This window comes from Thrips palmi, unplaced genomic scaffold (genome assembly GCF_012932325.1).
Source record: "Thrips palmi isolate BJ-2018 unplaced genomic scaffold, TpBJ-2018v1 HiC_scaffold_17, whole genome shotgun sequence".
In the NCBI taxonomy this organism is placed as follows: Eukaryota; Metazoa; Arthropoda; class Insecta; order Thysanoptera; family Thripidae; genus Thrips; species Thrips palmi.
In genome coordinates, this window is record NW_023144626.1 from 12,818,693 (window position 1) to 12,962,442 (window position 143,750).

Below are 143,750 nucleotides of genomic sequence, written 5' to 3' on the forward strand. Positions count from 1 at the left end.
ACCCTGCTGAGGCCGACTCGTTCGGAGGCAGCATGCCGGGGCTTCGGAGCGGCGTCACCAACATCCTTCGCACGCAGCCGACGGAGCAACCGAAGGAGACGACGCAGCCCGAGCATCAGCGTGGGGTATGGCCGAGCGATGCAAGCAAAGTTTTACAGTGGACGGCAGTTTATCCACAGTAGAAGTGGGACTTCTGTCAATCAGATAAGTCGCCGTTAACACAGCTTCTCCCCACATGTAATCTGGGAGTTCTGAATCATTTAACATAGCACTAGTTTTCTATATGAGGGTTCTGTTCATTCTTTCTGCTTTTCCATTCATTTGAGGAAAATATGGGAGTGTGTAATCGGGAACTATTCCCTTCTGGTCACACCGGTCTTTCAGATCTTTGCTTATAAACTCTCCACCATTGTCACATCTTATTTTCTTTGCTTTAAGTTGTAGCTGATTCACGCTCTGTGTTACAAACTCTTTTATGTGCTGCGCACTTTCACTTTTGTGGGTCATTATGTATGTCTTTATTAATTGTGTGTGATCATCTAATATAAGCAAGTAATAGCTTTTCCGGTCGTTCGTCTCTGGACTGATGCCACCGCCTACATCCACTGTATTATCTGCAAGGGCTTTGTTGCCCCTTTCTCGTACGGTATTGTGATGAAGTTTTACCGCATTAGCTTCAGAGCAGACTGTGCACACTAGTTTGAAGTCTTCCAATGGTATATTGAATTTAATTCCCTTGCACAAGTTAGGTAGTTTGTTTAAGTTTTCCACACCAAGGTGTCCCATGCGGCGGTGCCAGAGAATAAAGTTATTGTGATCATTCTGAGTGTCTAGTATAAAGCCATTTTATTGACATATTTCTTTTCACAATGAAGGTTGACAGAGTATAGGTCTGAGCTCCTGGCTCCCTGTAACAAAACGAAATTCTTTAGAACTTCAATCTGTCCCTCTCAAAACAAAACATTTTCTTCTGTGAAGATGACACTGACCCCCGCTTCTGTTGCCTTGGGCATGGATAGTAGATTCTTCCTTAATCCTGTAACACAGTTCACTTCAGTTAACAGGCAGTCAGCACTGTCCATATCACCACTACACAAGGTAGGTGTACGCCAGACTATGTCTTGTCGTAACAGGCTTCGCGATGCTGCGCCAGTTTCGACAATCCACGCCTGGCGTTTACACCTACCTTGGCCTGCGGCGCTAGCCTGCCTTCGGCAGGCTGCTTTGCCAGACAGATCGTAGAAATGAGCGTGATCTCACAAAATAGCATTTAATCATCAAATTCGACACTAATGGGCGAATCCAGGTCAACTTGAACGGGGTTTGACCCCGACCCCCTCAGAACTTGCTCCAAACAGTCTTAAACCATTGGTCTATTCCTAAAACCACCCAAAAAAAATTTGGTTGAAAAATATTAACATTTGGCTGAGCTGTGGCACTTTTTGTTTTTTGGTCAATTTTAGTGAAAATAGTGCATTGAAAATTTGATAATTTTTTTTCCTCGAAATTGGGGTTTTTGAGGCCTGATTTGTTTGAGATGAGTTGTCTTATGATAGACCAATGCAATTCCGGTCATAGACCCCACCTCACTCAATTTGGACTGAAGGCTGAAGAATTTCTAGTAACTTTACCTAAAAATCGAAATATCAAACCTTGCCCCACCTTTTAAAATTCATTTCTATGCATGAAAAATTACCTTAGGGTCCTGACAACAACATATAAAAAATCTGGGATGGAGTTTTTAATTTTAAGGAAATCGTTCAAGAAAGCGCTACTTTTGACTTGTCGATTTAGCTAAAACGCATGAAATTTCACCAAATGTAAAGTACGATGAGGCCAATCTTGCTGTTTTAGCCTCTTTGCGCACTATCAGAAGACTAATGAGTTTGAGGAGAGTAAATTAAAAAATAAATACAATGGTCAAGTACTACAATGGGCTTTTATCACCAGTTTTTTACAACTTTTTTAATAGGGAAGCCCAGAAAAACTAATTTTTAAGAGACATTGACAGAGGCTTTCATCGATTCTCACCTTCTACCTGTGGTGCCTATCTCATCTTTATACACCTCTATCCTGTCTTTTGTGTCGGGAGGGAATGCCAAAACCTCTGTGTGGTGGAGGGGGTAGCAAGAGCCAGAGGGGGAGGGGGGGGGGAGGAACGGAGGGAGTGTTGTTGTGTATCGAGAACCGAGATCGGCTGTCGTTCGGTAAGGAACTCTAGGATTGCTGAAAGTTTGTTGGCTACAGGCGACACAAGTTGAGACTTTGCTCAGTGGTATTTTGATTTTTGTTTGTAGCTGTCTGCTAGTTACTCAGCTGTTGGTCATGTCTGATTCCGAGGAGGGAACACCTCCCTCACACTCGGGGCTTTCTAACCTGTTAGTACTGTCAATATTGTGAAAAGTAGAAGACTTTTAACAGTCATCAAAATATTAACCATAGGTTTTTTGTTTTTCAGAGATGTTTTTGATGTTATTGGTGGCGCTTCTGCTGATCTCACCATGGCCATGGAAATTGAAACCCCCAAACCTGAACCATTGAAGCTAATCTCTACAGTGAAAATGACTTCATACTTTTGCCTCTTTTCTCATGTTTTGCCTCTGATTTTAGGTCTAGATGCTCTATTGGAATGACCCTGATGTCTCCTTATCAATGCATCACGCCCTTTGTGCGCAAGGCAAATCTATCAAACTTGGATCAGAAACTTTTAAAGCTTCGGACTGGAGCGACCTCTGTCAAGTCTGTGTGCGATAAACATTACACTGATTTTGTGACTCGGTTTACCAGCCGTCAAAAAGTCTGTAGCTTTAGTGCTTGTGTAAGGAAGAAAGGATTACGGCCCATATCTTATGACCTCTATCAAGATTACCGCAAGTATGTCTCTGATCAGACACCTCTGGTACCTGGGCAGCTACTGTGCTTAGAGTGTAGACTTGAGTGTCTAGGGAAAATATCCGTTGAAAGGAAGAGAAGAGAAGAACTGGCAGAAGCTGGTGCTTACGTGGAACCAGAAGACCCTGGCTCACCTTCTGTGAGTGAAAGTGATGAGGAAGGTGCATCTGTAAGTGGCACTGCAAGTGAGAGTGCTAGCCACAGTCAAGGAAACAGTGATGTGGCATTCCCAACACCGCCTGAGATTCATAAGGAACGGTTTGATACTAATCTCAAAGCGAACAATCTTTCACCTGCTGATCCTATAAAACTCTCAAGAAGCAAATCTTACGCTGCTGCTAAAGTTGCGAGTCTTCAGGCAGCAATTAAGGAAAGTGCTGTTAAAGCAAGAACGTCCAAAGATGTTGTTGTTGATGAGCAAGCTGAAGACTTTTCCTCCATGCTGAATCAGCTCATAGAAAAATTCAGAGAAACTAAATCTTCAGCTGAAAAATTCATGATCTTATCAGTTTTGCCCAAGGATTGGACGATTCAAAAAGTTGTAGATAAGTTTCAGTGCTCGAAACATTTAGTTCGCTTGGTAAAGTTGAAAGTTCAAACTGAGGGAATTTTATGCAAGCCTAACCCAAAGCCAGGAAAAAGGCTGTCTGATATAACAGCGAAACAAATTACTAATTTTTATGAAGAAGACCATCACAGCCGAGTAATGCCGGTAAAAAGAGATTTCAAATCTGTCAAGATTGATGGTGTTAGACAGAAGATACAGAAAAGGCTTCTATTGTTATCAGTGAGAGAATTGTATGCACTTTTTAAAGAGAACAATCCAGAAGCAAAAGTTTCCTTGTCTAAATTTGCAGAGTTGCGCCCTCCTTACATCATTCTACCAGGAGCTGCAGGTACACACACTGTATGTGTCTGTACTATTCATCAAAATGTAAAGTTAATGATGCATGGTGCAAAACTTGAAGATGGAGCTGAGGGCATTGAAGGGATAGAATCCTACAAAGACTGCTTTTCTCTAATACTTTGTGAATCGAGATCTGATGAGTGTTACTTTGGAATGTGTAAAAATTGTCCAGGTGTGGGAGAGCTTCAAGAAAAACTGGAACTTATCTTTGATTTAAACATGGTAGAGACAATTGAATACAAGGAGTGGGTTTCAGTGGACCGTACAAATCTTGTCACCATTAGTCAAGAGGTTGACGATTACATTGAACTTTTTCTGACACGTCTCCAAGAATTAGTTGAGCATGATTTTATTGCCAAAATGCAGGCAGCTTTTTTAGCAGAGAAGAAAAACGTTCTGGAAGATGGTGAAGTTTTTGTAGTGGGTGATTTTAGTATGAACTACAAGCCAGTAATACAAGATGCTCCTCAGGGGTATCACTGGACAAATGCCCAAATCACCTTACATCCCTTTGTGTGCTACTTCCGGAAAGAAGCTGGCTCAAGTGAGCAAGCTATGTGACGATATCTGACCGTGTCACTCATGACACAACGGCAGTGTATGCATTTCAAACTAAACTGATTGAATGTTTAAGAGAACGAGTTCCTGGTCTGAAAAAGTGACATATTCTTCTGATGGGGCAGGCAGCCAATACAAGAACAAATTTAATGTCGCAAATCTTTGTCACCATTTCAAGGATTTTCTCATTAAAGCGGAGTGGCACTTTACTCCCACCGCCCATGGAAAGGGGCCAGGTGATGGTATAGGTGGTAAAGTGAAGCGAGAGGCCTGCTTGGAGAGCCTAAGGAAAACATTTGAAGGGCATATATTATCAGCTGCTGACCTGACTGACTTTGTCAACAACAAGCTTAGCAAAATTACAGCTGTTCTTGTTCCTGAAAGTGAGATTCAGAAAATCTATGATAACAAGCTTAAGGACCGTTTCAAAAATGCACCACAACTCAAAGGAATATCCTCTTACCACACCCTTATTCCTGTGTCCCAAAATGCTGTCATTGTGAAGAGGTATTCTACATCTCCAAACCAAGAAAGGATTCAGCTCAATCCTGAAGTACCTAACAATGTGCAAGACTTGGAAGGGGGTTTGCAACTGTAATGCATGAAGCCAAATGGCATCTTGCTAAAGTTATTTCCACCAACTATGAAACTTCAGAAATAAGTTGTGTGAAACTGCTGTCAGCAAGGACAAGGTACAAAATGCCATTGCCAGAGGAGCGTCAAATACTGAACATACACCTTGATAACATCCTGCTCTTATGTTCACCCTCATTTGATGGCAATACATATGGCCTTTCAAATACAACTAAAAAAATGACAGTTGACAGGTTTAACATCAAGACTCCCAGGTAAACTGCTTTTAACATTCAATTGCAATCTACTCAATTAAACCCACTTGAAAAGATTCTTTTTCTCATTTTCTTTGTGGCTTGCAGGAATCCGTCACCTATTTTCCCAACCCAGGCATCCAAGAGGCGTCGCCAACATTCAAAACAGTAATTTGGTTCAAGCATTTTCTATTAAAAAGTTGTTAAAAACTGGTGATTAAAGCCCATTGTAGTACTTGACCATTGTATTTATTTTTTAATTTACTCTCCTCAAACTCATTAGTCTTCTGATAGTGCGCAAAGAGGCTAAAACAGCAAGATTGGCCTCATCGTACTTTACATTTGGTGAAATTTCATGCGTTTTAGCTAAATCGACAAGTCAAAAGTAGCGCTTTCTTGAACGATTTCCTTAAAATTAAAAACTCCATCCCAGATTTTTTATATGTTGTTGTCAGGACCCTAAGGTAATTTTTCATGCATAGAAATGAATTTTAAAAGGTGGGGCAAGGTTTGATATTTCGATTTTTAGGTAAAATTACTAGAAATTCTTCAGGCTTCAGTCCAAATTGAGTGAGGTGGGGTCTATGACCGGAATTGCATTGGTCTATCATAAGATAACTCATCTCAAACAAATCAGGCCTCAAAAACCCCAATTTCGAGAAAAAAAAAATTTCAATTTTTTAATGCACTATTTTCACTAAAATTGACCAAAAAACAAAAAGTGCCACAGCTCAGCCAAATGTTAATATTTTTCAACCAAATTTTTTTTGGGTGGTTTTAGGAATAGACCAATGATTTAAGACTATTTGGAGCAAGTTCTGAGGGGGTCGGGGTCAAACCCCGTTCAAATTGACCTGGATTCGCCCAATAGGACTGAACGGGTCGGGGGTCCGAATGGTTTCTAGTTTCGTCATCAGCAACCTAAAAAACATACGTACCGGTAACGCCATGAAACTTTGACCAAAATTTGAAAGTGCCAAAAAAGTGGTATTTTTTCTGCCGTTTTATAAGTTTTTTTTTCTTGCTAAAATGACCGAACGGATTGAGATAGAAAGCTGATTTTTGGTGTGTGGCGAACCAAGGACATACCTCATGACCCTGCAAAATCTCAGCCAGATCGGCTGAGCCGTTCAGGAGTAGTAGTTTGCACACACAAACAGACATACAGAAATTTATTTTTCAGCCGCACTCGAGTAACGAGCTTCGCAATCGCTCAGCCATAAAGGACTTAAAAGAGGCTCCCTTTTTTTGCGGTAGAGATATTGCTTTAGTTACATTTGGTGTTGAAACAAATCAGGATTGTTACACATGTGACCAGTGGCCGCACTGTCCACAATGAAACTTGCAGTATTAGAGTCGGAGTCCTTGTCCTTGGTCTCCTTTACGGTAAGATCTCATGGTATAAGCTTTCCAAATCTTAAAGTGGGCACACTTATTTTGGAAACATTCTGAATATATTTCATTCCAAAAGCTTTCTTCAGCAACCTAATGGGTTCTGCTCTCCCATCCTTCAGCTTCAGTACAGTGGAAAGTGTACAGCTACAAGATTCCGTGGAATAAAGTGTCCTTGTTCTTGAAGGAAAAAATAGAGGAAGCTGACTTAATGGAGGGAAGGTCAGCGTTGCGAAATCAGGATTGGGAATGAAATATTGAAAACCAAACTATTGGGACAATAATATTTTGGAACTAGATAAATTGGGAATTTGTTTTAGGGAAAAGGGGGCAGCAACGCTCTCCCATGTTTACATTTGTGTTTTTGCGCCACATTTATTGTTCAGCGAGCGGCGGGCGCGTCCGTGCTAGTCAAAAGCAAACGATGTGCCAACACACAAAGGGCATAACAGCGCCAATGGGCCGCGCGTGACAGCGCTGCTTCACGGCGCCTGCAGCGAGACGCGCAGTTATTTCTTCCGCCGTTTCTGGCGACCTCGCGGGTGTCGGTGGTGGACAGACATGCAAGCGGAATTTTCCCGTCAACGTGTTTACTGACCCTTATGTATTGAATGCGGCCTGCAAGGGAAAAGGAGGGGGAGGGGGGGGGGGGCAACTGCACAGCCGCAAGGGTGGCTCCTACACTGTTATCCCTGGGTGTTCTATAATATACAGGATTGCCACAAGTCTGGGAAACCTTGAAAACCTTGAAATGTCAGTTAACGGTCAGGAGAGTCAGGGGAAATGAAATGGAATCAGGGAAAAACAGAATTGAGTGGCACAAACAAGCCTAGACACCTATGTCGTTAAAAACACTCATCATATATTATACCCGACGGCAGGAAAAGATACCTAAAGAAGTCGGGGGAAAACGATGAATTGATAACAGGTCCACCATCAAGTCAGGAGCCTGCTGGGATGCAAATAGGGAAACCACGGTTGCGGATGAATTTTCTTCAAGGACCTCAAAGAGGATCACAAGTTTTGCTGCCCCTTTTCTGTGAGTGTTTTCTTTTCTTTTTCTTTTTCCAATCATTGGAGAACTGTAGCAGTCCTGGTACTAGTTTGAGAATACAGTGTATTATTGTGTTGCCTTTCTTGTAATTAGGGCGATTCCATGCCAAACCAACGAACTCTTGGAAATTCACCTCTTCGATTAGGATGAAACTTTTTTTAGGGTAAGGGGTCATTATGAAAAGATCCAATGTCAAAGGGTTTTGCGATATCTCTCCCCGTTTGGCTGTAATAACGTAGCAGGGTCATTCCATGCCAAGTCAACCAGAGCCAAAGCCATGATGTCACCGATTTGGACCAAAGTTGGTGGATCGCCGTCAATTAGTGTTAAGATCGATGCCCTAAAATGGTTTTGGCCAATTTCCAATACTTTCGGAGATATAGCCATACCTCATTTTTGGCTAGGTGAAAGCCAAGACAAACGTGGGTGAAGGTTCGCTGGGTGAAGGTTGCCACGGTCTCTGCACCTTGCAGTATGTTCGTGCCAAAATATTGATCGCACTGATAGAATTTTCTTCAAAACATTATTTATGTTTTCTAGATACCGCGGAGAATCTCAACGAGGTCATAAGGGAGTATGGGGCGATTTGTAACAGGGGCGATTCGTAACAAATGCGTTTATTAATTTAAGTGGAGGGAGCAGAGGAAAATCTGAGTATGGCCCCTCTTTCGCTTCAAGTAGAGGGTCTTTGAACAATCGAAGCGGATGTGATCGGTGCTCAGGTTTAGATTTGGAGGGCGTCTGAAATATAGGGTACACCGAAAACAGGCAAATCTTTTATTTGGAGTTCAAGGAAGTTTCTGTCAGAGGCTCCCCAGGTATGAATCACCATCGAAGTACCGCTGGGGCCTTGAAGCGTGACCCCTTTACAACGAAACCACGTGGCATAAGTTGCCTTCACTTTGTCCAGTGATAGGTTGGGACGGATTTCCTGCGTAACAGGCATTTGGGGTGCCCAGTCCCAAAAACCCATGGAGCATCCCATGAGCCATGGGATGTCATGGGACACCATGGGCTGATTTTTCCCATGGGGAAGATTTCCCATTGATTTTTTGCACCATTTCCCATGGGGTTGAGCAACCCATGGGGAGATGCCCCATGGTGTGTGTCCCATGGGAGCACTTCCTTGCCATGGCAGAGTGTCTAGAAAGAACATTGTCTCAATTGCCTCCGTCTGCGAGGAGCACTACATTAATTAATGTCCGCCTTACCTGAACTTTTCACGCTACAACCGATTTTGCAACCAGATTTTGTCTACAAGTCACCGTTGACTTGATATTACCTAAACGTAAAAATAAGACGGAGACTTCAACGCACGGGCAGGAATTTTATCCCATGGGAATGGCGATGCCATGGGAAAGTTCACACCATGGAGAAGCCCTCCCATGGTGTTCATCCCGTGCCATGGGAAACGACCTTTGTTTTCCATGTGACGCCACTTACCCATGGTGCTGACCCGCGGCCTCATGGGATTTCAGTTAGTCCCCATGGGATATGTCTCATGGGATCCCATGCGACCCATGGTTTTTTGGGACTGGGTGATTCGTAACAGACCCGTATAAAAACAAGAATTGAAGTAGTTTTAGCAATTAAATGCTTGAATTATTTCTCGAATCATCTGCTGCCTAATTTCAATACACTTACACAGCTCAAAATGCATTTTAAAGCGAGTTATTCTATTCTGACCTCCAAAATTGAAAAAAGTGAGGTTAGGGTTGACATAGCCGGTCAGTTAATGCTGAGGCGGTCAACGGCAGCTTGTAATGCAGATTTTAAGGCGTCTGCAGGACATCCGAAGAACAACTGCTGGAGGAGATAACATTCCCGACGATGTTTCATTTAATGTGTAGGATGTAATGAAAAGCCCCATGGCTGTTACAAATCACCCCATGCTGGGGCGATTCGTAACAGCATGCAAGGGTTTGGAAAGCGTCTTAGATTTCAAAGATTACGGACTCCAGATTGATCCAATGGAGCTGCACAGTCTAGATGAAGGGCCAGACTGCTCAACTGGCACAAGTTTGACACCGATATGCAGAATGTTCTTAATTTTGTATAGAGGATTCCAAAAACTGTTACAAATCGCCCCATACTCCCTTACATGACTCCAAGGGACAGTTGAAGCACTTCCGAACCCCCAAGCGATTTTCCTTTGGTCCCACCATTGAGGACGTATCACTGTATACATTGAAGGAAGAAAAGGACGGTGTCCACAGTGACAGGGTTCGATAAGCCAAAGCAATGTCTTGATTTTCATTACTTTCTAAACGGTTGTCTCTTAAAAATCTTGTGTCTTTGTAGATGTCCAAGTTAAAGAAGATTGCTGCAACCAAAGATGAGCAGGAGAGCAAAATTGTTGTTACAGCCACCTCAGTGGGCAAGGTACTGTCCTGGCAAGCACTTGGTATAAAGTTTTATTGTATTGTGAATACATGGGTTGGTTCGCCGAGATGTGGGAATTTGAGGCACGGGATTTCCAAGATTTTAATGTGCGGCTTTTCGGATGAAATTTGGCAGGCGCATTCAAGATGGCTCTAGAATGGTCCCCAAGAAATATCAAAGCTTAATTCGTTCCAGTTTTGTTTCAAATGGCTTAAATGCTGAAAGCGTACTGTGGGTCGACGTTTGTTACACGCGCGTCGACGTTTGTTACATTTGCGTCGACGTTTGTGTCGACGTTTGTTACACGCGCGTCGACGTTCGTTACATTCAAGTGGTTTGGGTGGAATTTCAAAGTGGACAAAACTGACATCTATTTATAGAAATCGATTCGTCTGATCAGGACTAACAAAAAATCCTAACATATGTAATAGGATTGGATGCGAAATAAACAAGTATTTAAGCTTCAAAAGTGCAGTAACAGGCGTCGACGGCGGGGTCCTGACTGATTACATCCGATTACATCATTACACTTTATAAAAACCATCTGTTTCGCAATGAAATACCAAATTTGCTTGTACGTAACAGACGCTGCATGGTGTAAATAGGTCAAGTTCTGGGATCGTTCTACCGCGTCCAGTGCACCACTGCGTTAGACATTTATAGTGTAAGGGAGTATGGGGCGATTTGTAACAGTTTTTCCCGGGTGGAAAGAAGTTTAGTTTTGACTTAGTCTGGACTGTAGTCGTAGACTGTAGTGCCCAAACTGCAATTCATATAGCAGTCAAAATAGAGAAAAACCAAAGATTTTATTTATATTTTGGACCGCAGTCTGGAAAGTAGTTAGGAATGCAGTTTGGATGTACTTTCCAAGAAGTTTCGTTTAGACTCCTCACTAGACTTCAAACGATGACTCAATTTTAAGTTTAACTTGCTTCTGTCTGCATTTCCGAAACGTAATTTGGACGGGAAGCTATACAGTAGTTCTCATTTTAGAATTTTATCGGTTTGGCTGCAGTTTTATCTCTACGTTCCAAGCTCAGTCGCAACTGTGCTCTTCTCTGCATTAGTTTTTGCACATATCCAGTATACTTGAAAAATGCTTTTTCGATTATTGATTGAATTGCAAAAATATTATTCTTAGCCCAGTCCCAAAAAACCATGGATTGCATGGGATCCCATGACACAAATCCCATGACAGCGCACTGAAATCCCATGAGACTGCGGTTCAGCACCATGGACAAGCGGCATGCCATGCAAAATGGAGGTCGTTTCCCATGGTGCAGGCCTAGCACCATGGGAGGACCTTCCCCATGATGTGAACTTTTCCATGGGTTTGGACTTCCCATGGGAAGGCAGTCCTGCTCGTGCGTTGAAGTCTCCGCCTAATTTTCAATTATAGGTCATATCATGTCAACGGTGCCCTCCAGACAAAATATGATTGCAAAATCGGATGTAGCGTCAAAAGTTTAGGGGGTGACAGTTTACCTGTAAAGTGATTAAATCCAAATCAGGCACTGATCTCATCATTTTGTACTCACAAGAGACTCTGCCAAGGCAAGGAAGTGCTTCCCATGACTCACACTCCATGGTACCTTTCCCCATGAGTCGCAAGACACCATGAGAAGTTGTTCCAAAAATCACGGGGAATCGTTCCCATGGAAAGAATCGGCCCATGGCATCCCATGCACCGCCATGGCTCATGGGATGCCCCATGGTTTTTTTGGACTGGGAGGTTACAGTTTCGTATTGCGTACAAGATTTGCAGACCCAACGTTAGATGGGAACGTCAATCGACTGCAGTAGTTCTTTGGGGGTTCTTACGGGGTTTCCAATTTTGTCTTGTTTACCCGTGGAAACGAAAACAACCCCGCAGTGAGACAGAAATTAGCTACTCTGTCATTTTTCACCAACCCCTTTTTCGAAAAATTTCTGCCGGTAAAGCACACGGTGGACGTCACTTAAAGGATGACAATGGCGAAGAAAAACGATGTGGATAAGGATCGAGTGCAAATAATCTATTGTCAAACTGCAATGAAACTGCAGTTAAACTGCACCATCCGACCGGTGTGCCCCGAGAACAGGCCTTATCATGTGGTCCAGGTCGGATGCAGCAGCTCGCATGCCCGCTTGCCAGCGTAGTGGATAACACACCTGACTCGCAACCCAAAGGACCGACGATCGAGTACCGCCCAAGTCCAACAACTTCAACATCGAAAAACAGTTTCTCTACAGAATGAGAGGCGACGGGGTTCAAAAAAGCTTCCCAAAAAAGGAAAAAAAAAATTTTTTTAATTTTGCGATTGAAATTTGAACACTATACTCGCAACTACAGCTACCATTATAATTGTCGCATACACTTGCGATCCTACTTTTAATTAGGGTCGAAACTGCAACCGAAACTGCAGTGTTCGAAAATACTACCAGAATATCTGTATTCAAACTGCAGTCAAACTGTAGTTTCACTAAAAAAAACTACACTCTAAGTGCAGTTTACTGTAGTTTAACTGCACTGAAACTGCATTGATCCATCTGCAGTCTGACTACCATTGTTTTGCAAACAGTTTAAACTTAGAAAGAATAGATTTACTTCACTTTATCTCGAGACGTTCAATACTTGTCCTGCAGTCTTAAACTGAGTTAAGTTGCACTTTACAAGTACAGAAAAAATTACAGATCTTTCCACCCGGGTTGGAATCCTCTATACAAAATTAAGAACATTCTGCATATCGGTGTCAAACTTGTGCCAGTTGAGCAGTCTGGCCCTTCATCTAGACTGTGCAGCTCCATTGGATCAATCTGGAGTCCGTAATCTTTGAAATCTAAGACGCTTTCCAAACCCTTGCATGCTGTTACGAATCGCCCCAGCATGGGGTGATTTGTAACAGCCATGGGGCTTTTCATTACATCCTACACATTAAATGAAACATCGTCGGGAATGTTATCTCCTCCAGCAGTTGTTCTTCGGATGTCCTGCAGACGCCTTAAAATCTGCATTACAAGCTGCCGTTGACCGCCTCAGCATTAACTGACCGGCTATGTCAACCCTAACCTCACTTTTTTCAATTTTGGAGGTCAGAATAGAATAACTCGCTTTAAAATGCATTTTGAGCTGTGTAAGTGTATTGAAATTAGGCAGCAGATGATTCGAGAATTAATTCAAGCATTTAATTGCTAAAACTACTTCAATTCTTGTTTTTATACGGGTCTGTTACGAATCACCCCAAATGCCTGTTACGCAGGAAATCCGTCCCTACCTATCACTGGACAAAGTGAAGGCAACTTATGCCACGTGGTTTCGTTGTAAAGGGGTCACGCTTCAAGGCCCCAGCGGTACTTCGATGGTGATTCATACCTGGGGAGCCTCTGACAGAAACTTCCTTGAACTCCAAATAAAAGATTTGCCTGTTTTCGGTGTACCCTATATTTCAGACGCCCTCCAAATCTAAACCTGAGCACCGATCACATCCGCTTCGATTGTTCAAAGACCCTCTACTTGAAGCGAAAGAGGGGCCATACTCAGATTTTCCTCTGCTCCCTCCACTTAAATTAATAAACGCATTTGGTACGAATCGCCCCTGTTACAAATCGCCCCATACTCCCTTAGAGCGTGCTTATTGGATATGAGGCCATTGTTTTCATCTATTTAGTTCAGAAAGGAGCCCAAAATTCATTTCATTGTATTGCTACGCTAATGGAAGTTTCGCAGATTAGGAAAGAAACTGATTGAAGGAAAAGCGATTTTGTCGTATTCAAATGATAAAATCCTTCGCAATCTACGGAGGAGATCTTCGTAGGCTCCGGAAGATTTCTAAAGGATGGTGGGGCACCAATTGACGGGGCACGTAACGTTGTCTTTTTCTACCGAACTTCTTGCAATCCAAAAGCGGTAAGAACTCTAGTAAGAAAGGGCATTTTCGCCTCGTTCACTTGTTGCCCTATCTTCCCTTAAGAATAACAAGGTAGGTTTACGCCAGACCGCGTTTCGGCGTAACAGGCTTGGCGATGTCTCGCTGCCTGTTCCTCAAATCCGCGCCTGGCGTACCTACCTTGGCCTGCGGCGCTAGCCTGCCTTCGGCAGCTGCCTAGGCAATGGCTTGTCCGTTGTCAGTAATTTTTTTAACTTGTTGCATGGCGCCGGAGAATCTTGTCAAAAACTTGACAGAATCTTCCGTAACTAATTGCCAGTGTGCTGCTTCCGTTCTTTTTTTTTTGTGGTTACAGCGCGCTTTGTAGGATGGTCTAAGTGTCGCTTTCATGTAAGTTGACCTATAAAAAATTCAAGTGCAACGTACGGTAGTTTGGATTTGGACTGAAAAGAAAAACAATAGACCGTCAAGAAACGTAAATACTGTAGAAGTTATCCCGGTTCGGTAGCATTTTGCGAACGAAGCCTCAGCTTTCTTCCTGCCATCAATGCACGTTCGTTCTTGGAAAAAGTTTTGCTCTAGCGCTTCTGATTACCAATTCCACGTGCTTGCACTCCGTCCGCGAAGATAGATAAGAGATTAGTCCTTCCACATAAGGGGAGTCGTCAAACGATAGCTTTCCCGATTTTTGCAACATGCTATTGCGCAGATGACGGCCGGACATCGTTGCGATCAAAGAGGCCATCCGTGATTACGGGATGCCTACCTTGCCCAGACCGCCTACGCCGCCCGCCTCCCGGTGGCTCCGACTGCCCCGACGGCATTCCCTCCCTCATGCCCCCACTCTCCCTACCACTCGCCTCCTCCCTCTCTCACCCCTAAATTTAATAATATTTTAATTCTGTCGGTAGGGATAACGGATAACGGAATGAGTTTTGACACTGTCTGCGAAAAAAACATAAATTCGCCATTTATTTATAAGTTACAATTAATTAATACCTGTTTCATTAAGGTCTTTTGAAAATCTTAGATGAGTACAAATTTTCAAGATCATCTGTAGTGAATCCTAAAGTGGCGCCACTTTCAGCCAGGCTCACTTCAGTGAGGCAGTGGAATAGTAGCAGATTTTACTTCCTTTGGCCAACGTAGTTTCTTCGTGGGTAGTTTTGGCATGAGGAGGGACACGTCCACTTCTTGTTCTTCATCATACACATCTGTGACGAGTCCTACATAGCGGTTCTTGGCTAGCCTCACCACCACATACATGCCATTCGCAACAGAAAGTGTTTCTGCAACTTGACTGGTCTTGATTAGGGAATGCTCTAAGGCGGGTGGATCAGTCTGGTCCTTGGAAATACGCCAGCATGCTACTTTATTGTCTGATATAAAAAAAATATTATAAAAATTTATTTTTAAAGAGCATTTTTCAAAAATGAAAATTTGGTTCTTACCTGATAGAGGTCTGACAGAATGAAATGTCCTAGTACCTGGCGCTTTAAGCAATGTAGGCATCATGACTTGATACTCCCTTCTGGAGGATTCAGTTTCAGTCTTTAAAACAAAGTGAAATAAAAATTTGTCACCCATTTTGTTGAGATATCAGGTGGTGTGAGGGCGTTCAGGGTTAAGAAGGATACCGTAGAACGGGGTAATTTGAGACATGAAGGAAAATCGAGACAAAGCGCACTTTTTTCGGTTTTTGTCGTGTTGCTCTCTAGCGGTTGTTCAGAAGACCACCGTGAATTTTTTTTCGTGATCTAGGAGGCCGTGACAGCTCACAGGAAACGCACGAAGGCTATCAGAGACTCGCCAAGATTATTTAGAACCAAAGGAAAAACCTCTTAATTTTCACTAGTTTTATAAAGTTAGTGAAAAACCTCCCCAGAAACCTCGGTTAGAACTTAGGTTCTCGTCCGAACGAGATTTAAATCTGTAGGCAATTATGTCAACATAATCAGGACAATTTGGTTCCGTTATGTCTACTCTCTGGCTGCCTGTTCCAGATGGAATACAATTTTGTTACCTTGCAGGGAAAATAGAGACACCTCTTTTCGTTTGAAACATGAGGCCAAACATACTTTACTGTTATCAATTTCAAGTAATTATGATTTTAACACGAATTGGATTTACTACCTGACCGGCATCTATGCTCTTCGTTTAGTATTTTCATGTGACAGGCACAACTCATGACTTCTTAGACATTTTTCAGCTCTTTTTAGTGACACCCATTTTTCTTCCCTCTAGATTTTATCTCTTCTTCACTGGTAAAACAAAGGCATAAAAATTACGCCCTTTAGGGCATAAATACTCTTTTACGCCCTTGCAAGGGCATAAATCGTTTTATGCCTTTGGGAAGGGCGTAAATGGTATAGGAATTTCAAGCAAAATTTTAATGCCCTTCCCAAAGGCATTAACGATTTATGCCCTTTAAGGGCGTAAATCGTTTACGCCCTTAAAGGGCATAATTTTTATGCCTTTGTTTCACCAGTGTTCATTATAGTCCCCAATCATCATTAGAATGAATGAAAAGAACTTAAAAGGCTCTAAACCCGCCTAATTGAGTTAAATTTCTATACTTTTATACCATTTTTCTCTTTTGTCTCATATTACCCCACATTGCGGGGAAATATGGGACGGCATTCCGAGGGTTATTGCAAGGTCCCTACTGCATCTAAAAACATGAAATTTGGAGGGAGTGTAGCCAAAGGGTCAATGAACAAGTGATGAACACCTCAGCACCTCAAGTTAAACTTAAAAGGGGGAAATTCACAAAAAACCTCGAAATTTGTCTCATATTACCCCGTTCTACGGTACTTGGTTCAAGTTGATAAAGTCGAGATATATTGTCCAGTAGAGGAAATACAACCGCACTTCAGCAGAGTCGAGAACCAAGTGAACGAGGAGACAGAGTACAGTTTACTTGCAGTACACAACATACAGATTCATATTCAGATGTAGGCAGGTTCAGGTGTTATGAGAATATGTACGGTACAGGTATGGGAAATTGCTATATTCAACACATTTCAGAGACACAAAATTGATAAAGGTCTTGGGCGTTTAAAATTTGATTTTCCAAAGGTCTTTGCAGACTTGCTGCCCTTGCCGTTCTTTTAACAGAGCCGCCATCAGCATCATGTTGACCCTTACCATGACCAGAAGCACAATACGAATGCAACAGTTTTTTCTTGAACACCAACTGCAGTTGGCAAAGGTTGTTGAAGTATCCTTTACTCTTGTATTGAGCTGCACAACCATCTGTTATATATTCAACTTCTACAATTTCAGGAGTTTTTCATCTATCCAAGTGTTGGTCTTTGTCTGAAATGTACTGACTAATGGTACATCATGAATTAATCATCTGAGATAAATATTAGACTCCTACGCTGCAGGACATTGTTTTCTTCTTTGAAGTAGACTATAGTTAGGTGCACTGTTGCTTGTTTAGGCGGCCAGTGATATATCCCTATAGGGTAAGGTTACCAAACATGGATCACTTTTTAAATAATCTTCTCTACATCGAAATTAAGTATGGGTTGACTACTATTTTTGAATCTTATGTTGATGTTTACCTCACTGGTCGTATGGCTACCAAAAATGGTACCTCTACCTCGAATACTTTGGAAGTTGTGAGGACAAGAAAATATGGCTATTTTAGCTAAGGTTAGGTTAGGGTGGTCCAATCATGGATCACCCCACCAGCGTTTGGACACAAAGCAACGTATGCATTCAGTAGTCCCAAAATATCATAGTGGTCCGTCTAAAGTGCACGATGAAAAATTTTGAAGTGACTGCGGTGATTGCTTGGCCAAGAATCAGGGGTGCAAAAATCACCTTTTTGAACGTCATTTTTTCATCGATTTTCGGGGGCCTGTTTTAGGTGTCTTTCTAAACGCAACCCTGCAGAGTAGAGAGACGCAGTTGCAAACTTGTCAGATTCACATCGAACAGTCAAAGGGTCAGTCTAAGCAAGGAAAGACAGAAATTTAGAATCTGGCCACCTGGTCTTTAGATAAAGACCCCCAAACAGAAATGATCCATGTTTGGTACCCCGATCCATGTTCGGCACTTTACCCTACGATTGTACAGCTTCTTGCACTAAGCAATTATAATTCATGCTGAATTGAGCACTTGAGCACTTTATTTGATGGGAGGTCTTCCTTTAATTTAGCTACGTAGTCTCGCTGGCTGGTTGCAATTAAATCATGTGAAATCAGAGATGGTATCTGTTCCGATGCAGTTTCAATAAGGTCTGAACGAGTACAGACTTGAGCGATCATTTCAGTTACACCGTTGTTGACCTCCATTGTCGAAATAAATTTGACACTTTCATCAAAGAAGTCGTACTCATTCTCTGTAGAATGTTGTTCTCCCCAGATAAAATTTCTCCGGGCAACTTTGAGCAAAGGTGAGCAGGGGTCGGGCACAGCCCGAGCCCTGCCCGGCACCCGGTGGGCAACTACCGGGCAACACCCGGGCAACACCCGGGCAACACCCGGGCAACACCCGGGCAACACCCGGGCAACACCCGGGCAACACCCGGGCAACACCCGGGCAACACCCGGGCAACTCCGGGCAACATCCGGGCAACATCCGGGCAACACCCGGGCAACTCTGAGCAACTATCGGGCAACTTTGGGCAACTGTCCGGCTTGTTGAGGCATCACCCGGGCAAAGCCCCCCGCGGGCAAAAGTGCGCACCAAGTGACTCCAGCGCAGCGCGGCGCCCGGGGCGCCGCGTTGCAGTGACTCTACAGTTTGATTCTGACCTCGCGTCATTCTGTCTCTCTCGTTCGCTTCGGGCCACCCAATGGATATGAGTGAGAGAGGGAGAGAGAGAGAGAGAGCGAGAGAGAGAGAGAGAGAGCGGCGCGTCCGCCTGCGAGGGCCGGGATAGGCAGTCCCGCCGAACAGCGGAGCGCGTGGGTGCCTACCCGCAGGCTGATTTCGCACAATGCTTCGTCGCTCTGTCTCTCTCGCACCCAGGGGGCCACCCGCACGGGTGCGAGAGAGACAGGGCGACGAAGCAGAGAGAGACAGAGAGAGTACCCTGAGCTTACGCGCCATAAAACACGCTGCATCTCCTCGAAGAAAGCCGCCGCCGCCATAGGCAACCAATCTCACAGTGCAGCCAGCTGGTTGCCTACTCCCGTCCAGCAAGGCGCGCGGCGAGCCACCCTTACGCGCGGCGGCGGGAGAGGGAGGGGAGAGGGAAGGGGTGAGGGGGTGAGGTGAGCGTCTGTCTGCCTACCTCCGCCTCCCTACCCCTCCCCTCTCACCCTCCCCGCGCTGTGCGTTGGTTGAAATGTAAACAAACACCATGTTTGAAACGAAAAGGTTTGTGATGCTGCGCCCGTGTGATATTGACGTTGAACTTCTCACGTAACTTTATCACAATTTTGTGGCTTGCTTTATTCTTGCCCTTGCAAGTGGCTTCGCATGCACCTAGAGTTAGTTGTTTGCTAGTGCACTTCTAACTTAACCTCTCATGATCTGTACCCGATCTGTTGAACGTCCCCTTCGTTTTATTCCTCACCACAGTGTTCGTGTACTTTCTTTTTAGCTCTTGCTTTAGAGACGTTCGTGCTCTGCTGTTTCATGGATGTCACTGATACCAAAGACTTTTTGTGATGCTTATGTTTTACCAATCTTCTTCTTTTTGCAGGTATAGCCATGCTTGGCTGATGCTGATCCATCCCCTAGACGAAGGCCAAGTCCCGGCCAGGGGGCCATCACCCGGCCAACACCCGGCCAAGTCCGGCCAACACCCGGCCCAGGCCCGGCCCAGGCCCGGCCAACACCCGGCCAAGTCCGGCCAACACCCGGCCTGGGCCCGGTCAACTCCGGCCAAACCCGGCCTCGGACAACACCCCGCCATTGCTTGGCCAGCACGCGGCCATACTCATCAAACGGCAGAAAAGGGGTATTTTCGCTGTCTAAAGCGCTTCCGAGGCTCCCCATAACACTCCCGGCGCCTTTTTCGGTCCCGCGAGCGCCTGGGTAATAGTGGGTAGGCAGCCCCGCAGACACGCCTGTTGAGCGGGCTGGCCTCCGCTGTGCCCTGGCAGGCGGCCCGCCCTGGCAGGCGTTTGCTCGGCCCTGGCAAATTGCAACGTGGGTGACAAGGCGATCAGGCACGCCTTTTCAGTGGTCTGGCCGGGGATGGGCAGGCTATTTACTATTGAACCTTGGACCACAAGCTTCAGCAGTTCGTTCTCTTCACCTTCTTTTTTACTTTTTCCTCCCTTAATTGTGTGTTTTCAGGTGAGTACCGCAGCCCATCTGGATCAACCTCCGCTGTCGAGGAGGCAGCAGTCATCAGCCCTACAGCCCTGTCAAGTCAGATCGGAAAGTAATCGTCCCCCTTCAATCACTTAGGCAGTATTGGCCTTCCCTGGTTTGGTGTGGAATTTTGCAAAGCTCACCACGAAAAGATTGCAGCCTCTAAATGCAGATTTGTAGCATAGTGGAAAAAGGTTGGCTGAGAAATGAACAGAAGAGATGAAACAGTAAACAGTGCTTATTATTTATTGAGACATGCACATTTGAAGACAGTGATAAATAAATCAACTCAGTCCTTACTCATACTCATGCGTGTTGGCTGGTTTGGACATGTACATTTTGTTGCCAGCAGGTATTTTCACACACACACTTTTCAGTGCCCTTGCATTTAGAACTATGTTACAATTTGAACCTATGTATTGAAAGTTGTTTGGCACCACAACGTCGGGGACAAGGGTAGGAAAACGATAAGTTACTTGCACCTTTTCTAATACCACATACAACTCACAAGGACATTCACATTTGGTTTCACAAGTACACTCATGCAATTGTAACAAGCTAGGGCCCGCCCTTCCGTCGAACCGAGTTGCCAGCTCCGCTTCGCTGCGCCGGCAACTCGGTTCGACAGGGGGCCGGCCCAGCTTGGCCTGCCGGCGGCCTTTTCTCGGGCCTTCGGCCCTCGCATCAGGCCCAACTTGGCCAGTCGAAGGCCCGGGCCTTCGGCCCGCTCGCATCACACACCCCGTGAGCGGGTAAAGCACAGTTATCGATGTACCATCGTGACTTAGGCCCGCCCTTCTATTCAGAATATGCATTAGTCCTTACACTTTTTACTCCAACTGTCCTTAGAATATGCCCATTACATTTGTCTCTTCGCCCTCATTCCGAAAATACCCATATTTGCCATGCTTCTGCAACTCCTTGCAATAGAGGCACAGCAGGAGCGCAAAACGAGTCCGTCGCACTTTTCCCCATAACTCATGAAGCCGGGCTCCTGGACCCCCCTTCCGACCCCTCGTTGAAGAGGTCTTGCCAAGAACTATCCAAAACTTGAGTAAAAATTTTCAGTCGGTCGACCCTCTTTTTTCAAGATCCTGATGTGACTAATAGACGAAGTCGGGCTCCTGGACCCCCTTTCCGACCCCTCGTTGGAAAGGTCTTGCTGAGACCAATCGAAATCTGCAATAATTTTTTTTAGTCGGTCGACCCCCTTTTTTGAAGATCCTGATCTTGCCAACTCGGAAAAGCGGCCGATGGGGTCGGGACCAGGTCCATTCATCTTGTCTCGTCGCCCCGATTCCAAAAATACCCCTATGTGCCCTGCTAGCACCAATAATGGCGGAAATCCCCCTCCCGCTCATGTAAACCATGATGCACCTGCAGCAGCCCTTGTGCGACCCGGACGGGATTTGCACCACCGGATTATTTGTTTGGACGGTACTCCTGAAGTACCCTCCAAATCTGGTTACTCTAGCTCAACTCCTTCCTTGTACACAGACGCCAACAACAACAACAACAACAACAACAACAACACACAGACACAAAGGCAAATGCATAGGCCCTCCCCCTATTTTTTGAATAGAAGGGCGGGCCAAAAAGGTTTGTATGATGCCTACATCTTCTGCACCATTCTCACACTGATAAACTGCAGCACTAGAGTCTCTCTTCTTTGAAAGCTGACTTGAAGCAGAAGCGAATGTGTACTTCCCTTTCTTCAAGTAAGAAAACTGAGAGATTCGGGTGTACTTCAAGCCTCTTAACAAATCACTCATTTCCGTTGTTTGCAGTGGCACTGGAGTATCGATGACAATCATTCTTTCAACTTCTTGACTTCGGACAAATTTTTGTCTCTTTATAAGGTTTTTGCAGAAGTCTTTACATGGTGACTCTGGCAAAGTGTCTACCAGATCTGGAAGACCTAAACAAGTTTGCAATGAGGTTGCAATTTGCCGCTCTGCCCAACGCGTTCCATGAACAAGACACAGGATAAGCCCATTAATACTTTCTAAGGGAAAACACGAGTAACACCACAATGGTCCATTTGCTAAGACTACTGCCCATAGATGGAGCAACAGATGAAAATTAATTGTTAGGTATTTAACATCATAAAAATCAGCAAATTGAGCAACATATGCATGAAGTAGTTTTTTGGCAGTAGGTATTGACTTCTTGGTGGTGACGACATCTGCATTGAGAAGTTGTATAGCAGCAACAATGGTAGCATGATGCACTAAATAGCGCGAAGGCAGAAGGCCATGGAGAATTGCCAGTGAATAATCTTCAAACCAAGCTTTGCTTTCTTTTATCTTCCAGTATCCTAGATCTGACAGAGATCTTGGAGTTCTATCACAGTGACATGGAGGCTTGATGTTAAGTAGCAAATTATTTATAGTGTCAGCATGTTGGTGAATACTCCACTTTCCTTTGTCTTTCTTTTCAGAGCTGGTAAGAAGTTTTAGAACTTTCTTTCCTACACCATGATAAACCAAATGCATCGCATCCACGCAGGTTCCACTGACAAAGTCTGGAGTTAGCTTGGACAGAACCGAGGGGCCCTTCACTCCCATGACAGGGTTATCAGGTGTTGCGTCTTTGGCATGTTCCTTCATTCCTTGAAGAGTGCGTGCAACCATTTCTTCTTTTGCATACGGAAAGATTCTTACTCCAGGGCAATTATGTCTTGCCTCGCCCTTTTGAAGACAACACTGACAAGAATATTCACCGTTAAACTGCACAAGATTCATTGCGAGGCTTCTTGCTGGTGTATCGCCTGTTCCATCAAGGAGACATAGAGAAATATTTTTCTCCCCATGACCGTTGACAGCAAACTTGATGCCACTACTAAGTTTTGACAACTCCGGATAAGCAGCAGAGAATAGAAGATTACATGGGGGCTTTACAGGGCCAACCCAGATTGCAGTAACAAGAACATTTTTTGGTTTAAAACGCTCACTTAAGGGCAATTCATTGATTGAAATATATTGTGGCCATGCACTTACATTAGAACTCTTATACAAGGAAGCTCCATCAGTATACCATTTGCCAGAAAGTTGACCCTCTTTACCAAGACAACCAATAGATACCATGTTTGCATACTGTTGTCCACTGTACACATCCGATATATCTTCAGAGCTGGTGTCAGAGGAGAACCGAAGTTTAGAATAGAACCCTTTCCTTTGCATTAGTGTTTCCAGTTGTTGCACAATAGATAGTTTCACAAGAAAGCAAACTTTACCATCAGGACAAATATTACATTTTGTATTTGGTTGTAAGCTTTTGAAGCACTTTGAGCAATAGTATTCAAATGTTTTTGGACCCTGCATGTACAAAAAATAGTCCTTGAAAGCTTGGAGGGATGTCCTAAAAATATTGTTTTTAGGGAGATGAAAGGCAATCAGATCCAATATGGATTTTATACATACACCACTAAGTTTAAAGGTGAGAACTAGGGTTAAAATAGCTACAAAAGACTGGTGCAATGAAATTGGAGCACCCGGATAAAGAGGATGATTACACTGAGCACTTCCACCATCAGCACTTTCCCCGGTAGCACCACTGTCTTCCTCAAAAAGTTCACCATCATCTGCGGCTTCTGGACTGAATATGTTCAAAATATCAGACTGAATGAACGCAGGAAGATTTGGTTCCAATTGGATTTCAGGATGTTCAGGATTAAGTCCTGGTACTGGATGGCGCTGTGGCCCAGGATGTGACTGTGGTCCAGTATGTTGCTGAAGTCCAGGATGTTGCTGCACTCTGGGGCACGGTTCTAACTGTACGATTTCTTGAGTAACTGAGGCTTGCGGTATCAGAGGAAGAGGTGGGCTTTCAAATGCAGCAAAATTTTCATTATGTATTGGTTGATTAGCCCTAAAAGGGAAATAACAAGTTAGAACCAAATACTTCAAATACACATCAAAGATGAACCGATAAATAAGACTCGCTAACCTAAGCTGTTTTGTCTGACTGGGAGACATATTTGCCACAGTAGCTGGTTTATGATGTTCAGAATAATACTGTTGTGGTCCAGCATAAGGCAGTGGTTCAACAATTACTTCCCGACAAATTGATTCTTGTGATACATCTGACCTGTCCATTAACTTGGGCTGTCCAGATTGAGACTGAGTGGAAGATGGGCTTTGAAATGAAGTCGAACTTACATCAGTAGTTGGTTGATCGAGCCTGAAAGGGAATTGTGACTAAGTTAGAAATTGAGCCATAAAATATAAAACAATGGTGAAAATATTCTGGTGTAACTGTAGACTTGCTAACCTGAGCCGTTTTCTTAAATCTTTCTCAAGCGCTGGTTGGCAAGATGGTTCAAAACGTCCAAGGAGAGGTTGTGGTCCTGGATGTGGTGCAGGTCCAGGATGTACTTGCGGTACAGAAAGGGGTGGAGCCTGTATTGCTGGCTCAACCAGTGACTCTGGCTGTGCAGATGTAGATGCAACAGGCAACTGAGGGGAATGTGAGCTTTCAGATGCAGCTAAATTCAAATCAGGAGTTGGTTCATCAGTCCTTCAAAGAAAACAGCAAGTTAGGACCCGAACCAAAAAAAATGCACAACAAAGGTGAGGTGAAACGATAAATAACTAACCTCAGTCGTTTCCTCGGATTGGAAGACATTCTCTCAATTCTTTGTATCTACATAGCCTCAAAATACAGACAAAAGAATTTCACTAGCTGTCGTTCTAAAACTACGTTTCAACATCATGCTTTTCGCAATCATCGCCACATCGCACGTAGAATAGTAGTCCCGTGCTGGTTACAACCCGGTCGGCAAACATGTAAATGCAGAATGCAGGTATTTCTTCAGGTGTTTTCGCGCCATGAAAAAATAATTGACCCGATTTGTCATATTTTGTTCGTTCCACGGGATTTCACATATTTGCCTGTGCTTATTCAAACTGGCAACATTATCATTGCAGCATTCCCCGATCTACCTGAACTCACGTTCTGAAACATTGCACGTTAAAAACAAAGAATCAAACGGTGTGCTAGTTTTTTTTATAATTTTTAAAATAATAGTTTTGTTTATATAGTCAGATTAAATAAATGTTGTCCAACGTGAAACATAGTTTGGGTGCATACTGTTGGTAGTATTAACAGTTTCCGCGAGCCCACTCATTCAAATCAAAACCCTCCAAACGGTTTGTCCAGTGGCTCGTGTTTACATCAAGTTTCATTAATTCAAGAAAATATGGCCAAAAGGAAGGCTGCTACTGGAAGCAAGACGAAGACCAAGCCTCCGAAACAAGAACCCTATGCTCTTGTGTATTATACATTAGATAATACTGTTGGGACTGTTTTGCGCTCTAAGCTTGTGGGTGATTCCATAGAAGTGGGCACCATTGTTCAAGCTCCCTTGCCCATTGACTATCCAGAGCCTTCTGGGGATGAAATGCTTGAGGCAGTAGTAATAACGTTTGGTTGTTAGTATTTTTGACATAATAATTTCATTCCCATCTAGAAAGCGCTTCATCATTCTCTGGTTTTTTAGAGTGTGCACTGCTAATTTAGTTTTCATGTTACAGACAGCATTCATTATTTAGAAAGCACACCAGTAGATGAAAGTGGACAGTTAATCAAAGATGCTATCTATGCAGAAAATTCATTGGCTCTGAAGAAGACAAGTAAAGCAAAAGAAAGGCGCTTTCACAGTCAAGCCATAAATAACATCGATAAAGAAATTGACAAGTTGGAAGATTTGTCTTTGAAGGTACAGTTCTAACAAAGCGACGTTTATTTGTTTGGTTGTATGTTTTTTAATTTTCTGAAAAACTTGTTTACTTTTTATGGTTTTAGTTTAAAACTCATAATGAATCAAGCACCACAAATGGGGATGAGGGAAGGAAAACCCAGGATGAGCAAGAAGGAAATGATAACAACAGTGAAGTAATAACAACGGATGGTGCTGACCATCTGGATGCTACAGCCGGAAACATTATCCAGGTTAAAGATAATGCTCATAACTTCATGTTATAGCTCAGAGCAATGTCAGATTATTATACTTCTTTTTTGTTTTTGTAGACACAGTCTGTGAACTGCATCCCTGCGTCTTGCCCTCTAGCAAATATAATGAAAATTGGTAAGGTATTAGTAACATAAATAGCTCTGTGTACATGCACTAAAATTCATCCTAACTAATAGCCAATATCTTTTGTAGCATCTCATGAAAATTTAAACTTTTTGGAAGAGATTCTGATAGCCATCTGTCAACATAGGCAGGTAAGACACGAAGTAAACTGCACCTATGTTTACTTCCAAGGTCTTTGTCACATGTATTTTGCTCTTATATTCTAGAATTCCCAGGATCAAGAACAAGAAAATAAATTACCTCCAACCCAAGAAAATTCACCTCCAACCCAAGAAAACAATGAAATAGAATTACCACCAATTTCTCTTGGGGATCAATTCAAAGCCTTGCCATGCTATCAACTTACTTCTGATAAGGTTTTACTCTCAGGCACTTTTAACATTTTTAGTACTAAACACGTTGTTAATTACTTTTGTTGATCTGTTACAGATGCCCCTAGTAGAAAATAATGGTATATACATTGAAAGGATGATTTACGCCTCCATTCCACATGTTACACCACAGTTAATTCAGGACAAGGGCAAAAAAATGGCAGATGATGGTAGTCTATTTCCTCGAGGAATGATCAAATACTTATATGAACTGTTAGTTCCCGAAGTTATTCGAAAAGTGGCAGAACCAAGTGATATACCACAGGATATTAAATTTGTCATTAAAAGTATGTATCAAAATATTGCATACCTAACGAACTATAGAGGTAATCTAACTCTTTTTGTCTTCATTTCAGCATACATCAATTTAAGGCTCCCTCCGACAGTCAAACTGATTGATACCAAATTGAACGAGGCTCTCTACGATATCTGTCGGAAGGAAAAGAAGAAGCAAATCAAATCTTAGTAACATTTGTTTTTATTATTTATTTAGGACCAAATAGCACAATGTTACAAACAATTAAATTGTATTTAAGTTTATTGTTTTTGTTTCAAAAGTTTAAAAAAATGAATTTAGGATCTAATAGCACAATGTTACAAACAATTTAATTGTTTTTAAGTTTATTGTTTCTGTTTCAAAAGTTTTAAAAAAAATTCTGTTCTTATTAAATTTATGTGTACATAAGGAATACATATCTCAAAATTGTTCACTGAAATTATCTTTTCTTTTAAGTAAGGCCCTATGGATTTTATTAAAAATCTGCTCTTCTCCCTCCTCAGTTAAATTCATTTCAAACTTCCCATCCTACATTTTATTCTTTATCTCAAGCATTCAACATAGTACCAAGCATAAACCAGTGATCAACACTAATACTGCTCATTTCTCAGCCAACCTTTTTCCACTATGCTACAAATCTGCATTTAGAGGCTGCAATCTTTTCGTGGTGAGCTTTGCAAAATTCCACACCAAACCAGGGAAGGCCAATACTGCCTAAGAGATTGAAGGGGGACGATTACGTACTTTCCGATCTGACTTGACAGGGCTGTAGGGCTGATGACTGCTGCCTCCTCGACAGCGGAGGTTGATCCAGATGGGCTGCGGTACTCACCTGAAAACACACAATTAAGGGAGGAAAAAGTAAAAAAAAAGGTGAAGAGAACGAACTGCTGAAGCTTGTGGTCCAAGGTTCAATAGTAAATAGCCTGCCCATCCCCGGCCAGACCACTGAAAAGGCGTGCCTGATCGCCTTGTCACCCACGTTGCAATTTGCCAGGGCCGAGCAAACGCCTGCCAGGGCGGGCCGCCTGCCAGGGCACAGCGGAGGCCAGCCCGCTCAACAGGCGTGTCTGCGGGGCTGCCTACCCACTATTACCCAGGCGCTCGCGGGACCGAAAAAGGCGCCGGGAGTGTTATGGGGAGCCTCGGAAGCGCTTTAGACAGCGAAAATACCCCTTTTCTGCCGTTTGAAGAGTATGGCCGGACTGGGCCGCGTGCTGGCCAAGCAATGGCGGGGTGTTGTCCGAGGCCGGGTTTGGCCGGAGTTGACCGGGCCCAGGCCGGGTGTTGGCCGGGCCTGGGCCGGGCCTGGGCCGGGTGTTGGCCGGACTTGGCCGGGTGTTGGCCGGCTGATGGCCCCCTGGCCGGGACTTGGCCTTCCTCTAGGGTCCCCTTTCCCCATGATTGGACGTCCTCCTTTCGACAGCCAAACTTCATAAACTTGTGTGATCCCGCTTCAAATGGTGAAGACACCGCATCAATACAACTTTCCCGTCCCACTTTTGGTGAGTTTGTTTTTACTTTTCTTTCCCATTTTTCACATACTGAATTATTTTGTGTTACTAACGGTGTACTTGTCTTTGATAGATCATACTTGTTCGGGCCTGCAGACCTGCAGGCATAGGAGTCACAGGATCGAGTGGTGTTCCAAGACGGTTGGCAGAAAATGAAAAGGTCTTTGAAGAAATATGACGAGTGATTGAAATGGACGATGAAAGTCAATCAGATAGTTACCATACCGGAGCTGTCATAGTTCCTCTGTTGTCAATCCATGTCGGCCGATCTGGCTGAGATTTTGCAGGCTTATTGGGTATGTTCTTGGCTCGGCACACGCGAAATTTCACTATCCTAACTCACGTGGTTCAGTTTTTATGGCCGAAAAACACCTGAAAAACGGCGAAAAATCGAGTTTTCTGCTGGCAGATCACTACTGTCTTGAAGGTAGGGGGGTCTGGGGGGCGGAGCCCCCCAGCCTCGTCAAATTAAAAAGTTACAAGGGTCAAGATCGTGTTATCTTTAGATGAAGCAACTCTATCTAAAATGAAGGGGGTCTGGGGGGCGGAGCCCCCCAGTATGCAACAAGTAAGAAGTAACCGACGATTGACAAGCCATTGCCTGCCGAAGGCAGGCTAGCGCCGCAGGCCAAGGTAGGTACGCCAGGCGCGGATTGGAGGAACAGGCAGCGAGACATCGCGAAGCCTGTTACGACAAGACGCGGTCTGGCGTAAACCTACCTTGTTGGCTGAGCGATAGCGAAGCCTGTTACTCCAGTGGGGTTGAAAAGTTTTTCATGTCTGTCTGTCTGTCTGTCTGTCTGTCTGTCTGTGTGTCTGTGTGCACTACTCCTCCTGAACGGCTTAGCCGATCTCGGAGAGATTTTGCACACTTCTTGGGTATGTCCTTGGCTCGGCACACGCGAAATGTCACCATCCTAGCTCGACTGGTTCAGTTTTTATAGCCGAAAAACACCTAAAAAACGGCGAAAAATAGAGCTTTCTGCAGAAAGATCACTTCCGGCTTGGAGAAAGGGGGGTCTGGGGGGCGGAGCCCCCCAGCCTCGACAAGTTAAAAAGTGACAAGGGTCAAGATCGTGTTATCTATAGATAAAACAACTCTTTTTTGGCTGAGCGATAGCGAAGCCTGTTACTCCAGTGCGGTTGAAAAGTTTTGTCTGTCTGTCTGTGTGTCTGTCTGTCTGTCTGTCTGTGTGTGTACACTACTCCTCCTGAACGGTTCGGCCGATCTGGCTGAGATTTTGCAGGCTTATCAGGTATGTTTTTGGCTCGCCACAAGCGAAATTTCACTGTCGTAGCTCAACTGGTTCAGTTTTTATAGCCGAAAAACACTTAAAAAACGGCGAAAAATCGAGTTTTCTGCAGGCAGATCACTTCTGTCGTGAAGAAAGGGGGGTCGACAAGTTAATAAGTTACGAGGGTCAAGATCGTGTTCTCTGTAGATGAAGCAACTCTATCTATATTTGAGGGGGGTCTGGGGGGCGGAGCCCCCCAGCATGCAACAAGTAACCGCCGACGGACAAGCCAATGCCTGCCGAAGGCAGGCCAGCGCCGCAGGCCAAGGTAGGTACGCCAGGCGTGGATTGGAGGAACAGGCAGCGAGACATCGCGAAGCCTGTTACGACAAGACGCGGTCTGGCGTAAACCTACCTTGTTGGCTGAGCGATAGCGAAGCCTGTTACTCCAGTGGGGTTGAAAAACTTTTTCTGTCTGTCTGTCTGTCTGTCTGTGTACACTACTCCTGAACGGCTCGGCCGATCTGGCTGAGATTTTGCAGGCTTATTAGGTATGTTCTTGGCTCGGCACACGCGAAATTTCACTTCTCTAGCTCAACTGGTTCAGTTTTTATAGCCGAAAAACACCTAAAAAATGGCGAAAAATTGAGTTTCCTGCTGGTAGATCTCTCCTGTCTTGATGAAAGGAGGGTCTGGGGGGCGGAGCCCCCAACCTGACAAGTTGAAAAGTTACAAGGGTCAAGGTAGTGTAATTTGTAGATGAAGCAACTCTATAAAGAGTGAAGGGGGTCTGGGGGTTGAGCCCTCCAGCATGCAACAAATCAGAAGTCACTGATGATGGGCAAACATTGCCTGCCGAAGGCAGGCTAGCGCCGCAGGCCAAGGTAGGTATGCCAGGCGCGGATTGGAGGAACAGGCCGCGAAACATCGCGAAGCCTGTTACGACAAGACGCGGTCTGGCGTAAACCTACCTTGTTCTATTGGGTGATATTTGCTTGCCCTTGTTTGTAAACACTCGCTCCTCCTTATATTGTTTTTATATTGTCTAGGAAAAATTAAAACAGAAATTTGTTGTCTATTTGATTTGTTGTGCATTGTATTTTTGCTCTCCTGAGCCATCACAAACCAGACTTCTTATAAGTCAGCAAACTAGTGAGTTACATGATGGAAATAAGTTGAAGTCAGACAAAAGTATTTTTATTTTAAGGCAAAATTTATTGTAAGATATTTTAACAAAAGTCTTGGGCTTATGATACTTTACATCAGTTAGTAGGCACTCTGCTTTTAATTAATTGGTCTTTGAAATTAGTAACAAGGTAGGTTTACGCCAGACCACGTCTTGTCGTAACAGGCTTCGCGAGGTCTCGCTGCCTGTTTCTCCAATCCGCGCCTGGCGTACCTACCTTGGCCTGCGGCGCTTGCCTGCCTTCGGCAGGCAATGGCTTCTCCATCATCGATTTTCCTAACTTGTTGCATGCTGGGGGGCTTCGCCCCCCAGACCCCCCTTCATTCTAGGTTGAGTTGCTTCACCTGCAGATAACGCGATCTTGACCCTTGTAGCTTTTTCACTTGTCCTGGCTGAGGGGCTCCGCCCCCCAGACCCCCCTTTCTTCAAGCGACAGAGGCGACTTGCCTACAGAAAACTCGATTTTTCACCGTTTTTTAAGTGTTTTTTGGCTTTAAAAGCCAAACCAGTTGAGCTAGGATGGTGAAATTTCGCGTGTGCCGAGCCAAGGACATACCTAATAAGCCTGCAAAATCTCAGCCAGATCGGCCGAGCCGTTCAGGAGGAGTAGTGTACACACACAGACAGACAGACAGACAGACAGACAGAAAAATTTTTTCAACCCCACTGGAGTAACAGGCTTCGCTATCGCTCAGCCAATTAGTTCAAATTTTGTTTGAAGACCAAATTTATTGTAAGATATTTTAACTCAAGTCTTTGACTTATGATACTTTACATCACTTAGCAGGTACTCTGCTTTTTGGCTGAGCGATAGCGAAGCCCGTTACTCCAGTGGTGTTGAAAAGTTTTGTCTGTCTGTCTGTTTGTCTGTCTGTCTGTCTGCGTGTGTGTGTGCACTACTCCTCCTGAACGGCTCGGCCGATCTGGCTGAGATTTTGCAGGGTCATTAGGTATGTCCTTGGCTCGCCACACACCAAAATTCAGCTCTCTATCTCAATCCATTCGATCATATTAGCATGAAAACCCTTAAAAAACGGCAGAAAAAAGACAACTTTTTAGGTACTTTAAACTTTATGTCAAGTTCCATATCGTTTCATATGTTTTTGAGGCTGCTGATGACGAAAATAGAACCCGTTCGGACCCCCGACCGAAAGTTGAATCCCTTTGGTGTAGATTTTGATGACCAAATGCTATTTTTGAGGGGATCACGCCCATTTCTACGGTCTGCCTAGGAAAGCCCGTGTAAAAACGAATTGTTCCGAAATCTTGCCGCCAGCCGTCCGAAAGAGCCCCCGCCACCTCGGGCTGTCCCCAGAAGCGTCCGAATGCCTTCGGGTGATTCCGTAGTTAGTCCGCGAAGGAACCGCTGTTCGGACGGGCCAGACCGATATGTGCCCGGGACTCGCCGGAAAGTCCGGGTCGGTCCGCCGGGAGTCCGGGGCAGCGGACTTACCCGGAATACGTCCGAGGAGGGTCTCCCCTCCGGACTGTTTTCGGAACTCTGCACCGTTTCCCCCTCGCTTTGGGACTTAGACAAATATGCCTCTAGCGGAGCTACAGTTGAGGTGTGTCGAAGTGATTCCACAATACATTGAACATGTTCAATCTCAAACATTCGCCTTTCGTAAGGAAATTTAGAACAATAAATTTATTGGAAATACAGCAACTTTTTGTCGTAACTGAGTATGTGCCGAAACATACCACAAAACGTGGTTCAAATTGCAAGAATGCATACAGTCAATTAATTTGAATGATTTCGAACAACCGGTGTCAGCGTGCATCTATACCCATCTACCCAGGGTACTATTTTACTAGGGGAGCAATACCTTGCCCTAGGGGAGGGTAATAATTCCCTAGGGGTTTCATACCCACTCAGGGTGGGGGGTAGTGTTTCCCTAGGGTAACTTTACCCCCTCATGGGGGGTAATAATCCACTAGTGGAATACCACCCTGTCTCCAGCGAAGGGTAAAGATTTCCTAGGAAAATTTTACCTAGCTCTGGGGGATAATTATGCACTAGGAAATTTTAACCCCCAATCCAGAGGGAGGGTACACGGACCCTAGGGTAGAACTACCTTACTCTTGGGGGGTAATTATTTACTAGCGAATTTGTACTCCCTCACCAGATGGGGGTAAAGGTTTCCTAGGATAAAGATACCCGCTTTACCGAGGTAAGGTTCCACTAGGGAATTTTTACCCCCGGTAATTTTACCCTAGGAAACTTTTTACCCCCGGCAATTTTTCACCAGGATGAATCTACTCTACAGAAAACTGAGTTTCGGTACAAGTTGATTACAGACTGATGAAGGATAGCCCATTTAGGAGGGCTTGGTGCTAAATAAAATAAGATAAATTAAATTTATTGATTGGTGATTTATTTTCACATCAAGCATGAACAGTAACATGCTTTAACATGTTTTGAACTTGGAAAAACAATTATGGCACATTTCTTTGGCCTTCAAAGTTATTCTACTATAATCACGGTAAAGTAAACAGTCAAAGAACTTAGATTAAGTTTAGAACAAGAACAAGTTTAGACCGAGTAAATCACAAGATGGCAGCGAACTTTGGCCGATTCATTAAATGGCACAGGCTGTGACAGCATGTCATCATACAGCAAACATGATCCAGTGCTGAATGTATAGGCCTTAAAATGGCCTAAGGCTCCCTGCCGCGCAGCCCGACCGCCTTCAAACCCAATAACTCCCCTCAAGTAATAAACATCCCCATGAACGTTTATCACTCTTGGAATTTCTTTGAGGACAACTTCGCATTCAGCAATTTTTTCAGCATTAGAGGCAACTATTTCCACAGCAAGATGTCCTGTCATCAGCTGTCTCTGCCGTTGAACTAGTCCTGCAAGCACAAGAGGCTTGTCCTGGATCACTGCCACTACACAAAGTCATGTGTCTAAAAAGTCGATGCATGCTTGCAAGTTCACTCCACGTGGAGCCAACCTAGCATGCTTAATCTGCGTTGTACCATGCTTACAAAGTACACGCAAGTTGGCGCATACCAGCAAGTACACTGTTGCTTTGCTCTACACGCAAATAGAGGGAACTTCAACAACAGTGAACTGGCAGGTATGCGCCTCTTGGCGTATATAAACCAAATGTGCATGTGCAATTGTACACTCCCGACAAAAATTAGCGGAACGCTTTTTGTCATCGTAATATTTTCTAAGTCTTTCGAGCTAGGAAGCTGAAATTTTGTACACGGGTGCCCCTACTATTTCCCTCGAGGCCTGCGAAGTGCGTAGCCCGTGCGCCACCCCTAACGGACGGCACCCACCCCTAAGTGCGCGAGGGTGAAAAAAACGATGAAAACGTGCCGTAAAAACCAACTTTACCTTATCGCAGAGGCCAAAGTTTTCGTGTACGAGGTCAAATGAGTCTCCTCTTTCCAACGATGCAAGCGGAATGCAATTTGAACCGACCCACCCCCGGCTGCACTCACCCCCACCCCCTCGAGGGGGTGGATTTCGAGCATGTTTGAATTTCGCGCAAAACAGCGTCGGGGCGTCCCCCGTACCAAGCAATCATGTTTTTTCGACGTTCCAACCACCCCCGGGTGAATCATCCCCCGGAAAGTCCAACCCCCTTTCGAACACCGGCCGTCCGGGGCCTTTCGGTTTGAGCAAAATGCAACAAAACTCCCGGGGGCATTCCTCCAGTGTCCAAGAAGACGTCTCAGCGAAGAAACGCGCTTCCGGACGACTGCAACCCCTGCGGTCGGGGTGTTCACCCCCTTGCACCCCTGCACGCCCCTGGAGGGGTTGGAAGCCCTCCGACGAGCGGGCTGGTCGAACAAGACATGGGGGAAGCGATCCTGAAGTTTTCAAGACGATCCCACCAACCGTTCGTCTTCCAGAGCGAAAAAAGCGTCATTTCCAGTAAAAACCACCCCTCACTTCACTCCCTTCCAGCGACCCACTGAGTGGGGGTAGCAGTCCCAACCAACGTCACAACACTCGGCCCAGACCTCATTTCAAAGGCCTCAAAGTTTCAGACTGATACGACAAAGCATGGGACCGTGGGAGCCACGCAACGATGTGCCTGCACTCGGCGGCAACGGACGCGCTGGCCCGTCGGGTCCATGCGCCGTGCAGGTAGGCAAGCCAACTCACCTGGCGCCAGGTTGATTAAAAGCCATTTGGAAGCCTGATTTTGGCTCGCTCGTCACCACGCTTCAGCACTGTGGGCAGGGCATGTCTCCCAACATGCCACAGTGGCTAACCAGCCAAAATCAGGCTTCCAAATGGCTTTTAATCAACCTTGCGCCAGGTGAGTTGGCTTGCCTACCTGCACGGCGCATGGACCCGACGGGCCAGCGCGTCCGTTGCCGCCGAGTGCAGGCACATCGTTGCGTGGCTCCCACGGTCCCATGCTTTGTCGTATCAGTCTGAAACTTTGAGGCCTTTGAAATGAGGTCTGGGCCGAGTGTTGTGACGTTGGTTGGGACTGCTACCCCCACTCAGTGGGTCGCTGGAAGGGAGTGAAGTGAGGGGTGGTTTTTACTGGAAATGACGCTTTTTTCGCTCTGGAAGACGAACGGTTGGTGGGATCGTCTTGAAAACTTCAGGATCGCTTCCCCCATGTCTTGTTCGACCAGCCCGCTCGTCGGAGGGCTTCCAACCCCTCCAGGGGCGTGCAGGGGTGCAAGGGGGTGAACACCCCGACCGCAGGGGTTGCAGTCGTCCGGCAGCGCGTTTCTTCGCTGAGACGTCTTCTTGGACACTGGAGGAATGCCCCCGGGAGTTTTGTTGCATTTTGCTCAAACCGAAAGGCCCCGGACGGCCGGTGTTCGAAAGGGGGTTGGACTTTCCGGGGGATGATTCACCCGGGGGTGGTTGGAACGTCGAAAAAACATGATTGCTTGGTACGGGGGACGCCCCGACGCTGTTTTGCGCGAAATTCAAACATGCTCGAAATCCACCCCCTCGAGGGGGTGGGGGTGAGTGCAGCCGGGGGTGGGTTGGTTCAAATTGCATTCCGCTTGCATCGTTGGAAAGAGGAGACTCATTTGACCTCGTACACGAAAACTTTGGCCTCTGCGATACGGTAAAGTTGGTTTTTACGGCACGTTTTCATCGTTTTTTTCACCCTCGGCACTTAGGGGGGGTGCGTCCGTTAGGGGAGGCGCACGGGCTACGCACTTCGCAGGCCTCGAGGGAAGTAGTAGGGGCACCCGTGTACAAAATTTCAGCTTCCTAGCTCGAAAGACTTAGAAAATATTACGATGACAAAAAGCGTTCCGCTAATTTTTGTCGGGAGTGTATATGTGTTACTTGCACGATCTTAAGCATAAGTAGTATTTGCAAAAAAAATGCCTACAAATGCATAAATTTATGCAAATCTGAGCACAATATTATGCAAAACGTTACACTGGTTTAAAATCACGCATTATCACGTGCAAAAATATATACATAAATACTGAGCGGGTACTTGGCAAGCATGCTCTAGCGTGGCGTGTACTTGCAGACATGCGTCAACCTGAAGCATGCTATGAACACACATGAGTTTAAAGAGTATATTCACTCAAAAGATATAACTAAAGATTTTAAGTGAAAAAAGAGCGCTGGTCCTAGACCGTCGGCGACCTCGGCGTTGGACTCCCCGTGTCCTGGGGACCTCAAGGACACCATCGGGGACCTCCAGGTCGCAAATCCGTGGACCTCGGCGTCAAGGCCTTTATTTCCAGACATTATCTGGAAAAACTTATTTCCAGATATTATCTGGAAATGCCGATTTTTTTCCAGATATATATCTGGGATTTGACTATTTCCAATATTATCTGGAAAAAGTAGACATTTCCAGACAATATCTGAGAAAAAAAACGGCCATTTCCAGACAATATCTGGAAATGCGAAAAAATGTCTGGAAATTCCCAGACATTGGTTTCACCGGGTAGGCATCCCGGCGCACAGGCGTGTGTGGCTTCCTACCCTTCGCTAGGGTGGTCCACTTTTTTAAAAAGTTTCAAAAATTGAGGAGCGCCGTCCAGATTCTGAAAGTAGGTGTAAAATCATGAATTTTTATACAAATATGATAAGATTTGGACCATTCTTAGGGGTCCATCAACGCGCCTGAACTTTTAAAGGGAAAAATTGAAAAAGTAGCGGCATACTAAAATCGATGCTGTTTCGAGAGTCTTTATCCGATTTTCGATTGCAAAACGGCTATCTTTTCAAAAAAGTGCGCTCTACTTGATGATGTACATAAAATGACGATCCGACGCATTGCCTTTTTCCAGGGGCGTACAATCCCGTTTTTAGCCTCTAAATCCAACATGTTCTTGCGTTTTGAAGGTGTTTGAGTCGTCCGATCGGATTTTTTGGGTCACCATTCGACGCGCCTGATCAAAACCTTTCGAAAAATGTCTCAGGCGTCAAAATCGGTTGGTTTGCCTACTGTACAGGAGCAAAAAACCACTGGAATTCGCTTAAAATTGCTTTTTCGGGATACGAAATATCCTGTTTAGCATTGGGTCGGATTTTTTGTGGTGCCATTTGACGTACCTGGTCAAAAACTTTCGATTACTGTTTCGAGCGCCTGAATCCAGAGGGTCGCGTATCCCACAGACGAATTTTTCGACATTCGACATTTTTTGCTTGTAGGGTCGGCAATCCCCCGGATTTGTACAGCCAGGACGGTAATTGGAAGTTTTTGACCAGGCGCGACAAATGGCACCACAAGAAATCCGACCCAATGCCAAACAGGATATTTCGTATCCCGAAAAAGCAATTTTTAAGCGAATTTCAGTGGTTTTTTGCTCCTGTACAGTAGGCAAACCAACCGATTTTGACGCCTGAGACATTTTTCGAAAGGTTTTGATCAGGCGCGTCGAATGGTGTTCCAAAAAATCTGATCGGACGACTTAAACACCTTCAAAACGCAAGAACATGTTGGATTTAGAGGCTAAAAACGGGATTGTACGCCCCTGGAAAATAGGCAATGCGTCGGATCGTCATTTTATGTACATCATCAAGTAGAGCGCACTTTTCTGAAAAGATCGCCGTTTTGCAATCGAAAATCGGACAAAGACTCTCGTAACAGCATCGATTTTAGTATACCGCTACATTTTCAACTTTTCCTTAAAGTTCAGGCGCGTTGATGGACCCCTAAGAATGGTCCAAATCTTATCATATTTGTATCAAAATTCATGATTTTACACCTACTTTCAGAATCTGGACGGCGCTCCTCAATTTTTGAAACTTTTAAAAAAAGTGGACCACCCTACCCTTCGCTTCGCAGGGGCCTCGGCCCCGCAGAGCGATAACAGCGCACCCGGCTCCCTTCTCCGCCTTTCGTTTTCTCACTCCTAGCACTCCAAAAGTACAGGGAGGGAACGTTATAGAATGGCAGGGTAGGCATGAGGCAGCAAAGCCTCGCAAAAAACGCAAAATCTCAAAAAAGTGGAAAAACAGTAAATTTTGGAGCGCCATAACTTCTAAACGGCTTGAGATAAAAATCTGGGCATGTGCTTATTGGATTCAGGACGATTTTATCTATCGATTAAGTACACTTAAGAGCAAAACAAAACATAAATTCCCCAAAATCCCAAGACAAATGTGCTATTTTAGTCATTTTTTAGCGGTTTTTAGGTCATATCGTCAAGAAATATTGTCCAGGCCCGATCTGTGGGCAAAATCTTCTTCCTTGGACAATTTTACGTAAGGGGAGCCCTGTCTCAGCCACTTGGTGCAAAAATTGCTTGCATGAGGCAAAATACCCAAATTCATGTTGTTAGTCCAAAAGTGTAACTTTGCTGGGCTGTAACTCAGGCAATAAATTTTTCCCGGACATAATATTTTGGCTTTGAAGTCTTTTTAGGTGGGTAACATGCATACAAAATATCAGGACGATCGGAGGGGGTCGTACTACTTTGTGTTTTTTCTTTACTCCATAGATTTCAGTGTACTGCCTTCCAGAAGTAATTTCACAAGTAAAGGGGAATAATGTATCGAATGTGACACCGCGCCCCGTTTAAAAATGATCTTGCCCGAAATCGTGCCGGATGACGGCAGGATTTCGGGCATGCCCGGCCGGCACGCCCGAAATCCGCCCCGAACCAGGAGTCCGGGCTTGCCGAAAAATGATCATTTTGTTGGAAAACAAACCGATTTTCGGCAATGCCGGACGCTTGCCGGGCATGCCGAAAACGTGCCGAACCGTCCCTCCCATTAAGCTGCAGGGGAGGAGGGGGAGGTACCTGGATGGCGGTGCCCATTCAGTCTCGCACACAGGCACACTCATACACACACAGGCTCACATTTACACACTCACATACACACACACGTACACAGAACGCTGAAGGAGAAACACTGGTTAGTATTGGAACCCAGGACGACCGTCTTTGTGGACCGAGACGCTGCCAACTGCACCACGGAGGAGACCTGGGGAGGAGGCCTCAGGCTCCCGATGCCTTCCAGCGAGCTCGCTCGACCCCGAGCGGCACTGGAGGGGGCGGGGGAGACACGCTGCTGGCGGAGGAGCACGCGGCGAGCCCTGTGTCTTGACGAATACGTAACCCCCGCGAGACTCTTGGGTTACTCGCGGAGAGCCCCTCGACTTTTGGACAAGGTGCGTGGGTTGAACTGGGCACTTGGATCTAACAACAGACTTAGTGAACGTGAGCGTAGGTACTGGAGCACTGCGTGTGGTAGTCAACCCGCGGATCCAGGCCCACTGGAAACCCAGGTCTGAGGCTCCCAAACCCGGTTATTGGGGTGCTGGCTCTTACACGCAAACCCGGTTCTTCGCTTCCTTATAATCCACGTACTCGAAGTACCCTTGCCCCGCGGCTCATTTTATTGAGAGCCCTATAGACTAGGATGCAAGCTACAGTTACTGCTAAGGCTGTTAAGCATCAGAAGCTCAACGGATTCAACTGCATTCATTCAAGTACCCGTATCAAAGTGTTCAATTTGATTGTAGATTTGTTCAGTCAAAGAATTCAAAATTGTCCTACAAACATCTCGTTTGCACGGAATTTTCTAATTTTTCACGCCGGTTTTGATAGACTTGGTACTTAAGAGAGAATTTCATTATTTTAACTTTTCAATTTTGTACGCAGGTCAAAGACATTAACTTGACACTTCTTTGATTAGGGTCTCGATGCGGGGCGCATGCCCAGGCATGCCCGGAATCATGCCGAAAGGCACGGGCACGCCCGAAATCCACCCGGCCGGGCAGCGGTCGGGGTCGCGGTACGATTCCGGGCCGCCCGCGACACCGGGGCTCATTTCGGGCTTGCCGCGTGCCGGCGGCGGGTGGATTTCGGGCTTGCCGAGCGCATTTAGGCATCATTCAGGGCATGCCGGACACTTCGGCATCATTTCGACATCATTTCGACACATTCTCGGCACGATCTTTTTTAAACGGGGCCGCTTTGTCACATTACTTCGGCTGTGACACGCAATCAGCTGACGACAGGCATGGATCCAGGGGGGGGGGGGGGGGCGATAGGGGCGTCGCCGCCCCCCCTGATGGCGACGAAGCCGCCTGAAAGATAGGCAAAAAGTCGCACATTACCCCTGTAGGTAGGCAACTTTCGTGACATCGCCCCCCTTGAACCCGTCCCTGGATCCGCCCTTGGCTGACGAACTGTCACACCCAAACGAATGTGACACCTATGCACTGCCACGTTCGTTTGAATATGACACCTTCGTATTGTCAAGTTAAGTTCGTTTGAATGAGACACGACATGTCGATGGGTACCATGTGTCACATTCGTTTGAATGTGACTTCGCCGGCTGTTTGCGTGTCACACCCAAACTAATGTGACAAAGCGGCGTGGTGTGTCACATTCGTTTGACTGTAAACTTTCACTGTTTGTCACGCTCCTAATCCCTGGTAGAACTTGGATGTGGTTGGAGATCGGATTTCACATCCAAAGTCGTCCATTTTCTTCCGTAGACATCCAAATTCATCCATTTCCCTCCATTTTCATCCACTGACATCCAGTCACATCCATACTCGTCCATACATCTCCACTGACTTCCGGGCGACATCCACTCACGTCCAACGACATCCGCCCACCTCCCGGCCACATCCATTCTCGTCCATGGACATCCACTAGCTTCCTTACCACATCCACACACGTCCAAAGACATCCACTGACTCTCGAGTGACATCCACTCACGTCCATCCACATCCACACCTTCCCCGCCACATCCATTCTCATCCAACGACATCCACTGTCTACTCATCCACATCCACGCACGTCCAATAACTTCCACCAACTTCCAGACGACTTCCACTTACGTCCAACGACATCCACCTACTACGCAGCCACATCCAATCTCATCCAACCTCATCCAACGACATCCACTGCCTTCCCAGCCACATCCACAAACGTCCAAGGATATCCACTGACTTCCGTGGGACATCCGCTCGTCTCCAACGACATCCATTTAAGTCAATGGGCTTTACTTCCAAACGACATCCTTTTGCATCCACCGACATCCAGCCACGACCAAAAACCTGACATCCATTCCCATCCACCATCATCCATTCACATCCAAACGACAAACATTCACATCCAAATGACATCCATTTTTATCCATTTACATCCAAATCACATCCATTTTCGTCCATTCACATCCAAATGACATCCATTCACATCCAAAAGACATCTATTCACATCCATTGTCATCCATTCACATCCAAATGACATCCATTTTTATCCATTCACTTCCAAATGACATCCATTGACATCCATTCACATCCAAATGACATCCATTCACATCCATTGTCATCCATTCACATCCAAATGACATGCATTTTCATCCATTCACATCCATTCACATCCAAATGACATCCATTTTCATCCATTCACATCCAAATGACATCCATTTACATCCATTCACACCCAAATGACACCCAATTTTATCCACCGTCATCCCTTTTCATCCAAATGACACCCATTCTCATCCAAATAACATCCATGCCACTTGGATGCCATTTGGATGTGAATGGATGTCATTTGGATATGAATGGATGAGAATGGATGTGAATGGATGTCATTTGGATGTGAATGGATGAGAATGGATGTGAATGGATAAGAATGGATGTGAATGGATGTGAATGGATGTCATTTGGATGTGAATGGATGAGAATGGATGTGAATGGATGTCATTTGGATGTGAATGGATGAGAATGGATGTCATTTGGATGTGAATGGATGAAAATGGATGTCATTTGGATGTGAATGGATAAGAATGGATGTGACTGTAATAGTAGGGATGTCGTTTGGATGTGAGTGGATGGCGATGGATGTGAATGGAAGTCACTTGGATTCGAATAGAAGTCACTTGGATCTGAATGGATGTCGCTGGGATGTGCCTGGTTGTTGCTGGGAGGCAAAGAGATGGCATTTGGATGCATGTGGGTGACGATGGATGTAAATGGATGACGGTCGTTGAGAATGTATGTCGGTGATGTGAGCCCCCGAACATTCGTAGTGTGAGGATGAGGTTCATGGAGCCGCCGCCAGATGGCGCTGTGCTCAACGTTCCGTTGTTCGTTCTCGGTTACAGTGTTGGTTGATGTTTTAAGTAGGCTGTAGGACATTTTTGCGATCATTCACCATACTTGGTCCTTTCGGCCTTTGCGCCCAACGGTCGTTTAGGTTTAGAAACTTCCTTTGGGAGCTCCTCCACAGGACCATTTAGATGTGAATGGATGTCGATGGACGAGAATGGATGTCATATGGAAGTTAATGGATGACGATGGATGAGATTAGGCGTCATATGGACGTTAAAGATGGATGACGGTGTATGAGAATGGATGTCATTTGGATGTGAGTGGATGTTGGTGGATGAGAATGGATGTCATATGGATGATAATGGATGACGGTGGATGAGAATGGATGTCAATTGGATGTCTTTGGATGAGAATGGATGTGTTTTGGATGTTAATGGATGTAGGTGGAAGAGCACGGATGTCGTTTGGATGTGAATGGATGACGATGGATGAGAATGGATGTCATATGGAGGTAAATGGATGATGTTGGAAGAGAATGGATGTCATTTGGATGTGAACGGATGTCGATGGATGAGAATGGGTGTCATTTGGATGTGATTGGATGAGAGAGGATGCGGATGGATGACGATGGATGTGATTTGGATGTGAATGGATGTCGATGGATGCCGATGGATGAGAATGGATGCAGGTGGATGCAAACGGATGACAGTGGAGGTCGTTACTGGATATGGATGTCGGTGGATCTGAATGGATGTGGCTGGGCTGTCAGGGAACGTCGTTGGATGTGAATGGATGACGTTTGGATGTCGCTTGGATGTCGGTGGATGTGGTTGGACCTGTTTGGATGTGAGGAGCTGACATCCAGGGACTTCCAGAATGAAACATTCCGGATATCCGTGGATGTCATTGGAACATCCTGGATGTCCCTGGACGTCAAGAATACGACATCCAAAGTCGTCCATAAATTCCCATCAGGGATATCGGCGTTTTCACGTGAAAAAGAACGTGACGTCATATTCTTTGGCTGCCAATGTGAGATGAATTTTATCTCAGCATGCGAAGAAATAAGAATTGTAGTACAGGGAACGCCCTTTCCACAACGGAAGAATTAGTTAGAATGCCGCGGATGAAAGTCGAGCTCTTGGCCGGCCCACGGGCAGCCCACTGCCGAGTCTTGGCTTCGGCTGCGGCAGTAGTCAGCCAGGCCAGATAGGACGCCTCTACCGCCGCTGCTGCAAGCCTGGCGTGCTGTACTACGAAGCCGCTGTTTTCTTTGTAAGGCTTACGAGTGCGGTCAGGATGAGGGCCGCTCGGAGCAAGCTTATCTATCCGCCGACCACCGGAAGATGCTCCTCGAGTGCAGGAGCACCTGGTCGCGTGGCCCAATAAGTAGCCCTGGGGCCTTCCTTGTAGTACTAGACTGCTGAGGTCCAGCCAACTAGCCAACTCCCACAGTCTGTTCGGTCTCGTCTTACAGTTCGTGTGCTTCAGGTAAGCGTGACATACCGGAGAGCTACTCATTTGGGCATTGGGAAACTAAGTATTGAGAACTTCACACTTAAAATGTGGGGCTGCAAGTTACGGTACTCCAAACTCTACGAAGAATCGCTTCGCAATACGAAGAAAATGAAGGCATTGTAAAATCTACTCCGGCATGTGACCCTAATTTCTTAGAGCGTGCCTCGCGCAAGGGGTTGTGTTCATGGCAGCAGTTTGTGGAGTTGGTCGTTCGTCAGTCGGGTCTTTAACTCTGGGTCTAGGAATGGCCCGAGCGACGCAGCCCCTTCCTTGGCTGGCGGTGCTGGCTGCGCTGGGCGTGGCTCTGTGTGGCGGCGCCGCGGTGGACGACCCCTTCGCAGTGCCCGAGGGCCTGCTCATCGGGGCGGGGGTGTCTGCCATCCAGACGGAGGGAGCCTGGGACGAAGACGGTGAGTACGCGCCGTCAGGATGTCGGAAACCTGTCTGAAAACCTGATCAAAATTCGCGCACCTCAATAACAAAAAGAATTATTTTCTTGGTCAGCTGAAAACACTTTGCTGAAAATACTGTGTAATGTCAAACTAATTTCTGTGCAAGGCCTGTGACTGTTTGCAAGGTTCTGAGTTTCAGGCCTTACAAAGAAACGCGGTTTGTCATAACAATGTATTTTGAGCACATAACCTTACAAAGAAAATACTTCGTAATTTACGAACTTTCTTTGTGTAACAAAGTAAACTACTTTGTATTATGTATGTTCAAAATACTTCGTAAGGTTTAAAACGTGCGCTCTGGCTCGCGCAGGCAAGGGCGAGAGTGCCGTGGACCACCTGCTGCACTCGGGCAAGCTCGCCGCCTTCGGACTCAACGACTCGCACCCGCACGACGTGGCGGCCGACTCGTACCACCGCTACAAGGAGGACGTCCAGGCCGCGGCCTCGCTGGGGGTGAGCTCACGCCAAGGGGAAATAACTCCAGCCATATTTTTGCACTGAAATTCATCAGACATGTAAAATTCACTGAAATTCATCGAAATTCTATTGACATTCATCGAAAGTTAACTGAAATTCATTAAAATTCGACTAATTTATTGGATTTGTACACTGAAATTCACACACTGAGAATCCAAACTCTATGAGTATAGCGTCAATTGGTGCAATGCAAAAGCATTGCACATGAAGTGCAATGCCTCCCTCTCATGCATTAGCATAGGTCATTTTCGGGATGCATTGCACGTAAGGTGCAATATGGCTGAGGCATTGCACGTATGGTTCGATATCTCGACGCATTGCACCATACGTGCAATACTCATAGCGTTTGGAATTTCAGTGCAGTGACTTCTTCTTGGCTCACACAGCGCAGAGTGCTCGCTGACACCAGCTCTGCGCTCGTAGAACCGAATTCACTGTAATAAGAAGTCTTTCGAAGCTACAAAGGTACCTCTAGCAAAAATGTTGCCGAAGACGCCTTCGTGAATTTACGGAGATTACACGAAGCTACACAAAATACTACGTAGCAATTTAGTGTGATGAACCAAGTCCCTAGGGGCACGTAGAGCGCATGTCCCTTTCTTTGAAAACCAGAGGAGTTGGGCACTAAGGCGACGATGCGATTGCAGCTCAAGCTCTACCGCTTCTCCATCTCGTGGTCGCGAGTGCTGCCCGACGCCGTCACGAGGAACGAGAAGGGCGTGCAGTACTACCACGACCTCATCGACGAGATCCTCAAGCACGGCATGACCCCCCTGGTAGGCGACGTGTCAACAGATCGCAAATACTTTCACTGGTAATACTTAAACGTAACTCTATGCTTGAGTCAAGCATAGAGTTACGCTTGAAATGAAGCATACTCTAGAAATTCCACCATGCATTTAGATGGGGAGAATCTTGACGGATGAGCCTGTTACGCTTGAATACAGAGGGTAATACTACGCTTTAGTTTTACCAGTGTTGAAAACGAACGAAATGATTCAATGGAGGGCACATTCAATCCCAAAACGGAACAAAAGAGTGCAGTTTCCAAATGCAAATATTTAGGACCAAATTTTCAAAACAGTGTTCATTTTTCCCGTTTTGACCCGCCGCTCTCTATAAAAAAAGTATCGGAGGGTCTATGCACGAAAATTTGATTCGAAATTGAATGAGGCCACTTCGCTCATCACTTATCTTAGTTTATTAGCCCGCGATCAAAAGAAAAAATTAATTCGGCTTCCAGCAAAAAATAATTGTTTGTTTCGGCCCGACGCAGGTGACGCTTTATCACTTCGACCACCCTTGGATACTAGAGGAGGAGTTCAAAGGTTGGCAGAGCGAGAAAATGGTCAACTATTTCAAGGACTTCGCTCGACTCGCCTTCACCGAGTACGCTAGCAAGGTAAGCAGCCCCTGCCGTAGGAACAGACGGTGGGAATGCACGCTTCAGGGAGCAGTAGCCCAAAGTGCGTTTGTTTACGATACTCGAACCTCCTGTTTGGACGTAAATGAAAAGATTGATATTAATACTGGGAAGAAACGATGGGCACCGAGTTAAAATACGAACTTTTAACAACAGTCTTAAAAACTTTTTTGTTCAGCATCAAATTATGTCAAGGTATGAAACATGCACTGAAAACTTTAGTGTGTATTGAGTACACACCTAGAGCACCTCAGTAAGTACAAGAGGTCTGCGATATTATATAGAGTCACACCGCGGGCAATTTCAGCTAAAATTCTGAACTTTTTTCCAATCGGAGAAATTGTACTGTGGAAGCATAAAATTCCCCACCATATGTAAAACTGCCCTCTTTGCAAGAAGTTTGCAAGTTTTTGAGAATGTGCCTTACTATTTTCTGATGCTGCAGGCCAAGCTCTGGATAACCGTCAACGAGCCCAACAACTGGTGCACCTACTTCCCCAACCTGTTCCTGCTGGCCGGCATGTACACGGCGGCCGACATGGACCAGTACGCGTGCATGCGTCACCTCATCCTGGGCCACGCCGAGGCGTACCACATCTTCAAGGACGCCGGCCACGAGGGTACGCCCACACTGCATGTCATGGCACATTTTTTTGTCCCACGAGTAATGCATTTTTAAGCACAATTTTGTTCACGCCCGGCAAAACATTTTGCCTGATGCCAACTGCTCTACAAAGTCAAGTATCGACATGGTTCACTCCACCTGGAGTCAACCTGGCATGTACACTGTTGCTGAAGTCCACTACCTTCTGCACGTAAAGCAGAGCACCATGCACACTTGAGTTTGTAGAGTGTAAGTTGTACTCTTATTGGGCAATTTATTCCGGGGGAAAGAAATTGAACGACCATCGGAGGTGAATAAAACGTGCATCATCCATGGGACGAAATAACGCTGCAAAGCAAGTTTACTTGCCACAAATTTGGAAAGCCGTTTTGAATGCCAAAAATTGGCAAGCTTGGCCCGGAAACACTCCCCAGCTTGCCAAAATTTGGCAAGCGTATGAAGATTGCCTACCAAAGCTTGCCAAATTTTGGCATTAAAAACGGCTTACTAAATTTGTGGCAAGCGAACTTACCACCAGCTTTGCAGTGAAGTCCCATGACAGGAAGTGCACACTGCAAGGCATGTCACCGCGAGAACTATGGCCCTCAAATCGAGTGTGTATCAGTTACGAAATTAACAGCAATCGCCCCAAAAGACTGTTGATGATTTTTCACTCTACTGAGCTCAGTGGCCTGGAGGGTGATAGAAGGGTAATACCGAAACTGCAATTTTTATCCAAACTTAACCAAACTCTAACCTAACCTAACCCTTCAAAAATTTAATGGTCCTGTACATGTCGTCACCGTTCTGGTAGCACAGAATCACGATGAAAAGTCGATCCTGGTAGTGGAGGTCACTCCGAAACGCCTCCCTGTACCTCTTCTTCATCGGTCCCCAGGTGTCACCCTCTCCAAGGCTGTCCAGGACACCTAACCACGCTTCTTAAACTGGGCATTTAGGCATTTTCGCGCACACAACACACACGTTGTTTACAACGCCGGGCATGGGCGTTTGGGGACGTAGTACATAACCCTACCTTGAGATGGCGCTGGTGGCGGCGCACCAGTCTGCTAGAGCTGCCGTGCGTATAAACAGTGAAAAAGCCTAACCTTTTCGCGTTTTTTAAAAGTCCTCGAATCACCGTTTTCCACTTCTCAGATTGTTCGCGAGGTCAAATAAGTACAAAATCCAGAGTTTGGTTAAGTTTGGATGAAAATTGTAGTTTCGGTAATACCCTACTATCACCGCCTGGAGCCCGCAGCATCAGACGCCGCCAAAGTACCGTCGCAACGGGGGTAACTTGGGACACCGGGGGCAACTTGGGACAGTCTGCCCTGTACACCTTGTTGGTGCTGCCATTCAGCGATGGGGGTTTCTAGCGTCAAACCCGCGGCAGGATTTTGTTGCAGAGGGCTCAGGCCACGCGCGGAAAGGTGGAAAAGGTGCATAACATCACAGTTAGTACTTGAGAAACGGGAAACTACATAATAGGGTTTTTGACAAAATATGTCAAACATTGTCTAGTTGACCCTGGTGCAAGGAGTGAAATGCAGATTTGATGTCTCTCTGATTTCAGTTGATTTCAGTTTTCCCATCTTCGGTCCAGACTTCAATTTATCAAAAATCGAAATTTTACGGGGTAACTTGGGACAGTTTTCTCCTCATGTTTCCAGCAGTCCTAGCCTCCTAGGAGTTGTCTGACCCGGTCCCTGACATAACTTAATCTTCGGATTTTACGCTGATGATGGATAGAGATGCCTTGCTGTCCAGTTTTGTCTTCTGGTAATATTTTGAACTTTTCAGAAAATGCCTGGAAAATACCAGAAAAAAAGAGAGGTCCAAGAGTTCCAGATATAGTCCAATATCGGTCCCGCAAGAGTTCCTAGGCCTGAATTCTTGGTCAATATGTTGTGACTGATATTTATTTCATCCATTAACATCAAAAGATGCATGGGAATGTAGCTAATTACCTACTGTCCCAAGTTACCCCCACCCCCGGTCATGGGGTAACTTGGGACACTCTTTCGAGACCGCTTGTAAACGATATAATCGAGGCAAATAAACCAGACCAGCATGAAATCACGGGGAAAGGGTAAAACTTTAACATAGTTAGGATTCAATGGTCTAGGTTAAGAACCTCTGGCGTTCAAAAAACGTGAAAAAGTTGTGAAAAAGTGTCCCAAGTTACCCCCGCTGACGGTAGTTTGTATAGAGCTTTGAGAAATCGGTTTCGATGTGGCCCTCAGGCCAGGTGGGCTTCTCGGCGCTCCTTTACACCGCCCGCCCCAACTCCACCCGCATCGAGGACGTGTACGCCGCGGACGCCTTCAACCAGGTCAACACCGGCGTCCTGCTTCACCCGGTCGTCTACGGCGACTACCCGGAGGTAGGCGCGCTGAGGCGCTTCACTGCTAAGCATCATTCACGCAAACACTTTCACTTTCATTCTAGGAAAGTGACATTGGGTGGAAACGAATGTGACAAGGTGTCTGCGTGTGTGTATAGTGACTGATTCACATCCAAAAGAAAAGGACATATTGCTCAAAGGAACGTGACATCTTGTAACGCTCCTGGAATGAGAGTGCGAGTTCCAACAAACGTGACTTACACTCTCACACTGTTAAAAAAAGTGCTGTAAATTAACAGCACTTATGCTGTTAAGTTTGATAGCAGCACGACTTGTTTTATTACAAGCATGTTGTAGCCCTCGGTGCTGTTTTCTGACAGTTCGATTGTAATAAAACAATACTTCTTTGGAGTCTTCAACGATGTCTTCCCAACATTTGTGTTGATTTCATCGTGCTGATATTAAACAAAACCCTTATAACCAAGATTGCAAAAGGCTGTTTCTAAACATGAAACCTGTTCAACGACAACCCAGTCCAAAAAAAACCATGGGGCATCCCATGAGCCATGGCGGTGCATGGGATGCCATGGGCCGATTCTTTCCATGGGAACGATTCCCCGTGATTTTTGGAACAACTTCTCATGGTGTCTTGCGACTCATGGGGAAAAATACCATGGAGTGTGAGTCATGGGAAGCACTTCCTTGCCTTGGCAGAGTCCCGAGTACAAAATGATGAGATCAGTGCCTAATCTGGACTTAATCATTTCACAGGTCACCCCCTAAACTTTTGACGCTACATCCGATTTTGCAATCATATTTTGTCTGGAGGGCACCGTTGACATGATATGACCTATAATTGAAAACAAGGCGGAGACTTCAACGCACGAGCAGGACTGCCTTCCCATGGGAAGTCTGAACCCATGGAAAAGTTCATATCATGGGGGAGGTCCTCCCATGGTGCTAGGCCTGCACCCTGGCAAACGACCTCCATTTTGGATAGCATGCCGCTTGTCCATGGTGCTGAACCGCAGTCTCATGAGATTTCAGTGCGCTGTCATGGGATTTGTGTCATGGGTATCCCATGCAATCCATGATTTTTTGGGACTGCACAACTATTTTGAATGACGATTACATTGTTGTTACTTGACAAGTAGATTGTTATGAAACGAAAGTGCTGTTTCTGGATGGGTTTCCCGTTCAGACACAAAACATTACTGTTGTTATTAAACAGCATTACTGGTGGTGATTGTGTTGTAATATTACAGTGGATTTTTAACGGTGCAGACCTATATATACTTTTTCTTCTCTTGCTTACACTACAAACCTAACTGTCTACTAAGTACACGCTTGCAAATGCATGCTTGCAAGTACACACTTACAAACGCATGCTTGGCCAAGTACACACTTACAAATGCATGCTTGCAAGTACACACTTACAAACGCATGCTTGACGCATGAAGTTATACGGCGTCAAGCATGCGTTTGTAAGTGTGTACTTGCAAGCATGCATTTGTAAGTGTGTACTTGGCCAAGCATGCGTTTGTAAGTGTGTACTTGCAAGCATGCATTTGTAAGTGTGTTCTTAGTAGACAGTTAGGTTTGCAGTGTATGACGTCTTTTGAGCAAACATAAATTTACCTCTTACAATACGCACAATTTTGATCGTTTTAAAGATAAGATTGTCAATAGATCATGTAGAAATTGAAAAGTATTGCAAATGACCAAAAGTCAGGATTAATGGACTAAAAAAAATATACAGAGAACAAAATAATGCGTAGTTAAACAGAAAATACTGCGTTCGCACAAAATACTTTATGGCAAGAGATAAAAAGTCATTACGAGACTGAGAGTGTAATTGAAGTCGGTATGATGTAACGTTCATAAAATGTGATGAGTGAGTATCGGATTCCGCGCCGCAGGTCGTGAAGGAGCTGGCCGGCAGCCTGATGCAGCCGTTCAGTGAGGCCGAGAAAGAGCGCATTAGAGGGACCTCGGACTTCCTCGCCTGCAACGTGTACTTCGGCATGGTCGCGAGCTACACCACCGACGGCAACAGCCCCGCCAGCCAGATACCCCTCATCGGCCCGTTCTTGTCGGTCATGCCCTTCGTGAACCCGGCGGTGGTTGGCACCGACTTCCTACACATGAACACCATGTTCAGCTTGGTAGGCACACCCTTAAAACCTTACAAAGAATTTTCTTTGAAATCTTATGTATGCGCAAAATACTTTGTTAAAACAAACCGCTTTGCTTCACTTGTGTAAATTTTGTCAGAATGTCAGAAAAAGCTCGTGCACCTCTGAAAGCTGAAATTCTGAACACTTACTCTGATATTGATGGCCTGAGTTCTAAAGAATGTCAGAATAAGTTTTCAGCTTTCAGAGGTGCGCGAATTTGGATCAGGTTTTCAGACACACGGCGGAAACGGTACCCGGTTTTCCCAGGAGCCCTACGGCGAAGACATAGGCGATTTCCAGGGTGTTCCTGGGAAAACCAGGAACTGCTTTTACCGTGCAGGAACAAGTTATTGCTTTGTAAGAAAAATGTTGTGTTGCATTCATTATTCCAATATGTTAATCACTCATTTAATGGAATATCGACGAATCCTATTCAAGAGATCACTGGGCGTTCCCCCCGAAAGACCCTTACCTAAGACGCAGGCGAATTTCACTCAGTGTGATCATTTGATACGGCTACAAATCAATATAATTTGAGATTAGCTCACTTATACTTGACTCTTCATGTCTACTCTGGCAAGCATCAACCAGCCGTCTTGAATCTCTCCCCGGCAGGTCAAGCCCGACGCGATACGGTCCGCAGTGCTGTGGGCCTGGAGCCAGTACAAGCTTCCGCTGGTCATTTCCGAAAACGGCTTCGGTGACATTTATGGACTGGGCAAGAAGGATCGCATCCGAGGAGTTTATCACAGTGTAAGTGCCTGGTCCAATATCGTGTTTGTCATAAACGTAACCAGGTTCATGTGGAAGGTGTACATCATTCCTGATGTTGCATTTCTCAGGCTTACCTGCGCTCGCTTGTATCGACTATGAAAGAGTTCGGCATCAAGGTGATCGGCTACTGCACTTGGAGTTTGATCGACAGTTTCGAGTGGACTGCCGGATACAGGTGAGACCCAATGGCGCACATTGCTTCGAGAACTGGTCACACCTCGATCAGCCCTTCTCTAGACATGTCGCCTTACTGTTCCTTGGTAGAAGATCTTATCCGACTGTTTCCGGAGAAATGATCTTACCTCAGATGCACATGAATTTCGGGCGGTTCAGAGAGTGAGCATGACAAACTATTCCCACAACCACACCTTTTTTGAGGACTCTCCTCCTTATCGCGTGATGAGAGATAGGATTCGTTGTCCGGAAAGGAACAGATAAGACCTTATTAAGACTTATAATTACTGGGTAATGTTTTGACAGTCGCCCGTTCGGTCTGTTCCACGTGGACTACGAGGGAGGCAGCCTGGACCGTAGCCCGAAGGACTCGTCGCAGTTCTGGATCGAATTGGCCAAGACGGGGTCCGTTCCCCTGTGGGAGGAGGACCTGGCCTCGTCGGGTGCGAGGTCGGCAGCGTCTGCTACACTGCTGCTTCTGCTAGCGCTGCTAGCCTTCTGCTTCTGATCTGTTTTCATTTCGGAAATGAGTGAACATTTACATTTTTTCCGGAGGCCTGTCAAGAGCGCGTTACCTTAAGCGTTTATAATCGTTGTTTCCGCATCTCGTCAAGAGCTACGGATTCAAAAGTTGTGCACGGGGTGGCTATCAATTAATCAATTTAAGACGGAGTCATCCCTTTTTATAAGTTATCTGCCTGGCCGCTAATGAGATAAACGGAAAACGTTAATTGCGCGAGTAGAATGTCAGCGCGTCCTAAACCTAGAGGTTCAAACACTCTTAAAATTAAAAGCACATTGTCACAGTTCAGAATAAATGTTCATAATAATTTTAAATTTAAAATAAAAATAGGAAACATATGAAGAGGCTTACTTAGTCCCTACAATACACAAAACACGTGCTTTGGTCAGAAGAGAAGATCATAAACAAGGTAGGAAAATTGTTTTCTCTTTCGAAACAACTGATAATGATTTGGACCACTTATATACACAAATTTTCAATTTCAGTTTGATTGACATGTTCAATCGGAGACCAAGAGTAAAGACAGCTATAATAATTGTAAATCCCATCAGTTTGGTTGATTGGTCGAGCGGGCGCAAGTATGAGAAATCGCTGCGGCAGATTTTTGCAGCTAACTTTAATATATATTCTGCCGCCTTCACTCTTGGTCTCCGATTGCGATGAAACTTACAATGGAGCTGTAGAATTGACTGGCCTACAAGGTGGTGTGGTTGGATTTACAATCTGAGAAATAGTTTTCACACATTAAGCTCCACAAAATACTTGAACTGTTTTGGCGGTTTTGCAGCGCTTCGGGCCTTTTCGTTTCAATTAGAAGTTTGACCTCCTTTTGCAAATCCAACACAGCAGGGCGATAGAGAATTGAATTCTGGGTTGCTTAGTGAGGTTGACAATGCTGAGAAACCTATTTCAAACTGTGCTTTTAACCTCCAAAGTTTCAAAATACAATTTTGGACCAAAAATGGAAATTAGTTTTTGGATCGGCATTTCTGCTACAGAAGTCGTATTGGCGTTCCAAGTGTACCACGCAACCCGGAAAATAGTGGCCAACAATCGGCTCGCTGTATGTATGGACCTAAAACGAACGGAAACAGCTTTTTTAGTGAAAGGGAAACTTCAAGTCGGCTGTCTGGTGCCGTAAATTTGGTTTTCAAATTGATTTTAGAACTGTTTCACATATCCAAAAGTCCATTCCCTTGTCACTCACGGATAGGAAATTTTGCGTAGAATCTAAAAATGACCTCGTTTACTCAGTTCGATGCAGTTTTGACAAAGTTCTGTTTAATTTGGTTCGGCCGCGCGGCCCAGCCGCCCGGCCGCTCCTTGCCGGCCCGAGCGGCGCGCATTGCTTCACGCGCGCACTAGGCTGTTGCCACCCCCTGGTACCCTTGGCCTCAACCCTTGATCTTGAGAACCTGAAACATTAAAATTCACATGTTCATAAGATTGCCTTTAAATTAAACGACAAAAATAAGTTAATAAGGAGAAACGCCTAAAACAACATTTCGAACAAAAAAATTTATAAATAGAAAAAAATAAGTGAAGCGACTACTACTACTAGGCTTTGTAGGTAATGATACAAGGGTTTAAATGGAACCTGGTGTTTGAGCTTGAGCTGGAACTGTGTTAGCATTGGGGGCTGGAACTGTGTCAGCATTGGGGGACCAGTGGTGTCATTGGGCGTATACGGTGGTATACGGCGTATACTGTCGAGTTTTTTTCGAGGCCACCGTATACACAGTTCTGCATGTAAGGGTATACGGCAAGTTCCCGGGTATACGGCGGGTATACGGGGCTTGAATTTCAGCCGAGGGCGGCCTAACACAAGGCTTGCCGGCCGTTAACGGGTTTCGGGACTTCAGAGCAGACCAAATTCGCGTGCCAAACCTTCTTCGTCCTCTGAAAAGGTTGGCTGATACGTTTTCCGTGAGCTCAGCTGAGTGCGAGAGGGGATTCTCCCTGATGAATCTCATCTGCACTCAGCTGAGGACACGGCTAACCGTAACGCACCTTTCAAGCCTCATGTTTGTTAATATAAATGGCCCACCTTTAGCACAATTCCGGCCAGACCAATACGTCAGGAAATGGCTGATCAAACACAAAAGTGCCACCCAACCTCCCCCGAGAAAAACAACTGCGTCTGTCACTACAAAACCCTTTTGGGCTTTGATGTAATAAATTGATGTAAATAAATAAAGTGATTGATACGTATGCGTATACGCTGTATACGCCCGTTTACATTCTTGGTCCGCCACCGACCGTATACTCACGAAAAAAAATCCAATGACACCACTGCTGGGGGACTGAATAATTTCTGGTTCTGGATTAATTTCTGTGCCTGAAATAATAAGAATACTTAAAATGTGACAGTAAATAATTTTTTAAAAAAGGATACTGGGACAGTTTGCAGACTCTGTCATACCAGGTAGAGTTACAGCATCAGCGAGTGGCCACACTCCAGACCCTCTAAAACCTCCTTGGATATTTGCTGGAGTTATACTTTTAACCCAGGCTGAGTTCAAAACTTGAGCAATATGGTATCTATTAATTGGCTGAGCGATAGCGAAGCCTGTTACTCCAGTGCGGTTGAAAAGTTTTTTCTGTCTGTCTGTGTGTCTGTGTGTGTGTACACTACTCCTCCTGAACGGCTCGGCCGATCTGGCTGAGATTTTGCAGGCTTATTAGGTATGTTCTTAGCTCGGCACACGCGAAATTTCACCATCCTAGCTCAACTGGTTCAGTTTTTATAGCCGAAAAACACCTAAAAAACGGCGAAAAATCGAGTTTTCTGCAGGTAAATCACCTCTGTCTTGAAGAAAGGGGGGTCTGGGGGGCGCAGCCTCGACAAGTTAAAAAGTTACAAGGGTCAAGATCGTGTTATCTGTAGATGAAGGAACTCTCTCTAGAATACAGGGGGGTCTGGGGGGCGGAGCCCCCCAGCATGCAACACTTAAGAAGTAACCGCCGACGGACAAGTCAATGCCTGCCGAAGGCAGGCTATCGCCGCAGGCCAAGGTAGGTACGCCAGGCGCGGATTGGAGGAACAGGCCGCGAGATATCGCGAAGCCTGTTACGACAAGACGCGGTCTGGCGTAAACCTACCTTGTATTCTTAATTTTGTTTTTCCTCATCAGCTTTGAAGATTCTGAAGAAAATGCAGACTTGAAGGATTTAAAAACACCAACATCAAGAGGCTGATAAAAATTTGTTGTGTGAGGAGGAAGTAGCAAAAGGTGAATGTCATTGCTGCGAGCCATTTCAACAATTTAGAGCTGTGACTTCCATGGCCATCCATCAAAAGTAGTACTGGCCTGGCAGGTGGAATTGCTGCAATGAATCTGGGGCGTTCCACGTCAAACCATCATGGTCCAAAACGTACTTGCTCAGATCCGGCCCCCAATTTTTTATCTGGTAGTGTACCACCCTAAGACCACTCTTATAAATTTTTTTGAAAAAAAAATTCAGAACTTTGGCCACAGTGATTTTTTGAAACTTCCAAAAAAAATATATAATTTTTTTTTTAGTTTTTTTTTTACATTGTGTATCTAGGTGCTCAAATGGGTTGAAAACAGTAAAGGGCAACATAAAATAGTGAAAAAGAAAATTGGGACCCCCAGCCCTTACCAGAAACAAAGTTTACGATAAAAAAAACCACGGTTTCTTGAATTCCCAAAATACGCCGTCTCACTTTTGGACCATATTGGCATCAAAGGACCCCAATGAGGTACTCTAACTGTCACTAAAAAATTAGGGACGGCAATCCATAAACACCAGAGATATTGTCAAAAAACTCTAAAAGTTATCGAAGGTTATCGAAGCTTTTTCCCCCAAAATTGTCAAAATGGGACCTATATTGGTTCCGCTGAGGCGCTGTGCACTGAAATACTATTCAATTGTCTGTCTTGACACCATGGAAGATGTGAGAGAGGTAAAGGTCAGCATTACAAGAGTTTTGGAATTACACGGCAATAAGTTTTTTTAATTATAATAACCAAATGCGACAAAATGCATTGTTTGGCAGTCGCCAACTGAAGCTCATTGATTGGTGGGGACTTCATCCAAGCCATCTTCACCTAGACCATGCAACTGCTGGAGACTTAAAAGAAGAAAATGAAGATGACCTGGATGAAGTCCCCACCAATCAATGAGCTTCAGTTGGCGACTGCCACAATTTAAAAAAAAACTAAAAAAAAATTATATATTTTTTTTGAAGTTTCAAAAAATCACTGTGGCCAAAGTTCTGAATTTTTTTTCAAAAAAATTTATGAGAGTGGTCTTTGGGTGGTACACTACTAGATAAAAAATTGGGGGCCGGATCTGAGCAAGTAAGGGAGGGTGGGGTACAATGGGACACGGGGCACAATGGGACACTGTCAAATTAGCCACCTTGCGGTGTTCGTAGGATCTGCGGGTTACGCTCGATTATAGGCCAATAGTTGCCATGTTAGTTTCACAAAGTGGGAACTCTATTCAACTGAGCGTTCTCTTGGCAGGTCGACGCAAAGTGCGAATGTAAGAAAAACGAGGCAAAACTAGCAAGACCGGAGAATTTTGTTTTTCCTCTAGCATTTAAAGTATTTGTCGCACGTTCGTGGCGAGTTTACCAGTGTGTTCGTTGGTCTTTTGAGGTTCACTGAGACTTGTCTGGGCGCTCTGGCTTTTGGGGTTTAAGAGCTAGAGCGTGTCCAGTCCAGCGTGTCGTTCGGGGCACAATGGGACACCCTCGTTTGGGGCACAATGGGACGTGTTAATCAAAGGGCTTTCAAGTTTTGGTTGTAGTTTATGTCTAAATGAAGCCAAACCATACGTTTATTATGTTATTCACAAGAATTTTGTCATCACACATTTCTTTTGTGCTTTTATTGTATTTAACACTGCATATTCTTTATTTGTTACACATCTTACTCCGGTATTTTTTTTTAAAGGCAACCAGTGACGTAAGTTCTATTTCAAAATAGTTTGTGACGAAAATAGATCAAAACCTGTTGCCTACAATTTTTTTAATGCTCCTTCGCTTTATTTTTAGCTCATAAAAGGGTGTGTCCCATTGTGCCCCGAGGCTGTCCCATTGTGCCCCAGCCCGGGGCACAATGGGACAGGTGACACTTTTCGGCAAAATGTCCCCACAGACCAAAAATGCCGTAAAATCAATTTTTTGTTCGAATAAAAGTTATAGACAAATAAACAAAGAACATTTTGAGCTATCGGGAGACATTCTAGCTCCAACGGTCTCGGATCTAGGCCAAAAACAAAAAAAGCGTCCCATTGTACCCCACCCTCCCTTACGTTTTGGACCATGATGGTTTGACGTGGAACGCCCCATCTCTTAAACCATTCCACAAATAATTCCGAGTCAATGAAACTTCTTTTGGAATAAGCAAATACAGTGCCCTCTGGGGCACCTTCAGTCAAGTCCATATTCAAACTTTGGCCTCGAAAAATTAAAGTTGGAGGGAGGATATGAGAACCAGTAGCATTCACCGTCACCACTGCTGTGACATTTTCTCCTCTTTCACCACCAGTTCTTGCTCGAACATTTTTTGAACCTTTGACAGCTAGGACTTTGCCTGGTTTTGTGACAACGCAGACTCCAGTTTCATCTGTATTGTACGAGGGGGCAAAAACTCGCGCAATCACGTGTACACGGCCCCCGAAATCACACGCGAATCATTGAGAATCACGCGAAATCAAGCGATCCGAAATCAGCCAAAATCACTAAAATCGACCGAAATTAGGCAGAATCACACGAAACCAGGCCAAATCAGTCCGAAATCATTTCTTTCCGAACACAATCACACGCAATCACGCTCAACATCACCCTGGTGCGTCGCGAAATAAGGCAAAATCAGCCATGAAATCAATTAAAACCATGCGCAATCATTGCGTTTTCCGAATCATGTGTACACGAAAATCCCGAGTTTTTGCCCCCTCGGTATTGTAGATCTGAGACGGTTGAAGTCCAAGTGGTATTAGCTTATTATTGGCTGAGCGATAGCGAAGCCTGTTACTCCATTGGGGTTGAAAAGTTTTTCCTGTCTGTGTGCGTGCGTGTGTGCGTGTGTGCGTGCGTGTCCGCACTACTCCTCCTGAACGGCTCGGCCGATCTCGGTGAGATTTTGCACACCTTTTGGGCATGTCCTTGGCTCGGCACACGCGAAATTTCACTATCCTAGCTCAACTGGTTTAGTTTTTATAGCCGAAAAACACCTAAAAAACGGCGAAAAATCGAGTTTTCTGCAGGCAGATCACCTCTGCCTTAGAAAGGGGGGGTCTGGGGGGCGGAGCCCCCCAGCGTGCATCAAATAAGAAGTAACCGACGATGGACAAGCCATTGCCTGCCGAAGGCAGACTAGCGCCGCAGGCCAAGGTAGGTACGCCAGGCGCGGATTGGAGAAACAGGCAGCGAGACATCGCGAAGCCTGTTACGACAAGACGCGGTCTGGCGTAAACCTACCTTGTACATAGCTTCAAGTTTGTCAAAAAAATCTTTTTTAACCTCAGGTGTGGCCATTCGAAATGTTGGCTGACATGTTTTCTGGCTGACGCAGTGACAAATTGTTGCGCTTCTTAAATCCTCTATACCAACGCCTGCTGGGGCGGTCATCTTTAGATTTGAAAGGGGAACGGCCAGCTTTGTCCACAGTTTCAACGGCCAACTCCATGATATCGGAAACTGTAGCACCATGGCCCATGTCTACCATAGTAGCAACAGCATCGTGCAATTCAGCTTCATACTGTACCAGTTTAGGTGGTCTTCCAGGCTTGAGGCTTTGAGAGAGTCCATTAACGTGCCTATTTAGTGTGATGTAAGGTACTTAGTAGGTCTTGGATGCCGCTCGAATGGAAATGCCACAGTTCTTTACTGCATTCAGAGCTCGTTCAAGTGAATCAGGATCAAATGTCCTGTATTTCTTGGCTGGGGCCATGATGTAATCCTGAAAGGAAAAACATTGGGAAAATTAGCTGTCAAGCACTCAAGAAATCACTAATAGAAAACAACAACATTCGATTAAAATGATGGTGTCATGCCGAAAATTTGACTCATTGGGCACAAAATGCACTTGGGGCATGAAAAGAAAGTCAATGGGTGCTTAAATATTACTCAAACCCAAAACAATTGTCTATTTTTATCGAAAACAATGGTTTACTGATAGGTTAGGTGCTACGAACAAAGCGAATATTTCCATTGAGAGAGGTAAATTTGGCACACTGTTCGTTAAAAACAGCAAGAAATAGCTGCATTCGAACGGGCATGGACTAACTTTATGCTATTACAATCAACGAACGTCCAAAATATCAGAAACTCTTGAGTCAGAGGCTCGTAACGCCACCGGCTCGAAACTCGAAGTTCGGTATTTTCACCCCCACCCGCGTTTTGACCACAGGCACTTCCGAACTTCGGCGGGTGAAAAATATCGAAGGGCATAGTCTTAAGCGAAAGCAAACCAAGTTTGAAGCCATTCCGATGATTAGTTTGCTTGTAATCACTCTCATTGTAAACTCACCTCCTTGGCCGACTCGCCTGGGACCGTTTGCGCGCGCTGCCGTCAAAGGCCTTTTTTGTTTGGCTAGCTGTGGAGAGGAGGGGGGAGGCACCGCCTTGTGGACTTAGCATCAAACAGCCAAGGTGTCAAGCTACGCGGGAAGCTTTCAAAATTCAAAATCGCACGATTTGTTCTTGAGTTATTGCAGCCCAAACAGAAATGATCCATGTTTGGTACCCTGATCCATGTTCGGCACTTTACCCTATGTTGATGCCCAGACCCTAATGAAGAGGAAGAACACACTAAATCTATGTGTGTACTCAGTACACACTTCTAGGTGCGTGCTTACAAGCATGCACTTCTGGGTGTGTACTTGCCTAAGCACGCACCTAGAAGTGTGTACTTGAATGAGAACACACTTTAAAGTGTGTACTTGAATGAGTACACACTTTAAAGTATGTACTTGAATGAGTACACACTTGCGAGGTGCATGCGCGGCATAGGGAAAACGCATGCACTTCTATACTTGTAAGCTCGCACCTAGAAGTGTGTACTGAGTACACACATAGATTTTGTGTGAAGAATCAGACCAAAGCAGTCAAGAGGGAGAAGAAGAAAACGAAGCTGATGTAGATGAGGAGGACCTTGAAGCTGATGTAGATGAAGCGGTCCGAGGCTGAAGCACAGCCTCAGGTAGGGCAACAACAGCCACAACAACAAAATATGGACAAATATTTTCAGTCGGTCGACCCCTTTTTCGAAGACACTGATCGTGGTAACTGCCGAAGGCGGGCTCGAAGACCCCCCTTCCGACCACTCGTTAAAAACGTCTTGGCGAGATCTATCGAAAATCGCACTAAAAATTTTCAGTCGGTCGCGGGTTGACCTCCTTTTTCGAAGATGCTGATCGTGATAACAGCCGAAGGCGGGCTCGTAGACCCCCCTTCCGACCCCTCGTTAGAAAGGTCTTAGCGAGATCTATCGAAAACCGCAATAAAATTTTTCAGTCGGTCGACCCCCTATGCACTATTCAGTTACACTGTCATTCCAGGAACGTGACATCACGTTGAAACGAACGTGACAAAATGTCACGTTCGTTTCAGCATTAAGTCACTAGGGTGTTTCACTTTTGCAAAAGGTTTCGAAATCTCATGATTGCCGGGTGAAAATTGATTTTTTATCAAAAAAAGTTTACGTGTTTCGGGGTTTACCAAATTTCGCAAAATTAGAGGTCGCTCAACGCCTTTGAAAAATTTAGGCTGTTTTAACTTAAGTCCAAAATGCTGAAATCGCCAATTATTGATCGATTTGGACCATTCTGGGCTCATTTGAAAGGTTTTGAGCTGTACTTCAAGAATCTGCGACCAGAAATTCGATTGGAGTCGTTTGTTAGGCTACAGAGCCACGTTTGTGTTTTTCAAGGCCCTAATTGCAACTTTGCGCGACTGTATCTTCGGCAGTTATACACCGATTTTCCCCCGCGATATCTCAAAATGACCGTCAAAGTCTCTTCTTTCCAACGGTGTGCTTGGATTGTCATTTGAAGCATTTGCCTAGTTTCTATGAGGCTCGAAGTACAGATATGCGACAAATTTTCATGTTTACCGTACACTTCTTGGACGAAAAGTGTACTGACGAGAGCCGATCTTCGCTTTCACCCCTATTTTCAGTTGACAAGGATTACATGCAGGCTGGGGGCAGTGGTACTCCTAGTCTTGCCGTAAGAATCCCAAATAAAGGGCAGCGTTCCATAATGCAACTCATGTGCGACCTAATGGAGGGTTGTGTTGCTGTGGAACTGAAGTGCACAATTTGCTCAGGCCTTGTTTCCGGGGTGAAGACAGCAACAGGAAGCAGCAATTGTGACACTTCGAAGAAAGCAAGACCAACTGTACTAAAGCGGCCCCCTTCTTTGACCCAGCAAAAGCATGACCTCAATGTGCGAAAAGTGGCTGCTTTTGAACAATATCTCCTTGAGCGGTCAGCAAAAAAGAAGGATGCTGCAGAGAAGCCTTAAGTAGTACAACTTAAATTATCACTCTCATAAGTATTTACTACTAATTTTTTTATTGGCTGAGCGATAGCGAAGCCTGTTACTCCAGTGGGGTTGAAAAGTTTTTACTGTCTGTCTGTCTGTGTGTCCGCACTACTACTCCTGAACGGCTCGGCCGATCTCGGTGAGATTTTGCACACTCTTTGGGTATGTCCTTGGCTCGGCACACGCAAAATTTCACTACCCTGGCTCAAATGGTTCACTTTTTATAGCCAAAAAACACCTAAAAAACGGCGAAAAATCGAGTTTTCCGCAGATAGATCTCTTCTGTCATGGAGAAAGGGGGGTCTGGGAGCCCCCCAGCCTCGACAAGTTAAAAAGTGACAAGGGTCAAGATCGTGTTATCTGTAGATAAAACAACTCTAGTTAGAATGTAGGGGGGTCTGGGGGGCGGCGGGGCCCCCAGCATTCAACAAGTTAGAAAATAACCAACAATGGACAAGCCATTGCTTGCCGCAGGCAGAATAGCGCCGCAGGCCAAGGTAGGTACTCACGCCAGGCGCGGATTGGAGAAACAGGCAGCGAGACATCGCGAAGCCTGTTACGACAAGACGCGGTCTGGCGTAAGCCTACCTTGTCTAAGTTACTGAACATAATCTGTGAAAGAGTTTTATTCCTTTAATTGGCTGAGCGATAGCGAAGCCTGTTACTCCAGTGGGGTTGAAAAGTTTTTCATGTCTGTCTGTCTGTCTGTGTGTGCGTCTGTGTGTCCGCACTACTCCTCCTAAACGGCTCGGCCGATTCTACTGAGATTTTGCAGGGTCATTGGGCATATCCTTGGATCGCCACACACCAAAATTCAGCTTTCTATCTCAATCCATTCGGTCATATTAGCCAAAAAACACTTTAAAAACGGCAGGAAAAAGACAACTTTTTTGGAACTTTAAACTTTTTGTCAAGTTCAATGCCGTTTTAAATGTTTTAGAGGCTGCTGATGACGAAAATAGAATCCATTCAGACCTCCGACCGAAAGTTTAGCCCTATTAGTGTAGATTTTGATGACCAAATGCTCTTTTTGAAGGGATCACGCCCATTTCCACGGTCTGCCAAGGAAGGCAGCCTGCCGAAGGCAGGTTAGCGCCGCAGGCCAAGGTAGGTGTATACGCCAGGCGTGGATTGTCGAAACTGGCGCAGCATCGCGAAGCCTGTTACGACAAGACACAGTCTGGCGTACACCTACCTTGTAATTGTTATGGAAACTGTTTTGATTATACTAATAATGTATTGATGTAATTGCATGTCTCTTGTTGGCTGAGCGATAGCGAAGCCCGTTACTCAGGTGGGGTTGAAAAGTTTTTCCTGTCTGCGTGTGTGCGTGCGTGCGTGCGTGTCCGCACTACTCCTCCTGAACGGCTCGGCCGATCTCGGTGAGATTTTGCACACTTTTTGGGTATGTCCTTGGCTCGGCACACGCGAAATTTCACCATCCTAGCTCAACTGGTTCAGTTTTTATAGCCGAAAAACACCTAAAAAACGGCGAAAAATAGAGTTTTCAGCAGATAGATCACTTCTGGCTTGGAGAAAGGGGGGTCTGGGGGGCGGAGCCCCCCAGCCCCGACAAGTTAAAAAGTGACAAGGGTCAAGATCGTGCTATCTGCAGATGAGACAACTCTATTCAGAATGTAGGGGGGTCTGGGGGGCGGAGCCCCCCACCATTCAACAAGTTAAAAAATAACCGACAATGGACAAGCCATTGCCTGCCGGAGGCAGGCTAGCGCCGCAGGCCAAGGTAGGTACGCCAGGCGTGGATTGGAGGAACAGGCAGCGAGACATCGCGAAGCCTGTTACGACAAGACGCGGTCTGGCGTAAACCTACCTTGTAACTTGTCGAGGCTGGGGGGCCCCGCCCCCCAGACCCCCCTTTCATCAAGACAGAAGTGATCTGCCTGCAGAAAACTCGATTTTTCGCCGTTTTTTAGGTGTTTTTCGGCTATAAAAACCGAACCAGTTGAGCTAGGATAGTGAAATTTCGCGTGTGCTGAGCCAAGGACATACCCAAAAAGTGTGCAAAATCTCACCGAGATCGGCCGAGCCGTTCAGGAGGAGTAGCGCGGACACACACACACACACACGCACGCACGCACGCAGACAGGAAAAATTTTTCAACCCTACCTGAGTAACAGGCTTCGCGTTCACTCAGCCAATTACCAGAAGAAAAAACTGCAGAGCAAGGCATCTCTTTCCATCATCAGCGTAATATCCGAAGTTTAAGTTAGGTCAGGGACCGGGTCAGTTAACACCTAGAAGGCTAGGACTGCTGGAAACATGAGGAAAAGACTGTCCCAAGTTACCCCGCAAAATTTCGATTTTTGATAAATTGAGGTCTGGACCGAAGATGGGAAAACTATAACCAATGCCCTTTTGCGAACGTTATTGTCTGTGTATGATCTAACAACCCAGCGAGACTAATTAGCCAAATCTGCATTTCACTCCTTGCACTAGGGTCAACTTGTCAATGATTGACATATTTTGTCAAAAACCCTATTATGCAGTTTCCTGTTTCTGAAATACTAATAGTGATGTCATGTACCTCTTCTACCTTTTCGCGCGTGCCCTGAGGCCTTTGAAACAAAACCCTGCCGCGGGTTTGCGCTAGGAACCCCCGTCGCTGAATGGCAGCACCAACTAGTGGTACAGGGCAGACTGTCACAAGTTACCCTCGGTGTCCCAAGTTACCCCCGTTGACGGTATTTCTTGGGTATTTCTCATCCGCGTACGTACGTACATACGCACGTACGTACGTGGAAACGCGACCTTCACTTGAAAGGCCCTCTGAGCCTTTGCCGTACGAGAACCATGTTCTCGTAGCGGCCGAAAGACCATAATTGGTGGTGAAGGGATGATAAAATTAGAACTCCACAAAAAAAATATTTTTGACTCAACCTTCCCGCCGGTGCGAGAACCATGTTCTCGTGCCCTAAAAGCCCAAATGCCGGTACGAGAACATGGTTCTCGTCCGGAGCTGTTTTCGTTCAAGAACCTCTAAATCTGATGGGGTAACTCGAACCGAAAATGCGATTCCATATCACCTTCACGCCGGTGCGAGAACCATGTTCTCGTCGGTTCTCGTACGCTACAAGCCTAAATGCCGATGCGAAAACATGGTTCTCGTGTTTGCGATCCGTCACTGCCGGCACGAGAACATGGTTCTCGTGCCAAATTACATGCTAGAGACCTAAATTTTTAGCCGAAATGTTGGAAATTTTACGTAGATTCCGAATATGGGATCGCATTTTCGCTACGAGTAAACCCCAACTGATTTAGATGTCTTGAACGGAAACAGCTCGCGACGAGAACCATGTTCTCGTATCAGCATTTGGGCTTTTCGCCCGTGTAAAAACGAATTGTTCCGAAATCTTGCCGCCAGCCGTCCGAAAGAGCCCCCGCCACCTCGGGCTGTCCCCAGAAGCGTCCGAATGCCCTCGGACGATTCCGTGGTTAGCTCGCGAAGGGGCCGCTGTTCGGACGGGCCAGACCGATATGTGTCCGGGACTCCCTGGAAAGTCCGGGTCGGTCCGCCGGGAGTCCGGGGCAGCGGACTTACCCGGAATACGTCCGAGGAAAGTCTCCCCTCCGGACTGTTTTCGGAACTCTGTACCGTTTCCCCCTCGCTTTGGGACTTAGACAAATGTTCCATTAGCGGAGCTACAGTTGAGGTGTGTCGAAGTGATTCCGCAATGTTCAATCTCAAACATTCGCCTTTCGTAAGGAAATTTAGAATTAAAAACTCGCGCTGCTCGCTGGGGGCTCCGCCCCCAGACCCCCGCATGTGTGAGGCGCGTGCCGAAGTATTTTCAGTACGTCCAAGGTGACCAAAGGCAAATTTTACAAGGAAGTAAATGTACTGCTTCTTTGAAAGGTCTATTTAACAACTTTTGACCATATAATTAAGCTACTTTTACTGCCCAAATAGACAGCTTTTATTGCATTGGCTACTGTGGCAGTCAATGGGTGCACACAAGGTCCGGAAAATATTGAAGACTGCTTTGACAAGGATAGAGGTGAATGGAAAAAACCGAAAGTCTCTACGACCACCCCTTGACCCCAAACATTTCTATGAGTGAGTCAGTCAGTCAGTGTCAGTCGGATTGCCGGTGACGGGACCCGATTGCGGCACAGTATCGGAAATGTCGCGACCAGACCTGCCGATAGAGCGAATAAAAATTTTCAGTCGGTCGGTCCCCTTTTTTAAAGATTGAGTGGATTTTGTTAAATTAAGGCCTATTTTATCGTTTTTGAGGATGTTGCCGGTGACGGGGACCCGATTGTGGCATAGTTTCGGAAATGTCTCGACCAGGCCTACCGATGGGGCGAATAAAATTTTTTAGTCGGTCGGTCCCTTTTTTTTGAAGATTGAGTGGATTTTGTTGAATTTAGGCCTATTTTATCGTTTTGAGGATGTTGCCGGTAACGGAGACCCGATTGTGGCATAGTTTCGGAAATGTCTCGACCAGACCTACCGATGGGGCGAATAAAAATTTTTAGTCGGTCGGTCCCCTTTTTTGAAGATTGAGTGGATTTTGTTGAATTTAGGCCTATTTTATCGTTTTCAGGATGTTGCCGGTGACGGGGACCCGATTGCGGCACACTTTCGGAAATGTTTCGACCAGACCTACCAATAGGGCGAATAAAAATTTTCAGTCGGTCGGTCCCCTTTTATGAAGATTGAGTGGATTTTGTTGAATTTTGGCCTATTCTATCGTTTTTGAGGATGTTGCCGGTGACGGGGACCCGATTGCGGCACAGTTTCAGAAATGTCTCGACCAGACCTACCGATGGGGCGAATAAAAATTTTCAGTCGGTCGGTCCCCTTTTATGAAGATTGAGTGGATTTTGTTGAATTTTGGCCTATTCTATCGTTTTTGAGGATGTTGCCGGTGACGGGGACCCGATTGCGGCACAGTTTCAGAAATGTCTCGACCAGACCTACCGATGGGGCGAATAAAAATTTTCAGTCGGTCGGTCCCCTTTTTTGAAGATTGAGTGGATTTTGTTGAATTTAGGCCTATTTTATCGTTTTCAGGATGTTGCCGGTGACGGGGACCCGATTGCGGCACACTTTCGGAAATGTTTCGACCAGACCTACCAATAGGGCGAATAAAAATTTTCAGTCGGTCGGTCCCCTTTTATGAAGATTGAGTGGATTTTGTTGAATTTTGGCCTATTTTATCGTTTTTGAGGATGTTGCCGGTGACGGGGACCCGATTGCGGCACACTTTCGGAAATGTTTCGACCAGACCTACCAATAGGGCGAATAAAAATTTTCAGTCGGTCGGTCCCCTTTTATGAAGATTGAGTGGATTTTGTTGAATTTTGGCCTATTTTATCGTTTTTGAGGATGTTGCCGGTGACGGGGACCCGATTGCGGCACAGTTTCAGAAATGTCTCGACCAGACCTACCGATGGGGCGAATAAAAATTTTCAGTCGGTCGGTCCCCTTTTTTGAAGATTGAGTAGGTTTTGTTGAATTTAGGCCTATTTTATCGTTTTTGAGGATGTTGCCGGTGACGGGGACCCGATTGCGGCACAGTTTCGGAAATGTCTCGACCAGACCTACCGATGGGGCGAATAAAAATTTTTAGTCGGTCGGTCCCCTTTTTTGAAGATTGAGTAGGTTTGCTCGGAAACTGTGAGAAATTTGTTCCCCTTTTTCGAAGATTGAGTAGGTTTGCTCGGAAACGGTGAGGAATTTTCAACTTTTGGGATTTTTCCCAATCTAACCATAAAATTTGGAATCGAATGGAAAAAACCGCAAGTCTCTACGACCACTCCTTCACCCCAAACATTTCTATGAGTGAGTGAGTGAGTGAGTGAGTGAGTGAGTCAGTCAGTCGGATTGGGGCTTTATAGGTTCTTGATTTATTGGAAATACAGCAATTTTTTGTCGTTACTGTGTATGTGCCGAAACAAATACCACAAAACGTGGTTTAAATTGCAAGAATGCATTCAGTCAATTAATTTAAATTGTTTCGTACAACCGGAGAAACATGAAACTTTAAATACAGGTATGCATAAGAAAACGTGTTGGACGTAAAATATTTTAAATTCGAGGTCCCCTTGAGAAATCCCCACTCTTCTATCTTGAAAATCGCGCCTCCCAGCGCCCAGAGGAAGGAGCGGAGCGGAGAGCGCAGCGCAGAGTCAGTGAAGAGGCTCACCGGAGCCCCCAGTCCTCATCTGTCGGGTTAGCTCAGTTGGCTCCGACGTCAGCACTGGTGTGCAAAGACAGAGAGGAAGGCGGGAAGCGAGGGTTCGAATACGGCTTGCCTCTGGCTCACCGCCGTCGGATTTTTTTCGGAACCGAGACTCGGACAGTCCGAAACCAGCCCGCATTTCGGTTCTCGGACACATCCGTAAAGTTGCCGATTTGGGAACATTCTGGAGCTTCGTCGGACTAGCCCGACGGACCTCTTTCGGGCTGGAACCCCGCTCGGACAGATCTCGGAGCAAATAATTTTTATAAGGGCGCGTACGAGAACATCACTGTTAAAAAAAAATTACTGAAAATTCATAATTTTTTGTAAGAAGTCGACGAGGGGGAAATCACTCGCGTAATAGTCGGGTCACCGATTCCTGGTATTACGCGTAATAGTAATAGCGTAATAGCCAAATTTCTTAAAATTTCCCCTATTCAGGGTCCGATTTTAGCCTAAATCTGGATATTTTTGAGCGTAATAAGCCTTCTGTAATAGCGTAATAGAACGTAATAGGGAGTAGTTGGGTCACAGTTTTTAAGAGTGATTTCCCCCTCGGAAGTCGATTTACTTACATTCAGTCTGAATTTTCATACCAAAACTTTCATACTTCGCGGTCTGAAAGTTTCAGACGACGTTAGTCTGAATTTTCAGATCAACATGTTGTATGAAAAATGATACCAGTCGGTCTATTTTATCAGACAAAGTTGTACGAAGAATATGAACAGTCGCACTAAACATTAAACAATGCCACTCTGTAGAGTAGAGCTCAATACGGCGAACTTTTGCCATCGGTTTATCGTACACGCTCAGCGGATCGTCTCGGCTCAAAAATTAGGTACACGGCAGTAGACTCCTACTTGCAAAGGTAGTGAAGAGGCTAGAGGTGACTGCTGAATTGCGAGGGAGAGCGGCCTTAGCCCAACCACGCGCCGACCCGTGGCCATGCGCGAGAGTGAAACCAAGACAAGAACACTGGCAATAAAAATGAGTTTGAACTTGAAATTTATTGATTAGAATAGAACGCAAAAGCAAAGCCACATTAAGGATACAGGTTTGCTAACGCCGTAGTCGGGTAAGTCTGAACTTCATAAGCAATAATCAAATAAATTTGGAAAAAAATGTACATTAGAGAAATAACAAACGCGAAACGCTCTTTTCTTACAATCTTAATTCCATCTGAAGTCACCGGACTCATTCTTTAACACCTCTCTTGAGAAGATTTGTGAAGAAGAGTATAGAACTAAAGATTGGCCATCCGCCACACTAATCCACTCGTCCGCGATCAAATGTCGACACAGGTGAAGTTTGTCCGAGCAGGTCACTCAGTCGTCGACCCAGGTGAACTTTCCCAGAGGAGGGAACGCAGGACACTTGTCGCACTCCGCGCACAACACCGTCACCACCCTGGAGGGCCTCCCGTCGGCCTCCAGCAGGCTGGCCCAGATGGCCTGCTTCTGCCTTCGGCAGGACTCCTCCCGGTGAGGCAGCTTGTTGTCGGGGAAGCCGGGCGCCTCCCCACGGCGCAGCACCACGCGTCGCAGCGCAGTCAGTCCGCATCCCCCCAGCCCCTCGGCCAGGTCGGCGAAGTGCCACGACGTGCTGCCCTCCGACGCGCACAGCACCCTCAGCTCCTGCAGCGTGGCGGCGTGGGCTGTGGGGCATAGAATAACACCGTAGAATAACAAGCCCCGAGACGTAGATTACCGAACACTCTCATTCACGTTGAAATGATTGTGACAAAATGTCACGTTCCTTCTGAGCATTGTGTCACGTTCGTTTGGACGTGAATCAGCCATAAATTAGCTCATTCGAGTAGGAACGAACGTGACTACGCTCAAAGGAACGTGACATTTTGTCACGTTCATTTCAACCTGGTCGAGCTCCTGGAATGAGAGTGTAACAGGCCATTTTTTTTCAGTAGTAACTCTCGAGAAAACAAAAAACAACTTTCAAATTTTGGAAATATTAATGTTTGGTTATATTAGTAGAAATTTTGGAGACTTTTTAAAAGTTTGGCGCCTGACTCAAAATATGCACCCATGGGTACTAACAAAAAAACAATGCTGAAAGCACCTTAATAAGTGTTATTAAGTAAGCCCCACTAAGTTTCATGAATCTACAATGTAAAACAAAGGAGAAATTAAAATAGTTTTTGCTACATTAAGAATGTTTTCCCATCCACTCTCGGTAGACTCCGTCTAAGCCAAACCTAAAATGAACCATTTTTTTCTCCTCTTTTTACCCATAGTAGATCCATGAAAATTTGTGGAAGTTTGGACTACTGCTAAAAGTCCTTTCAGAATTTTTCTGGTCAAAATCCATGGGCGCATATTTTGAGCCAGGAAAAAAAACTTCAAGTTACAAATACTTGCGCCATACCTTCAAATAACTTTCAAAACATCTGAAACTTGTTGTTTAGCGTCTTCTTGTCAAGGAGTCACCAAAAAAATTTTGGTCGAGTCGGGACAACCTTTTATCGGTAGAGACAAAGATGTTAAAACTATGCCCCTAAAAGGGCGTAAACGATGTACGCCTTGGAACGGCGTGAATCATTAAAATTTAGACTGCAGGTTAAGAACTGTTGGAAATACTTCCAAATTCAAATTCGAGAAGCTAGACAAATATTGAACCTTTTAGAAAGAAGTCCTGTGCCACACTTAGACGTGCAAAGTTCGCAGCCTCCACACTTCAAACGAGGAGTTGTCGGCGTTTGCATCATGCTATGAGATAGGGGCTTCGTGACATGGCTGAAAACTCTGCACGTCTAAGTGTGGAGACTTACTCCACACCAGGAAAGGTGGACATGTCTACGTTTGGTTTCCCAGTGTTGTTACTCTAATATGGAACGCACCTTTGGCCAGTGACGTGACGGTGGACAGGGGCCGCAGCGAGACGCACAGCCACTGCACGCCACAGTGGCCGGCCGGCAGGGGCGGGAAGGCCACGTCGAGCGGCGCGTGCGTCCACTCCAGGGCCAGCTTGCGCAGCCCCGCCATGCGCTGGACCGACTCCAGGTGCTGCCGACGGACGTTCACGACGGTCAAGTCCTGCAGCTGGCGTGGCAGGTCCGGGGCCTCCGCACCCAGCTTGGCGTTGTGGACGTACAGGTAGCGCAGCTCGGGCATGTCCTTGATGACCAGGAGGTGCTCCCGGTTGGCCTTGCGCACCCACAGCCGCTGCACGCGCGGGGCCACCCGCTCCAGCAGCAGCTTGCACCAGTGCGGGCGCCGCTCGCAGTCCATCCCGAGCACCTTCTTGACCTGCAACAAGGTCATTGAACCACTATGTACAAAACGTTTCAAAATGCGCCAAATAGTGCAAAGCTCATGCACAACAAACTGCGTAGTATTTTGGAGTAAGCCACATTTGCGAGTGTGCACTCTAAGATCCACGAAGCGGAAGAAGGGGTTAAGTCGAGTTGAATCTGTGCACTTTTAAAAGGCCTGAACCTTGCAGGTGGGAGAACAGGTGGGGAATGTCATCTAAAAATACATGCAAGAGGATGGGACTTGTCTCACCACACTTATTTTTGGACCAAATTTTCGCTCACGTTTACTTGATAGACTGATAAGAGGTCACTGAATCAACGCGACTTAACCCCTTCTTCCGCTTCGTGGATCAGTGTTGAACAGTGAAGATTCTCCATTTTATGATGAAAATGCTACATATTATGGTGGTGCAACTGACTTAACATACCATAAAGGATTCACTGTACCTTCCCACGCGGGAAAATCTGCGGTCTTAATTGTACCCAGGAACTGATGTCACACAATACTTTGAAGAGACTAAGGAGGGCAGTTGTAGTGTGACTCAGTTGTTCTTTTTGGGTGTTCACAAATGTGCTATTTTGTTTGTAGCATAATTATAAATATTTAGACGAATTTCGGTTGGATTATGGAGAAAATCTCCACCATCTTATCTTAGTGCAGTCTTTCACGGTCAGACATTAGTGTGAGACACGGTTTGTCCCATTGTACACTGGGAATGAAAGAGTCACCACCATCGCGACGCAAGCGCACGGTGAAAACGGATCCTGGTTTTCCAAGTAAGCCTATAGTGAAGACATAGGCGATTTCCAGGAAGTTCCTGAGAAAAGCGGGAACCGTTTTTACCGTGCATCGTCGCTGAACTCGTATATCAAAGTAAACTCATAGGGTCGCACGGAGAATATTGACAAACGAATCGACAGAATTTTCGGTAGCCTTTTGCCGCAGTGGGCCCTGAAATGCTACACTTGGAATCACAGTGCACGTCTTACTTACCTCGCTCAAGCCAGGGTCATGCAGCACCTCGTCCAGGTGGCCGTGGTCCTCCCTCGTGCAGTAGTCCTTGACGTGCAGACACTCATTGCGACGGAAGGCAACCTCGTCTGCAGTCACCTGCGGTCCGCCGACCTGCGAACAAATTAGTCCATTTCACGATAAACGAAAACGTAGCAGAGCCCTCTCACACTGCGAGAAAAGATCACGGTAAATCCTGTACTGATTACTCCAGACTTCACCGTACTTTATTTAACAGGCAAAACCGTCGTTTTTTTACAGGCAACACCGTACTTTTTTTTACAGGCAACACCGTACTTTTTTTACAAGGAATCCCGTACTTTTTTACCCGGCAATCCCGTACTTTTAATACCTATCAAAAACTGCTATAATTTATTTCAGTCGGTCGACCCTTGTTTTTCAAGATTCAGATGTACATAACTGCTGAAGTCGGACTCCTGGACCCCCTTTCCGACCACTCGTTGAAAAGGTCTTGACGAGACCTATCGAAAGGTGCAATAAAATTTTTCAGTCGGTCGATCCCCTTTTTTCAAGATCCTGATGTGGACAATTCTTGGGAGCGGCCTTTGTTGGGACCAGATCTGGTCCTTCCTACGGCATGCACTGTACGAATGAACGGTAACTACTGATAAAAAAACTACGGAATATTTTGTAAAACAAGTCCGGAAAATACTGTAGACTGTACGCCCTTGCAAAAAGGAAAATATATGGAAAATATGTGTCAATATATGACTCCATATATGTTTCATGCATTGTCAATATAATTGTATCTTGCTCAATATATTGCAAATTATCTTGCGCCATACGTGGTTTATATATGGGGGTACATCTTGGTGCCCGTTAATATATGATGCATATATTTCCCCATATAATATTACCTTCCCGAAATGTATGTTTCAATATCTGACACGGTGCCCGTCGTGGGATGGTGCAGGGTGAGGAGGGCAGACTTTTCAAGTAACTTTTCTTAAAATCTTGGCACTTGATGTTGAAAGGCGGCTATATTTCTCAACATGATTTTATCTTGTAAAATATATTGACGCCATATATTGAGCAGGGGCAAGGTTCTTTTCTATGCGTTTAAGTCTCTAAGAAATTTTGAGAAATCCTGTTTAACAAGTTAACGGGAACAGTTCGGAAATTTTAAATGTCTTTTTTGGGTGTAGCGCGAAAAGTTCTTCTAAGAGAATACGGTAGGATCACTATTGGATGTCCTCGTAAGGCGAAGTTTACATTCTTTGCTAATAGTAAAGGAAGTCTCTGAGTCGTCAGACTCCATGGTGTGTTGACATTATATATTGCCTACATATATAGAGCAATGTATGAAATTTATATATTTGCCACATATTTTCTGTATCGGAAAAGTATCTTGCTAAATTATCTTTTACACATATGTCGTCAATACATGTTGGGCCATATATTTTGGCCATATAATGCCCATATATTTTCCATTTTGCAAGGGCGGTGGATACTGGTTTTTGAAGTATGGTAAAGTTTGGCAAAAAAATTATCCAGGATTTACCGTCATTTTTTCTCAGAGTGAAGGGTGCGAGAGAGACAGATCGACGAAAGCAATGGACGGAATAAGCCTGCAGGTCGCCCAGCTCCTGCGTCGTCTGTCTGGCCCGGTGTTTTCTCGGAAAAGGGCAGGAATAAGGGAGTGTGGGGCACCTAGTGACAGGGGCACCTAGTGACACAGGGGTGCCCTGGCCACCCTATGGCACTTTCAGACACCTTGAGGTGGCTAATCTAAAGGTCTTGTGCTGTGAAATCATGTTCAAGTGAAAGTGATACTTTGAACAAAATATTTTAGCCCCTAGAATAAAAGCAAGAAAATAATAACCCAAAATCACAGATTTTACGACTTTTTTACAAAATGTTTTCTCGCCATTCTTCCAGTAAACGGCACTGCCGATCGTTCTGGCACTTTTAATCAATAATAAGGACCTTTAGTAAGTTGTTTCCGCTGAACCAGCTCAAACATGTGATTTCATTTCCTTAATATCAAATTTTGAACGAAAATGAGCCCCCGCGGCAGGTAGTGACAGACACACTCTATTTACCGTATTTCAACGACTTAAACGTTTCAAAACATCGATTTGGCAACCGCGAAGTAAATAGTCACCGATTGTCACACAACGAAACATAAATGAGAATACTTTTAACGACAATTTGGTAGAACATTGAATTTGATTGGCAATTTAGTAAAATGCAGTTTCTTGGGGAAAATGGCGCCGTTCAGAATGGTTTGATATTTAAAAAGCTTAAAGAGTCCAAAACGGATAGTTTTCAATTAGCTGGAGCGTCGCTCTATGCTGGTAATGTGAGGTAAATGTCCTGTCACTAGGTGCCCCGGGCTGGGGCACCAAGTGACAAGTGCAGAGGTCTGCGGGAAGCTATGTAAATAATAGAAATAGGTGTTGTCAAAACGCCACAACATGTTATTTCGATCAAGGAAGGATCAAAGCAACCTTCTGAGGTGTAAGTAGATTCATTTCTCGCACAGTATCGAAGTGAGTGCCAAAATCCAAAAAGTGTCACTAGGTGCCCCACCCTCCCTTAATGTTTTTTTTTTTTCTGTGGGACTAGGACGAAGCCTCTACCGCCACTGGGAGCACGAGCACCACTGGTACGGCGTCAAGTGCAGCACCAGCAGCCAAGCGGAGGAAGTCAGATCCCCCCGGAAAGTCAGATGACAATTGAAGCCAGTCTGCATCGGTCCACGTCGTTAAAAGGTAGGCGCAAAATTTTAAAATCTAAAATTTAGTTTTGGGCGTCCCCCGTAGCGCCAGGGATCACATCCTTGACCCATTTTACAGCTGGAGGAGAGAAGGACGCAGAGCTCCGAGAGGCACTCTTATTCATGATGATGCGGCAAAACCTGCCGTTGTCCCTCCCCGATGGTGAGGGCTTTCGCTATTTTGCCAGCAGAGCAGTGCCCCTATGGACGCCTCCATCGCGTCGGACCACTACTCGCCTGATGGAGTCCAAGTACGAGATTCTGGCAGGTGTTGTGCGGGAGAAACTGCGTGAAGCGCCTAGCCTTTGCCTGACGGCGGACAACTGGACGGAGTCGCACAGCACGTCGGGGTACTTGGGAGTGACCGTGCACTACGGCGAGGGAGTACAGATGGAGAGCCTAGTCAAAGGGCTTATTAGACTGATGGAAAGGTCTGGGGTCACACTGGGGTCTTCTTGGGGGACAAGATGTTGAAATGCTGCACTGACTGGGCCATCGATCCCCTGCGTGTGACGGCCTGCATCACGAACAATGCCGAAAATATATAACAGGAAAAGTAGCGATATACATCGGCAACTTTGGCCCGTCCCGTTCATCAGGGAATGTGCGAATTTCACCTAGGGTCAGGGCGGGGAAAAACTGGACAGGGGAAGAACTGGACACCCCACATTTTACTTCAAATGCCGTATGTACTGGCCTGACAACTGTCGTGTATTAAACCGCTGATGCCACGGAACAACTTTTGATAGTTGTTATTCCTGTGCCTACGGTATTTGAAGTAAGGGAGTATGGGGCGATTTGTAACAGGGGCGATTCGTAACAAATGCGTTTATTAATTTAAGTGGAGGGAGCAGAGGAAACTCTGAGTATGGCCCCTCTTTCACTTCAAGTACAGGGTCCTTGAACAATCGAAGCGGATGTGATCGGTGCTCAGGTATAGTTTTGGAGGGCGTTTGAAATATAGGGTACACCGAAATTTCGGCAAACAGGGAAAATCTTTCATTTTGAGTTCTAGGTAGTTTCTGTCTGAGGCTCCCCAGGTGTGAATCACCATCGAAGTACCGTTGGGGCCTTGAAGCGTGACCCCTTTACATTGTAACCACGTGGCATAAGTTGCTCTTAATTTGTCCAGTGATAGTTAGGCTCGTATTTCTTGCGTAACAGGCATTTGGGGTGATTCGTAACAGACCCGTATAAAAACAAGACTTTAAGTAGTTTTTGCAATTAAATGCTTGAATTATTTCTCGAATCATCTGCTGCCTTATTCCAATTCATTTACACAGCTCGAAATGCATTTTAAAGCGAGTTATTCTATTTTTTCATCTAAAGTTGAAAAAAGTGAGGTTAGGATTGACAGAGCCGATCAGTTAATGCTGAGGCGGTCAACGGCAGCTTGTAATGTAGATTTTTAGACGTCTGCAGGACACCCGAAGAACAACTGGTGGAGGAGATATCATTCCCGACGATGTTTCGTTTAATGTGTAGGATGTTATGAAAAGCCGCATGGCTGTTACAAATCACCCCATGCTGGGGCGATTCGTAACAGCATGCAAGGGTTTGGAAAACGTCTTAGATTTCAAAGATTACGGACTCCAGATTGATCCAATGGAGCTGCACAGTCTAGATGAAGGGCCAGACTGCTCAACTGGCACAAGTTTGACACCGATATGCAGAATGTTCTTAATTTTGTATAGAGAATTCCAAAATCTGTTACAAATCGCCCCATACTCCCTTAAAATATGGGGTGTCCAGTTCTTCCCCTGTCCAGTTCTTCCCCGCCCTGACCCTATGTTTAACCCTGACGGGATTTGAACCTGAGTCTGGGGTCAAAATAAATGTTATTTTCGTCATTAGCGCCCTCAAAAACATCAGAAACAATGCAAAAATTTGAATAAAAAGAATGTCCAAAATATACCCCACTGGGATTTGAACCGGGTCCAAACTTCTCCGATTCGCTTGAAACTGGCACCGTTGGTTTTGTTTCGTCGCCCCGATTCCAAAAATACCCCTACATGCCCTCCTAGCTGTATCCGTTGCCGAAATCCTCCTCGACCCCATGTAGACCATGATGCACCTGCAGCAGCGCCCCCGGGGCTCGGATCGGATTTGCTGCCACCGGGCGATTCTTAGGGTCACCCAAGGAGGCTGCATACCAAATTTGGTCAAGATCGGACCACGGGAAGTCCTCGGACGGACGGACGGACGCACGCACAGCAGGGATCATACTATATGCCCATCCCTCCGTCATTTTTTTACAAAAAATAAACAGGACGGGCCAAAAACTGGCTGTCAAGCTGACCTTCGGCAGCAGTAAAGTACTGCCATGCTTCGACCATACCCTGAACTTGGTCCCGAAAGTGGCCCTGTTTGAGAAAGACAAGAACCAACAGCCCCATGTTCCAGAAGTGGCCGAGCTGCTCAAGAAGGTCAAGGAAGTAGTGACATTGCCCCACTGCATCAGCAATTTCTCCGACGAAATTAAGAAAATCCAAATGGGGCAGTTCGGAAAAAGTGAGGGCACAACCCTGCGGCTCCTTCAGGATGTCCCTACGCGCTGGGAATCCACCTATCTTATGCTAGAAAGGTGGATGGAGTTGCGGCCGGTGGTGGTTTTGGCAGCCTCCAAATTTCCTGCTGTGAACATGCCCAATGCTGCAGAACAGCAAACCTTGCAGTCAATCTAGGACCTTCTCAAACCATTCCACGAGGCGACAAAGGAGATGGGTGCCGAGAAAACTACAACATTGAGTAAATGCATTCCGATGTACCACCTCCTTCTGAAGGTAAGGGTACAACCACTGTATACTCTGCACAAATATCAATCATGCCTCATTTTTAACCCTTTTTTTTTTTGTTATTTTCAGGCTGTGAACGCGGTTCCTGCTGAGGGTGATATCGCGTCGCGTTTGGAGACTTTCCTCTCCGGGGAACTTTTGCGACGCTTCGGGGGCATAGAGACCAACAAAATGGTTGCTGCAGCAACTATTTTGGACCCTAGGTTCATCAAGCATTACTTTCAAAGCCCCTTGGCCGCAGCCGACGCCGTTGCCTACATAGAGGAGCAGGTGAAGCAGGAGCTGGTGCTAAACCTCACTGACGACCTCTGCTGGTAAGTCACAATCCCCTATGTATGCATGAACGAAGACCGCAGCCGCGCATCCGTCACTGCAATGCTCCGCTTTGTTTTAGCAGAAAGTGACGCGGTGGCCGGGAACGCTGGTGGCGGTCTCTGGAGCTCGCACGCTGAGCTCGTCGTCTCCTCGAGGGAAGGCCGCACGCGCACTGGAAACGACATCCCAGCATAAGCTCGGGCTGAGGTGCGGGGCTACACAGTGGTTTAAAATGCGATTTTCGGAGGAATAAGTCCCAGCAAGCGTCCCGTGCGACCAAATGCTACCAGCATTGAACTGAATCATCGGTAGGCAATAGGCAAAGACTGGTTCAAAGAAAAAGGTGGTCCGATAAAAATTGGATTTACCGTCAACGGGGGTAACTTGGGACACTTTTTTCACGTTTTTTGAACGCCAGAGGCAAGATTCTCAACCCAGACCAATGGACCCCAACTATGTTAAAGTTTGACCCTTTCCCCATGATTTCATGCTTGTCTGGTTCATTTGCCTCGATTATATCGTTTCCCAGCGGTCTGGTATGAGTGTCCCAACTTACCCCATGACCGGGGGTACTTGGGACAGTAGGTAATTAGCTACGTTCCCATGCATCTATTGATGTTAATGGATGAAATAAATTCAAGTTACATCATGAAGACCAAGAATTCAGGCCTAGGAACTGTTGTAGGACCGATATTGGACTATATCTAGGGCTCTACGTAGAACTCTCTTATCTACTGGTATTATCCAAGCATTTTCTGAAAATTTCAAAATATGGATTACCAGAAGACAAAACTGCTGAGCAAGGCATCTCTTTCCATCATCAGCGTAAAATCCGAAGTTTAAGTTATGTCAGGGACCGGGTCAGTCAACTCCTAGAAGGCTAGGACTGCTGGAAACATGAGGAAAAGACTGTCCCAAGTTACCCCGAAAAATTTCGATTTTTGATAAATTGAAGTGTGGACCGAAGATGGGCAAACTATAATCAACGCCCTTTTGCGAACGTTATTGTCTGCGTATGATCTAACAATCCAGAGATACTAAACGGCCAAATCTGCAGTTCACTCCTTGCACTAGGGTCAACTTGTCAATGATTTACATATTTTGTCAAAAACCCTTTTATGTAGTTTCCTGTTTCTCAAATACTAATTGTGATGTTATGCACCTCTTCCACCTTTCCGCGCGTGCCCTGAGGCCTCTGAAACAAAACCCTGCCGCGGGTTTGACGCTATGAACCCCCGTCGCTGAATGGCAGCACCAACAAGCTGTGCAGGGCAGACTGTCCCAAGTTACCCCTGGTGTCCCAAGTTACCCCCGTTGACGGTATAATGCTGAAATTATGAGAAAAATAGCAAAATTAGAAGAAAAATGACAGAATTGACAAAAAAAGCAAAACTAAAAAATGCTCAAAATACTTAGATTTAACTTTTGAGCCGCATTAAATCATTTTGTTACTAAGAAAAACAAAATATTTGAGAAGAAAAACAATTGCACTGATGTTTTTTCATTTTGAATGGTGCACACCAGAAGCGATTATCCCCAAAACTAATCAATTTGGCACGTTTTTGTGGTGTTGGTCCCCTTGCGTTTCGTGTTGCGGACGAGTGCGGAAAAGTTATCATCGGGGCATCTTAATATACATGTAAGGGAAGCGCCTCGCACTAATAACTCCGCCCCATCGGGCCCCATCGATGTCCGAAACTCCAAAAGTGTGTTTTTTAATGTTTTGAACGCATTTGTAGCAAAAACCCGCCACCGTGAGCTAAACCGCGAACGAAATGTTGCCCTGTGTGCTGCTATCCTTTGATTATTGATGATAAGAAAAGAAAAACACGCCAGTATACCAGTAGCATCGCCCTCATTGGAAAAATAAGGGTAGGAAACATCTCAGAAAATTAGGTGAATTTGATCAAAATACAAAAGACTAAAATCAAACCCTTCCCAGTGGCTCCCAGCGTCATATAAAAATCTATAAACGTCATTTCATATTGTATCAGAGTATTAGTTCGTTTCCGACCCCCAGAATGCCCCCTGCGACACTTTTGAAAAATCGATTTATTCCCCCTAAAACAGGATTTTAAACCACTGTGGGCTACTTGGTGCGAGAAATTGTCAGCATGGACAACAACCCATTGGAAGTGTGGGAAAAGCTAAAGATACAGTATCCGGGCATGTACCCCGTCGCCCGCCGCCTGTTGACAACTCTCGCCACGTCCGTGTCGATGGAGCGCGGGTTCTCGATTGCCGGTGACATCGCCGATGACAAGGGCAACCGCATCACTTCAACCCACCTGCGCCAAAGACTGTTTTTCAATACCGTCCCCACACTGCGAGAAAAGATCACGGTAAATCCTGTACTGATTACTCCAGACTTCACCGTAATTTTTTTAACAGGCAATGCCGTCGTTTTTTTACAGGCAATACCGTTTTTTTTTTTACAGGAAACGCCGTATTTTTTTACAGGGAATCCCGTACATTTTTCCCCGGCAATCCCGTACTTTTAATACCTATCAAAAACTGCTATAAATTTGTTCAGTCGGTTGACCCTCTTTTTCCAAGTTCCTGATGTACGCAACTGCTGAAGTCGGACTCCTGGACCCCTCTTCCGACCACTCGTTGGAAAGGTCTTGATGAGACCTATTGAAAGGTGCAATAAAATTTTTCAGTCGGTCGACCCCCCTTTTTCAAGATCCTGATGTGGACACTTCTTGGAGCGGCCTTTGTTGGGACCAGATCTGGTCTTTCCTACGGCATGGACCGGCATGGACTGTACGGAAGAACGGTAACTACTGTCAAAAGACTACGGAATATTTTGTAAAACAAGTACGGTAAATACTGTAGACTGTACGGAGGATACTGGTTTTTGAAGTACGGTAAAGTTTGGCAAAAAATTATCCAGGATTTACCGTCATTTTTTCTCAAAATTGGCACTTAGTTTTGGGAGGCAGCTAGACTAAAGAAATAGTGTGACTTAAGGGGGGGACACCAAAATGTGGTCTGGGGGTCAAAATTTTGAATTTTTTTATTGGCACTTTTAAATCTATGGACTTTTCCCTTCAAAACCCTGCAACCGGTTTGTAAAAATTCAAAGTTTAAGTCGGTAGAAAAATTAATTTTCAAAAACATGTCAAAATGTCAAAAATTTCAAAATCCATGATTTTTTTTTTGCTGTTTTGGGCTTGTAAATGGTCTGGTTAGGTTTTGGGGGTCGCTGAACTCAAATTCGGGCTTTACAGCGACCAATAAGGAGTCTTTTAGGGTTAATTTAACGGAAAACTGGAAAGGAAAGAAGTTGTTTGAAACGCGATACGTTCAAATCTCCCGCTTCCACCGCGGTGGGGAGGGGTGAGGCGGGCGCGCGCCGTCTGTCGGACCGAGCGGCAACTGCTTCGCCCGCTGCGGCTCCAGGCTCAGCTGGGCTGTACAGTACAGTAGGAGAGAATTGTTTACGTGCTGCCGGCGAGACTTACGTCTGTAAATTGGAAGCATTTACTCGTTGAAATGGAGCCGCTGAACAAAAACATACAGGAGGAGCAAAGTTACGAGAGGAGGGACAAAGCGCCATGCTCAACTTGCTGCTGCACCACTCGCCAAGTCCAAGACACCGAACCAAGTCGAGGACGCCTCTGGGTCTGGGCCTAGGCCTGGGTCTGGAGCTGGCCGAGGAAAAAGGACTTCTGCTCGAGCTTAAGAGGAAATGGTACACCTCCCCTGAAGCGGCATTTCCAGGGACGCGCAGGGACCTCTTTCTAACGCCGTCCTGGCCACACCGTTCGAGATATCGATATGAAACTTGACACACGGGCTCAGATGGGATCAATCTCAATGACGGTGCGTTCAAAAAAATTTTTGAACGCCTAAGTTAGGCCCCAGGGCAGTCCAGTTCTGGTCCAACTTTCGTTCACAACACGTCCTAAGAAAATAGGAATATCCAAAAAAGGGCCACGGCACGTTGTAGCTGCAACTTTGCTCTATCCAGAGAACTTGTCCCCATCTGCGTGCGGTCAAAAATAGAGATCAAAACCTGGTAGACGGCAAACCTCTGCACGGCGGTTTTGGACATCTTGCGAAGTTTTGAAAAGGCACTGTCGCAGACGAGCTCTACTAACCCCGCCTCCCCCCCCCCCCCCTCCGGGCGACCCGCCTGCAGCCCGCTGCTTTGTCTCTGCGCCGGGCCCCCCGCTGGCCCCCTCCTCATTCACGCGCCGGAGCAGAGGGTCGGCAGCGTGACGGCTCGATTTATGGCCTTGTACTCCGAGAGTTAAATTTTTGAACGGATGATTCTAGACTTTCAGGACATGACAATCGTGTTCAGCGCGTGTTCCTTGTGCCAGGCGAATCAAATTTTAATTTTCTACGATAATTTTGACCTTTGTCATTGTTTCAACAGGTGCGGGTCAAATGGTCGTAGAAACTTAAATTTTAGTTGCCTGTCACCAGAATAGTACGCCAAACCTCTTCGTACAAGTTTCAAAACTAGAAAATGTCTCCTTTTAAAAGTTTGGTCATACAGCCTAGAGCCATAAATCGACCTGTCACGGTGCGAACCTCTCGGGCGGGGTGGCCAGCCCGACAGTCCCCATTCAGTGAAACAAGTCGGCGACAACATGTGCGGGGCTTGGAGACAGTACAGCTCGTCGGACAAATATTGCACCTCCTCTCTCCGACTACCTCCAAACCCGCCGTGCAGAGGTTTGCCGTCTACCAGGTTTTGATCTCTATTTTTGACCGCACGCAGATGGGGACAAGTTCTCTGGATAGAGCAAAGTTGCAGCTACAACGTGCCGTGGCCCTTTTTGGATATTCCTATTTTCTTAGGACTTGTTGTGAACGAAAGTTGGACCAGAACTGGACTGCCCTGGGGCCTAACTTAAGCGTTCAAAAAATTTTTTGAACGCACCGTCATTGAGATTGATCCCTCTGAGCCCGTGTGCCAAGTTTCATATCGATATCTCGAACGGTGTGGCCAGGACGGCGTTAGAAAGAGGTCCCTGCGCGTCGTTGGAAATGCCGCTTCAGGGGAGGTGTACCATTTCCTCTTAAACTAGTGTTCCGTCCACCAGCACCGCGGACACCCAAGAACCGCCAGCGAAAACGAGGAAAGTGACTGCCAGTGAACGGAAGTTGAACTATTTCAAGACCCAGCCGGACGAGGAAAGTGAGGTTAGCGGTCTGGAGGCTGCAAGCACTGCAAGTGACAGAGAAGCTGATGACACCTTAAGTGATTTGGAAAGTATTGTGAGTGATGCAGGCATTGGGGAGGATTTAGACCCTCATGGCTACAAACTGGTGCGAAATGATGTTTGGGAAAGATTAGTGGTGAACTTGAAATGTCCAACTTGCGGCAAGCAGCAGCTGAGGTTCGCAGAAAAAAATTATAAGGGCTTTGCATGCAAAGTCCAGTTGATTTGTGGAGGTTGTGGACAGGTTGTCAGCCAGTCATACACTAGTCCACAAATGCTTCATCATAGGGGAAATTAACCATTTGAAATTAACAAAAAATTAGTTCATGCCTCCCTTACCAACGGAAGTGGTCACAGTGGCATGGAGAGGCTAGCTATAGCTGTAAATATGAAGTGTATGTCTCGTAAAACATACTCAAAATTTGTGAAACTTCTTGCTGAAGAAAGCTCTGAGTTTATTGATGATGTGTTACTTCTAACCAAGCATTGTGTGAGAGAAGCACACATTAAATTTAATCCTGATCTGAGTGAAGAGTCGGTATTAGAAATTACAGTTTCATTTGACGGCAGTTGGCATAAGCGAGGATTTACTTCTCCTTATGGAATTGGATTAGTGATTGATGTTCTGACTGGCCTTGTTGTTGATTTTGATGTTGTGTGCAAAGAGTGCTCAGTAACCAAAAAGAAAGCCAATTAGACAAACAAGAATTTGAAGTGTGGCAGAAGACTCACAAGGATACCAATCAGTGCGACAAGAATTATTCTCACTGTTAAAAAAAATTACTGAAAATTCATAATTTTTTGTAAGAAGTCGATTTACTTACATTCAGTCTGAATTTTCATACCAAAACTTTCATACTTCGCGGTCTGAAAGTTTCAGACGACGTTAGTCTGAATTTTCAGATCAACATGTTGTATGAAAAATGATACCAGTCGGTCTATTTTATCAGACTAAGTTGTACGAAGAATATGAACAGTCGCACTAAACAATGCCACTCTGTCGAGTAGAGCTCAATACGGCGAACTTTTGCCATCGGTTTATCGTACACGCTCAGCGGATCGTCTCGGCTCAAAAATTAGGTACACGGCAGTAGACTCCTACTTGCAAAGGTAGTGAAGAGGCTAGAGGTGACTGCTGAATTGCGAGGGAGAGCGGCCTTAGCCCAACCACGCGCCGACCCGTGGCCATGCGCGAGAGTGAAGTTGTATTCTTTGTTATTTAGCTTATACTGCACTTATTAACCTGAATCTTGCTTTGGTGCGCTCATGCCCTTTCAGACAATCACTTGGAATAAGTTTGTAACAAAATATTCGCAATTTCGCCTTCAAGTGGCAATTTTAGCTCCAATAGATCGTCCATGCGACACTAGCGGATAGAGCAATAAGTGTCCATTTCGGAGCTCTGAAACATTCTCTATGCTTTTACGACACTAAACGTAAATATTATTTGAAATACAACAGTAGTATTAATAAAAGTTCTGAGAAAATCGAAAAATGTACAAAGGGGACGGGGTTTTTTCACTCGTTTTCCGATTTCACAAGTATGAATTTAGTTTTCGGACGACAATGTACAAAACTTGATAACCATCGCTCTAAATATTCAGACTTGCTAGTCTAAATTCAACTTTCAGACAACAGGTCAAACTTTTCAGACAGTTGGTCTTAATATTCGTACCATTTTATGAATTTACGATTCAGACCACCAAGTAAGACGAAATCAGTCTGAATTTTCATATTTTTTTTAACAGTGCTGGTTCTTCCAAGATGATGGAAACTGCGCTTGCTGAGATTCTGTGGCGTCGGTCTGAAGAGCGGGGTTTCAGATACACTGGACTTCTTTCGGATGGAGACGCCAACTCATTTGCTCACCTGCAGTCACTGAAACTTTATCCCATTACCAAAGAAGAATGAATAGATCATGTAGGGAAGAGATTAGTAGATGGATCCATCTACATCACTCAAGACTGTGGTCGATACCTGCAAGGCAAGAAAACTTACCCTAAGTGGACAGAAAGCAGGAAGTCTCACTGAAAGTAAAATGAAAATATTGCAGTCCCCCTCAAAGCTGGCTCGGTGTTTGTGCAGGTAGCTGAGCTTCCGAACGAAGGATCTATGGCAGTGTCTCGCGATGTGCCGGATGTGGGGCCAGACGCGGAGGAGGTATTGCAGAATGCAGCAGGGCCTGGAGATGGTGAGGTACTTGAGACAGCTACATATCATTGGATTTCTTCTGCTGCAATCACAAAGGCTCTCTATACTCGTGTACTTTTTTTTTCTCTTTTTGATAGCTAGTGCCTTTCCCTAAAGGTCAAGAAATTGACTTCGAGAACATACGCCCTGGGGTCCTCTTCATGTTTGCGCGTCACCAACCTGAGTCCCCTGCAAGTATACTATTGTGTTCTTTTCCTTCGGTGCATTTTGAGATGTACTTATTTTGATTCCTTTGGCTTAGGTTACTTCGATTTCCAGTCTGTCCTGCAAGGAGTTTCTGCCGGATGTTGTGAAGATTCTTCGCTGTCACGGTCCTACACTGGAGGGGCTTAGCCTGCATGACGTGGTGGAGGATGTCCTCGAGCCGGTGCTCACTATGCCTCGACTGAAGAGACTCGAGTTAAAGGGCTGGCTGGGACAGAAAGAAGACCTCTCTTCCTACCGCCCGTTACGCAATGTGCTTCAACTGGAATGCTTGGAAGTGTCTGTAAGTACCATTAGGGATCACACACTTCACTATCTTCCAACGAATGTGACGTCACATTCGTTTCAATGTGAATTTTGTCACGTCCGTTTGAAGACGATGTCACATTCGTTGGAACAAGACGACGGCCATTGAATTAGGATATCTCAGGAGGAATTAGGATATAGACTGATTTTTTTTTCTTTTCACGGAAATGACTTCTCCGGACCTTCCTCTATAAGGGGTCTTAGGGGATCTATAAGGGATTTTAGGTCTTGCAAAACAAAGCAGTATGTTATAACAAAGTATTTTGAGAACACATAAGCTTCCAAAGAAAGTACTTCGTAATTCACGAACTATACGAGGTAGGTTTACGCCAGACCGCGTCTTGTCGTAACAGGCTTCGCGTTGGATATACTTATACGCCCCAGCGCTGGTGCGAACAAGGCCCCTGACCTGACGTTATCCGCACCGGGTCAACTCTTGCATCCAAGCCCCTCAAAACTTATGTACACCAGTGATCCCCCTGGAGGGATCCGGCCGGGATCAGCTGGGTCGTATAATACAAGGTAGGTTTACGCCAGACCGCGTCTTGTCGTAACAGGCTTCGCGATGTCTCGCGGCCTGTTCCTCCAATCCGCGCCTGGCGTACCTACCTTGGCCTGCAGCGCTAGCCTGCCTTCGGCAGGCATTGGCTTGTCCATCGTCGGTTACTTCTTACGTGTTGCATGCTGGGGGGCTCCGCCCCCCAGACCCCCCTTAATTCAAGATAGAGTTGCTTCATCTACAGATAACACGATCTTGACCCTTGTCACTTTTTTACTTGACGAAGCTGGGGGGCTCCGCCCCCCAGACCCCCCTTTCTTCAAGACAGAGGTGATCTACCTGCAGAAAACTCGATTTTTCGCCGTTTTTTAGGTGTTTTTCGGCTATAAAAACTGAACCAGTTGAGCTAGGATGGTGAAATTTCGCGTGTGCCGAGCCAAGAACATACCTAATAAGCCTGCAAAATCTCAGCCAGATCGGCCGAGCCGTTCAGGAGGAGTAGTGTACACACACACGCAGACAGACAGACAGGAAAAATTTTTCAACCCCACTGGAGTAACAGGCTTCGCTATCGCTCAGCCAACTAGGGGTACGCGCCGTTTAGTCTGGGCGCGTAGTGTGGCTGAGCGATGCGAATTGACATAGTTTGTGCACTTTGGACTTTGCTTGACTAGACGAAATGTCCATCTTAAGGGCTCATATGCAGTGAACTTTAGACCAGGGGTTCAAATGGAAGTGATTTTCGTTATCAGAACATCAAAAACTGCTGGGATCAGTGTCAAACTCCATTTAAAAATTTTGGTCCAAAATTGGTCAAAATTTGGTTAAATGTGATTCTGGGAAAAGTTTGAAGGTCATTTTTGAGTTCAGCACACCAAAATCTGCAGGAAACAATGAAAAACTTGACTTGAAATTTTTGGTCCAAAATGACCTACTATGAGATGAAAATATAGGTCTGGTGTTAAAATGGGAGTGATTTTCGTTATCAGCACTCAAAAAACTGCAAGAATCACTGTACAATTAATTTTAAACAAGGTAGGTTTACGCCAGACCGTGTCTTGTCGTAACAGGCTTCGCGATGTCTCGCTGCCTGTTCCTCCAATCCGCGCCTGGCGTACCTACCTTGGCCTGCGGCGCTAGCCTGCCTTCGGCAGGCAATGGCTTGTCCGTCGTCGGTTACTTCTAACTTGTTTCTTTTTTTTTTTTTTTTTGGGGGGGGGGGGGCGCCCCCCGGGGCGCCCCCCAGACCCCCCTTCATTCTAGATAGAGTTGCTTCATCTACAGATAACAAACACGATCTTGACCCTTGGAACTTTTTTACTTGTTGAGGCTAGGGGGCTCGGCGGCCCAGACCCCCTTTCTTCAAGACAGAAGTGATCTGCCTGCGAAAAACTCGATTTTTCGCCGTTTTTTATGTGTTCTTCGGCTATAAAAACTGAACCAGTTAAGCTAGGATGGTGAAATTTCGCGTGTGCCGAGCCAAGGACATACCCAAAAAGTGTGCAAAATCTCACCGAGATCGGCCGAGCCGTTCAGGAGGAGTAGTGCGGACACACAGACAGACAGGAAAAACTTTTCTTTCAACCTCACCCGAGTAACGGGCTTCGCTATCGCTCAGCCAAAAATTTAACCAAAAATCGGTTAAATTTTGGGTCAGGGGACAATTTAGAGGTCAATATTAAGGTCAGCGCACTGAAAAATACATATAAACACATAAATCTCATCTTGGAAAGTATGGCCCCAAATTGCGTAGCTCTAGATGAAAATGTAGGATTGGCGTTGAAATAAATGAAGTTTTTGTGACCGGTACACTGAAAACTACACACAATACTTTAGACTCAATTTCTGTAAATTGTTTTTTCTATTTGTCTTCATGAAGCACCCTCTGTCGTCACCAATTCCCTGATGGCACACCAAGGCGAATCCCTCAGTCGAGTAAAATTCAATTGCCAGCATTCAATCGCTTTATTGGCTACTCGTATGCTTGGGTCACTATTCGATAACTATTTTTTCTTAACTTATGAACTCACAATTTTATAAGTAATATTTATGAAACATTTTGTCATTCTTTCATTGTGAACCAGTGAATAAAACAATATTGATTGGAATATGTTACAAGGTAGGTTTACGCCAGACCGCGTCTTGTCGTAACAGGCTTCGCGATGTCTCGCTGCCTGTTTCTCCAATCCGCGCCTGGCGTAAGTACCTACCTTGGCCTGCGGCGCTAGCCTGCCTGCGGCAGGCAATGGCTTGTCCATTGTTGGTTGGCTGAGCGGTAGCGAAGCCTGTTACTCAGGTGGGGTTGAAAAATTTTTCCTGTCTGCGTGCGTGTGTCTGTGTGTGTGTGTGTGTGTGTGTCCGCGCTACTCCTCCTGAACGGCTCGGCCGATCTCGGCGAGATTTTGCACACTTTTTAGGTATGTCCTTGGCTCGGCACACGCGAAATTTCACTATCCTAGCTCAACTAGTTCGGTTTTTATAGCTGAAAAACACCTAAAAAACGGCGAAAAATCGAGTTTTATGCAGGCAGATCACTTCTGTCTTGAAGAAAGGGGGTCTGGGGGGCGGAGCGCCCCAGCCTTGACAAGTTTAAAAGTCAGGCCAATGGGGGGTCTAGCCCCCCAGCTTCGACAAGTTAAAAAGTGAGGCCAATGCTGCCCTAGGCACGAAATCAAATGCTGTTTTGACCTTCAATCACGCAAATTGGTATGCGGATGCCTGGAAAAGAAACCTAAGGCAGGCAAGCGCCGCAGGCCAAGGTAGGTGTAACGCCAGGCGTGGATTGTCGTAACTGGCGCAGCGTCGCGAAGCCTGTTACGACAAGACACGGTCTGGCGTACACCTACCTTGTTATTTTTTAACTTGTTGAATGCTGGGGGGCTCCGCCCCCCAGACCCCCCTACATTCTAAATAGAGTTGTTTTATCTACAGATAACACGATCTTGACCCTTGTCACTTTTTAACTTGTCGGGGCTGGGGGGCCCCGCCCCCCAGACCCCCCTTCATCCATGACAGAAGTGATCTATCTGCGAAAAACTCGATTTTTCGCCGTTTTTTAGGTGTTTTTAGGCTATAAAAACTGAACCATTTGAGCTAGGGTAGTGAAATTTCGCGTGTGCCGAGCCAAGGACATACCCAAAAAGTGTGCAAAATCTCACCGAGATCGGCCGAGCCGTTCAGGAGGAGTAGTGCGGACACACAGACACACAGACAGACAAAACTTTTCAACCCCACTGGAGTAACAGGCTTCGCTATCGCCCGGGTGGAAGGAAGTCTAGTTTTAACTGAGTACCGACTACAGTGAAAAACTGCAGTGCACAAACTGCGGTCTTCAGTGCAGTCAAAGTGTGAAAAAACTCTGTAATTATTTACAAGTTTGTGTACTGTTCAGGTGATACTCGTAATAGTAGTCTGACTGCAGTTTTTTTCCAGTTTAGAGTTCAGTTCTTAAATAGTGTCGAAACTTCAGCTTGATCTATAACTATGTTACACTCACCATTGCTCAGTTAAACAATACTTCAAAAGTGTGTTAAAATACTACTTTTGACTCAAGTATATCAACGCTTTATCTGTAATTTTATCTGCATGATTATTGTCTAGACACCATTACGCTTCAATTTACACTTATAGTATACCTTTTCAATGCAGTCAGGAATGAGGAAGCGATTGAAGTACAAAAGTAATCACAGTGCAGGGACTACTAGCGCGCCACCTAGCGGCCGATGCTGTGAACTTCGTTCGGACCTACGCTTGGACCAATCAGGGTTCAGCTTTTGACAGTTCGCTATAACGGCCGCTTGGTGGCGCGCTACTGGTTCCGGGCTTTTAGAGTACTTTTGTTCTTCACTCGGCGACGAGCGAAAGGGGCTATTGAAAACCGACACGACTGGAAGGCAAGGATCAGTACGTCGATCAATATGGTTTTCCTTCTCTGAGATTAAGCATGGCGGGGTGAAGCCAAAATTTAACGTTGAGCATAAAAATTATTGCGATATTCTTTGACGTCGGGGTAGTGCGCAAACTGTGGAAAAATCCTCATCCCACCACACCGTGTGGTCTACTGTCAGCCGCCGAGCTGCAAGGCCAGGTTTCAAGGACCTGCCGCTAGGTGGCGCTTGGATCGCTGTGAGTGTTTGTCAAACGGGATTTCTTTTTTAGGCTAGTGAATTAAGTTATTTTTGCAAGTTACACCATCTGCCACTTCAGTAAATATCTGCTTTAGACGTTAGAGAAAAATTTGAATCAGAATATTGCACGGAAGTGGAGAAAAACCGAATTCCGTGTTAGCACTCGATGGCGTCTACGGGCGACAATTAGGTTGGGTCCACGCATGATTCGCTCGGTTCTTCAGACTCTCCTACCTTGCTAGGCAGTCTGCGGTGACATGCAGTGGTGACGTATGAAGGCGATGTTAGACAATACTAGCTCCTTCCAATTTTTAGTCAATACCGACAGCACTTGCCGTGTGGCATGGACTGGTCCACCCGACTTGCCCGCCCGGCCTCCAACCGGGTTCCACTCTCATTGCGGAGATGGCACAGCGGTACAAATAACCACTTAAAGGACATGGAAGGAGTAGGGCCAGGGTCGGCAGTGGGGGCTTGCAGAACTAAATTTGAACGTGATTTCCAAATCCACACTTGTGACTAAAATTCAGAAAATACTTCTCGAAAATAATTTTAACTTCAATATAAAACTCGAGTTAAATCTTCTGTAATACTGGCGAGATGAAACCATGATTAAAACTGCAGGCAAGACTGCTCTGTCCGAAAAAACTACCAGTTTTCCTGTAAACAGACTGCAGTTCAACTATAGTTAACTATAGTTAGACTGCAGTTTCACCAGTTAAATTACAGTTGAACTACAGTCAAACTGCATCGGTCTGTCTGCAGTCTGACTGCTGTTCGTCTGCAAATAGGCTACACTTATTGAATATAGTAAAACTTAAGTTATTTTATAAACAGAAAGTATGTGGCGTACAGTCTAACAAATAGTTAAGTTGCAATTCCCAGATATAACAAGGTAGGTTTACGCCAGACCGCGTCTTGTCGTAACAGGCTTCGCGATGTCTCGCTGCCTGTTCCTCCAAACCGCGCCTGGCGTACCTACCTTGGCCTGCGGCGCTAGCCTGCCTTCGGCAGGCAATGGCTTGTCCATCGACGGCTACTTGTAACTACATGCATGCTGGGGGGCCCCCCCAGACCCCCCCTCATTCTAGATCCCTTGTAACTTTTCAACTTGTCGGGGCTGAGCCCCCCAGACCTCCCTTCTTCAAGGCAGAAGTGATCTGTCTGCAGAAAACTCGATTTTTCGCCGTTTTTTAGGTGTTTTTCGGCTATAAAAACTGAACCAGTTGAGCTAGGATAGTGAAATTTCGCGTGTGCCGAGCCAAGGACATGCCCATAAAGTGTGCAAAATCTCACCGAGATCGGCCGAGCCGTTCAGGAGGAGTAGTGCGGACACACAGACAGACAGACAGACGTACAGACAGACAGGAAAAACTTTTCAACCCCAATGGAGTAACAGGCTTCGCTATCGCTCAGCCAATTAGAACTTCAGTTTCTTCCACCCGGGCGCTCAGCCAATCACAGTTAATATTGAGAGAGTCAGTTTAGGGTAGGCTGATCTGAACCAGTTAGCGGGGACCAATTATTGTCAAATCCAGTGTTTCGTCACATAGAGACCAATGCCAAGGCTACCCAAGGCTTAATGAACCGACATAATTTTTCTTACTCATGTAATCAATACTAAGTAGTATCAGTTATATTAACTTTGGTGAAGTTAAAGGAATCGTCTCATTAAATCCCATCACTTATCATATATATAGTTGGTTGTCTATGCACTAATTGACTCACCGCTCAAAACCTGAGTCGTCTCCTTGAACCCAATATCAATTCACACTCTATTAGGATTAAATATACACAACCATACATTGATTCTATTAAGGGGGGACATCACTCCAAAAACAGTGCTTTTGTAAAAACGTCATACAAGGTAGGTTTACGCCAGACCGCGTCTTGTCGTATCAGGCTTCGCGATGTCTCGCTGCCTGCTCCTCCAATCCACGCCTGGCGTACCTACCTTGGCCTGCGGCGCTAGCCTGCCTGCGGCAGGCAATGGCTTGCCCGTTGTCGGTTATTTTTTAACTTGTTGAATGCTGGGGGCCCCCCAGACCCCCCCTACATTCTAAATAGAGTTGTTTTGTCTACAGATAACACGATCTTGACCCTTGTCACTTTTTAACTTGTCGTAGCTGGGGGGCCCCGCCCCCCAGACCCCTCTTTCTCCGAGACAGAAGTAGTCTATCTGCAGAAATCTCTATTTTCCGCCGTTTTTTTAGGTGTTTTTCGCCTATAAAAACTGAACCAGTTGAGCTAGGATGGTGAAATTTCGCGTGTGCCGAGCCAAGGACATACCCAAGAAGTGTGCAAAATCTCACCGAGATCGGCCGAGCCGTTCAGGAGGAGTAGTGCGGACACACAGACACACAGACAGACAGACCGACAGACAGACAGACAAAACTTTTCAACCCCACTGGAGTAACAGGCTTCGCTATCGCTCAGCCAAAAAAGCAAACGGAAAGAGAAAAATTGTTCATATTTTAACAGATAAAGTATAAAACAACACAAAGTCAATCCGCCAGGGCAGTACAGCGCTTTCGTTGAAAACACATTTCTGAGTGTTAGGTTAGACCATTTCGCACTGTTGCAACGCTGGACGCCAAACGGTTTGACCTAGAACATTGAAATTTGGTGACAGCCTTCCTGAGATTTCTGGCTATGGTGGGTACCTCAATCACATTTCAAAAATCATTTCAAGTAGTGTTTGTTACATACCAAAAAATATTGTTCAATTTTTTTGGTCAAAATTGTTTAATTTTAAACGTTAAAAGTATAATAAAAATTGAACAATGCAAATAATTTTGCTACCCACTATAGAGGCATGTCGGAGGAGCTTCCATGCTAAATCTCCCCGCTGTAGCTCAAAAACTACGCCCTAGAGGCCTGCAACCGTTTGCAATTTCATGTTCCGAGAAAAACGCGATCAAAGTTGGGGAAACTGGGCTTTTCCCCTATGCATGACTGCGGCGCCCAACCTACTAAAACTGCAATTTTTTGAATTCCGGAATGCGGTTTTCACTATTCAACGCAGAAAGGAATGGTCTATAATATAAACTAATAAAAAAAAGCTTCAATTTTTGATCATTTTGGAGTGATGTCCCCCCTTAATAAACACATGTTAGTGCTTTTCCACTCTTGTCAGCTTGCAGCATTGCAAAAGAATGCATTTCTCGAGTCCAAACTAAGTATGCCTGCCAATTTCAACACAAGTTATTTATGCATTTCCCTGATTTCCTCTAGTTTGAAAATTTTAAAAAGAGGATGACATTAAAATGAAATAAGAAGATGCACACAACACAAAAGGTCAAAATAAAAACATTCTTTTTACAATGCTTTGTCAAAGTGCACTGACCTGAAGATGATTCCCCTCTGACAGTGGAGGGGGGAGAGGGGAACGAAACACGTAAATCATTCTCAAATCCATTCTCCATATTTCGCTGTGTTGGTGTTCCAAAAAGAGTAGCTTTCACTTGGCCTAAAACTCACAAGCCATAACGCTCACGTACCCTAATCCTCACTCGGCCGAATTTTCACTTACCCTAAAACCAATAGTTCCTTCGGAAAGGAATTTTGTTGCACTAAGCCTAATTTTCACGCGCCCTAAAGCTCACTTGGCCGAATGCCCAAGTAAAGGAATGTTGTGACATTTACCCGAATTTTCATTCACCCTACTTTTCACTGAGCCTAAAACACTATGGATTCGCTTCGTTGTCTTTCCTGTTTCACTTGCCCTAATGCTCACGTAGCCGAATTGTCACTTGCCCTAAACTTGGTGGAGGGGGTAGACTGGCCACGCCACGGCGGCCACGCTGGTTCGGGAGGGGAGCGGTGCCGCCGACGCAGGGTGCGTGCCCAGTCAGTACCCCACGCTGTGATGTCGATTGGGTTGCCTATCTCCTCGGCTATTGTGTAAACACTTGGCGTAAAGGTTGGTGCCCTGGTCAATCGCAGTGCAGTGGCAGAACGGGAATAGAAAGGTAGACGGCTATGCACGCAATGCCAGCTTTGAGCTCCAGGTGTACTTAGTGGTTGGTTGGTCGAGACGGAAAGGGAGCGTCCATTAAATACGTCACGCTATGACGTCACGAAAACCCTGCTGGATCGGCATGCGTGTTCGAAGGTTTTACGCCCATAGCAGGGTTTTCGCGACCCGTTTTCGATCTCGCGGCTCCGTAACGTGGGCGTAGCCCAGCACGCGGCGTACGCTACAAATTCAAGGCCACATAAAGTCTCGCCAAAAAATGGCGAGACTTTTCTGTCTGATTGCGGTATACACACTGTAAATCCAATGGCAATACTTTTGGTACCTTTTTTGGCGATACAATTGAGTATCGCCAATGAACGGCCTTACGGAAAAGTATTGCCTTCAAAACGGCGATACACAAAAGTATCGCTAAAATTTGGCGATACTTTGGAGTACTGCCACGATTTGGCAATACACGTCGAACAAATCAAGGGGAGAAGACCTTGGTTTAATGCCGTGGTTTCGGCAATATCAAAAAGTAATGCCAAATTTTGGCGATACTGTTTTGTATCACCGTTCTAAAGGCAATACTTTTCCGTAAGGCCGTTAATTGGCGATACTCAATTGTATCGCCAAAAAATGTGCTAAAGTATCACCGTTGCATTTGCAGTGCAGGCCCGAAGAACGTTGCGCCGCATGGAAGCTCATTAGCGCCTTAGTCAGAAAAGTCTAGCCATTTTGTGGCGAGACATTTCTGTCCGACCAAAACTTGGCGAGACTTTGTGTCTCACCACATTTTGGCGCGAAGTCTTTCCATGTAATTTGCAGTGTAGTGCTCAGCGTAGTGTTACGGCCCTGTAGCGCTCGGAAAGTAATGCCGCGCTGTAACAATCCTGTCGCAATTTTACTCCGATTCCTCGTAACTACCACACTTAGTCGTAATTTTACAAAAGATACTATGCATTGCACTATTTGTCAATACTATTCTCAAAGAAAAGTCATCATATTGTGAGGTTCAGACTGAAGAAGGACGAGAGGTAATGCAGAGACGAAAGGAGTTTATTGGGGCTCTCTACACTGCGAGAAAAGATCACGGTAAATCCTGTACTGATTACTCCAGACTTCACCGTACTTTATTTAACAGGCAAAACCGTCGTTTTTTTACAGGCAACACCGTACTTTTTTTTACAGGCAACACCGTACTTTTTGGCCCGCCCTTCTATTCAAAAAATAGGGGGAGGGCCTATGCATTTGCCTTTGTGTCTGTGTGTTGTTGTTGTTGTTGTTGTTGTTGGCGTCTGTGTACAAGGAAGGAGTTGAGCTAGAGTAACCAGATTTGGAGGGTACTTCAGGAGTACCGTCCAAACAAATAATCCGGTGGTGCAAATCCCGTCCGGGTCCTACAAGGGCTGCTGCAGGTGCATCATGGTTTACATGAGCGGGAGGGGGATTTCCGCCATTATTGGTGCTAGCAGGGCACATAGGGGTATTTTTGGAATCGGGGCGACGAGACAAGATGAATGGACCTGGTCCCGACCCCATCGGCCGCTTTTACAAGTTGGCCAGATCAGGATCTTCAAAAAAGGGGGTCGACCGACTAAAAAAATTTATTGCAGATTTAGATTGGTCTCAGCAAGACCTTTTCAACGAGAGGTCGGAAAGGGGGTCCAGGAGCCCGACTTCGTCTATTAGTCACATCAGGATCTTCAAAAAAGGGGGTCGACCGACTAAAAAAATTTATTGCAGATTTCGATTGGTCTCAGCAAGACCTTTTCAACGAGGGGTCGGAAAGGGGGTCCAGGAGCCCGACTTCGTCTATTAGTCACATCAGGATCTTCAAAAAAGGGGGTCGACCGACTAAAAAAATTTATTGCAGATTTCGATTGGTCTCAGCAAGACCTTTTCAACGAGGGGTCGGAAAGGGGGTCCAGGAGCCCGACTTCGTCTATTAGTCACATCAGGACCTTCAAAAAAGGGGGTCGACCGACTAAAAAAAATTATTGCAGATTTCGATTGGTCTCAGCAAGACCTCTTCAACGAGGGGTCGGAAGGGGGGTCCAGGAGCCCGCCTTCATGAGTTATGGGAAAAAGTGCGACGGACTCGTTTTGCGCTCCTGCTGTCCCTCTATTGCAAGGAGTTGCAGTAGCATGGCAAATATGGGTATTTTCGAAATGAGGGTGAAGAGACAAATGAAATGGGCATATTCTAAGGACAGTTGGAGTAAAAAGTGTAAGGACTATTGCATATTGTGAATAGAAGGGCGGGCCTAAGTCACGATGGTACATCGATAACTTTGCTTTACCCGCTCACGGTGTGTGTGATGCGAGCGGGCCGAAGGCCCGGGCCTTCGACTGGCCAAGTTGGGTCTGATGCGAGGGCCGAAGGCCCGAGAAAAGGCCGCCGGCAGGCCAAGCTGGGCCGGCCCCCTGTCGAACCGAGTTGCCGGCGCAGCGAAGCGGAGCTGGCAACTCGGTTCGACGGAAGGGCGGGCCCTAGCTTGTTTTACAAGGAATCCCGTACTTTTTTACCCGGCAATCCCGTACTTTTAATACCTATCAAAAACTGCTATAATTTATTTCAGTCGGTCGACCCTTGTTTTTGGCCCGCCCTTCTATTCAAAAAATAGGGGGAGGGCCTATGCATTTGCCTTTGTGTCTGTGTGTTGTTGTTGTTGTTGTTGTTGTTGTTGGCGTCTGTGTACAAGGAAGGAGTTGAGCTAGAGTAACCAGATTTGGAGGGTACTTCAGGAGTACCGTCCAAACAAATAATCCGGTGGTGCAAATCCCGTCCGGGTCGCACAAGGGCTGCTGCAGGTGCATCATGGTTTACATGAGCGGGAGGGGGATTTCCACCATTATTGGTGCTAGAAGGGCACATAGGGGTATTTTTGGAATCGGGGCGACGAGACAAGATGAATGGACCTGGTCCCGACCCCATCGGCCGCTTTTACAAGTTGGCCAGATCAGGATCTTCAAAAAAGGGGGTCGACCGACTAAAAAAATTTATTGCAGATTTAGATTGGTCTCAGCAAGACCTTTTCAACGAGAGGTCGGAAAGGGGGTCCAGGAGCCCGACTTCGTCTATTAGTCACATCAGGATCTTCAAAAAAGAGGGTCGACCGACTAAAAAAATTTATTGCAGATTTCGGTTGGTCTCAGCAAGACCTTTTCAACGAGGGGTCGGAAAGGGGGTCCAGGACCCCGACTTCGTCTATTAGTCACATCAGGATCTTCAAAAAAGGGGGTCGGCCGACTGAAAATTTTTACTTAAGTTTTCGATAGGTCTTGGCAAGACCTCTTCAACGAGGGGTCGGAAGGGGGGTCCAGGAGCCCGCCTTCATGAGTTATGGGAAAAAGTGCGACGGACTCGTTTTGCGCTCCTGCTGTCCCTCTATTGCAAGGAGTTGCAGTAGCATGGCAAATATGGGTATTTTCGGAATGAGGGCGAAGAGACAAATGAAATGGGCATATTCTAAGGACAGTTGGAGTAAAAAGTGTAAGGACTATTGCATATTGTGAATAGAAGGGCGGGCCTAAGTCACGATGGTACATCGATAACCTTGCTTTACCCGCTCACGCTGTGTGTGATGCGAGCGGGCCAAAGGCCCGGGCCTTCGACTGGCCAAGTTGGGTCTGATGCGAGGGCCGAAGGCCCGAGAAAAGGCCGCCGGCAGGCCAAGCTGGGCCGGCCCCCTGTCGAACCGAGTTGCCGGCGCAGCGAAGCGGAGCTGGCAACTCGGTTCGACGGAAGGGCGGGCCCTAGCTTGTTCAAGATTCAGATGTACATAACTGCTGAAGTCGGACTCCTGGACCCCCTTTCCGACCACTCGTTAAAAAGGTCTTGACGAGACCTATCGAAAGGTGCAATAAAATTTTTCAGTCGGTCGATCCCCTTTTTTCAAGATCCTGATGTGGACAATTCTTGGGAGCGGCCTTTGTTGGGACCAGATCTGGTCCTTCCTACGGCATGCACTGTACGAATGAACGGTAACTACTGATAAAAAAACTACGGAATATTTTGTAAAACAAGTACGGAAAATACTGTAGACTGTACGGTGGATACTGGTTTTTGAAGTACGGTAAAGTTTGGCAAAAAAATTATCCAGGATTTACCGTCATTTTTTCTCAGAGTGCAGACTGGACCGATTATTTCGTTAGTAACGTCTGTAGCGATTCAGAGTATAACGGCAGGGGGTGGCAACGGCCTCGGGAGAGCGTGAAGCGATGCTCGCGCCGTCAGCGCAGAGGTTGCGAACTTGTTCGAGATCATGAAATCTAGACAGTGTTTTTCAAAACGCTTTGCACCAAAGGAAAGGGCTTGGAACCTTGGGTGCATTAGGCTAATTGCTCTTCTCGAAACTCCCCTCTGACTTAATACAAGGTAGGTTTACGCCAGACCGCGTCTTGTCGTAACAGGCTTCGCGATGTCTGCTCGCTGCCTGTTTCTCCAATCCGCGCCTGGCGTACCTACCTTGGCCTGCGGCGCTAGCCTGCCTTCGGCAGGCAATGGCTTCTCCATCTCCATCGTCAATTTTCCTAACTTGTTGCGTGCTGGGGGGCTCCGCCCCCCAGACCCCCCTTCATTCTAGAAAGAGTTGCTTCATCTCCAGATAACTCGATCTTGACCCTTGTACTTTTTCCCAACCGAGCTCCGCCCCCCAGACCCCCCTTTTATCACGACAGAAGCGATCTGCCTACAAAAAACTCGATTTTTCGCCGTTTTTTAAGTGTTTTTTGGCTATAAAAACTAAACCAGTTGACCTAGGATGGTGAGATTTCGCGTGTGCCGAGCCAAGGACATACCCAAAGAGTATGCAAAATCTCACCGAGATCGGCCGAGCCGTTCAGGAGGAGTAGTGCGGACACACAGACACACACACACACACACACGGACAGACAGACAGACAGACAGGAAAAATTTTTCAAACCCACTGGAGTAACAGGCTTCGCTATCGCTCAGCCAATTAAGGTGCAGTGAAATCACCGAAAAACACGAGAAATCAAAAAATTCAGGAAAAACTGGAATGCGCCATGTTGATGTTAATGATTCCACCCTTGTGTTCGGTTGAATTGGAAGTATCGGGCAGTCTTCTAGGCCTAATGCGCCTTAAATTTTGTGCTCTTTTGATCTGCGCAAAGCATTTTGCAATCAACGGGCTAGATCTTCCAATCGAAGCAAAATAAGTAACCCCTGCACCTCCCTCGCGCATGGCTTCACGCGCTTCATAGGCCGTTGCCGCCCCCTGATAACGGTTCACACCCCCGGAAAGTTAATGCCTTTGAAAGGGCTTTGAAATTACGCCTTAATACCCCATATCATTCACGCCCTTCCAAGGGCCATAAAGCGATTTACGCCCCTGTAGGGCTGTAGGGCGTAAAGGACTGTTTATACCGTCACTGAGATCGAATAGGTCACTATTTTAGGTGTTAAAAAGAAAAGCAGCTTGTTATAACAAAGAAATTTTCGGCATACGTAAGCTTACAGAAAAAATACTTCGCAATTTACGAACTATTTCCTCGTAAAACAAAGTTAGAGTTCGTAAGGTTTTAGGGTGTTACGCAAGATAGGCTATGTGTAAGTTTAAACGTAAGGGATAATATTTCCACATTGCGCCTGACTTTCATGGGAAAATGGACATGACATAGTTACACACGAAATGATATGTACAATTTTGTACGAGACATCATAGTTTTTTGATCACACGAAATTTTCGTACAATTTTCCCCTAATTTTGAACAAAATAGTACAAAATTTTGAACAAATTTGTACACTCTTAAAACCTTACGAAGTATTTTGAGCATACATATAACAAACTAAAATACTTTGTTATACGAAGAAATAGTTCGTAAATTACGAAGTATTTTCTTTGTAAGCTTACGTATGCTCAAAATACTTTGTTATACAAACTACTTTTCTTTGTAAGGCCCGAAATAGTTTGTAAGGTTTTCTCAGTGTACGATAAGTTCGTGTGCACAAAAAACTGTGATGTCTCGTACAAAATTTGTATAAAAACATTGTGTGTGTATGGTCAAAAAGTTCCCAAAAGATGAAGCCGGCTTACCTCGGCGCCGCCGCCTTCGCGTTGCAGGTGCAGCACAAGCGGGCAGAGCAGAGTCCTGGCACCGCCACCTAGCCGCTGTTCGCCCTTCCAGTCGGCGCCGTCCTTCCTGAGCTGCAGCCCCCAGCCGGCCTGCAGGAGGCTGGCCTCTTCCAGCAGCTGCTCCAGACCCGCCGGTTCGGCGGCCTCCACGGCGCGGCCCTTGTCCGCCGCCGCGCGGAGCTCCCTCTCGGCCTCCTCCACCACGTGCAGCCTGGCCTGCAGCTCGTCCAGCTGGGCCTGCACGGCCTGCTGGGTGTCGACGAGGGCCTGCATCAGCCTCCGCGCCGCCGACGCGCCGCTCCTGAGCCGCTCCAGCTTGGCGGCCGCCTGCTCCGCGCGCAGCTTGCGCAGGGAGCACACGGAGTGGGGCAGGTCCACGCAGTCCTCGGTGGCAGCCTGGCCGCAGTCCCGGCACCAGAACCTGCGCAGAGCACGGATGTCAAGGAAGGCTCAAATTCTACTCTCCTCGCGACAAACGGAAAGAGAAGCTCCAGACAAAAACAAAACACTTAGCCGGCGACATCCTAGAAGCGGGCACTTATGGTGTTTTATCGGTTCCTTGTATGCTCTACAAACTGAACTGTGTACTCAGTATGCGTCTGTACACGCATACTTGCAAGTACACTACAGATGCATGATACTTAAATGAGTACACACCTACAGATGCATGCATACTTAGATGAGTACACACCTAATTACAGATGCATGCATACTTAGATGAGTACACACCTACAGATGCATGGATACTTAGATGAGTACACATCTACAGATGCATACTCAGCTGAGTACACATCTGCAGATGCACACTTGGATGAGTTACGTACGCATCTGTAGATCGAGGGGTCCTATTCAAAAGATCTTATCTGCACGTTCCCCCCAAGACAATCTTATCTTAAACGCATGCGGATTTCACCCAGTTTGACCAGTTGGGACACGTACGAGAGTAAGCGGAATATATTTTTACATGTTGTTTTGGTTTCTTTGATCTTTCATCTCCACATTTCAGTGAATTTCATCACAAATGAATTTGATTTGTAGCTGTATTAAATGATCAAACTGAGAAAAATTCACATGCGTTTGAGATAAGATTGTCTTGGGGGGAACGCGCAGATAAGATCTTTTGAATAGGACCCCTCGAGATGTGTACTCAGCTGAGTATGCATCTGTAGACGTGTACTTGCAAGTATGCATTGTAGACGCATACTGAGTACACACTTCAGTTTGTAGAGTGCATACAAACTGCCGAATAGACATTTGGACGAAATCCGACAACCCCTGTGGTTTTGGTAGGGGTCCAAAGACCCCAAAATTGGCTGTTTTCGAGGGTTTGGGAGTAGATGGGTTCTCGCAAACCGAGATCCAAAAAAAGTACCCAAAAGCGTTTCAGGTTCCAAAAAGGTGCGCTCTTTCAAATGACGGGTCGCACGAGGCTCTACGAAGTCGGGTTCAGCCAATACGGGGTCTCAAAGTTGCTCGATTTCACTATTATTACTAAAAATTGGGGCATTATAGTGCCGTTCGAAGTTGACCATCGACGATTGCGTTCCTTTTTGGTTTAAATGTTACCAAAGCATCCCTGTTCAAAATTTCAAACCTCTACGTCAAGTATTATAGGAACTGTGAGCCATCAAAGTTTTGGTCCATTTTACCATTAGAGCTTAGGTGATTTTAGACCCCGAAAAATAATTTTTTTACCGATCTCCTTTTTGATTAGCACCTCTGGAACGCATTTTTAAAATGGTGCCACAAAACATTTTTTCGTGGACAAAGTCGTCTTTTTCTCCAGGTTTTGTTCTTATCAGAGCTAGAAAAAGACGACTCCAGATTTTGAATTTATCAGAGCTAGAATAAGACGACTCCAGATTTTGTTCTAATCAGAGCTAGAATAGGACGACACCCGATTTTGTTCTTATCAGAGCTAGAAAATGATGACTTTCGGGATCCAAACTCCCCAAAACTTTGATTGCTCTCAGATCTTATAATACTTGACGTAGAGGTTTGAAATTTTCAAGGGGTCTTGACCGATGTTTTGGTAACATTTTTAAACCTCCAGGCTACCAATACAGTTCGTGGATCAATTCTCACCTCTGATCTTGATGGCACCGCTCCTCTATCAATCCCAGCAAGAAGAAATTGTCGGGCAGCGCCTCAGGCGGACCGGGGAAAACCTGAAGACAGAATGCAGGGACGTCATAAAAGGTGGACAACCGCACCGTGCCTCGCCCCACAGCTTGCAAATCCTTTCCAGACGCAGAAGTCGGTGAGCTGCAACTCTTAAGTTTGGACACATTGAACATTTCGTCTAGGCACATTGTGAAGGAAACTTTAACACTGAAAGGGAAACTAGTTCGACAGAATTTTTTACATGAGTGCGTAAGAGACTAATAGTAGACTTAAAACTTCACGGTACGAAAGTGATCAGCTCGTTCATAAAATCAGTTTGCAAGATGGGGGAGGGTGGGGCACCTAGTTACAGGGGCTCCAAGATACACTCCGATGCCTGGGGCTATGGCAGGGTTGTTGAGGGCATCTGCAGATGTCGTGACAGGTTAGGATAGGTGACAGGACTCTAGAATTTAGATGCCATCCTAAGGACATGTTTGCAATAAGAATTTCTGGGCCACACGCTTAAAACGTTACGACGTATTTTAAGCATACACAGTACAAACTAATTTACTTCGTTACGAGAAGAAATAGTTCGTAGAGTACGAAGTATTTCCTTCGTAAACTTATGTATGCTCCAAATACTTTAAAACAAGCTGCTTTATTTTGTAAGGCCTAAGTTAGTTAATAAGGTTTGCTGAGTGCAAGGATTTAGTTTGCAAGCGTCAGGATAAGTTTGAAATTCAGACGAGACGAGATTTTGGACACTTTTCGAAATGTGGTCAAAAGTAGGTCGATTACTGTCATCTAGAACTTCCGCGCGCCAAGGATTCGTTTATTCTGTCACAAGGCACAGTTTTCTAAATTTTTGCTCAGCGGGGGCATTCAGTTTTTGATGCACGCTAAATGTTTACGTACAATTTTATACCAGGGATCCTTAACTTACCTTATATGGGCATCATAACGTTATCGTAAGAGTTAAAGTTATAAACCTTAACGTCTGACATCTTTTCAAAAAGGGTAAGTTATTTTTTTGTGTTTTGAATTTGTGTAGAGCTATTTTTGGAAGTACTTCTGAAAGTCCGTACCCTTAACCTTTAGCGAACATTGTCTTATGTTACGTTATGAAAGCAGTGTTAGTTTAATGTTAAGTTAAGGATCTCTGTTTTCAGGGGGCGGCAACGGCCTAGGAAGCGCGTGAAGTAGACCGTCCCTTATTTTTTCAAATTGAACCGAGACAAAAGTTCGTGGTGCCAAATTGTTCCATTTGGTGAGAAAACACCTCTGCCAAAGTTTGGTGGTGCTACGATATCGCATGGCCGAGCCTGAGGGGCCTAAGTGCAAATTTCAAAAATCGGCTGATTTCGGAATTTGAAAGTTGTCTTCCTAGTAAGTACGTCATTTTGATGCCCATAGGGCGAAAATTTCAAGCGTTTTGCCGTATCTCGAACCGGTATGGCCGAAACGGCGCTCTGAACGCGCTCCGCCACCGCGCGGAAGGCCGAAATGGACCCAACTACGATGCTTTTGGGCTGCACCAAGCCACCCCGGAGGGCAGTGGATAACCGGGTCGCTGTCAGCACCTTCCCAAAACATGTGTTTGACCAGTTGCATAGTAATTGGTAGGTTGGATTTCATAACAGACGTGATAAAGACCAAATTTTACACCAAAACACGCGAAAAATGCTATAATGGCTAAATTTGACACTTCGAGGGCATATTTCAGAATTTTCCTATAGAGTATCCCACTAACCACATTAGAATTTTCAGAGATAATTCAGATACATGTTTTGGGAAGGTGCTGACAGCGACCCGGTGATCAACTGCCCTCCGGGGCGGCTTGGTGCAGCCCAAAAGCATCGTAGTTGGGTCCAGATCGGCCTTCCGCGCAGTGGCGGAGCGCGTTCAGAGCGCCATTTCGGCCATACCGGTTCGAGATACGGCAAAACGCTTGAAATTTTCGCCCTATGGGCATCAAAATGACGTACTTACTAGGAAGACAACTTTCAAATTCCGAAATCAGCCGATTTTTGAAATTTGCACTTAGGCCCCTCAGGCTCGGCCATGCGATATCGTAGCACCACCAAACTTTGGCAGAGGTGTTTTCTCACCAAATGGAACAATTTGGCTCCACGAACTTTTGTCTCGGTTCAATTTGAAAAAATACGATTTCAAGAAATCCTAGGAGTCACGAAGTCAATTTGGGTAGGAGTGTGGGGAAAGCAAAAAAGTTATGTAAAAGGTAGGGGGTGGCTCAAGGGTGGCTACGAATGGCAGTGGTACCAATGTGGTCGATGTGCCACCCGTTAAAATTTAGACTTTGCAATAAAGAGAAATCAAAATGCCGGGAAATTCGAAAATTTCCAATGCTAATGTATTCCACAGTGATCTGACAAAGGAACATCTTTGAAGTCCATCATTATGAAAATTTTGATAGCAGAAAGAAGGCAGTAAATTAATTTTCGCGGGTTGGCAACAATTTTGTCGGCGTCTGCGCCCTTACGAAAATCGCGAAGCTGAAAACACGAGTATAGTCGCGATTGAAAACTGCCCCTCCATTGTTGCTGACGTTGAATTGTTTGGCTTGTTTCAAAAGCCTACGGTTCTCTGGTCATGTTTTCTTTAATTTTGTGTAATAGTTCTCACTGATAACGTAGCAACACCACGACGGTTGCCTTGACAAACTTTAAAAACTCGAGAGGGATGGTCTCGAAACGCGGGTGAGTCTTGTTCGAGGAACATGAGCACTGAGCGAAGTGATCATGGTGCTATCTGAATCAGAAGTACCATCAAACCTCGCTAAAAGGAGCAGCTACATGACCAGCTTATTCAAAAAGAAATTAAAAGTCTTATAGCGACTCTTAAACTACATTAAGGAAAGATAATTCACAGATGCATGTGCACAGGTACGCAGTTAAATGGCTCAATTCACTCCGATTTGAAGAGTAACAAAAATTTGCAACAATACAACAACAAAAACAACAACGCAGCGGTGCGGGACACTCTCATAAAAAGTTACTGGCCGGCCGGCCGATCCAAATGGCCACGTTCGAAACGACATCAATTATTGTTGGATCTCTTCTAGCTGCAGTCAAAGAAATTTTTCATTTCGAACGTGCTATTTCAGCTTTTGGAGTAAGCTGTACAGACCCAAAAAGAAGCTCCGCTATTGGCCCGGCTCGGCTCCCCCCACCCCCTATTTTTTCCTTTGACGAATCGATTTTTGCCTTGGAAACGGCGATTTTGACAGCAAATTTCACAGAATTGGCCACCAAATTTTTAACCAGATTTCAGCATCAGAATCAGCGTTTAAAGTTCTACAAGTCTGCAAAATCTCGTTAAAATCGTATAGAAAATTTCCGAAATGCATAAAGGGCCACACAAGTCGAATCTCGGGCCGGCTGAATCCTGGGTATACTATAAGGCTACTTCGTGCCTAAAAATAAGGGACGGTCAAGCGTGAAGCCATGCTCGAGGGAGGTGCAGGGGTTACTTAGTTTGCTTCGATTGGAAGATCTTGCCCGTTGATTACAAAACGCTTTGCGCAGATCAAAAGGACTGCCCGATACTTCCAATTCAACCGAACACAAGGGCGGAATCATTTACATCAACATGGCGCATTCCAGTTTTTCCTGAATTTTATGATTTCTCGTGTTTTTGGTGTTTTCACTGCACCTTAATATAAAGTCAGAGGGGAGTTTCGAGAAGAGCAATTAGCCTAATGCACCCTAAATTTTAAGCCCTTTCCTTCGGTGCAAAGCGTTTTGAAAAACACTGATGACGGTTTTCATGATCTCGAACAAGTGCGCAACCTCTGCTCTGACGGCGCTGCACGCTCTCCCTAGGCCGTTGCCACCCCCTGCTGTTGTGTACGCGGTGATGCCTGATTTTAAGCCCGTGTACCCTTGTGAACAAAATTGCGCTTAAATTTGCATAAACTTGTGCATTTTTACTGATAATAATATGCAAATTCCACGTAAGCACAATGTGGAGCCGTTTTTAAACTAAGCACTTTTCCCTATGCACAGTGTGTGTGGATCCGTTTTCAGATAGACTAAGCACTTTTCCGTGAGGATTCTCGAAGAGTTTCTTGTTCCCAACCACCTCTTGTCAGATTAAAGGGACATGATACAACGTTATGAATCTAATTAGAAAATTTGATGTTCCAAAAATGCCTTTGTTATGTTAGTTTATATCAGTGTTACGCCAGGACACGTCTCTGGCACATTTCTCCTTTGCCTAATAGGGTACTTTCGTAGATCCCTGAGCCGGAAGCACACAGACGCCATGTTGGCGGAAGTAGATCCAAACTTGACATGGGAAAGAGACGTTCGTCAAAGGTATCGGCCACACTTGAACATAAACAGTCGTTTGATACTTGTTTGAAGTGCATATGTGTTTCGCGAGCAATATTTGTACAGCTCGGCTATAGTTTTGGATCCGAAGAGAGGTTAGTTTCCGGCCAATTTGGCGTCTGCTGGTCTGCTTGCTTCCGGTTCAGGATTCTACGAAAGTACCCTATCGCAGACATCATTTCGCGGCCGAAAATTTCCTACTATTTGCTTCAAGTCAGAAATTATATAGATTGTTCTGTGGAAAATGGCATGCAGCGGGAAATGCGGCGGTGAAGCGAAAATACCCTGTCACCAGGTGCTCCCTGATTCGCAAACAAATTTGAGGGCAGGCCGGGCAGGCACACATACATACCTTGCGGCAATGCGGACACGTTAGAGATGCAGCGCCCTTCAAGCAATTCAGGCACACTGTGTGACCACAGGGTAAAGCCTTCGGACGTCGATCGACGGTGTCCAGCTTCTCCATACAAATAGCACACTCCATGATTCACCGACTGCAATTAGACAAGGAGTGACACCAATGAGCACTGAGCACCTTTAGCACTGAAGCAAAGAGGCTCAGTCTACGAAGTATCGCTTGGTACGAAGAAAACAAAGGCCTTTCATAAATCTAAATTCGACCTAGCCAAAGGTCTCGGTTCTTGCGACCGTTGCACATGCACATACTCCATGCACAGGACCCACGGGAGCGCGGGGGCTGGTGCGGGCGGACTTCGGAGGTGGAGGGGGTAATTTTAACGGTAGCAAGATCCGAGACCTTACACCGGGTCAACTACAATGCCTTCACTTTCTTCGTGGTGACGCGAACACACTCAATTACCATGAAGGTTTTTCAGCGCGCTAATGCACGAAATTTAACATGCACTTCGTAACGCACGAATATGTGAGCGACAATGCACGATTTCGTGCGCAAGTATGCAGAAATTCGTGCATTGTCGCGCACAAATTTGTACGTTACGAAGTGCATGTTTAATTTCGTGCATTGGCGCGCAGAAAAACCTACATAGCAATTTAGTGTGAGCAAAAGCTCCTTCGTAGGCTTCTTCGGGTGCGGCGGAGAAATCTGTTTACATATACAACTTGTGCAAACTAAATGTTTTTGCACGAGTTTTGTGCGAGACGTCACAGTTCTTAGTGCAAACGAACTTTTCGTTCAAATTTTGTACGAAAATTTCGCGTGCACTGAATACTGAAATGTCTCGCACAAAATTCGTGCACAAACATCTAGTGTGTGCTCATTCTCCGTTTCTTGAACACAACGTTTACCCTAACCGTCTTGCAAGACGCGCCTCAGCAGACCGTCGGCAGACATCTCCGTGCACCTTATTCAACTTTCCATATTTTCCAAATGGACGTTCTATTTACAGAAATGGAATCCTCTCGACAAGAGAAACAAACCGCGGCAACACAACGTCATGGGTTCGGATTGGAAACCAAAAGTTACTAGATTTCAAAAGTATTAACACATCATACTTGAACATTTTACAGGTTTTGAAGATTTATTAAATTTCTCATTTCCGGTCCAAATCAATGATATATATATGTTTACATACGTTGTTTATCTTGACGAGGCTACGGCTGTTAACGTTTACGTGACGAGATAACGCATTAGTTCATTGCATAACGGTAACACGTTACAATCCCTGACAGGCTTCAACGGTTACGCTGTTTCTCTGCAAACTGAAGTGTGTACATAGTACACTCAAGAGCACGAGCTTGCTTCCAAGCACACTCTTATTTACAGCATACTTGCTAGACACACGCTAAAATAGAGTGTACATTGCATGTATACGCTAAATGAGTGTGTACCTGGCAAGTACACTTAACTAACCCATGCGTTTAGATAGGACTAATCAAGTGTATTTTAGCGTGTATTTGCAAGGTACACTCTTATTTAGCGTATACATGCCAGACATACTCTACTTTAGCGGGTGCCTGGCAAGTATGCTGTAAACCCTTGCAAAATGGACAATATATGGGCACTATATGGACAAAATATATGGCCCAACATGTATTGACGTCACATGTGGAAAAGATAATTTAGCAAGATACTTTTCCGATATAATAACAGGAAAAGTAGCGATACACATCGGCAACATTGGCACGTCCCGTACATTAAGAAATGTGCGAATTTCGACTATGTTAAGGGGGGAGGCTCGCCATTAACACTAAAATTTTGGTTAAATTAAAAAAAAAATCTTTTCTTTCCTGATTTTTTTGAAGGAATGTGGGGTTTTCCATTGAAAAGATCACACTTTTAAGAACATTTTGTAAAAAAAATAATTTATTTTGGGCCACTTTATCAAGGCTCTAAAGGCATATCAAAAATACCTTGCAAAAAGACATATATTCACTGCGCGCAAGGTTTTGAAGCTATCCGACAACTTTTTCCAAATCCGTTTGTTTCCCCTGAAACTAGACACTTGGCTTTATAGATTGAACCTCTAGGTTTAACACATCTGGTTTCTAACTATTGTTATTTTACATTTGACAAAAAATATTTAAAAGTATACAAAATTTGATCTTTTAGAAGTTAAAAAAAACCACTTGCAGTTGTTCAATTTGGAAACTAGAGGTTCAATTTATGGGTCTTGTTTAGGTTTAACACCAGAAAAAATTTCAAGTCAATACGTGAAACGGTTTGGCCTAAATCATGCGCGCAAGGCCCAAAATATCGCAATTGAGTAAAATGGCCCTAAAGTTTGAACGGTCTAACCTAACCTGTGGAAAATAGTTTACAAAATGTTGTCCTCTGGCCGAACGGTTTCGAAATTTGAAACCAATCAGCCACATAATGAAAGGGTTTGATGCAAAGAATTCAAAAATCTCAAAAACGAAAATTTGCTTTTTTGACGGAAATTGACGAGCCTCCCCCCTTAAACCCTTACGGGATTTGAACCTGAGTCTGGGGCGAAATAGATGAAATTTTCGTCATCAGCACCCTCAAAAACATCAGAAAGAATGCAACAACTCGAATAAAAAGAATGTTCCAAAAAAACCCACTGGGATACTTAACAGGTATGCATCTGTAGATGTGTACTCAGCTAGGTATGCATCTGTAGGTGTGTACTTATAAGTATGCATGTGTAGATGCATACTGAGTACACACTTCAGTTTCTAGAGAAGTTTGTTCCAACTATGTTTTAATAATATTCGGAAAAAATAGCGCTATTTGTCTCTAAGGGCTCGGCTAACTTCCTACATAGAACAAGGTAGGTTTACGCCAGACCGCGTCTTGTCGTAACAGGCTTCGCGATGTCTCGCGGCCTGTTCCTCCAATCCGCGCCTGGCGTACCTACCTTGGCCTGCGGCGCTAGCCTGCCTTCGGCAGGCATTGACTTGTCCATCGTCGGTTACTTCTTACTTGTTGCATGCTGGGGGGCTCCGCCCCCCACACCCCCCTTCATTCTTGATAGAGTTGCTTCATCTACAGATAACACGATCTTGACCCTAGGAACTTTTTAACTTGTCGAGGCTGGGGGGCTCCGCCCCTCCCCAGACCCCCGAGACAGAAGTGATTTGCCTGCAGAAAACTCGATTTTTCGCCATTTTAAGTGTTATTCGGGTATAAATCTGAACTAGTTGAGATAGGATGGTGAAATTTCGTGTGTGCCGAGCCAAGAACATACCAAATAAGCCTGCAAAATCTCAGCCAGATCGGCCGAGCCGTGCAGGAGCAGTGTACTTACACGCACAGACACACACACACACACACACACACAGACAAAACTTTTCAACAGCACTGGAGTAACGGGCTTCGCTATCGCTCAGCCGATAAACCACGTATTTCGCAAGATAATTTGCTACATATTGAGCAAGATACAATTATATTGGCAATGCATGAAACATATATGGAGTCATATATTGACATTTCCATATATTTTCTTGCAAGGGAATAAGAGTGTGCTTGGAAGCATGCTTCGAGAAGAGTGTACTATGTGCACGCTTCAGTTTGCAAGGCACTCAGGCCAGTGACGGCACATAACGCCGTAACATTTAACCCGTTACATCTTTGATGGCTTCTTTCTGACGGTAAGATTTGTACAACCCAAATCCGTCTCAGCGCTTCTCTAAAACATCACATTCTCTGAGTTATATCCCGAGTAGTTTGACGTTCAAAGTTGAACAAAATGATTTTTCCGATTCCTCAGAACACTTTTGAGGCAGCGTAATACTAACTTAAGAAACCGACGGAATAGACGATCGAGCTGCAGCTAGAGCATAACCCGTCGCACTGTTAGAAAAAAAATGAGTACTTAGATACGGAAAATGTAGACGGAATAGTACGGAAATAAATGCTGAACGTCCGTACTTGATCTATGAAGCGGAAGAACGAGATAACTCAATTTTCTTTATTTTTTCAGAAGAAACATACAACTGTTTGCAGGGTAAGCTTAATCCAATCAGTTGAATGATGCAATTGCATTTCTATCCCAAAAGACTAAGAGATGACTGTGAAAATTTTTTTTAAAGTGTACACTGAAACTCGAAGGGTGAGACATCTGACCGATTTTCGGTGATACAAAAAGTAAGGGAGAGTGGGGTAATTCCGGACACTTCGATTTTCACTGGGTTAGAGTGAAGATAACTCAAAAGCCCGTCTAACAGAGGAAGATAATCAGTTAAAAATGATAATTCCAAACCGCAAAGGTAGGAGGTCAAACTGTTTGGCTGTGGTCGCTTCATGAAATTTGAGTACCATCAAAAATAGGCAAAAGCTGCATCTTCCCCTCGTATTTCCATGTACTTATCGTACCTTACCGTCAAGTTCAGTCCCATGACTAAAATTTTATCATATTATATGGTCATTGGACTTTACTTTGGCGTTTCGGGAGTGCTCGTATGGCTCGCCGTTTTCTTACAATTGAACATCCAAGGTTTTCACTACCTTTGGGGTAAATCCGGACAAGACGGGTTATTTTCTTCAATTTTTCCGCATAATGTTAAGGTAGTGGGTTCAAAATTGTGGACATGCATCCCCACCGTTCAGAAGGCTAAAGAAATAACGAAAAATAGCATTGCAGCTGTGTTTAAGAGTTTTACTCAAGACATTGTTGTCAATTTAGGGGTTTTGACAGAAACTATTCCTTATAATATGCTTTGAGTAACAATCAAACACTTCAGTTCGCAGCAAATGTCCTTGTACGCCTACTAAAAGCATGCCTCACATCAAAACAAGCGAAAGTAAGCTTAAATAGTGTCAAATTTTAAGGTCGTCCGGAATTGCCCCATAGGTCGTCCGGAATTACCCCAGGCTGGGGCAATTCCGGACACGTGCAGGGCTTTTGTTAGGCGCCTATATCTCCCTAACCGTTTCTGAGATTTGGCTTTCATGTATACCATTTTGAAGGTAAAGGTCCATACTATACTCTCCTGTGATAACATTTGACCCAAGAACCATATTCAAGCTCAAAGACCAAAAAGAAAAAAAGCGTCCGGAATTACCCCAGTCTCCCTTAAGGCGGCAGGATACGCAAATTGAAGTTGTCGGATCAGGCTCAAAATTTGCACACTTATTCGGGACATCACAGGGAGGCGGGCCACAAATTTTTTTTGACCTGGCTCAATTCTGAACAAAGTTATTGAACTTTCAAAACCTCAAATTTCCTGCAGTTCGATCTCAACAAGTAGAAGTCCTAGAAGAAAAATAATGGCAGATACGTAAATCGGGCGACGAGATCTAGGTCGGCGGGTATGTGGGAAGTTTGTGCGAAGATATTTAGACGTTAAAATTCGATGTTCAAAGTCGTCAATTTTGAGGCCATTGTTCACCGGACTATATCGGATGCATCTAACCACTTTCAAGAGCCGCCATACACCCGACGCCCTAGGCCCTGATGTTCCCTTCAATATGCTGTAAACCGTTTTTCCCTATGAGAAGTACTTTTTGAGATCGAACTGCAATAAAAAGACCCTGTTTTTGCCTCATTTTCCCCGTTTTGAACTTGGCGGTCGTTTGCCGGAGCGCTGGAAGGTGGCGCGGTGGAAAGGACAGGAACTACGTGGAGGCCGGCCGGCCTGAGTGACGTCTTTGTGACGGACAGCGTGCCTCGCTCGCTGCTACCTGCGGCCGGTATTGTCTCCGCCCGCCGCCTTCCCCTCCCCCTCCACTCCCCTAGGCAGCCCGAGCTAAGCCGGAGCTGCACTGCGCTGGGGAACTGAGGCCGGCCGGTGCGGGCGGAGAAGCGGTGTGCGAGCCCAGCCTTGGCTCCGGCTGATATCGGACCAAATCGAACTTAAATCGTGGACGTGACGCGGCGATTTGAAACTGGCGAAAAGATGTGAAACCATTTGATGGTGCCCGGCCTTAGAGATCATTTATACCCCTATGGCAGATATCAAGCTTCAACGGGTATCAAATTGATCGGAAAAGAGACCGCAAACTCATGGTGCCCATCCGCCCCAGTTTGATTCGGCCTTTAAATTTTGAATTTGCTACGTAGGCGCGCTGAAGCGCCGCGCCAAGCCGCGCGTCTCGCTGGTCGGCTGCCGCTCCCCCTCCACTCTTCGCCCGGGCCACGTCTCTGGCTGCAGTCCGTCGCCCGAGGTGCGACGCTGGCCTTACAGATCATTTATACACCTATGGCAGATATCAAGCTTCAACGGGTATCAAATTGATTGGAAAAGAGACCGCAAACTCATGGTGCCCATCCGCCCCAGTTTGATTCGAACATTTAAATTTTGAATTTGCTAGTAGGCGCGCTGCAGCGCCGCGCCAAGCCGCGCGTCTCGCTGGTCGGCTGCCGCTCCCCCCTCCACTCTCCGTCCGGGCCACGTCTCTGGCTGCAGTCCGTCGCCCGAGGTGCGACGCTGGAGAGGATTACTGCATGATTGACAGGTCACCTGTCCCAGCCGGCGGGGGAGGAGGGGGGCTGGAGGGGGAGCGCACCGACGCAGAGGTAACGGGACTTGCGGCTCGGCGAGGAGCTCGGTGCATCCCGGGAGAAAACGCGTATCTGTATGGCCATACCTGCGCAGATATGCCTCGCCACTACCGCCATCTCTCGGACAATTCCTACACTTTTGGCATAGTTATTGGCACGGAGTATCGCGTTGGGGTATTGCCATCAGAGACTTTATGCCAAATCAGAGGAGCCGACCGTATCCGGCCGCCTTAATAGGGAGTAGTCGGGTCGCACTTTTTAAGAGTGATTTCCCCCTCGTGACAATGGTATGGTGACAGTGTGTTTGCCGGGCTGAATGAACCAGTGCTCCGCCCCCAATATCTCTTCTCGTCCGTCTACCCCAATCCAACCTAATAACTGCCACCGCCCAAGTCCTACAATAACAGCGAGAACTTATTAAAAAAAAAAAATCTGGGGAATGATATCGGAGATGGAGCAAATGGCGGAGAACAACAGACTACAGAACCACGTGAATTTGGTTAATAGAGTGAACACAGCTTGAAACTTAAAATTTAGTAATATCACATACAACTTTAAGCAAAGACTAAATTCTGTTCATGTATGTTTTTTTAGGATTATTATTGGGTGAATTTAAGTTTGGTTACAGTGACGACCCGACAAATCAAAGATCACAGGCCAGAAAACATAGCAATTGGACAAAGTGTCTGGACAATAGGGCTGAAAACGAACACCAAATAACTCAACTATTAGTGGTAGCACCCCCACCTGTATGTAACACCAGCTGTAGAACAACGTATCTTCAGGCGCGTAATTATCACTTAGTCACTACGTTCATATATTTGAAATGCCCCACATCCTCAAAAATTTACGTAATAATTAAATGAGATCTGATTTGAAGTTTGGGAAAAATTGTTAGTTTTGTGCCAAATGAGAGCATATAGTTGAGTTTTACAACGGATATTTTGAAATTTGGCCAAAGATCTGGTTTGACGCATGACCACATTTATCCAAAGAGGAAAGTGAAGATGAGAGTGAAATTAGCTGGGCAAGAGGTAAGTCACTCTGTTTCTAGTGCTATTTGTAGTATCATCAGAGCTAGCGATCGTAAACTTTTGGGCAACTGTGTGCATTCTGCCAAATTTTTGAATAATGCTGATCTGCAGTTTGATATTTGTAACGGTGCTGGTCGCAAACACTGTAAAAAATGTTGCAAATTTTTGAAACCCATTGGCATGCGAAATTTTGCCACCCAATGTACAAAGACTCCAGTTGCACCCAGTGGGTTGCAGAAGGCCACTGTACCAGCCCACTTGATGAAATACATCGACCCGTTGGACAGCGAAATTTGCTATTGTGTCGTCGAAAATCCGTACATCTGAGACGAAATTCATGATTTGGGTGATTTGGGCTCTGAGCTCACCCACATGTTCAAATTTAGTATCTTGTGGGTTGAAAAAGTTGCCGTCCACGTGAGAGAATTTACACATGTGGAGATTCTCGGATGGCCCACCATGCCCACCTGTAGAAAAGTTAACATTGTGGTTAAGCTGAGTTCCTCAACTTGCCCACAAATGCAAATCATCCATCGAGGGCGCCGCTAACGGCAGACGGTCTCGAGCCGGCTGGGTCAAGTAGCCTCCGCCGAGCGTCTTCGACTAGCTAGCGTGGTGGCGCAGTGGTCAGAGGGGTTGGGTCCTGAGTGGAGATTGCAGGTTCGATGCCCATGCACCTCGTGATTTTTCTGAGGTCAGCCCGCATTTTAAGACACCTCCAACCGGGATCTATACACGTGGGCAAGTTGGGGAGCGTCTTGCGGCCAAGATGCAAAATTTATGCACCTTGGGCAGCGGGAGGGCCTACTGTTGCCCACGTGAGAAATTCACTATTTGGGTAAGAACGGTTCCCTTATACACACCCATTGGGCAACAAAATTTTGGCGCCAGTGGGTTACTGAATTTCGCAACCCTTTGGGCTGTGAAATTCGTGATCGAAGGGTGGGTGCAGGGGCGTTTCAGCACCCAAGTAGCAAAAATTTGCAACTTTTTTTTTACAGTGTTAAGATAAACCTAAAAGCCGTAGGTGCTCTGTAAGTGCTATTTGCTGTGGCGATCTGATGTGGAGGACCTGTCTACGTGAAGATTTATTCCCCTAGGTGGTGTGAACAAGGGAAAGCCAACTGTCCCACCATGTTGGATGAACATCAGAGCATTTCAAAGGTTGTGGTCAGCATTGGGTACCCCAGATGTTGGTTTAAAACACTTTAATTTAAGGCGTTTGGATTCTGATCACGTTGAAAATTATTTCTCTTTGATTCATCAAAGTAATGGTTCAAACAGGAACCCTACCTGCAAGCAATTTAAGTCTGCCCACAAGTCTGCTTTGTTGTTTAATTCCCACACAGGTAAGGTTCATCATGCCAATTGTACAGAGGATAGTGCCAAATTCCTCAACATTTGTATGGGAAATGTTCCCATAATATACAGTGGGTTGGTACATTCCTGATGCTATCACTGTGGTCACTAGAGGAAGATCTATTTCCTTTAACACCTAGGAAAGTTTGCTGACAAGTCTTTCCGTCAGGGCTGCCTTACAATGAAGCACAATTGCAAGCTAAGTTTTAAGTCGCACAAAATCTTCGTGCAGACTTTGCAAAAGTGGTATTTTCATTCAGGATGATGATCTTGTTTTTGTTCAGCTGCTGGTCGTGGAAGTCATGGGTTTTATATAAATAAATATATTTTGTGTTTTTTTTTTTGTGTTCAGCGGAAAGGATTCTTGAAATCAGTCCCCATGAATGTTTCGAGTCTGAAGTTGTCTCTGAAACTACATTATCAGAATGGACTGTCACTGATTTGGAAGAGGTGACCAGTTTAGTTTTTTTTAACAGAATTAATATGGATTTCGCAGTCGAGTATTTCCTTATTTTCAATCTTTCGTTTTTAAAGCGTACTCCAAAAAAGGTGAAGAAAGAAACAGTTGGCCTACAGAAGGAAATAGGCCAGCAGTCGAGTAAGTTTTTAACTTTGAAACATATTTAGACGCCCAGCGGGAAAACAACTTAACATTAATGAATCATTGTATTTACTGGTTTTTTTGTTTTCTGTCCTGTAGGCTGCTGGGTGATTCCGTGCGTAGGGGGTCATTTCAGGTCACCCGGGCCTTGCGCCTGAACTGAGGGTGATTTGGTAGCTAGGGCAATTCAAATTTGTTTTACTAAATGAAGACCATGTCCTCATGTGGATAAGTCAATCTAACTTTTGTTTTTCTAGGTTTTGTAAGCTGCTAAAGTGTCGTTTTGTAAGTTCCGTCATGGTCACCAACAACTATAAGACGACATTGCCATGCTGTAGTATATGACTGAGCCACATCAAAAGAAACCTGGCTATTTCACTCTCTTCCCTGACTTATTCTTCACAAAAATACGGAAGGTGACCTTTGTATCATCACTTGTTGAACCCGAAACAGCCTATGGGAAAATGTCCACCGTGTGACCATGTGACCTATGCTGCTTTCACAACTGACGGTCTACTGGGGTTCCTTTTCGTTTAAGAACCTCGCGACCACTTCGGATCGAAAGAACATAAACAAGCTAGGGCCCGCCCTTCCGTCGAACCGAGTTGCCAGCTCCGCTTCGCTGCGCCGGCAACTCGGTTCGACTGGGGGCCGGCCCAGCTTGGCCTGCCGGCGGCCTTTCCTCAGGCCTTCGGCCCTCGCATCAGACCCAACGTGGCCAGTCGAAGGCCCGGGCCTTCGGCCCGCTCGCATCACACACCCCGTGAGCGGGTAAAGCAAAGTTATCGATGTACCATCGTGACTTAGGCCCGCCCTTCTATTCACAATATGCAATAGTCCTTACACTTTTTACTCCAACTGTCCTTAGAATATGCCCATTTCATTTGTCTCTTCGCCCTCATTCCGAAAATACCCATATTTGCCATGCTACTGCAACTCCTTGCAATAGAGGCACAGCAGGAGCGCAAAACGAGTCCGTCGCACTTTTTCCCATAACTCATGAAGGCGGGCTCCTGGATCCCCCGCTTCCGACCCCTCGTTGAAGAGGTCTTGCCAAGACCTATCGAAAACTTAAGTAAAAATTTTCAGTCTTTCAGTCGGCCCTTTTTTCAAGATCCTGATGTGACTTTTAGACTTAGTCGGGCTCCTGGACCCCTTTCCGACCCCTCGTTGAAAAGGTCTTGCTGAGACCAATCGAAATCTGCAATAAATTTTTTTAGTCGGTCGACCCCCTTTTTAGAAGATCCTGATCTGGCCAACTTGTAAAAGCGGCCGATGGGGTCGGGACCAGGTCCATTCATCTTGTCTCGTCGCCCCGATTCCAAAAATACCCCTATGTGCCCCGCTAGCACCAATAATGGCGGAAATCCCCCTCCTGCTCATGTAAACCATGATGCACCTGCAGCAGCCCTTGTGCGACCCGGACGGGATTTGCACCACCGGATTATTTGTTTGGACGGTACTCCTGAAGTACCCTCCAAATATGGTTACTCTAGCTCAACTCCTTCCTTGTACACAGACACCAACCTAACCCTATTTTTTGAATAGAAGGGCGGGCCAAAAACGCTGCCAGAAGCCCGTGCCCGCGGGACCTGGGGCGGTCAAACGACTCTTCCAGGCCGTCAGAATTGTTAAAAACGGTAAGGGTGTAAAAATAGATGTAAATTCCGTTTCGGGCCGTAGCTCCTCCATCTGAGGGAGAAAGTTCCCACAACCTCCGCTGAAAAACGCTATTTTGGATGCTCAAAATGACACCGACAACAGTTTTTACCTATCTTGTAACCAAGCGGGTCAGGAGACTAAACACTTCGCTTTGTAAATTCCGCAATCTGTAAATTCCGTCATTATTTCTGTAAATTCCGCCGTATTTCATAGGGGCACTGTTAAAAAAGTTATGAATTTTCAAAGCAATTTTGATGACAATTTTCCGAACACGGATATGAATTTTACAAACATTGCAATTTTCATAACTTGATGCGAAAATTCGAAACAATTTCGTAAAATTGACAATTGTTAGTAATTTTCAAACCATGTTCTGAAAATTGCGAATCTTAAGTGTTGATTTTGAGCTCACAATAGTAATTTTCCGAATCCGATTGTAAATTTCATAACTGGCTCAAGAGGCCTGGCCAAGGGGCGCTGGTAGAGTCATCAGGTAGCTGACCCTCCGCCTCTCGTGGGACGTGGTAGCACAGCGGTAAAGAGCGTGCACCACAAGTCAAAGATCCCGGGTTCGAAACCCGCTGATCAAAAGTACAATCGGTTCAATAAATGGCATAAGGCCGCATAGGCGTTCATATACATGAACAATTAGTTGTCCTTTTGTTTAACTGCCCTAAAATGACCTCGCAAACGCGAATATTAATTTTCATAACATGATATGAATTTTCATATCGTGATTGTAAAACAATTTACAATCATTTGTGATTTTAATTTTCATAACAATTGTTTGTGAAAAAAAATGCCAACCAATGTTATGAAAATTACAACTGATTTTTTTAACAGTGGGATGAAATTAAAAGTCAACTTGTAGCGCTGCCACGCTCAGAGGGATACTGTGGGGTACTATGTATGCCATCAACACCAAATTTAGCCCATGAAGTTGAACTATTTTTAAAAAATTTGGTACATTCAAAATGACCCTCTACGCACGGGATCACCCTGCTGTTCATTCTGATAGCGACACAAAAGAAGAAGTGTTAGATGTGACTGGCAGTTTTAGTTCAGCAATATCTGACTAAATCACTGACTCGGACTCATCAAGTACATCAAGTGACGACAAGAACCTTTACCGACACAGGCGCCACCTAGGGGAAAGTGGTTGAATGCATCTCTGCCCATGTACCAATCGATTTATGATCGAGACTCGAGACATCGACGACCACCTCCTGTTCTTCTCCTTCACCCATATAAGCGTTGAAATTACGAAATAAATCTCTCTCACTCCAAATCAATCGGTCTACACTTATTGTTTGCTTCCTATCCCTGTCAACGCCTCAACACGTGCTCAGCGAAATCTCCAACAGGTTATGGGCCCAGACAGATAAGTAAGAAGTGCTGTCAAGTGAAGTGATCTGTGCCGAATTATTAAGTGCTGTTGTGTGATAAATGATAATGTCAGACATCAGAAGTAGGCCATCTAACAATCCTCAAAGATGCAGTCACTTACACGCTTTGGTCATTCCAAATCAAAATATTGTTTGAAGCCAAAGGCTTGCTTCAATACGTGGATGGAACAGTCCCAGTTGACGATGCAGTCCCAGACCAAGTTCCCCTGTGGAAGGAAGATCAACGTCAAAGTTTGGATCAACGTCAAACTCGGTTTAAAAATTTAAGTCCAAAATTGGTCAAAATTCGGGGAAGTGCGAGTCTGGGAAAATTTTGGAAGTCACTTTTGAGTTCAGCACACCAAAAACTGTAGGAAACGATACAAAACTTGACTTGAATTTTTGGTCCAAAATGACCTAATACGGGATGAAAATATAGGTCCGGTGTTAAAATGGGAGTGATTTTCGTTATCGGCAGTCAAAAAAACTGCAAGAATCACTGTACAATTCATTTTAAAAAAAATTAACCAAAAATCGCTTAAGGGCAGGTTCTGGTGAAAATCTTGCTTATTTGACTTTAGAAGGCACATCGCAGGCTCTGAAACCAGTCGAAGAGTCTTTTTGAGCCTATTTTGGCTGTATCCTAAAAAATCTTCTTGTGCATACTATTTTGTCGTAAAAGGTTGACCTTAACATTTTTCACTTCTTCGACTCATTTTCAAAAGATTCCGTCATGCATAGCTCAAAATTTCCATTATATTATTAATTGTAAGCTTTTTATAAAAGTCCCTAAAATTTGTCTATTTTGTACATCAAAATGACCCCCCCCCCCAACATTTTCTTCATTACAACCAATCGCAACTCAGCCACAGATTTCACCACTTCTGCCAAAATTGATCCCAACTGAAGAGACAGAAGAGGCAACAACTGATGAAGTGGGTCTAGGGAATCCACAAGATGACAGAGAGATCAGTACACCAAACGCTGGAATGTCAAAAAAGTTCCGCCAAGGGAAACTTGGCAAAGCGGTCTTACGCACTGTTAGAAATTAGCTCCGAAATTTTATGGAGAAAAACCCTATAATCACGTTCATGGAGACTCCATTCATTTTCCATTTTTTTCGGAGAGATTTTCTCAGCGCTTATATAGATGTTCTTCGGAGCATTCCTTGGGTCCAGATAGGAGGTAAAATGGAAGTCTTTTCTCAAATATATTAAAGAGGACTTCGCTGAAGCATTTTTTTGGTCTGAAATGGTCAAAGAAGGGACAACCTCATTCGAGCTCATTTGACTTATATCCTGTAGCTTTCCCTTTATATTATGAAAACTCGCGCTGCTCGCTGGGGGCTCCGCCCCCAGACCCCCGCATGTGTGGGGCGCGTGCTGAAGTATTTTCAGTAAGTCCGTGGTGACCAAAGGCAAATTTACTAAGGAAGTAAATGTACTGCTTCTTTGAAAGGTCCATTTAACAGCTTTTGACCGTATAATTAAGCTACTTTTACTGCCCAAATAGATAGCTTGTAGAGCATTGGCTACTGTGGCAGTCAATGGGTGCATACACGGTCCGGAAAATATTGAAGACTGCTTTGACAAGGATAGAGGTGAATGGAAAAAACCGCAAGTCTCTACGACCAATCCTTGACCCCAAACATTTCTATGAGTGAGTGAGTCAGTGAGTCAGTCAGTGAGTTAGTCAGTCAGATTGAAGCTATATTCTTGATAAAATTAGGCCTAAATTTAGGCCTATTTAATCGTTTTGAGGATGTTGCCGGTGACGGGGACCCGATTGCGGCACAGTTTCAAAAATGTCTCAAACAGACCTTCCGATAGGGCGAATAAAAATTTTTAGTCGGTCGGTCCCCTTTTTTGAAGATTGAGTGTATTTTGTTAAATTTATGCCTATTTTATCGTTTTGAGAATGTTGCCGGTGACGGGGACCCGATTGCGGCACAGTTTCGGAAATGTCTCGACCAGACCTACCGATAGGGCGAATAAAAATTTTCAGTCGGTCGGTCCCCTTTTTTGAAGATTGAGTGGATTTTGTTGAATTTGGGCCTATTTAATCGGTTTGAGGATGTTGCCGGTGACGGGGACCCGATTGCGGCACAGTTTTGGAAATGTCTCGACCAGACCTATCGATAGGGCGAATAAAAATTTTCAGTCGGTCGGTGCCCATTTTTGAAGATTGAGTGGGTTTGCTCGGAAACGGTGAGGAATTTGGTCCCCTTTTTTTAAGATTAAGTAGGTTTGCTCGGAAACGGTTAGAAATTTTGAAGTTTTGGGATTTTTCCCAATTTTCCCGTAAAATTTGGAATCGAATGGAAAAAACCGCAAGTCTCTACGACCACTCCTTGACCCCAAACATTTCTATGAGTGAGTGAGTGAGTGAGTCAGTGAGTGAGTCAGTCGGATTGGGGCTATATAGGTTCTTGATTGATGATTTTGAGGACGTTGCCGGTGACGGGGACCCGATTGCGGCATAGTTTCGGAAATGTCTTGACCAGACCTACCGACAGGGCGAATAAAAATTTTTAGTCGGACGGTCCCCTTTTATGAAGATTGAGTGGGTTTTGTTGAAATTTAGGCCTATTTAATCGTTTTGAGGATGTTGCCGGTGACGGGGACCCGATTGCGGCACAGTTTCGGAAATGTCTCGACCAGACCTAGCGATAAGGCGAATAAAAATTTTCAGTCGGTCGGTCCCCTTTTTTGAAGATTGAGTGGATTTTGTTGAATTTAGGCCTATTTTTATATTTTTATATAGCGTTTTTAGGATGTTGCCGGTGACGGGGACCCGATTGCGGCACAGTTTTGGAAATGTCTCGACCAGACCTATCGATAGGGCGAATAAAAATTTTCAGTCGGTCGGTCCCCATTTTTGAAGATTGAGTGGGTTTGCTCGGAAACGGTGAGGAATTTGGTCCCCTTTTTTTAAGATTAAGTAGGTTTGCTCGGAAACGGTTAGAAATTTTGAAGTTTTGGGATTTTTCCCAATTTTCCCGTAAAATTTGGAATCGAATGGAAAAAACCGCAAGTCTCTACGACCACTCCTTGACCCCAAACATTTCTATGAGTGAGTGAGTGAGTGAGTCAGTGAGTGAGTCAGTCGGATTGGGGCTATATAGGTTCTTGACTGAGCTCAAAAAGTAGGGGTTCACCCTTCCCTCAATTTTAAACTGGTTGCAAACCTTTTTTTCGTGTTTTTGTGATAGTGCAGCATGCATTTTTGTTCAAAATTCCGAAATTTTTCGGAGAAAGCCCAGAATTTGCATTTATGGAGAGCTCCATGCAGAAGTTTCGGAAAAACTCCATGATTTTTCCACTTTTTTTCGGAATTTTCTGACAGTGCGTTGGACAGGCCGGGAAGGCCGGGCAGAGAGGGCGCAGTCGGAGCAGCAGAGCCGCGAGCCGGCGTACACTGTTAAAAAAAGTCTGAAAATTCAGACCAATTTTTTCAGACCTAGTGGTCTGAATCTGGAATTCAGACTTCAGTCGGAATTTTCAGACCGTTAGTCTTAATTTTGCTCCTTGTGGTCAGAAAAACGAGTTTCGGACTCAAGAGTCTGAATTTTTGGATGGCGTGGTATAAATTTTCGGCGTCGGGGTCTTAAAACAGTCATTTGTACCAGAAGGTCTGAATTTTCATCCTGCGCAGTCCGAAATTGACGCATATTATTTTCTGATAAAGGGCATGACTGTGTTTCAAGTGCGATGGACCCTAAAATTGCCAGAGCAGTACTTAATAAACTTTTGCTCAGCTAAGCGAACGGCCATCTAGTGTTGAATTTAAAGTCGGCCTGCACTCCGCTGGAAGCTACAGGATGCGACACGTTTGCCCTGGTTCGGGCCTGGACCGAAGCCCGGGTCACCCGAGCCGAGCCGAGCCGCTCCGGCGGCGGGGGCGCATGCCACTTGCGCCAGGTAATCCGCTCCCTACCTGTAATACGGAAGGTGGAGTTGCACTTGCGCCGCGTCCCAAAGGGACCAAAAAAAGTGTTGCCGTTTGCGCCGGGGGAGGCGAGTAAGCGAGGAACGACCCACCGTGCGGTGCGGTGCCGTGCCACGCCGAGCCGTGCCACGCCGTGCCACGCCTAGCCGAGCCGAGCGAGCCGAGCCAGCCAAGCTGACGGCACGGACAGGCGCGCGGTGCCGAGCCGAGCCGACCAGAACCTAGTGTGTCGCCCAGTGTGTCAGTCCGAGTCCAGAGCCAGTCCACCAAGAATTCCACCCAGTGCCATCATGAATTTTACTGTCACCGAAACAACTAAGGGGAAATGTGCAATTATTCTGAATGGTTTCAAATTTCGGTGCGTGCCCAGAAAAGATACGGATATGTTGACATGGAGGTAAGGTAAAAAATCAATTGTGGGTCACATTTTTGAAAATTCCAAATTAAGGCCTTTAATTTTGACCTGGTGACAAAAGTGCATGTGCGGCCTTTAACTATGGTCCTTGGACTACGTTTTGCAGCATAGTAGCCCCGTCTATCATCCATATTTACTTAGCTGTGGCTGTTTTAAAAATAGTCTGTTTTGGCCCACAATTGATTTTTTGAACCAGTTGTGGGTCAGCATTGTAGAAAGCTCAAATTTTCGCTTTAAGACGCTTGACATTTCTTTCACAGGACCGGCACATGGAATGAACCTGCGGCCCAGGCAAAATATCGTCCCCCATGTCGATATAGGTGGGTTAATGCTTGTTTGCATTACACGAACGTTCTTGCGCATACTTCCGCCCCTCGACCTAAGTAGTCGCCCGTCGCTCTTTTATTACTGTCCGACGAGTCTTGTCGACTACAACTTCACCATGCTCAAGTGGGGAATGGCCGGAAGAACGTTTGGTTCATCATTAATCCATCAATTTTTACACAGTTACTGTAGTTACGGGGTTCGTGTTCCAGCTGACACTTCTGGTGAGGACTCAGACCCGGGCCACATTCCAGGAGCCCTGGACCTCCCTGACCCCGGGCCGCTTCGCTTCGCCCAGGATCCACCTGCCGCAGCACCCGCAGCACCCGCAGCACCGGCTGTGGATCCGCAACGTATGTTGACTGTTCGCAATGCCAGAATTGCAGTTATTGGTTGGTTCGTTGCTAAACTAACTTATACATTTGACCTGTTTAGTTGAGGAAGCACGCCGATTGCGTCGCGAGCAGGACGAGGCGTTGGCTGCGTCCCTCAGGGCCGACCAAGCTCGGGAGGCCGAAATCCGCGCACTCCAGGCAGCGCGGGAGGCAGAGATCCGCGAGCAGGCGGAGGAAGAGGCAGAGAAGGCCCGGGAAAGGCAGATTTTGGCGGCCGAACTGCCCCAAGAGCCAGCGGCAGGACCGGGCAGGGAAGGCCACCTCTGCCTTCGGTTCCTGCTGCCGGATGGGCGCCGGGTGCAGCGCTGGTTCCCAGCAGAGGCCAGCGTACGCATGCTGGGCCTGTTCCTGCTCTTGGAGGGGTTCGGCGGCGTAGAAATCGCGCGCACCTTCCCAAGACAGACCCTCGCCTCGGTCGGCTCCGTCTCCGAAGCAGTAGGAGGCCAGTCCACCAGCCTCATGGTGACTACTGTGGACGGTAATAAAGGGAAAGGGGAAAGACCGAGGAAAGACGGAAAAGCAGCAATCAAAAGAATACGAACGACGTTCGAGAATCATTGACCACCATAAATTATGCAATTCCTAGGGCCCCCTTCATCTACGAGAGAATTCCAGCAGGGTCTTTGACTCTATGTGCGAAGATTGAATGCTCTGCGTCTCTAGCACGTTCTAATTTTTATAAATTTTACCCCCTCTAGGAAGGGAGGAGGGGGGTGGGGAAGGGTGGTTAAATCCAAAAGATTTACCATTTTTCTTTAGACTAATATTATATACACGCAGCGTTTAAATAATAAAATTGGACTTTATGTACACGCAGCGTGCACATAAAACACAGCGTGCAACAGAAAAAAAATTCCAATGCTAATCGCATTGCAGGGTGTTCCCAGTTTCATAACTGGTTTAAAAGTAAGTTTTGAAATACCAATAAAAAGGAGTCCTAGTTTGGGAACGGTATTGCAGCAAAGTTTGTCAAAACAGTAACAAATGTGTAGAAATCATCGTTTGGCCTAACTTTAGGCAGCCACTGCGTCTAATCTAAGGCGGCTAATCGTTCTCCCTCAACGGGTGGGTGTTCTTTGGGCCTTACTTTAGAACACCTTTGTTACGGAGTGCGATTAGCCGCCTTAGTTTGGGAGCGGTATTGCAGCAAAGTTTGTCAAAACGGTAACAAATGTGAAGAAATCGTGGTTTGGGCTGACTTTAGGCAGCCACTGCATCTAATCTAAGGCGGCTAATCGTTCTCTCTCAACGGGTGGGTGTTCTTTGGGCCTTCCTTTGAAACACCTTTGTTACGGAGTGCGATTAGCCGCCTTAGTTTGGGAGCGGTATTGCAGCAAAGTTTGTTGAAACGGTAACAAATGTGCAGAAATCGTGGTTTGAGCTGACTTTAGGCAGCCACTGCGTCTAATCTAAGGCGGCTAATCGTTCTCCCTCAACGGGTGAGTGTTCTTTGGGCCTTACTTTAGAACACCTTTGTTACGGAGTGCGATTAGCCGCCTTAGTTTGGGAGCGGTATTGCAGCAAAGTTTGTCAAAACGGTAACAAATGTGAAGAAATCGTGGTTTGGGCTGACTTTAGGCAGCCACTGCATCTAATCTAAGGCGGCTAATCGTTCTCTCTCAACGGGTGGGTGTTCTTTGGGCCTTCCTTTGAAACACCTTTGTTACGGAGTGCGATTAGCCGCCTTAGTTTGGGAGCGGTATTGCAGCAAAGTTTGTCGAAACGGTAACAAATGTGCAGAAATCGTGGTTTGAGCTGACTTTAGGCACCCACTGCGACTAATCTAAAGCGGCTAATCGTTCTCCCTCAACGGGTGGGTACTCTTTGGGCCTTCCTTTAGAACACCTTTGTTACGGAGTGCGAGTGCGGTTTGTCAAACCAACCGTTTAGCTGGTCACAGAATTGAAGAAAACATGACAAGTCAACCGCAGCCTTTAGAAGCATGCCAAACAATCCAACCTCAGCAACAATGAAGGGGCAGTTTCAATGCGCGACTACTCTTTTTTTCAGTCTCGCGATTTTCGAAAGGGCGCAGACACCGAGAAAATTGTTGCCAACCCACGAAAATTAATTAATTGCGTCTTTTCTGCTACGAACGTTTTACCAATGACGGATTTCAAAGATGTTCCAATGTCAGGACACAGTGCAATGCGCTAGCATTGGCATTTTCGAATTTCACGGCGTGTTGATTTCTTTTGATGGGTCACTTTAAATTTTGACAGTTGGCATGATGGTGTCGTGTCGTTGCCATGGCGATTTTTTTTTCATGTTTTAACCATTTTCTCAGAACACAGACAATTTCTTGTCACTTTGATGAGCCAGAAGGTTTAGTTTTGAGGAGTGGTACATTTTTTATTTGAACCATTGTTTCATATCATGAACGGTTCTGGTTTTCGATTGTTGCAAATTTATGTTTTTCGCGTTTACGGAAAATTTCCACGATGAATTTTCAAAAAAATTTGGAATTTTCGTTTTTTTTATAGTTGAAATAGTTTAGCGTTGTTTATTTGAAAATCGAAGAGGGGGGGGGGGGAAGGAATCCACGGACCTCGGACAATAGGGGTTCTTGGGAACCCCTAAAAATTATTGACACGCAGGATTTTTCCCCTCAGACGTCCACCGACGGTGGCCATGTGGGACAAAATGTTCCTGCGTGCAAATAATATTTTGGCTTTTATTTAAACGCTGCGTGTCTCCAAGGCACCAAAAAATTATTGGCACGCAGGATTGTAAAAAGTCTTCCGACCGGCGACTGAGTCCGGCATGGCGGCTTGGTGGGTGAGTGGGTCCGTGCCTGCACGGGAATTTTTTGGCCCGGGTTCGAGACTCGCCTTCTTCTCAAAAAATTTCTGCGTGTCAGTAATGAAAACCGGTGTTGTTTCAACGCTGCGTGTTTATAATAAATTCACATGTTATTTACACGCAGCGTGTCTGCAATTCCAGTTTTATTATTTACACGCAGGAAAAGTTTTGCTGCGTGCAAATAATATTTTGGCTTTTATTTAAACGCTGCGTGTCTCCAAGACACCAAAAAATTATTGGCACGCAGGATTGTAAAAAGTCATCCGACCGGCGACTGAGTCCGGCATGGCGGCTTGGTGGATGAGGGTCCGTGCTTGTACGGGAATTTTTTGGCCCGGGTTCGAGACTTCGCCTTTTTCTCAAAAAATTTCTGCGTGTAAATAATAAAACTGGGTCTTGCAGACACGCTGCGTGTAAATTACATGTGAATTTATTGGCTGAGCGATAGCGAAGCCCGTTACTCAGGTGGGGTTGAAAAGTTTTGTCTGTCTGTCTGTCTGTCTGTGTGTCTGTCTGTCAGCACTACTCCTCCTGAACGGCTCGGCCGATCTGGCTGAGATTTTGCACACTTTTTGGGTATGTCCTTGGCTCGGCACACGCGAAATTTCACTATCCTAGCTCAACTGGTTCAGTTTTTATAGCCGAAAAACACCTAAAAAACGGCGAAAATCGAGTTTTCTGCCGGCAAATATCTTCTGCCTTGAAGAAAGGGGGGGCAGGGGGGCAGAGCCCCCAGCCCCGGCAAGTTGAAAAGTAACAAGGGTCAAGATCGTGTTATCTGTGGATGAAACAACTCTATCGGGAAAGAAGGGGGGGCTGCGGGGCGGAGCCCCCAGTATGCAACAATTTAGAAGTAACCGACGATGGGCAAGCCATGGCCTGCCGAAGGCAGGCTGGCGCCGCAGCCAAGGTAGGTCCGCCAGGCGCGGGTTGGAGGAACAGGGAGCGAGACATCCGAACCTGTTACGACAAGACGCCACTGAGAAGAAAGAGTCACCACCATCGCCCTTATTGGGTAACGCACGCACCGTTGCCCAATTTTGGGGACGAGCCCGGGTGACCAAAATTTTGGCACATAAAAACGTCGAATTTTTGGTAACGCCGTCGGTGACGCCCTAAGGTCCCCGAGGGCCTTCCGGGCCATCACGATGACCCAAAGTGGGGTTGAGGCCTCCGGTCATCGTGGTGGCCCCCGAAGGACGCCATCGGGAACCTCACAGCGTCGCCGACGGCGTTACCCAATTTTTGGGGGACCAAACGCCTGTTCCAAATTTTGGTGGGGATGAATTTTTCGTCACCAAAATTTGGCACGAAATTGCATCACCCCTTCAAAGGGCGATGTGGTGACCAAATTTATTCTCAGTGGCGGTCTGGCGAAACCTACCTTTTTATAAAAACGCAGCGTTGAAACAACACCGGTTTTCATTATTGACACGCAGAATTTTTTTTAGAAAAAAAGAAGTCTCGAACCCTGGCCAAAAATTCCCGTACAAGCACGGGCCCACTCATCAACCCAAGGGCCCTGCCGGACTCAGTCGCCGGTTTGGGTGACTTTTTACAATCCTGCGTGCCAATAATTTTTTTGGGGTCTTGGAGACACGCAGCGTTTTTAAAAAAAAGCCAAAATATTATTTGCACGCAGCAAAACTTTTCCTGCGTGTAAATAATAAAACTGGAATTGCAGACACGCTGCGTATAAATAACATGTGAATTTATTATAAACACGCAGCGTTGAAACAACACCGGTTTTCATTATTAACACGCAGTATTTTTTTTGAGAAGAAGGCAAGTCTTGAACCCGGGCTGAAAAATTCCCGTGCAAGCACGGACCCACTCACCCACCAAGCCGCCATGCCGGACTCAGTCGCCGGTCGGAAGACTTTTTACAATCCTGCGTGCCAATAATTTTTTGGTGCCTTGGAGACACGCAGCGTTTAAATAAAAGCCAAAATATTATTTACACGCAGCAAAACTTTTTCTGCGTGTAAATAATAAAACTGGCCCTTGGAGACACGCTGCGTGAAAATAAGATGTATATATATTATATACACGCTGCGTGTATATAAGACCCATTTTTGGCCCGTCCCGTTTATTTTTTGTAAAAAAAAATGACGGAGGGACGGGCATATAGTATGATCGGGCATATAGTATGATCCCTGCTGTGCGTCCGTTCGTTCGTTCGTTCGTCCGAGGACTTCCCGTGGTCCGATCTTGACCAAATTTGGTATGCAGCCTCCTTGGGTGACCCTAAGAACCGCCCGGTGGCAGCAAATCCGATCCGAGCCCCGGGGGCGCTGCTGCAGGTGCATCATGGTCTACATGGGGTCGAGGAGGATCTCGGCAACGGATACGGCTAGCAGGGCATGTAGGGGTATTTTTGAAATCAGGGCGACGAGACAAAACCAACGGTGCCAGTTTCAAGCGAATCGGAGGAGTTTGGACCCGGGTTCAAATTCCAGTGGGGTATATTTTAAACTTTCTTTTCATTCGAGTTTTTGCATTGTTTCTTATGTTTTTGAGGGCGCTGATGACGAAAATAACATCTATTTTAACCCCAGACACAGGTTCAAACACGTCAGGGTTAAACAAAGGCGAAATTCACACATTTGTTAATGTACGGGACGGGCCAAAGTTGCCGATGTATATCGCTACTTTTCCTGTTATTATTATTTAAACGCTGCGTGTCTATAATGACTCCGTTTTCTTTATCAAAATGTTTAGGGTTCAGACTTCCCTGAGGGTCACAGTGCTTCAGTTGTTTTCATTAAACATTTGTGTTCTTATTGTTTCAGATGCTGATGATCTATGCGTAATATGCATCAGACCTATGCGCCTGTTTCTTTTCCGTGCGGAGTTACAGTGCAACCACACATTCCATTACTGCTGCCTAAGAAAATGGCTGGATACCCGACGCACAGAGAGGATTCCTTTAAACTGCCCAGCATGCAGGACCCGAGTGAATTATTAGGTTGAGAGAAGGCCCAATCTCTAATTTGCTGTCTTTGTGCAACTTGTAGCTGTCAAATTTTGTGCAGAACTGTGGAGATTTTCATGTGATTGTACAGTCCCTCGGTCCTTTTTGCCAATAACCAGACTTAGGTTATTGAAAAGATAAGTATTCTGTTTTGTTAAGCTTGTGTGGCTGGTACAGTGTGATTTAAAGATAGTACCTGATTGTTGGAACAATAATTATAGTGTTAAAATCTAGATTTATAAGGAAAGACAACCACTTTCAAATCATAAAGGAATCAGGGTTGAAAACATGGACCAACCAGTGGCCAGGCATGGCTGGAGAACTCAAGTTGTCCGTGCTTGGGGCTTGGGGTGTCAGTGAAGTCAAGTCATGATTCCGGTCCAAGTTACCAATATGTTTTTAATGTGTAACTTAGCAACTATTTTTAAGATGTTAACCCATGACTGTATTAATGCAGCATTGCTGTGAATTTCATGTGATAATTTGGGATGTGTGGAGACAAAACCTTTTTTCCATTTATGGGATTTGGCCTGTTTCTCTATGTAGTTGAAAGGGTGGGTTCGTTAAAGTGCATAGTTGACCACATTGCTCGAATCCATGATACAATTAGGGTATATCACTCTACAAGAAACGAACTGTTAGCCTGACAAACTTGTAAATTTCCGCAGGATTTCCAATTTGGAACAAGAGGTTTTTTTGTGCTCCAAACAAGTATGTTTGTAGAAAAGTTGCTAATCGGGTCATGAACAAATACACTTCACTACCACATTTATTCGACTAGATTTTGTTGTAGAGAGTATTCTTGCATTTCTGGTTCAGACATACGTAAGTTGTCTTGCTAGGAATATCAAGCAAAGTTTTGTATATTAAGAAAAAGTATGAAAAAAGGGCAAGAAGGAAACTTTGTAAAATTACAGAAATTAAAAAAGAATTATCATTCAGCATAAGGTGAATTTGAAAATTTCCTCAACAGAAGTGCACATCCCGCACGAAAGGATCAGCAGTCAAACTGTATTTGAAACTGCAGTGGCGCATCTGCAGTTCCTCTCTGCAGTTCTTTACTGCCCTTAAATTGCATTTAAAGTGCCATCAGTTCTGTATTGCTGGCTTCAGTCAATTATGTGCTTTGAAGTGGACAGAAACTGTCCTTTAACTGCGTTTTTGTTGCCAGATCAAACTGCAGTTTGCTCTGGCAGTCCGGAATGTAGTTAGGACCACAGTCAAAATTCAACTTATTTTCAAATCCAAATGTCGTGACAAATATACTTTTAATTTGCTCTTTTTCCTACACATGGAGAATAAAGAAAAGTGAATGACATATGCAGTCCCGGGGTCAATTGGGAATGCAGTCAAAAACTACAATTAAAGTTCAATGCTGTAGAAGTCAAAGGGTACTTCCAGCTTCACCCTGAATGCCCTTTCACGTCACGGCCATGGAATGATTCAAATGTTCCAAATTGGGCCGAGTGAAGCTCCGCACTGCCTCCAGATCAGCTTGACTCGGCAAACGACGGGAAAATTCCTCGTGGAGTGGAGCGCGCCGAGCGCGGAGTTGCGGTAATCCCTCGTCTACCTGAGCGCGCGGGCATGGTCAGTGGGATCGCCCGCGCTGGCGCCAGACTCTCACACGTCTCCGTAGCGCAGTTGGCAGCGTTGCGGTCTGACAACCCTGTGGCCCGGGTTCGACTACTGACTGACAAACTACGACAACAACTTCCAAAAAAAAAAAAAAAAAAAAAAAAAAAAGGGAGGGAGGCATTAAGAGGCTAAACATGAAAAATTTTGAATTTTTTTTAGCAAAATCGTATATTTGTCAAAACTGTTATGAACTGTCCGCAAAACTGCAGTTGAAACTGAAACGGTTCGAAAAAACTACTACTTTTTCGGCAGTTAGATCACAGTTCAAGTACAGTTGAGTGTACTTAAACTGCATTTAAACTGCACTCGACTGCACTCGAACTGCAGCCGGTTATCTGCAGTTATACTGTGGCCAATGCATAATTCATACTACAAACAAAATGGCACATTTGTGAACACTATAAGAACAATTGAATCACACTACAACTGCCCCCCTTATTCACTTCAAAGTATAGTGCGACATCAGTTCCTGGGTACAATTCAGACTGCAGATTTTTCCGCGCGGGATCTTAAAAATGACCCACAATTATCTTTCAAGACTTTCTGTTCCAATGAAAGAGGCAGAAAGACTTTTGGTGACACTGTACAAAACAATAAAGCATGACTTTTCTCAGAAACAAATACATACATTTAGGGTTGAATTTAAATTTGAGAACTCACCACACCAAGTCCAATGGCCATTGTTTCAACTTTGGGTGATTTCTTTGGAACCTACTTGCTACCTTCTTGAGGGGCCCATCCTAAGTGAACTGAACATTAGAACATTTAGTGCAACAGCTTCCGAACGCATGATAAGGTAAATCTCTGGTTTCTTTTGAAAATCTGTTTCCATGCTCTCACTACATTTTATGTTACACTGACACAGGGAAACTTGCCCATTAATGTATTATTGTGAGGGGACATAAAAGCATGGTTGACAAAGAATATGAAAGAAAAGAAAGAATACAAAGAAATTGAAGATAAATACTTGTATTTACCAAGAAAAAACAAGGAACCAGGAAGTAGCTCTTATTGAATCTTTCCATTAAAATTATTGTAGCAACAGTATAACGCAACAAGCAAATAGAGTGCATACAGTCAGCATCAAACAAAATTTAAGAGAGAATGACAAGAGTGTTGTCCAATCATAGTAATTTTTTTAATCTTTTGACAGCACACACCTACAACTTCACGCACAACACACAACAGAATACCCCTGACCCCTTTCATTTACACACCACACAATATGTGCAAATCTGAACCCCATTTCGATGCAGAGAAAGGAACAGAAAAGCAACATAGCTATACACACCAGCAGCTCCGCATCCACTTGGATTCACCTACAGCATGTAAACACAATATAATGAAGATGATTCCATTCTCACAAGTGACTATGAACATCGTACCACTGTTGGACACCCACCTCGGTTATGCTTGTGCTCAAGAGGGCTCGTGACTTTCTCCAGCAACATCACTCAAAGAACATTCTTTTTGAAAAAGGGACAAAAAAGACACGCATTAGGAAGGGGTAGCTGCACGAAAGCAGCAAAGCAAACCAGCCAGCTCAGGGCACAAATAATAAATTCAAAGACAAGTTATCTTTATAATTGAATTTGTCATCCGTAGAGAGGATGCAATAAAAACGAAAAAGAGAAGAGCAAAGGTGGATGTTTTTTTAATAACCCATACGTACAGTGTTTGATATGGGAATTTTGAGATCACGTAAAAAGGGCACAAGCCTACCGCTAAAGGTAAAATTATGTAAACAGCAGCACGAATATGCCAAAATAAATAAGTAAAATCATGCACTATAGTTAACAATGTGTCATATGAATAATTACTTGTGTTTAGACTGTACGATGCCACAACTGCTCTGTTTTTCAATAAGTACCAAATGTCTATAAAGGAATTGCCCTCAGACCTCCTTTTTATTGTCCTTACATGAAATATAGTGAAGGTATTGAAAGGCTACCAGTAAGCAACAAAAGAAGAAAGAAATAGGGTAACATACCAAATGACTTGCTGATGGCCAAGAGAAGACATATGCTGCAATAATGAATTTCCACTGATAGCGTTGTTCTTCTTGCTGTACAGCAGTGATTCATTTTCAGCATTCGAGAGTGAAGAGAAGCTCCATCTGGAGGCAAGGAGGAGCTTGATTGTTTAAAACAATTATCACCTGACAAATCTCTGCACAGAAAAAAATAAACAGATATACTATCCAAAATGTTTCCTTCTTTGACATACATCTTCTACACTTCCCCTTACACTGAAAAGAATTGGGATCGTTGTCAATAGTAGCAGCAACAAACACATCACATGCTACAGAAAATCACAGGGAGAGGAGGCCAGTCTTGAAAAGCAGACCACAGCAAAACTGAAAGAGATAAATGGGACAAAAGTGTTGGTGAACATAATCCAAACAAATACATAACATGCAAATGAAAAAGATGCTTAGGAAAAGCGGAACCTTACAGATGTTTGTTGCTTGCAGGGAGATGACTTGGAAAACCTTTGGTATTGGTACCTGAAATATCAAAAGACACATAAAATCTTCATCAATACATAACAACGATATTTAATATTAATATGTATAATTATTCCAGATAAAAGAGATGAAACAAACCCTATGGTGATATATTGCTGAAAAGGTTTGTTAAAGTGGGGAAGTGCATCAGCCTGTGAAATGTGTTCCATCCATCTTCATCTATAATTACACCACAGAAATACTTGCTGAAAAAAAAAAAAACACATTTGTTAGCTTTACAAACATAAGGTAAAAATGAAAAGAAAACAATACATGTACTTAACAATGAAATGTGAAAAGGGACAGAAAAAAAGATGGTCATAAGACTAAACAGGGCTAAAAACAAAGGGATTCAGAAATACTAAGACCGCTACACAAAATTTAGTGCTGTGACAAGATTTGCAGGACAAGGAAAATATGACCACTTGTGACTCCAATGCATGATAAACGCTTCACTAAAGTTTAACTTTTTGTCACCATTTATGGCAAAATATTTTTCTTGGGCAGAGAGACTGTATCTTAACATTGTTTCTCATATACAAATGGGCCCTGAACATTCAAACATTATGCTGCAAAACTTCTAAATGTGTGAGTAAGGTTTACATTGAAAATTATTTTTATCGCCCACTAAACATCTTGTTGCATTATAATATAGTTATTTTTCCACAGACAAAAATAAAAAAAGGGAAAAATGAGTAAGAAGCTTTGACTGAATACTTTCTTGACAATAATTACGAGAAGTTAATTTGGTGCCTCTTCACATTTTAAAAAAGGGTGTCCAAGGAAGTCAATACAAATCGCACATGAAGAGAGCATCAGCTTTATAAATTTATCACAAAGACAAAGCATCATTCCATAAAAAGGCACACTCACTTCAAAAGTCCGGTGAAACATCACAGAATACACCTCACTTGCTTCAATTACAACACAGCACTACATGCGCAAAACTGGACACCAATACACTGCAGAGAGCAGCGGAGAACAGCAACGCCTCCACTCGGGTTCACCTGCAACAGGGAAACATAATGTAACTGCGATGACTCTATGACAAAGTCCCCACAGTGTCACTAAATTTCATACCTTTAATTGGCACGCAACTTAGTTGAAACATCTTGTTCAATAGGGCACGAGACACTCTCACAGCAAAGACACCCGAATAAAGTTCTTCCTGAAAAAATGACAAACAGATGAGCATTACGCAGAGGTCCCAAGGACAAAGTATATGGCCAGCAGCAAGCCAGCCACCTCAGAACACAAATTTTTAAGACAGGAAACCAACGCCCAAAAGGAACCAAAGCAAAATATTTGAAACAAAAAATTAGCTTTAGAGTTGACTTTGTTTTCTTTGAAAGCATGTAGAAGAGAACTGAAGAGGAGCATAGGTGAGACAGAATTCACTATGGGTCGATGGGAAAATGGGCAAAATACCTGATAAGTTGCTGGTGGCTGGAGATGACACGTCAGCTGACTTATACATCCACTGGTGGCTCGATGCGTGGAGTGCGATGAAAAGAGATGAGCAAGAAGCAACCACCCACCCTATAGACAAACGTTGAAAAATAATTTAAATTAGATTGACAGATATAAATAGATGCAATGCACCAGCCTATTTGATACTCCATTGAGAGTGATTTGATTCAAATGAGACATGACTCTACTTCGCCCAAGTGCAAATGACAAAGTGACGAGTCAGTTCGATGAGAGACAGTTAGAATGGAGCTGTTGTCCCGCAGGTGGACAGGCGCCCCGCACCAATACCGTCGAGTCCCCTAAAGTGGGACGATTTTTACGGAAAATCGTCTGTTATTCACAGAATAACGATGACACCGAAAATCGCCGGGGATTTAAGAATCTTCATGTCAAAACACGTCTTTTACCGAAAACAAAATTTTTTTTCAGCCCATGGGGCTCCAGTAGGAGCAGCAAGAACCGTGTCCCAATTTAGGAGCCAAAGTCTCCTAAAGTGGGACAAAGTCCCCTAAAGTGGGACACGTTCATTCGTTTTCGCCCAAAAACTGCAGTAGCAAAAAATTTCTTAAAATGTATTATGTCCTAAATTAAATTTGAAGCAAGATTGGTTCTGAAGTCTTTTTCGATATCTCGACTGGTTAAGCTGATATGAGCCTCTTCAATCAATTAGATATCCTTAGATATATTTAAATTAGAAACAGCCGTAGCGCCTTAACCAATTGAAATACGGCGAAAACCAATAAAACAAAATGGTCTTAAAATTTAATTTCTGACCAAAACCATTTTATAAAATTTTTTGCTCAGGTCATATTTTATAAGTTTCGAAATGCACGGCAAGAAATACATGTTGAAATTTTGAAAATTAAAAACCGTTCACCCGGCAACTTTTTTGGCCCGCCCTTCTATTCAAAAAATAGGGGGAGGGCCTATGCATTTGCCTTTGTGTCTGTGTGTTGTTGTTGTTGTTGTTGTTGTTGGCGTCTGTGTACAAGGAAGGAGTTGAGCTAGAGTAACCAGATTTGGAGGGGACTTCAGGAGTACCGTCCAAACAAATAATCCGGTGGTGCAAATCCCGTCCGGGTCGCACAAGGGCTGCTGCAGGTGCATCATGGTTTACATGAGGGGGAGGGGGATTTCCGCCATTATTGGTGCTAGCAGGGCACATAGGGGTATTTTTGGAATCGGGGCGACGAGACAAGATGAATGGACCTGGTCCCGACCCCATTGGTCGCTTTTACAAGTTGGCCAGATCAGGATCTTCAAAAAAGGGGGTCGACCGACTAAAAAAATTATTGCAGATTTCGATTGGTCTCAGCAAGACCTTTTCAACGAGGGGTCGGAAAGGGGGTCCAGGAGCCCGACTTCGTCTATTAGTCACATCAGGATCTTGAAAAAAGGGGGTCGACCGACTGAAAATTTTTACTTAAGTTTTCGATAGGTCTTGGCAAGACCTCTTCAACGAGGGGTCGGAAGGGGGTCCAGGAGCCCGCCTTCATGAGTTATGGGAAAAAGTGCGACGGACTCGTTTTGCGCTCCTGCTGTGCCTCTATTGCAAGGAGTTGCAGGAGCATGGCAAATATGGGTATTTTCGGAATGAGGGCGAAGAGACAAATGAAACGGGCATATTCTAAGGACAGTTGGAGTAAAAAGTGTAAGGACTATTGCATATTGTGAATAGAAGGGCGGGCCTAAGTCACGATGGTACATCGATAACTTTGCTTTACCCGCTCACGGGGTGTGTGATGCGAGCGGGCCGAAGGCCCGGGCCTTCGACTGGCAAAGTTGGGTCTGATGCGAGGGCCGAAGGCCCGAGAAAAGGCCGCCGGCAGGCCAAGCTGGGCCGGCCCCCTGTCGAACCGAGTTGCCGGCGCAGCGAAGCGGAGCTGGCAACTCGGTTCGACGGAAGGGCGGGCCCTAGCTTGTTTCTAAGAAAATTTTTGTTCAAAATATGATTTTACGCAAGATTTGTCTTATGGTCGATAACGATATCTTTGTAGGTTAAGCCAAGAGGAAGCATTTGCTTTCAAACATTGACTAAATTTTGTGCTGACTTAATGCGTACCGAATAACCGTAATTGCCCGACTGCCTGGGCCTCCAAACCGACCTGGCAACCTAATATATACAAGGCAGCGTTTGTAGGAAGCTGGAGGTGAATGTAACGCCTCTGAATCGGTCAAAACCTAAAAGAAACGAAGGAAATGCATGTGTCCCACTTTACAGCCCCTCAGAAGATTGCTTCCCACCGTAAAACGAAGCGTCGGAAACAAATTTTCTAAAGTGCATCTTGTAGACAAAAGAACGCGCTACAACATGTCTGAAGTCTAGAATGGTCCGAGCATCAACGGCTCGAAGCCCCGAATCCGCGCTAGACGTCTGAAAAAACTTCTCTTTTTTTCTGCATCAAATTCCAATTTTCAAGATTTTTTGGGGGAGGGGGTATGAGCGGGAACAAGACACTTTGTGCGGATATGGTCTTGGAGGGGTCCTACCGTCTCAAAAACATTTTTTACCTCGCAAAATATTCACGCGTTGGCCGTTTACGGCCTAAAATAGGGAAAATAGTCAAAATGTCCCACTTTAGGGTTCGTGTTCACATTTAGGGGACTTGACGGTAATCATAAATTGCATTATTTCAGGATTCTTCAGACGGCGAAAATCTGGATGATGGATGGTACTTTTGATTATGCCCCAGCCAAATTTGCTCAACTGTACACCGTCCATGGCCATGTAAACGGTTTCAATCTGCCTCTAGCTTTTTTTTGCCTGCCTTCTAAATCTCAGTTTATCTACGAGAAAATGTTCGAACTGTTGAGAAAAGTAGCGGCAGACAACGAATTGAAACCAGCTTGCATTATGGTCGATTTTGAGCAGGCAGCCATCAATGTTCTACAGAAACTTTTCCCAGAAGCCACTGTGCGAGCGTGCAAGTTTCACTATTGCCAATCCTTGATCAGGAAAATTGAAGGAATAACTGAACTGAGGCAGATCTACGAGAAGGACGAAGAATCAGGTGACGGTGGGTACTCTCTGTGATTTCTCCCATCTCCCATGTTGTTTTGAGACATTTATCTTTATTGCAGGTTTCCCCCCGAACTTTGGGCAGCTGAACCCAGTTATGATCCCACGACTACAAATGCTGCTGAAAGTTTTCACTCCCATTTTAACGATTATCACTCATCGGTGCACCCAAACATTCATCGATCATCAGCTATTTTTACCGAAATCCAGGGGGAAAATGTTGTCAAATTTAGATCTATTGAGCAGGGTTATGTTAAACCTCCTTACCCTCAAACCTATGAACGTATGAACCTAACCTTGAATGCGTGGGGTACACTGTTAGAAATTAGCTCCGAAATTTTATGGAGAAAAACCCTATAATCACGTTCATGGAGACTCCATTCATTTTCCATTTTTTTCGGAGAGATTTTCTCAGCGCTTATATAGATGTTCTTCGGAGCATTCCTTGGGTCCAGATAGGAGGTAAAATGGAAGTCTTTTCTCAAATATATTAAAGAGGACTTCGCTGAAGCATTTTTTTGGTCTGAAATGGTCAAAGAAGGGACAACCTCATTCGAGCTCATTTGACTTATATCCTGTAGCTTTCCCTTTATATTATGAAAACTCGCGCTGCTCGCTGGGGGCTCCGCCCCCAGACCCCCGCATGTGTGGAGCGCGTGCCGAAGTATTTTCAGTAAGTCCGTGGTGACCAAAGGCAAATTTTCTAAGGAAGTAAATGTCCTGCTACTTTGAAAGGTCTATTTAACCGCTTTTGACCATATAATAAGGCTACTTTAACTGCCCAAATAGGTAGCTTGTATTGCACTGGCCACTGTGGCAGTCAATGGGTGCATACAAGGTCCGGAAAATATTGAAGACTGCTTTGACAAGGATAGAGGTGAATGGAAAAAACCGCATGTCTCTACGACCACTCCTTGACCCCGAACATTTCTATGAGTGAGTGAGTCAGTGAGTCAGTCGGATTGGGGCTGTATAGGTTCTTGATGATGATTTACCCAAATGCCGGTGGCGGGGACCCGACTGCTGCAGTTTCGGAAATTCTCGACCAGACCTACCGATGGGGCGAATAAAATTTTTTTAAGTCATTAGGTCCCCTTTTGAGAAGATTGAGTAGGTTTGCTCGGAAACGGTGAGAAATTTTCAACTTTTGGGACTTTAACCAATTTTTCCATGAAATTTGGAATCGAATGGGAAAAGCCGCAAGTCTCTACAACTCCTTCACCCCAAACATTTCTATGAGTGAGTGAGTCAGTGGATGAGTGCGTGAGTCAGTCAGTCGGATTGCGGCTATAAAGGTTCTTCATGAGTGAGGGAGTCAGTCAGTCGGATTTAGGGGCTATATAGGTTCTTGATGATGATAATTGATGCTTGATTTAGTGTATGTTGCCGGTGCCGGGGACCCGATTGCGGCACAGTTTCGGAAATGTCTCGACCAGACCTACCGATGGGGCGAATAAAAATTTTTAGTCGGTCGGTCCCCTTTTTCAAAGATTGAGTGGGTTTGCTCGGAAACAGTGAGGAATTTGGTCCCCTTTTTTGAAGATAAGGTAGATTTGCTCGGAAACGGTAAAGAATTTCCAACTTTTGGGATTTTTCCCGATTTTCCCATAAAATTTGGAATTGAATGGAAAAAACCGCATGTCTCTGCGACCACTCCTTGACCCCAAACATTTCTATGAGTGAGTCAGTGACCCAGACCCCCGCATGTGTGGTGCGCGTGCCGAAGTATTTTCAGTAAGTCCGCAAGGCAAATTTTCTAAGGAGGTAAATGTACTGCTTCTTTGAAAGGTCTATTTAACAGCTTTTGACCATAAAATTAAGCTACTTTTACTGCCCAAATAGATAGCTTGTATTGCATTGGCTACTGTGGCAGTAAATAGGTGCATACAAGGTCCGGAAAATATTGAAGACTGCTTTGAGAAGGATAGAGGTGAATGGAAAAAACCGCAAGTCTCTACGGCCACTCCTTGACCCCAAACATTTCTATGAGTGAGTGAGTCAGTCAGTCGGATTGGGGCTATATGGGTTCTTGATGATTGATGAGTGAGGGAGTCAGTCAGTCGGATTTTGGGGCTTTATAGGTTCTTGATGACAATTGATGATTGATTTCGAGTCGGTCCCCTTTTTTGAAGATTGAGTGGACTTTGTTAAATTTAGGCCTATTTAATCGTTTTTGAGGATGTTGCCGGTGACGGGGACCCGATTGCGGCACAGTTTCGGAAATGTCTCGACCAGACCTACCGATGGGGCGAATAAAAATTTTTAGTCGGTCGGTCCCCTTTTTTAAAGATTGAGTGGACTTTGTTAAATTTAGGCCTATTTAATCGTTTTTGAGGATGTTGCCGGTGACGGGGACCCGATTGCGGCACAGTTTCGGAAATGTCTCGACCAGACCTACCGATGGGGCGAATAAAAATTTTTAGTCGGTCGGTCCCCTTTTTTGAAGATTGAGTGGATTTCGTTGAATTTAGGCCTATTTAATCGTTTTTGAGGATGTTGCCGGTGACGGGGACCCGATTGCGGCACAGTTTCGGAAATGTCTCGACCAGACCTACCGATGGGGCGAATAAAAAATTTTAGTCGGTCGGTCCCCTTTTTTGAAGATTGAGTGGATCGAGGGGGTATTCACTCGAGGTATTCTGTGTACCCACCAGGATATTCATATTCATATTCTTGAATATTCCTTAATATTCATGTATTCACAAGTATTCTCCATATTCACACATATTCAGAATATTTCGAAGTATTCGCAAGTATTCACGGATATTCTCTGATCACTGAGCACTGAAACTATGCGGGATTCCAAGGGAACGCGCTAAATCGGAACTCTGCTTCAATAGGAACGCGAAATTCGATTTTGACTTTTCGTGTTTTCGGCACTTCACGTAGCACGACGCTAAAGAATCTCCTCAAAAGTCATCGTCGCCAATCACACTGGAACTATGCGGGATCGCAAGGGCACGCTCTAAATCGGTCCTCTGCTTCAATAGGAACGCGAAATTCGACTTTGTCTTGTCGTGTTTTCGGCACTTCACGTAGCACGACGCTAAAGATTCTCCTTGAAAGTCATCGTCGCCAATCGCACTGGAACTATGCGGGATCGCAGAGGCACGCTCTAAATCGGTCCTCTGCTTTAATAGGAACGCGAAATTCGACTTTGACTTTTTGTGTTTTCGGCACTTCACCACGACGCAAAAGAATCTCCTCAAAAGTCATCGTCGCCAATCGCACTGGGACTATGCGGGATCGCAAAAGCACGCGCTAAATCGGTCCTCTGCTTCAATAGGAACGCGAAATTCGACTTTGACTCTTCCTGTTTTCGGCACTTCACGTAGCACGACGCTAAAGAATCTCCTTGAAAGTCACCGTCGCCAATCGCACTGGAACTATGCGGGATCGCCATGGCACGCTCTAAATCGGTTCTTAGCTTCAATAGGATCGCGAAATTCGACTTTGACTCTTCGTGTTTTCGGCACTTCACGTAGCACGACGCAAAAGAATCTCCTCAAAAAACATCGTCGCCAATCGCACTGGAACTATGCGGGATCGCAAGGGAACGCTCTAAATGGGTCCTCTGCTTCAATAGGAACGCGAAATTCGACTTTGACTTTTCGTGTTTTCGGGACTTCACGTA

General features: G+C 45.2%; 4 protein-coding genes and 2 long non-coding RNA genes across 19 annotated transcripts; 2 read left to right on the plus strand and 4 right to left on the minus strand.

Moving 5' to 3' along the window:
- Positions 1-20,453: 20,453 nt before the first annotated feature.
- Positions 20,454-25,512, minus strand: LOC117643340. Its single transcript, XM_034382185.1, has 5 exons — positions 24,755-25,512; positions 24,430-24,675; positions 24,106-24,339; positions 21,753-24,027; positions 20,454-20,711 (listed from the first exon to the last, which is right to left on the minus strand). The coding sequence occupies exons 1-5, from the start codon at positions 24,781-24,783 to the stop codon at positions 20,454-20,456; spliced, it is 3,042 nt and encodes a 1,013-aa protein (XP_034238076.1). The 5' UTR covers positions 24,784-25,512.
- A 60-nt stretch (positions 25,513-25,572) lies between these two features.
- On the plus strand, positions 25,573-27,091 carry LOC117643341. The gene is made up of 5 exons (XM_034382186.1): positions 25,573-26,109; positions 26,188-26,245; positions 26,324-26,385; positions 26,461-26,610; positions 26,684-27,091. The coding sequence occupies exons 2-5, from the start codon at positions 26,236-26,238 to the stop codon at positions 27,089-27,091; spliced, it is 630 nt and encodes a 209-aa protein (XP_034238077.1). The 5' UTR covers positions 25,573-26,109; positions 26,188-26,235.
- A 16,655-nt stretch (positions 27,092-43,746) lies between these two features.
- Positions 43,747-53,121, plus strand: LOC117643254 (myrosinase 1-like). The gene is made up of 11 exons (XM_034382008.1): positions 43,747-43,814; positions 44,084-44,251; positions 44,604-44,746; positions 45,418-45,546; positions 46,047-46,172; positions 46,639-46,813; positions 49,044-49,183; positions 51,064-51,309; positions 51,937-52,074; positions 52,164-52,270; positions 52,576-53,121. Exons 2-11 carry the CDS (start codon positions 44,086-44,088, stop codon positions 52,775-52,777), a joined length of 1,572 nt encoding a protein of 523 aa, XP_034237899.1. The 5' UTR covers positions 43,747-43,814; positions 44,084-44,085; the 3' UTR covers positions 52,778-53,121.
- Positions 53,122-69,511: 16,390 nt separating this feature from the next.
- Positions 69,512-110,604, minus strand: LOC117643255. 12 transcript variants are annotated; one of them, XM_034382013.1, is made up of 8 exons: positions 109,624-109,671; positions 109,254-109,380; positions 108,053-108,194; positions 103,328-103,410; positions 101,204-101,663; positions 72,789-72,920; positions 71,378-71,786; positions 69,512-70,177 (listed from the first exon to the last, which is right to left on the minus strand). In XM_034382013.1, the coding sequence occupies exons 3-8, from the start codon at positions 108,182-108,184 to the stop codon at positions 69,849-69,851; spliced, it is 1,545 nt and encodes a 514-aa protein (XP_034237904.1). In that variant the 5' UTR covers positions 108,185-108,194; positions 109,254-109,380; positions 109,624-109,671; the 3' UTR covers positions 69,512-69,848. The 12 variants fall into 12 exon arrangements, with proteins under 12 accessions (XP_034237904.1, XP_034237903.1, XP_034237912.1 ...); XM_034382012.1 differs by having other exon boundaries at positions 109,619-109,638; XM_034382021.1 differs by lacking the exons at positions 109,254-109,380; positions 109,624-109,671 and adding an exon at positions 110,589-110,604.
- A 23,470-nt stretch (positions 110,605-134,074) lies between these two features.
- LOC117643263 lies at positions 134,075-134,591 on the minus strand. Its single transcript, XR_004587610.1, has 2 exons — positions 134,524-134,591; positions 134,075-134,440 (listed from the first exon to the last, which is right to left on the minus strand). It is a non-coding gene; the product is annotated as an uncharacterized LOC117643263 (long non-coding RNA).
- Positions 134,592-135,111: 520 nt separating this feature from the next.
- LOC117643262 lies at positions 135,112-137,209 on the minus strand. Of its 3 annotated transcripts, none has more exons than XR_004587608.1 (7): positions 137,056-137,209; positions 136,708-136,795; positions 136,501-136,634; positions 135,727-135,833; positions 135,576-135,627; positions 135,369-135,477; positions 135,112-135,237 (listed from the first exon to the last, which is right to left on the minus strand). It is a non-coding gene; the product is annotated as an uncharacterized LOC117643262 (long non-coding RNA). The 3 variants fall into 3 exon arrangements; XR_004587607.1 differs by having other exon boundaries at positions 135,112-135,290; XR_004587609.1 differs by having other exon boundaries at positions 135,348-135,477.
- Between the last annotated feature and the right edge of the window lie 6,541 nt (positions 137,210-143,750).

Bases quoted from the DNA above. Each gene is read 5' to 3' on its own strand.
- LOC117643340 (XM_034382185.1), bottom strand. From the start codon at position 24,783: ATGTCTTCCAATCCGAGGAAACGACTGAG. The intron at 24,340-24,429 runs GTTAGCAAGTCT...ATTCCCTTTCAG, and splicing joins GATTTAAGAAAACGGCTCAG to GCTCGATCAACCAACTACTG. The intron at 20,712-21,752 runs TTGGCCCGCCCT...GGCCCTAGCTTG, and splicing joins TAGGCATCATACAAACCTTT to TTACAATTGCATGAGTGTAC.
- LOC117643341 (XM_034382186.1), top strand. The intron at 26,386-26,460 runs GTAAGACACGAA...CTTATATTCTAG, and splicing joins CCATCTGTCAACATAGGCAG to AATTCCCAGGATCAAGAACA. The intron at 26,611-26,683 runs GTTTTACTCTCA...GATCTGTTACAG, and splicing joins ATCAACTTACTTCTGATAAG to ATGCCCCTAGTAGAAAATAA.
- LOC117643254 (XM_034382008.1), top strand. From the start codon at position 44,086: ATGGCCCGAGCGACGCAGCCCCTTCCTTGGCTGGCGGTGCTGGCTGCG. The intron at 44,252-44,603 runs GTGAGTACGCGC...TGGCTCGCGCAG, and splicing joins GGGAGCCTGGGACGAAGACG to GCAAGGGCGAGAGTGCCGTG. The intron at 45,547-46,046 runs GTAGGCGACGTG...GGCCCGACGCAG, and splicing joins AGCACGGCATGACCCCCCTG to GTGACGCTTTATCACTTCGA.
- LOC117643255 (XM_034382021.1), bottom strand. From the start codon at position 108,184: ATGGAGTGTGCTATTTGTATGGAGAAGCTGGACACCGTCGATCGACGT. The intron at 103,411-108,052 runs GTATGTATGTGT...TTCTGTCTTCAG, and splicing joins CGTGTCCGCATTGCCGCAAG to GTTTTCCCCGGTCCGCCTGA. The intron at 71,787-72,788 runs GTAAGTAAGACG...ACCTTGTTGCAG, and splicing joins ATGACCCTGGCTTGAGCGAG to GTCAAGAAGGTGCTCGGGAT.